General features: G+C 37.5%; 2 pseudogenes; one reads left to right on the top strand and one right to left on the bottom strand.

Annotated features, from left to right (window-relative positions):
• The first annotated feature begins 18,457 nt into the window (after positions 1 to 18,457).
• Positions 18,458 to 18,686, top strand: LOC119047444 (NADH dehydrogenase [ubiquinone] 1 alpha subcomplex subunit 3-like; annotated as a pseudogene).
• Positions 18,687 to 38,197: 19,511 nt separating this feature from the next.
• On the bottom strand, positions 38,198 to 130,078 carry LOC119047440 (partitioning defective 3 homolog; annotated as a pseudogene).
• Between the last annotated feature and the right edge of the window lie 12,527 nt (positions 130,079 to 142,605).

The raw sequence follows: 142,605 nt of genomic DNA, 5'->3' as shown, positions 1-142,605 counted from the left end.
TGTCTTTTTCATCCCTCTTACCAGTCTGGATAAATGTTTCTTCTTTGACTCTCGGAATTTTATGCAGTTTGATTTTCTGGCAGTTCTGGCTGGTTTTTTTTTTCCAATTTGCTTGTTTTCAAATGTGTTCAGTTTTGTTTTCAATTGGTTGTTAGCCTTCTTTTTTGTTGTGCGAGGGAGCAAAGCATATCTACCTAGCCTCCGCCTTGGCTGGAACTCTCTAGATTAGGTAATAGAAGTAGAAACACAGAAAATTTGGAGAAGGTAAATCACCAGGATCTGGAGATGAATGAGATTTGGAGAATTATGGAGGAGAAAGTGTCAAAGAGTACTCCTCAGTCTAGTCTACTCAACAGTGTAGATCGTTCAGTAGCCACTGATGTTGGAAGAGTACAAGAGTTTGCTTGTCACTTGCTTATGTATTTTGTGGGATTTATTAGTGTGTGTGTGTGTGTGTGTGTGTGTGTGATGGGGGTGGGGGGTGATGTGTGTCTGTGGGTACATATTTAATGAAAAGCTCTTGGACATTCTGACTTTTAGGTACTTATGATAGGCATGATAATGGTCCCTTAAATATGTCCACATTCTAATCTTTGAACCTGTTAATAAATTATGTTACATGACAAAGAGGAATTAAAGTTGCAGATGGAATTAAGATTATAAATTGGCTGACCTTAAGATATTAACAGTAATCTCCAGGGAAATCACTAAGAAAATAATACATAATCTATAGTAAAATACTGTAACTAGTACAAGGCAATTAAAATGGCACCCTAGAGAACACGAAAGCAGTCAATAATGGAGGAGTTGGGAAACACAAAAGGCATAAGACATATAGAAAGCAAATAGCAAAGCAGAAGATGTAAATATTATCAGTAATTTTATTAAATGCAGAGGTATTAAATTCTCCAGTTAAAAACCAAAGATTAGCAGATAGATTTTTTTTAAAACATGGTACATCTAGTTTCTGTCTACAAGAAACTCAGACAGAAAGATACAAATAAGTTGAAAGTGAAAGGATGGAAAAGAGATACCTGCAAATAGTAACCAAATGAGCGCTATAGTGGCTATACTAATATTAGACAAAATAGGCTTAAAGTCAAAAATTATTCCTAGAAACAAAGATGGACTTTGTAGTGATAAAGGTTCAATCTACCAGGGAAATATAATGAATATCCAGACAGTCCCTGACTTACAATGATTTGACTTAAGATTTTTTTACTTTATAATGTGCAAAAGTAATATGCATCAATAGAAATTATACTTCAAATTTAATTTTTTCCCAGTTAGTAATATTTGTTATGATGGTCTCTTGTGATACTTGATGGTAGCTGTGAGCCACAGCTCTCAGTGAGCCATGCAATCATGAGGTTAAGCAAGTGATACTCTACAGTAAATTCTATTGCCAGCATTTCTGGATATTGTGTTTTGTGTTTTTATGTTTCCTCATGTCTACAAAAAACCATATGTCTCCTGCTTCTGGTGGGAAGATGAGATAAAGGCAATTACTCTTGAGTTGAAACTAAAGATAATTGCCTAGCACAAATATGGCAAGCTATAATTACATAAGTTATATAAAATATTCAATACTTTATTATAAACTAGGCTTTATATTAGATGATTTTTCAACTGTAGAATGATGTAAATGCTTTCAGCATGTTTAAGTTATGTTAGGCTAAGTTGTGTTTGGTAGGTTAGGCACATTAAATGCATTTTTGTCTTATGATATTTCAACTTACATTGGATTAACTAAGACAATACCCCATTATAGGTCAAGGAGCATTTGTAAACATATATGGACCTAACAGATTCAATGTACATAAAGCAAACACTGACCAAATTAAACAGAGAAACACATAATTCAACAATAATAGTGGAAGACCTCAATTTCTCACTTGTCATAAGGAATAGGTAGATAGAAAATTAGCAAAGAAATAGATTTGAACAATTGGACCCAACAAACATCTATAGAACACTCCACCCAATGATAGCAGAATACATATTCTTCTCAAGTGCTCATGGAATATTCACCAGAATAAACCATATGTTGAGCCATTAAACAAATCTCAATAAATTTAAAAGGACTGAAATTATACAGAATATTTCCTTTCAACCAGAATGAAAGGAAATTATAAATCAAAAACAGATGGAAATTTTGAAAATTCACACATATGTGGAAATTAAAAAGCACACATCTAAAGAACCAATGATTTAAAAAAGAAACCACAAGGGAAATTAGAAAATATTTTGAGATTAATGGAAGTTAAAACACAACATGCCAAAATTTATGGGATACAGAAAAAAATAGTGATCAGAGGGAAATTTATAGCTATAAGCACCTACATTAAAATAAAAAGAAATATATCAAATCAATAACATAAACTTCTACCTAGAGATATAAGAAAAAAGCAAAATAAGCCTATAGCAACCAGAAGACTGAAAGTAATAAAAAGCTGAAATGAACAAAATAGATAAGAGGAAAATAATGTAGAAAATTAATCCAACAGTTGGATTTTTTGTAGAAATCAACAAAATTGGCAGACATTTAACTATACTGACCATGATAAAAAGAGAGCATATTCAAATTACTAAAATAAGGAATGAAAGAGGGGACACAAATTGACAACACTGACTCATGAAGAAGTATGAAATATGTATTGGTCTAAAACAAGTAAGGAGTTTTAATTAATAATAAAAACTTTCCATCAAAAAAAGCCCAGGAGCATATGACTTCAATAATGAGTTTTAGCAAGTTCATAGAGAATAGTATCAGTCCTTCACAAATCTTTCAAAAGGTAGAAGAGAAAGGAACACTTCCTAACTCATTTTATGAGGCCATTATTAACCTGATACCAAAGCCAGATAAGGGCATTGTAAAAAGAAAAAACTATGGACTTCAGGCCAAGATGGGTGTAGGTGGAAACACTGTGCCTCCTCATACAACCGAGTTTAAAGAACAAAGTTTTAGTAACAAAAATGCAGCCAAAACACAAAAAATTGAACTGTATGGAAGTCCAACAACAACGAACCATTCAGCCAGACCAGTAAGAGGGGTGGAGTCAGTGGCAGAGAGGGGTCTGGCAGGAAAGATCGGCCGGACAGACCTAGGAGCGCAAGTGGCAGTTGGCAGATCTCAGGTGTGGGGTGGCAATGGGCGGATCCAGTGAGGGCTCAAGGTGGCTGGCTGACCACGGTCACACTTTTGCGTGCAGATAACTCAGGCGAAGAAGTGAGCAGTGAGACAGACTGCTCAGGCTAGGGCCCCAGTGTCGAAAATTAGAGCCTGAAAGCACCAACTGGAAAGACTTTCAGGGTCGAGGTGCTGGGAGAGGCTCCCAGGCTCACAGAGAGTTTGTTGGAGAGACCCACAGGGTCCTGGAGGGTACACAGGCCCACACACTCGGGAGCCAGCACCAGGGGCTCCCAGTTTGCTTGCGGGAAGCAGCAGAGTGGACTGTAATCTGAGAAAGAGTGGAACAAGTGCCACTGCTCCTCTCTGACCCCACCCTCAGATACAGCATCACAAACCAGAGACTAGGTCTCCCCACCCTCCTGAACACATAGGCTCCACCCCACATATGTAACAGGTGGAAACAGACCAAATCATTATGGCTCAAGAACAGCTCAAAGCCCCAGAGCCAATAATTCTAAGCAACCAAGAGATAGCCAAACTTTCAGATGCACAGTTCAAAACACTGGTGATAAGGATGCTCACAGAACTGGTTGATTTTAGTCACAAATTAGAGGAAGAAATGAAGGCTAAATTAATTGAAATTAAAGGAAATGCACAGGAAACCAATAGTGATGGAAAGAAAAGTGGGACTAAAAGCAATCTAGTGGACCAGAAGGAAGAAAAAAATGACCAAACAGAAAAGAATGAAGAAACGAGAATTCAAAAAAATGAGGAGAGGCTTAGGAACCTTTAGGACATCTTTAAACATTCCAAAATCTGAATTATAGGGGTACCAGAAGGGCAAGAGGAAGAGTGACAAGTGGAAAACTTATTTGAACAGATAATAAAGGAGAACTTCCCCAATCTGGCAAAGGAACTAGACTTCCAGGAAATCCAGGAAGCTCAAAGAGTCCCAAAGAAGTTGGACCCAAGAAGGAACACACCAAGGCACATCATCATTACATTAGCCAAGATTAAAATGAAGGAGAGAATCCTAGAATCAGCAAGAGATAAAAGGACAGTCACCTACAAAGGAGTTCCCATCAGACTGTCAGATTTCTCAAAAGAGACCTTACAGGCAAGAAGGGGCTGGAAAGAAGTATTCCAAGTCATGAAATCCAAAGACCTACATCCAAGATTGATCTATCCAGCAAACCTTTAATTCAGAAAGGTTTCATTCAGAAGTGCTTTTCATTCATTCACTTCATTCAGAAGTGCTTTTCAGAGAAGGTCAAATTTAAGCTGTTCATCATCACCAAGCCCTATGAAAGGGCTCGAAATGCTAAAGGGACTTATCTAAGAAAAAGAAGATAAAAAATATGAACAGTGAAAGGACAGCAAACTCACAGTTATTAAGAACCACACCTAAAACAAAAGCAAACTAAGAGGATAGCTAGATCAGGAGCAGAACCATAGAAATGGAGATCACACGGAGGTTTAGCAATAGGGGAGTGGGAGGAGAAGAAGGAGGGAGAAGGTACAGAGAATAAGTAGCGTAGATGGTAGGTAGAAAATAGACATGGGGGAGGACAAGAATAGTATGGGAAATATAAAATCTAAAGAACTTGAGATACTTGGTCATAAAGTAAAGGGGGGGGAATGGTGAGGGAGGGGTGTGCAGGGTGGAGGGGAATAAAGGGGGGAATAGAACAACTGTAATGGCATAATCAATAAAATATATTTTAAAAGAACTATGGATCAATATCCTATATGAATCTTCAACAAAATACCAGTAAACCAAATACAACAATATATAAAAAGCATTATACACCATGACCAAGTAAAATTTATTCCAGAAATTCAGTGCTGTTTCAACATACAAAAATGAATCAGTGATATTATACTATAGAATAAAGGAAAAGAAAAACGATCATTTTAACAAGCAGAAAAGCATTTGAACAAATCTAATAATAAATCGTTTATGAAAAAAAAATTCAGAAAACTAGGGGCATAAGGGGATTTTCTTAAACTAACATGGGGCATCTGTAAAAAACTCCACAAATGATATTATGTTTAATGCCAAAAGACTGAAGTCCTCCTAAGATCAGGAACCAGCAAAGGATTTCTGATCTTATCACTTCTATTCAATGGGTAAGGGAAGACAACAGACATCCAGAATGGAAAAGAACTAAAACTCTATTTGCAGATGATATAATCTTATATAGAGAAAACTTGAAAGAATTCACAAAAAAGCTAGTATAGCTAATTTCAGCAAATTTGCACTGTACAAGATCAAAATACAAAAGCATTGTATTTCACGCATTAAAATAAACAATCTGAAAATTAAATTAAAAACAATTTCACTTATAATACCATAAATAAAACAAAAATGCATGTACTTAGGGATAAATTTAACCAAAGAGGCAAAAAAACTTGTACACTGAAGACTATAAGACTGCTGAAAGAAATGAAAGAATGCCTAAATAAATGGTGAGACATTCTGTGTTCTTGGATTGGAAGACTTGATATTGTTAAGTCAATATTGTTAAGGCAGTACCACCCAAATTAGTCTACAGATACTATGTAATCCCTATCAAAATTCCAATTGCCTTTCTTACAGAAATGAACAAACTGATCCTAAAATTCATGCAGAATTTCAAGGAACCCAAAATAATCAAGACAATCTTGAAAAAGAGCAAAGTTAGAGGACTCATTGCCTAATTCAAACTCTACTTTACAGAAGCAGTATTCAAAAACAGTGCGGTACTGATATAAACATAGTCATATGTACCAGCGGCATGGAGTTGAGAGTTCAGAAATTAACTTATATATCTGTGGTCAATTGACTTTTGACAAAGGTGCCAAGACCATTCAATGAGAAAGAAATAGTCTTCTCAAAAAAAATAGCGATGGGGACAACTTGATATCCATGGGCAAAAGAATGAATTTGAATCCCTTTCTGCCACGATATAAAAATTAACTCAAAATGGATAAAAGACCTTAATGTAAGAATGTAGACTATAAGGCTTTTAGAAGAAAACAGGTGTAAATCTTTGTTTTGCCTAGACCTTTGACTAGGCAATGGCTCTTTCAATAGGACACCAAAAGTATAAGCAACCACAGACAAAAATAGGTATTTTGGACTTCATAAAAATTCAAAACTTCTGTGTATCTAAAGCACACTATCCCAAAAAGACAACCCACAAGATGGAGGAAAATATTTTCACAGCATATATCTGAGAAGGATTTAGTATCTAGAATATAAAAATAACTATAAAAATTCAGCAACAAAAATATGAGAAACTTAAATTAAGAAAAGCAGAAGATTTGAGTAGATATTTCTGCAAAGAAGTTATAGGTATAGTCACGAACATATGAAAAGATACCCAACATTATTATTCCTTAGGAAAATGCAAATGAAAAAACACAGTGAGATACCATATCACAGTCACTAAGATGGCTACAGAAATTTTTTTAAAAAGAAAAAAAAAGACAAAAAGAGAAATAAGAGTTAGTGAGGATTTAAAGAAATTGGAATTCTTATACACTACTAGTGGGAATGCAAAATGGTTTAGCTACTTTGGAAAATGGATGGACTGTTCCTTCAAAGGTTAAATATAATTTTGTTACAATATGATTCTATCAATTCTTGCCCCTCCAAAATGAAAACACATGTTTATACGAAAACTTGTACATGAATGCTCCTAATAGCATTATTCATTATAGCTAAATAGCTAAATATTCATCAAGTGATGAATGAATAGACAATATGTGATTATATCCATACATTGGAATATTTTCAGCCATTAAATAAGTGAAGTACTCATTCTAAACTTCTGGTCAAGATGGAGGCATAGGTAGACACAGTTTGTCTCCTCACAAACCACATCAAAATTACAACTAAAATATAAAATAACCATCACTCAGAGCCATGAGAAATTGAGTTGAATGGAAGTCCAACAACTATGGAATTAAAAAAACATGCCTATCCAGACTAGTAGGAGGGGCAGAGATGCAGAACAGGCTGGTCCCAAACGCACACGTGGTGGATAAAAATTCAGGAGGGATATCTCAGGAGAGAGGGGTCCCAACCCAGTATCAGGCTCCCCAGCACAGGAAGATAAGTCTGTATAACTGCTGGCTGTGAAAACCAGTGGAGACAGTCAGTGGAGAAACTGCTGGATTCTCCAGCAGTTTCTAATAAAGGACATGCCCACAGACTTACTCAGACTAACCCCCTCTGAGCTCTAGCACCTGGGTAGTAGCTAAAAAGGTACCAATGGCATACAGGAAATAAATGAAATGTCTGGCATTAGGGCTAGAGCTGGAGGACAACTTTCTCCCAGACAGAAAGACCATTGTTCATTTTCTGAATCCTCCCCCACAGAGCCATAGAGTTGGCAGGCAGGTACCATATCTGAGACTCTGTCAACTTAGTTCACACTGTTTGCCCTGCTCTGGTGATTACCAGGGTTCCTTCTCACTCATTTATGGACCCACACAAGCTGTTAAGAGTGGTTTTTCCATATGAATGGCTTGTCTTGGCTCATGCTTTACATCTTCATAAATCCTCTCAAACAAGCTATGGCTGGCCTCAGCAAGCCCTCAGCCCATGTACCTGTTTCTAGATGGCCCCAGGCCAAGCACTAGCATCAGCCAGCCCAGATTCACAGCCAGCTTTGCCTGGGAACCTCAAAGCCCAGCACAAGTAGCAGCCATCTACTGATTGCTTTGTAGCTCATGCTGGGTGACCGCAGGCAGAACAAACTTGATGGCTGAAGTTGGCCTGCACCACTGAGAAAAACCCAGAGCCTGCATACCCAGTGGACAGCTATTATCAGGTGGGAGTACCCCGACCCTGCTCCTGCATAGCAGATCCTCCATAGAGGGTGGGGATTGGTGGTCAGTGGTCACAGTTACTCCTTGCAGCTCACTGGCCTGGGTAAATTAAACCCATTGACCTGCCAATAGCAACCAAGGCTCAACTACAAGAAGACAGTGCACTCAGCCCACATAGAAGGAGCACCTGGAGAACACAGCTTGAGTGATAGGGGAAGCTGTGCCACAGGACCCTACAGGACACCTACTATATTAGGCCACACTATCAAGACAGGGAGTCATAGCAGCTCTACCTAATACATAGAAACAAACACAGGAGGCTCCTAAAATGTGGGCATGAAGAAATATGGCCCAAAGTAAAGAACAGATGAAAACTCCAGACAAAGAAGTAAACAAAATGGAGATAAGCAATCAATCAGATGCAGAATTCAAAACACTAGTTAAAAGGATGCTCAACTTAGTGAGGACCTCAACAGCATAAAAAAGATCCAGTCAGAAATGAAAAATACCCTAATTGAAATAAAGAACACTGTACAGGGAAACAACAGTAGAGTGGGTGAAGTCAAGAATCAAATCAATGATTTGGAACATAAGGAAGCAAAAATCAGAACAAGAAGAAAGAATCCAAGAAAATGAGGATAGTGTAAGCAGCCTGTGGGACAGCTTCAAGAGGTCCAACATTTGCATCATAGGGGTGCCTGAAGGAGAAGAGAAAGAGTAAGACATTGGAAATCTCTTTGAAAAAATAATGAAAGAAACCTTCCTTAAGTTGGTGATGGAAATAGAGTCTCAAACAAGGGTCTCAGAGGGCACAGAGAGTCTCAAACAAGGTGGGTGCAAAGAGGCCCACTCCCACATACATCATAATCAAAAAGCTCAAGTTTAAAGATAAAAGGAGAATCTTAAAAGCAGTCAAAGAAAAGAAGTTAGTTACCTTCAGGGGAGTCCCCATAAGACTGTTAGCTGTTTTCCCAAAAGAACCTTTTGCAGGCTAGAAGGCTTTGGTGAAAAATATTCAAAGTCATGAAAAGCAGGAACCTACAGCCAAGACTGCTCTACCCAGCAAAGATATCATCATTTAGGATCAAAGGCAGATAAGAGCTTTTCAGACAAGAGAAAACTAAAGGAGTTCATTATCACCAAAACATTATTATATGAAATGTTAAAGGGGCTTATTGAAGACAAAGAAGATCAAAACCATGAACAATAAAATGGCAATAAGTACATATCTATCGACAATTGAATCTAGAAAACAAACTAACCAAATAAGAAGAATGGAGACAGAATCGTGGATATGGATAGCATTTTGATGGTTGCCAGATGAGAGGAGGGTGTTGGGGAATGGGTGAAGAGGTGTGGATATTAAGTGCAAATAGGTAGTTACGGAATTGCCACGGGGATATAAAGTACAGTATAGGAAATGGAGTAGCCAGTGAACTTACATGCATGACCCACAAAATTGTAGGGATTATGTGAGGAGTGAGGGTTGCTGGTGGAGGGAGGCAAAGTGGGAAAAATTGAGGCAACTGTAATAACATAATCAATAAAATATAATTTAAAAAGATGAAGGACTCACATATGCTACCACACAAGTGAACCTTTAAATACTGACACATACTATCACATGGATGAACTAAGTGAAAGTACTAGACACAAAAGGCCACATATTATATGTTTCCACTTATATTAGATGCCCATAATAACCAAATTCATATAGATGCAAAGTAGGTTATTGGTTTCTAGGGGCTTTGGGAGGAAGGGATGAGGTATAGAATGCTACACCTGCTAAGGGTTGTAGGCTGTCTTTTTAGAGTAATGGAACAGGTCTGGAATTACTACAGATGCTTGTAAAACCTGTAAATATATTAACTACTACTGAATTTTACACTTTAAAATAGTGAAATTTGTGGCATGTGAATTATATCTTTAAAAAAGTGAGGGTGGGGATAGTACAGAAGGGAATCAGAGAAAGAAATGCAATGTGGGTGGCTTTGAGATGGGGAAGGAACCGTGACCCGAGGGAGGCAGGTGGACTCTAGAAGCTAGAAAACAGATTGTCCTCTTGAGCCAGAAGGGAAATCAGCTCTATTTATATCTTGATTTTAGCCCACTGAGATCCATGTCAAACATCTAGCCTTTGGAACTATAAATTTAAGTTGTTTTAACCACTAAGTTTGTGGTACTTTGTTACAGCAACAATCGGAGAAAACTAACACAGTACCTTCAAGACATCCAAGTGGAAATATCCAGTATATAGTTCAGAAAAAAAATTAGGCTAAATATAAAATAGTAATTTCTAGCTTCTATTGCAACTGACTTATGTATGTGTATAAGAGAATTAATGCATTCGATACCCACAGGACTCTGAAGGAGTAACTAAGAATTAGGAAGTGGAGACTGCATGCATAGACAGCTCTTCTGCCAAATATGCCTGCAAAGAGGCTTGAAATATAGTGTGGTCTCTGTGGGGGAATGGGAGTTAAGGGAAGTAGCTTTTAAATGAAAATCTGGAAGATGTTTAAAAACTGTTGAAAAATTATAATGGAGGGAGAGAAAAATAAGAAAGAATAGGTATCCATATTTATTAATTCTGAAAAGGAAGGGACAGGAGAAATCCATCACATCATGGAGGGTTTAGCCTCACACTTTTATGGTATTAGAATAGAGTGAAAGGGATAGGGGCAGATTGACACATTGGGCATCAGAAGGATGAAGAAGTTTCTGGGGGTTTCTATGCTTTATCTTCTCTCCTGTAAGCTAAAGTCACCCTATGAGAGCAGGGAGTTGCGGGGAGGTAATACAGGTGAAGTCGGTGGTGTGACAGAGGCAGCCACAGCATTAAATCAGAAGTTGGGGGAGAGTGGGAAAGATTTAAATAGTAATTTTGGAGAGTGGGAAAATAAATTGACAGAGGGATGTATGTAGTGTTTTGTCAGTTTCAAGAGCCCATTTAAGGATTTATCTGCTTTGCTACTATTTAAGTTTTTTACAAATTACTACAAGTGTCTCAGACTTCTCCTCGTCTCCAATTATATTGTAAAATTCTTCTACTTTTCCTCTTGATGTCAAGGACAGTATTCAGAAAGCATTTAAGAAATACCTTTGGATTGATTAACTAGAGTATTCAATGAATCAGAATACCTTCTCAACATTTCCAGATAAACTTAGCTTACTTTAACATTTTCGTGAAGAGCAAATAATCTAGATGTCTCTTCCAAATCTTGATTTTGGTAGAAGTCTTCCATTAAAAGAAAGATCACTTAAAGAGTGTTTTGAAGTTTAAAAAGAAAAGCAACAACAAAAAGAATTTACCCCACAAAAGCTAAGAAACAACTTCAACTCTCCAATTTTATTTTTAGGTTAATAAGTTTTCTCATTTTTTAAAGTTTATAGATCAGTTACTAATGGAACAAACATTCAAACTGGAGTACTGAGTAGTGAGAAAGTGAGATGGTTTTTGAGGAAGTAGCTGGCAAAACAAAACAGGACGGCTGCCTCTGAGCAGAGATAAGGAGATTCCTGCCAAACTTCTTTCCTGCTTATTATAGTCCATAAATATATGTGTGGTTGCAATTGAGCTTCTTTGAGGTCCTGTTCTATTCCAGAGGTGGATTAAAAAATGTGACCATTTAGCTGCAGATGGAAATCTGAGACTGTGAAGCATAGCAACCAGGAAGGCGTCCTAAGGAAATAACCCAGCAACAATCAGAACCTTGAAAACAAAGCAACCCAGTGAGCAAAACACAGCTAAGACATACTAAGGAGCCAAGGAAAGAAAGAAACACTCCAGGCAGAGTGTAGGTGCTCTAGGTCAAGTTCAGCAGTGCCACAAAACTTGTACTTTCTCACTATAGTCAGTGGATGCTATGTGCCAGTACTTGGCCAGGAGCTAGGAATTCTAAGTTAGATAAGAAATAGTCCCTGTCTTCAGTGAAATAATGATAATACATATTTTTAAACCTCTAGTGTGATAAATGCTAGGATAAGTCATCTGCAAAGTGTTATGGGAGCACAGAGAGTTGGGGAGTTTGGAGTTGTGTTTAATTGGAGATGTCTTTCGGGAGCTCAAGTGGAACTACTCATTTGGCAGTTGGACTTACAGGCTCAAGGCCACAGCAGACAACCTAAATGATAATACAGGTAGAGGAGATGTGTATAGGTAGTAATGAAAATCATGCATTTGAAGAGAGTCACGGAGACATCACGAAAATGAGTACAGAACTCTGGGGAGCTTTAACACTTAAAAGGGAAACCAGAGAAAAGGAAGATGGATGGAGAAGGTGGATGTAAACCAGGAAACCAAGGACAGAAATGGAAGGGAGAGCACTAAGGGGTATCCAGTGCAGCACGGCCACTCCGAAGTGCACGTTGACTCTTGGAGCCAAAGAGATCACTGGTGATGTTTATCAGACCAGCAATGCCAGGAGGACGCTAAGTTACTCTGGTTGTGAAGTCATGCTAGTTGAGGAAGAAAGAAGAGCAAATGTAAATATTCTTGTGGAGTCAAAAAGAAAAATGTAGCAACCTTTGCATTTGGAGGGGTACAAACTTGCTGGCTGCTATTCCAGTAATCATTTTAGGCTCTACTTCAAGACCTCGAGAAATTTTCCCTCAGTTGACAAGATTTGTGAGCAGGCCCTGAGAAGCCAGGAGACAATGTGAAGTGAATAGACACTTTACAGCGGTTTTCAGGTAGAAGGTCCTTTATAGATGTGATTTCACTAAATCCTCACAAAACCCTTTTAATAAACGTATTATTTTTTAAGATTCAAAGTAAGGGTAAAAGTGGGATGTAAGTGAAGTACCATTGCCTAGTAACATAATTGTTATCATTTTGAGTTTATAGCCTCAGGAAAAGCTTTCATTTCTCTTGCTTATGGATCTTCCAGGTTTTGAAAAGTTTGAATACTGCTTTCAGGGTCTATCCTACCTTCTCTTTTAAAGTGGCATCACAGGGTCATTGCCCAAGTCAGAGTGACCTGCTCTTGGGGCTCAGCTCTCCTCACTTAGTTGCCAGTCCCAGCAGAATCCTCAAACTATTGTTTTGTTTTCTCTCTTTTTTCTTGTGGTCATAAACTGAAAAGATCATATTGCATTTAAATTCTGTATCCAATCCTACGATGATTTTCTTCAAACTGGAAACATGCACTTTGAGCAATTAGTTTAAATCATACATCAGCATTTCACATTCCTGTTTCACCAGTATATCAGGTTGGACATTGTGAAACTGCCACATTCCGAGGTCAGAAAAATGGAACGGCAGCAATTCCATGTGGGCGTTGGGTCTCACATGAGATTCATGGACAAATTGATAAGACCATTAACTCTTGCTGCTCTCATACAATGTTTACACAGTTTATGTGTATTGTCCTATTTTTAAATTTATGTTATTTGCATATTGGTAAGAGCAGTCTCATATTTTAATGTAGAGGACATAAACTAGATTTTATAAAGGCAGGGCTAAAAAGAGTGTAGATTAACTGAGCAAGCTGTTTAAAACTGTATGTCTTTAGTGAGTACATATCCTAGAAGCTGAGTTTTTACAGCACAGTTTTTGAAATAAAAATCTATCAAGAGCTGGTATTTGCAGCCCTGAGAACAGCTCTAAGCACTTTAAACAAAGCTCTTTGTTGCTGAATAATGTACTTTATACAAATTCAGATCAAGGGCTGAACATTTACCCATTTTCAATTTCTCAGGCAATATGTGAACACAAAGCATATTTATTTTAAATATCAAGCTGTGTGCTCTAGGTGACAAAAAATATTAAATCATATAGACTAATTGCCTACTTTTCATTTGGTTAAAGAATTCATTTAAATACGTCCTTATTTCCTAGAGGTGAATAAACTTCGATGAGAAAGCCTATCCTCTGTTATACTTTAAAATTAAACTATTAGATTTAAATAGTTCACCAACCACTTACAAAATGCAAACACTACCTTCATATGATATTGATGTAGAATAAAAGAACCTTGAACTGAAAGGTATCAAATTCAAATCCCATTCTTTTATGTTTCAAAGAGCTTATAAAACAGCTTCCATATCATGGTTAATGCAAATGTTAGTTATATTTTAAAAATATATGACTTTAGCTTCAATCCATTTGTCTTAACTATAATATCTAGCTTCTTTATAGATATACCTAACATATTTCCAAATGACAATCCTTCTACTTTTTAAAATATTTTGTTGATTATGTTATTACAGTTGTCCCAATTTTCCCCCTTTGCCCCCCTGCAACTGGTACCCACATTCCTTCTAGTAATTCCCTCCTTAGTTCATGTCCATGGGTCGTGCATATAAGTTCTCTGGTTTCCCCTTTTCCCACACTATTCTTAACATCCCCCTGTCTATTTTGTACCTACAAATTATGCTTCTTAATACCTGGACCCTTCCTGCCCCCCCATTCTTCCTCTTCCCTCTTCCAGATGATAAACCTTCAAATGATTTCCATACCTATGATTCTGTTCCTGTTCTGGTTGTTTGTTTAGTGTGTTTGTTCTAGAGTCAATTGTTGACAGTTATGAATTTGTTGCCATTTTAATGTCTATAGTTTTGATCTTTTTCTTAAATAAGTCCCTTTAACATTTCATGTAATAATTGTTTGGTGATGATGAACTCCTTTAGTTTTACTTTTTCTGATGAACTATCTAAATGATAGTTTTGCTGGATAGAGTAACCTAGGTTGTAGGTCCTTGCTTTTGATCACTTTGAATAATTCTTGCCTGTCCCTGCTTGCCTACAAAGTTTCTTTTGAGAAATCAGCTGACAGTCTTATGCATACTCCTTCATAGGTATCTCTCTGCTTTTCTCTTGCTGCTTTTAAGTTTCTTCATCTTTAACCTTTGTCATTTTAATGATGATGTGTCTTAGTGTGGTCCTCTTTGTGTTCAACTTGTTTGTGACTCTCTGTGCTTCCTGGACTTGTATGTCTAGTTCCTTCACTAAGTGAAGAAAGTTTTCTTTCATTCGTTTTTTCAAGTAAGTTTTCAATTTCTTGCTCTTCCTCTTCTCCTTCTGGCATCCCTATCATTCGGATGTTGGCACATTTGCAGATATCCCAAAGTCTTTTTACACTATCCTCATTTTTTTGAATTCTTGTTTCTTCTTTCAGTTCTGGTTGAATGTTTATTTCTTCCTTATGTTTCAACTCATTGATTTGATTCCTGGCTTCATCCCCTCCACTGCTGGTTCTTTGTAAATTTTTCTTTATTTCACTTAGTGTAATCTTCATTTATTCCAGGGTCTTTTTTATGTTGTTGCTGTACTCCATGAGTTCTTTGAGCATCCTGAGCACCAGTATTTTGAACTCTCCATCTGATAGGTTGGTCATCTCCATTTTGCTTAGTTCTTTTTGGGGAGTTTCATTCTATTCTTTCATTTGGGCCATATTTCTTTGTCTCCTCAATTTGTCAGCTTCCCTCTGTTAGTTTCTGTGTTTGAGTAGAGCTGCGTTGATTCCCTGTCAGAGTAATGTGGCCTATTATAGAAAAGGCACCTGTAAATTGTGTGGGGTGGAGACTTAGGTAATTGCCAGGATGGGCAACCACTTCATAGCTTTATGGCTCTGTGTGGGAGAGGGTTCAGAGAGAAGACAGTGCCACCACCTGGCTTTCAGATGTTTGCCCCGCCCTCACCCTGTTTCCAGTTACTTCACTTACTTCCAGTAGATGACTGGTGCCCTTCCTGCTCTTGGTACTAAATTCTAAAGGGGTGGGTCGGCATTCATTCTAAGTCTGTTCAGGCTCTTTAAATGGAGTCTCCTGAAAATCCGGCAGTTTCTTCTGTTGCCCCAACCCCCATTGACTTTTACAGCCAGAAGTTATGGGGATTTATCTTCCTGGTGCTGGATCCCTGAGCTGTGTGGTCTGGTCTGGGGCTGGGATTGCTCGCTCCCAAGGTTCTCCTCCAGATTTTTATCCACCACATGTGAACATAGGACTGCCCATTCCACTGCCACAGCCTCTCTGTACCACGCCATGTATCTGCAACTCTCCATCCCTTCTACCTGTCTGGATGAATGTGGCTTCTTTAAAACCTTAGTTGTCAGATTTTCATACAGCTCGATTTTCTGATGGTTCTGGGTGTTACTTGTTTTGAGGTCTAGTTGTAATTCTTTCTATGATTGTGTGAGGAGTCAAAGAGTGTTCACCTATGCCTCCATCTTGACAAGTCCTTCTGATTTTTTTAGAGCGTACTATGATGTTCTTTCTGTTTCCAGCTTTTTGTATAATTTTGATCTATAGTGTTATTTTTTGGAAACAAACCATATCCTTCCACTCTCATGTTTCCAGTTTCATGCTATATGATAATGATATTTGTGTGCAAAAAAAGTCCCAAGTTTGTTTTGTGATGTTTGAAAATAGATGAAAAACTATCACCAAACAATAATATAGAAAATAATTTGCATAATAAGTGATTCCTATAACCACTAGTATCTTTATTTTGGAAAAATAATGTTGAATTTAGAAGAAAAGAAATGAAAAGACAGAAATAGCAGCCTCAAATTTCAAAATGAAGCATTTAAGAAATTATTTCTCGTTAAAAAATTCAGAGAAAGAAAATAAATTGAGTCAGAAAGAGGACTATATAATTGGCTGTGAAAGTGGTCATTTGTTAAAAATAAGACAGACCTTCTCCATCAGAAAAATGAAATGATTGCATTTGGGCCAATAATTTTTTAGGAAAAGTTACAAGTATTTCAAGGACAAGACTGTGAAAGTGTTTGTATCCAGTCTCAATCTAGAAAGTAACTGTGCTAAGTAAGGACTGAAGGTTTCTAAGGTATCAGAGAATGTGATCTTTCTAATGATTCAGAAGTGGAGTTTTGTACCAAAATTTAGAATCCTTAGTAAATTACCAATATTGTGGGGAGGGTGAAGCCTTGGTGATGGGCACTTAGTAGCAGTCTGTCATGGAGGAAACACAAGAGGGTGGAACAGGAGAGATTCCATGTTTGAATGAGCTCCTAGCCTAGTCTACTCCAACTACAGAGAAGGGCCATTCCCAAAACCCATCAGGGCTCTGCCCCACCCCTTGGCCATCAGTATGAGGAAAAGAAAGAGAAAGGGGAGGCTGTATTCATAAGATGAACTCTGGTCTTTTCATCTTCATCACAGTTAGGCCTGGACAGCTAAAGGGATAGTGAGCCCTGAGGTGGAATGTGGGGGATACCCTAGCATTAGATGGGATGTGTCTTTTAATGTGTGTTTGTAGATTCTGATTGCAGCTTTGAAAATCACACCTGACAGACAAATAATTTGCATAAAACCTGGCTTTCCTGATTATGAATTTGTGGTTTGGAATAAGGTTAGAGAATTTGATTATCTTCAGATATTTGTAGTCTTTTTTAGTTGTGTAAAGAATAAGTTTAGGAATGAATGAATTTGGCACCTGCTAATAACTCATTTCAAAATTGATGAACTTATGTAACATAGGGGTTTTCTTTAAAATACTTTAAAAATATTCTCTGATTGTAAAACACACATTCTTTGTTAGACAAAATACAAAAAAAATCACAAAGAAGAAAATTAAAACCACCTACAATTGTGTCACTTACACATAACATGCTACATAAATTGAATGCACTCTCTACCCTTTTTTGTGTGCATGTTTTAATAAGCATAGGATAATATTAAATGAACTGTTTCATAATATTTTGCTTAAAATATCTCTAATTTTTTCTACATAATGAAATATTAGGGTACATAGAATGGTGGATAAGGATATGTATTGCTCTGGAGTTGGACTGCTTGAATCTTAAGTCCCCTCTGTAGACTTTCTGTTTCAGTTTTTTCATCTGTAAAATGAAGAAAATAATAGGCTTATGTCACAAGGTAAGATTGTTATGATTGAGTGACATAATTCATGTAAAGCTCTTAGAAGAGTATTTAGAACAATTTTAATGACTGTATAATACACATTTTTGTAAATACATTATAATATATTAAAGCAAGTTTATTCATTCTGCATCATTAATATTGCTCCCAATTCTGGATGTTACTGCAATCTTGATTTTTAATATACTGACAAACATGGCCTCAAAGTCATGTCAATAAATTATTACTGAGTCTATGTTTATAAGTACATAGAACTAAGAATTAGTAATATTCTTCCAGATTAGAGAGCCCAGTAAATCCAAACTCTGTGTGGGCTAGTGTCTAGCTCTCTGATGCCAACCCATTGTTTAGCACATTGTTTAGAAGCTAAGAATAATGCTTGGTCAGCATGAAAAATTGCAAAACAAACAATTTATTCAAAGAAAACTATAAGAAAAAAATTATTTTCCTAAAAGATGACACAAAAATCTTTAGAAGTTTTTATAACTGGTCTCAGCTATAAAAGTAATAATAAATGAACAATTATGTAGAGAAATTCATTGACTAGTGCATCCAACAAAGGCAGAATATATATTCTTTTCAAGTGGCACACAGAACATTTATTAAGGTAGATCATATTCTGGGAAAGAAAAAATTTTCAACTGCCGCCACAGCTGAGACCAAGATGGCCAGGAGACTCGCTGCCTTCCTCAAGAATGCCTGGGCCAAGGAGCCGGTGCTGGTCAGATCCTTCACCATCAGGGGCCTCTCCCCCACACCAGATATGCTGCCATGATCAACAGGTCACTCCCTAAAAATACCCAGTGCCCATCTGAGATGATGAAAACATGCCCGATGTGCCGTCCCCCCAGGTCCCCTAGGGCCCAAGCCTGGAGTGACTGAAGAAACTGTGAACACCTCCACTGACCTGAAGGACATCCCCTCACCTATGACCCCCAATAAAAATGTGAAAATCGAAAAAAAGTTTCAATACATTTAGAAGTATTCAGATCATACAAAGTATGTTCTCTGACTACAATGGAATTAAATTGAAAATCATAAATAAATGAGTGTAAAATCTACAGATATTGCCTGGCATCAGTAATGTACAGGCTGAAGAAATTAAAACAAACATGAGAAAGTTTTGGGAACTGATTGAAAACAGTAACACATAAAATTTTGTGAGATTTAAAGTAATATTTAAGAGGAAAATTTATACAACTAAACATCTATGTTAAGGAAATAACAATTTCAAATAAATGCAAAGGACCTAGAATTGCCAAAACAATTTTTAAACAGAACCATGGTAGGAGCCTAATACCACCTGATTACACTTTGAAGTGATAGTAATCGAAAGTGTGGTCTGACATCAAAATATGACCCATAAAATAAAAATTTCATAAATTAGACTTCATCAAAATTAAAACCTTCTGATCTTTAAAAGACACCATTAAGAAAATAAAAAGGTAATTCAGCAGCTGGGAGAAAATATTTGTAAATAATATTCCTGACAAATGACTTGTGACCAGAGTATTATGTAGAACTGTCAAAACTAAATAGTAAATAAAACCACAACTTAATTAAAAGAGACAAATAAAAAAGTTGAACAGTCATTTCACCAAAGAAGATAGGTGGTGGCTACTAAGCACATGAAATAAACTTACACCTACCACAGATAGATATTTTCTGCTTATATATCCAAGATAAAAGACAGACATGTACATGAATATTCATAGCAGCTTCATTTGTAATATCCAAAATATCCACCAATAGGCAACTGTATAAACAAATCATGGTCTGCACATACAATGAACTACTATTCAGCAATAAACAGGAGTGAATTTTTGATTCACTCATTAATATTGTTGAATCTTCAAATACAAGGCCCTCCCCCCAAAAAAAACCTTGGAATTATCTTCTGGAGGGTGGGCCCCTTATAGGACAGGCTTTCCCTGTCCTATAAAGAGAAGCCTGTTAGGTGAGTGTTTTAGGAATCTACCTGTATCAGTGTTCCAGCTGGTGTTGTTGTGAGAGGCTGCATTTGGCTTCAGTGACATTTTTTTTGAAGGCTCTTTCAGTGCGTCTGGCCATTTTATGATAGTTGACTTATGAGCACACCTGCCCACATTGGGCAGAGTGTTCAGCAGTTTTGACCAAAATATGGTATGACCCCTGTACCACACCATCCCTATTCATCTGATCTTATTCTCAATGACCTTTTTGTTTCCCAGATGAAAAAAGTCTTCAAAGGGAAACATTTTGCCAATGTGGAAGGGGTGAAACAAAAAATGGCAGAATCAATAAAAGAATAAAAAATCATCAAAATTGACAAGTTCAAAAACTGTTTTTGAGCAGTGGAAAAAACATCCCAATAGGTGTATTGCATCAAATGTAGAGTACTTTGAAGGTGACCAAAGTTTAAACCTGTAAAAATAAATACACAATTTTATATAAATAAATAGCTTTTTTGTGTCTCCCCCCAGGTAATCATGCTGATTGAAAAACTCAGACAAAAAAGAGTACATACATACTGTATGATTTCATTTACATGAAATTCTAAAAAGTGCAAACTAATCTAGTCATAGGAAGCCAGTAAGTGGTTGCTTCAGAATGGAGGGACGTATAGAGGGAAGAATTAACATTACAAAGGTGCAAGAGGAAACTTCTTCTTATCCCCTCTTTACCCTCTTCTGTATCCCCTCACCCTCCTTCCCCCCGGTAATTACCATAGTATTGTCTGGATCCTGTGTCTGTGAGTTTTTTTTTTAAATTTTGCTTAATCTCTTCACCTTTTTTATCCATCTCTCCAACAGCCATGTTCTGTGACAGCTGTCAGTCTATTCTCTGTATCTGTAAGTTTGTTTCTATTTTGTTTGTTAGTTTATTTTGTTCATTAGATTTCACCTGTAAGTAAAACCATATGGTATTTGTCTTTATCTATCTGACTTATTTCACTTAGCATAATACTCTCCAGATTCATCTATATTGTACCAGAGGTAAGATTTTCTTTTTTTTTTACAGCTGAGTAGTATTTTATTGTGTAAATGTGCCACAGCTTTTTTATCCACTCATCTACTGATGGGTACTTGGGCTGCTTCCAAATCTTGGGTGTTGTAAATAAGGCTGCAATGAATGTAGGGGTGCATATATTCTTTCAAATTAGTGTTTTGGGTTTCTTTGGCTATATTTCCAGCAGTTGGATCACTAGGTCAAAAGGCAGATTCATTTTTAATTTTTTGAGGTTTCTCCATACTTCTTTCTACAGTGGCTGCACCAATCTGTATTCCCACCAACAGTGGAAAAGTGTTCTCCTTTCTCCACATCCTCACCAGCATTTTTTGTTTGTTAATGTACTGATGATAGTCATTCTGACAGGTGTGAGGTGATATCTCATTGTGGTTTTAATTAGAATTTCTCTGATGATTAGTGCCATTGAGCACCTTTTATGTGTCTATTGGCCATCTGTATGTCCTCTTTAAAGAAGTGTCCGTTCAGGTCCTTTGCTCATTTTTAATTGGATTGTTTGTTTGTTTATTTGTGTTGAGTTTTATAATAGTTTTTAAATAAATTTTGGATATTAACCCCTTATCATATATATTTTTAGCAAATATATTCTCCCATTCAATTGTCTGTTGATTGTTCCCTTGGCTGTGCAAAACCTTTTTAATTCAATGTAGTCCTATTCTTTAAATTTTTTCTTTTGTCTCCCTTCCCCATGGAGATATATCAGAAAAAAATATTGCTATGAGCAATGTCCCATATTTTACTGTCTATGTTTTCTTCTAGGATTTTTATGGTTTCAAGTGTAACATTTAGTCTTTAATCTGTTTTAAGTTTATTCTTGTGTATGGTGTAAGAAGGTGGTCTAATTTTTTTTTGCACGTATCTCTCCAATGTTCCCAACACCCTTCATGGAGGAGACTGTCTTTACCCCACTCTATGTTCATGCCTCCTTTGTCATATTGATAAAGATATGCATTTATTTCTGAGCTCAGTATTCTTTTCCATTGACCTATATGTCTGTTTTTATGCCAGTACCATGCTGTTTTGATGATAACTATGGTCTTGTAGTATAGTTAGATATCAGGTAGCATTATTTCTCCAACTTTTGTTTTTCTTTCTCAATATTGCTGTTCCTACCCAGTGTCTTTTGTGGTTCCATAAAAATTTTTGGAATTTTTGTTCTAGTTGTGTGAAAAATGCCATTAGTATATTGATAGGACTTGTGTTGAGCCTATAGATTGCTTTGGGCACTATGAATATTTTAATGATGTTAATTCTTCCAGTTCATGAACACAGTATATGCTTCTACTAACTGGTATCATTTTTTTCTTCAGTGTTTTATAATTTTCTCACTATAGGTCTTTAACATCCTTGGTTAAATTTATTCCTAAGTATTTTATTTTATTTTATTTTATTTATGCAATTGTAAATGGGATTGTTTTACTTTTCGTTTTTTTAACTATTTAATTGTTGTTCAATTACAGTTGTCTGCATTTTCCCCCACCCCTTCCCCCACCTCAGTCAAACCCACCTCCTTCCCTTGCTTCCACCTGGGATTGTTTTTTTAGTTTCCCTTTCTGATAGTTTATTATTGGTATTTAGAAATGCAATTGATTGCTGGATATTTATTTTGTATCCTGCTACTTTACTGAATTCATTCATCAGTTCTCTATATACAATATTATGTCATTTGCAAATACTGACAGTTTTACTTCTTTCTAATTTAGATGCCTTTTATTTCTTCTTGTCTGATTGCTGTGGCTAGGACTTCTAGTACTATGTTGAATAAGAGTAGTGAAAGTAGATATCCCTGTTTTGTTCTGATCACAAGGAAAATGCTTTTAATTTTTGTCCAATAAGTATAATGTTGCCTGTGGGTTTGTCATATATGGCCTATATTACATTGAAGTATATTCCTTCTATTCCCACTTTGCTGAGATTTTTTTTATCATAAATCAGTAGTAGATTTTATCAGATACTTTTTCTGCTTCTATTGATATGATGATCACATGGTTTTTATTCTTAATTTTGTTTATGTGGTGTATCATGTTTATTGATTTGCAGGTATTGTACCAGCCTTGCATTCCCAAAATAAATCCCATTTGATTATGGTATATGATCTTTTTAAGGTATCACTGAATTTGGTTTCTAGTATTTTGTTGAGAATTTTAGCATCTATGTTCATCAAGGAAATTGGCATGCAATTTTCTTTCTTTGTAGATTCTTTATCTGGTTTTGGAATTAGGTTACTGCTGGCCTTGTAAAATGAGCTCGGGAGTCTGCTAAGCCATCCTGTTTAGGACTTCTGTTTTGTTGGGAGGGTTTTTTGCTTTTTTTTTTTTACATTTCTGCTTCGGTGTTATTAGTTGTAACCTGTGTATTCAGATATTCTGATTCTTCCTGATTCAACTTTGGAAGTGTGTGTATTTCTCTAAGTTTATCTATTTTATCCAGATAGTGTAACTTGTTGGCATATGGTTTTCACAATGCTTTGTATTTCTTTGGTGTCAGTTGTTACTTCTCTTTCATTTCTGATTTTACTTATTTAGGACCTCTTTTTTTTATGGATGAGTTGGGTTAAAGGCTTTTCAATATTTCATCTTTTCAGAGAACCAACTCTTATTTCATTTGATCTTTTGCATTTTTTTAGGCTCTATTTTGCTTATATCTGTTCTCTTCTTTTATTATTCCCTTTCTTTTACTCAGTTTTGGCTTCATTTTTGTTCTTTTTCTAGTTCCTTTAATTGTAAAGTTAGATTATTTGAGATTTTTTTGTTGTTGTTTCTTGAGGTAGGCCTATAATGCTATGAATTTTTTGCAGTGTCCAATAGTTTTGAATTATGTTGTTATTTTAATTTGTTCAAGGTGCCTTTTGATTTCTTCCTTGATCTCATTGTTAACCCATTCATGCTTTAGTAACGCATTATTTAGCCTCCATGTCTTTGTCTATTTTTCGTGGAGGAAACATTTGAAAGTGATAGATGTGTTCTTTATCCTGAATGTGTTCCTGATTTCATAGAAATATCAAGCCTCAAACTGTATACTTACAAAACCTGCAGTTAATTGTGTCAATTACGCCTCAATAAAGTTGTTTAAAAAGAACAAACTTGTGTGTGCCTCCCTTTGAGCTCTGTGCTCAGTTTTCACACCATTTTTGGACTGTCTGGGTTTGTTAACTGTTTATCGTATATAAAATATCAAGGTCCTTGGAATTCCTTGATATAAACATTGTCAGTGGCTGCAGACTCCCTCCCAGCCACGTTTGCTCTCTCATTGAGGCCTGAACCTGTGTAGCCAAGGCTCTTCCATTCTTTCTCTAGGTAACGTCAGAAAGTACAGAATATCACTGGACTGTGAGCCCCTGGAACTGAAACCACTCGTCATTCAACTTTTTGATAATGGAAGCACATTACTTAGGGTCTTGTAAGTGTCAAGTGTGAATTTGCACACTTTAATGAATATAGTGAGTGAAATCACAGTGTCTTAGCTATGGCTTTTGCTTCTACTCAAAAATTTACTGTGGCTCAACATTTTATAAAAAGCCCCTAACTCATTTACCTTTTGCTTTAAGACCCAGGTGCACAGTCCCAAGGCAGATAAATAAGCTGCTCAAATTCTTGACTGTTTTGCAAGCCCCTGACAAATGATACCAGCACACCTGCCAATTGAGTGTGGCTATCTAGAATCTTGGCCTTGTTAGCTTAAGTCTCAACATTCTATCACTGCGAACTCCTCATTCTCTAAGTTACAAGCCTACAGTGATGTTGGCTGTCTGGGTCTCCTGTGTCCATTCTTATAACACTAGATTTTTGGGCTTCCTGATGCCCACCACAATGCTTCTTGACTCCGTCTACCAGCAACTCCCCTGAAAACAAAACAAAACTGCCACTCAAGACAGCACAGGCTTAAATTACCTTTTCTGTGGTGCTCAACCCTGGCTGTGTACTAGGATCTCCTGGGGAGATCTTTAAAGCATGATGGGCACACTTCAGGCCAATGAAATCAGAATTTCTAAGGGTGAACCCTGGGCAAGAAGGTTTTTTGTTTGTTTGTTTTAAGATCCACACAGGATTCTAATATGCAGTTAGTTGAGAAGCACTGCTAGGTTGATGGTATCATGTTTATGTACAGAAAGCCAGCACTTTCTTAATATCTGAAAAAAACTTGACTGTTTTTGTTTTAGCCTCCACAGCTACATTTTTCCTGAAAGGCCAAGTTCTCTCATTGGATGTACAGGTCATGATAGTTGAGGGAAGATATAGCCTATAATTAAGAATAAAATGAAACTTAATTTCTGTAGAAAATTATACTGTACAGTATAGTAAATTATACTTTTCATTGGGAAATTATGAAATAAGAATTTGTCATTGGCTAGAATAACACAATGTTTAATTTTTTAAATTATATCATTAAAAGACAATTAGCTGAATAGGTAATAATTTGGCTAATTGCAGTGATTAAATGATTGCTTCCATAATGTAAATTACTTTCCCCTATAGTCAGTGATCTAAAATATTTTCTAAACATCTAGTGGTATTTTAAACGGTAGATGATTTTATGAGTAAATTGCCTATGTTTGGTTGATGGACTCTCTGTGGCCAATTTTCAGCTGCACCAAGGAAGAGACCAGGAGACCAGTCACCCAGTGTTGCAACGAAAAAATCTCTGGGTCTTAGCCAAGCTGGTTGGCATTCCAAGCATAGTTCCAGTGGGTGTGGAGAAAGGAGAGACTGCAATTGCCCGGAGGCTCATTTTCGGTGTGCTAGATATTGTCTCTGTGTCTAAAAAAAAACGCTGAATCTCAGTCTTTTTCATCTGCGAGTAGAGGTAGGGGGTAATAAAACCTGCCTTGCAGGATTGTTGCTACTATGTGCATAGTAATTAAAGCTCTTAGCATAAGGATCTGGCATATAGTTAATGGACAAGAAATGAGGGTATTACTTTTTAAATTATTTTCTTTTCACCAGAGCTTTCTTATACTGCTCCAGGCCCTTTATTTAGCTGGCTATAAAGCTGCCCTCACGGATACGTAGGGTCACTGTAGAATTGGTTATGCCGCTCAATTCTGGATGATGGTTCATGATGCTGCAAGACAAAATGATAGGTGGAGGTAGGCTAGGTTTATTGGTCTGGATCCCTCCTCAAAGGAACTGGGCAAGCCTAAATTGTAGGGAGAGGTCATCTTCACATTAGCACTGAAGGAGACCCTCATAGATTCCAACCCAGAAAGTGATGCCTGTAGATCTAAATTCAAACCAATTTAACAAACATTCCTACAGAGATTTGCAATCTACTTCCTGCTGGTAGTTAGGGAAAAAGTGTTTTTATTTTTTTATATTATGCAACATTTTTTTTACTTTCTGCCTTTCCATTTCTCTAACATTTCACACACTAATTGAAATTGAGCCAGATGCTGTGCATCCAAGTGGAGAAGAATGAAGTAACATAATTGAATTGAAGAATTTAGATTTGGAAAGGTTCACCTAGATTGATGGTGCTTCTTAGAATGAGTTTGCAGTGTCCTGAGTGAAGTGACTTGGAGGTTAACACAGCAAAAGTTCAGTGGGAAAGCATGAGATCAAATGGATAGGGCTCCACATACAACCTGTTGTTTCCCCACTTCAGATTAAGGAAGTCTGGTTTGATTTGTTTTATATGTTGGGTTTTTAAAATAAAATTCCACTTGCAAATAAGTACTAAAAAATAGGAAAACTAGAGAATTAGTAACTCTTTCATTATATAAATGGAGCTCAGAGTGTAAAATGACTTGTTGAAGTTATGCCTTTAAAAACTAATAAAACCAGACTTCTAGTCAAGATGGAGGTATAGGTAGACAGGCTTCATCTCCTCGTGCAACCACAAAAAATTCAACTAAATATCAAAACAAATAACACCCCAAACTGTCAGAAAATAGACCTGTATGGAAGTCCAACAACCACAGATTTGAAGAAGCCACAGCGATCCAGATAGGAGCCTTTTACAGACAGTCAAAGCAGCTCTACCCAATACACAGAAACAAACACAGGGAGGCTGACAAATTGAGGAGATAAAGAAATATGGCCCAAATGAAAGAACAGACCAAAACACAGAAAAACTAAATGAAACAGAGATAGCCAACCTATCAGATGAAGAGTTCAAAACACTTAATCAAGATGTTCAAATAACTCATTGAGCACAGCAACAACATAAAGAAATGAAGGTTACACTCAGTGAAATAAAGAAAAATCTACAAAGAACAAGCAGGGGAGGGGATGAAGCCAGGATTTAAATCAATGAGTTGAAACATAAGGAAGAAATAAACATTCAACCAGAACTGAAAGAAGAAACAAGAATTCAAAAAAATGAGGATAGTATAAGAAAACTTCGCGGCATCTCCAAAAGTGCCAACATCTAAACAATAGGGATGCCAGAAGGAGAAGAGGAAGAGCAAGAAATTGAAAACTTACTTGAAAAAATAATGAAAGAAAACTTCCCTCATTTAGTGAAAAAAAATAGACATACAAATCCAGGAAGCACAGAGAGTCACAAACAAGTTGGACACAAAGAGGACCACACCAAGACACATCATAATTAAAATGAGGAAGGTCAAAGATAAAGAAACTTAAAAGCAGCAAGAGAAAAGCAGAGAGATACCTATGAAGGAGTATGCATAAGACTGTCAACTGATTTCTCAAAAGAAACTTTGTAGGCAAGCAGGGACAGGCAAGAAGTATTCAAAGTGATCAAAAGCAAGGACCTACAACCTAGGTTACTCTATCCAGCAAAGCTATCATTTAGAATAGAAGGGAAGATCAAGTGCTTCCCAGAAAAGATAAAACTGAAGGAGTTCATTATCACCAAATAATTATTACATGAAATATTAAAGGGACTTATTTAAGAAAAAGAAGATGATAAAAACTATGGACATTAAAATGGCAACAAATTCATAACTGTCAACAATTGACTCTAGAACAAACAAACAAACAAAGCAAACAACCAGAACAGGAACAGAATCATAGATATAGAGATAATTTGGAGGGTTATCAGCTAGGAAGGGTAAGGGGAAAAGGGGAAAAAGGTGCAGGGATTAAAAAACATAATTGGTAGGTAAAAAATACATACAGGGATATTAAGAATAGTATAGGAAATGGAGTAGCCAAAGAACTTATATGCCCAACCCTTGGACATGAACTAAGTGCATGGCAGGAGATGGGGGGGATGGTGGAGGGAAGAGGGAAAAGGGCAGAGGGAGGGCAAAGATAGAAAAATTGGGACAATTGTAATAACATAATCGATGAAATATTCTTTAAAAAACTAATATTTCACCCTGGCTGGTGTGGCTCAGTGGATTGAGCATTGGACTTTGAAGCAAAGGGTTGCCTGTTTGATTCCCAGTCAGGGCACATGTCTGGATTGTGGGCCAGGTCCCCATTGGGGGAGCATGAGAGGCAACCACACATTGATGTTTATCTCCCTCTCTTTCTCCTTCCCTTCCCCTCTCTCTAAAAATAAATAAATAAAATCTTTAAAAAAACAACTAATATTTCTAGCACTGGTAATTACTTCTGATCTTCAGTCCAATAACATGGTCCCCTACATGTTGCCTCTTAAGAGGTAAGGAAAGGCAAGTATGAGCACAGGACATACTTTCTAGGCCACAGTTGTGAACACACTGCAATAGAAATCTTCCAGCAAAATGAAAGGAAAACAGCAAAATCTCAGCATTTTAATAGTGGAGTTTTCACCCTGACTATAAAAAGAACATAGAAAGGACATAATTTCCCTTCCATCCTCTCTTCCATTGGAAGCTTTCTATTGTATTACCAATTAAGCAACATGAATTGGAAACTATACAAAGGTTTGTATGCATATCGCAAGTAGGGTGGTGAAAGAGCCCCTTAACACACGTTTCATGAACAACCCTCATAATAATGTTATACAGGGACTCAAGTGGCTATATTTTCATTACTGAGGCTTAGGACTCCCTGTGTGGTACTCAACTGCAACATTAATGGGGCAATCAATGCATACCAAAAGGATGCACCTTCTTCAGCTGTATTTAGTAGAACCCTGTGGTTCTCATGAACCATATATTCCATGCCCCTCTCTTTTCTTTATCTGTCTGTGAACTCAGAGTTTAGTTATGTTCTACTCTAGTAGGTAGTCCCACTTCAGAGAATGACATGATTCTGCTCCAACAATCTTGATTTTTGGCTCATCTATTAGTCCTGCTAAACCCTCTCTAATTTCAGCACCCTCCACCATAAACTCAATCACTCTCACAAACTTCCCTTCAATTATCATACAACTAAGTGAAAAAGTGTTTGCTTCTCCCCATTCACAGTTTTCAGCAGACAGCTGTCCACCAGTTGCTCTTATATTCAAGTTCCAGTGCTGCTTAAATTTTTTTAAACCAAAATATCCTCCATATTTGTAGAGTAAGTGAAATGAATGAGTGTTGAATGAAAAGAACGTAGGCAAGACATTTCATAAGTAGAAAGAAAATTGGTCAATTTGAGCAATAAACAAAACTCACTTGTTGGTGAGTTTTGAGTGATCAGGACTGATAAAATGATCTTACTTCCTGTGAAGAAATAGCCACAGAATATTCCGAGGCTGGGACTGCAGGTAGAAGCCAGAATACATCATAATTATTCTCTTTAGTACCAATTTTGCATTTGAGAAGCTTGCAGATCACTATTGTTAAACCTCCATCTAGATCCTTCTCCCTTAATTCAATGTCACTTAACAGGATTGCCTTTGGTTTTTATTTTATTTCTTAAAAAAAAAAAAACAACTCACATTGCCAATTACAGTAATGTCAGCAAGAAGCATTCAATATAATATGCTTGGGTTGTTTTAACATTACAGTTTAATCAAATTGACCTTGGTCCTTAGACCAGTTGAATAGAGACATATCACTCTGATTTAACAGAGGATTGAATTAAAACATAAAAGTTATGCATGCAGCATCTAACTACTTCTCTCTAGTTAAGCGTAATTATAGTTTTTCAGCAAAGAATTTGTGGAGAATTAAAATAAAAAAAATAAAGTCTTGGGAAAGTAGCGCCAAATGAATGGAAAATATGAAATCAATTATCTCAATCTTTAAAAAAATCTGTTTCTTATTAAGAATTGAAGATCAGTGGACCTTCAAAATTATTTACATTTCTTTGGAAATGTTCTTACTGCCAGTAGAAGAATAACATATGGAGAAGTATCATTTGTCACATGAGCTACGTATCGATAATAAAGAGCTGAAAGAGGGTCTAAAAAGCTGGTCCAGTCAATCTGTGTCCAATAGGACGACTACCCCAGCTGCTTGGTATCAGTGAGTGCTGTCTACTTTTACTAGCTCTTTCTTCTATGTAAAAACAAGCAAACACTAAATGAAAAATGAAACTTGGTTTTCTTCTTGATTCTTAAAATTTCTAAAAATTATCCCAAATATTACATAGTTCAGACACAGTTTTAGGTCTGTTTTGTTTTATTTCATGTAATATCAAACTAAGTCAAGGGTCTGGCTTTCAACAATTTACTAAAATTTTCCCATCAAATATTAACTTAGCTTTACCTATATGAAAAATGGACAAATTTGAAGACAGAATGGTTAGAATTAAAAGAACTAAAAAAAAGGAAGTTATAGGAGAAAATCTTAGTGGTGCTCATTCAGCTGCTATCCAGAGGAAAAGGGGTGATAAGTCACCAGTACTCAGATATCCATGTTTGAGACTGAGGTTGCAGACATTAAACTTGCAATTCAATTAACCCCTGATTCAATGCGTATCAAGAAAACTTCTATTATCATTTGGGTTTCCACAAAGCTTTGCCCACAAAGGGAAAATAAACTATTCTGGACAGACCATAAAATACTTTGGCAGAGTCATTTCTAGAAACTTACTCTGGGAGAGAGCAGCCTCTGTAAAGATTGTTTTGGGTGAGGTTGCCATGGCTTGTGTATGGGAAACCGGTGAAGCCAATTCTGCTGCCAAACTGCAACTGGTGGTCCTAAGGATCCACACCTGCGCTGGGGCGTGTGAAAACATTTCAGGCAGCCAAATACTAAACCACACCCCGGACGTTCAGTCTCTTTTAGGGAGTGTGGTTCTAAATGCCCCTAGAATGGGTAAACTTCCAGAATCGCTGGAGAATCCTACAGATGAGCCATACACAGTTCCAGCAATCTTTGAAGCCAGATGTGCTTTTCAGTGTTAGAAGTGCTGAATTTTCCCAGTGATTGAGATTCTCCATCTAGAAAGCCACCAGATGGAATCGGCAAAGGTAAGCATACAGATTAATTTCTGATATGTGCTGTATATCTGCAAGAGAATTAGACTCTGTACATTGGTTTTCATATTTACAATTTCATACTTTAAAAAACCTCTTACAGGCAGGGGAGTAAGTGTCTGCCGAGGGAGTATTTGCCATCGATGAAGGTGAATTGGTTGGGAATTTCTAAATGGAAACCTATAGTTCAGCTGAAATGCATGCTTTCTGTCTGGGCATGAGGCTACAGCTGGATGATTTTCCAATTTTCCTAGCTTTTACTTATTTTTATATATATCCTTGTGGGATTAACAATCTTCAGGGAGTATTTGTGTGTTCAATGGAGAGCAAGAGAATGGCTCTGGAGATAGATTTGTTTAATTAAAGAAAAAAATTCTCCAACACCGGTCTGAGTGAAACGGAACCTGGCCATGCAGGATGCTTCTTTCTGAAACAAACTGGGGACAAATAGACTATTCACAGCCAGTATATTACAGTTATTTTTTATGTTCTTACTGTACTGGGGCTGACGTGGATGAAGAGGAAGAGAGGAAGCTAAGAAAGAAAAAATGACAAAATGCACACATAAATCAGTATGATGTATTCACACATCTGCAATGTTAATGTCAGAAATGACTGATGAATTCACATATTATCATATACCTTTCACTATCTAATAATTATGTGATCTTAATACATGTTTTAAATTTGTCAGTGCAAGGGATTGTAGTCGTCTTTATCAAACCACATTTGTAATCAAGAATATATTCTACTTATTTGTATTGTATTCTTTGCAAGTCTAGTCACTTGAGTCTCATGGATGCTGTGGTGTGCTGTTCAGATGCCACCACCATCAGCAGGAGCCACTTATTTCTCAGCTGTCGGGAGTGGCTCAAAGCTGTGTTCTTCTCAGTGCACCGTCTGCCTCCCACGACAGGTTCAGGGCTCTGTGTTTTAGGCTGAACCCACTGTTGTAACAGTACTGCAGTTCAACTTTGTTCTCTACTCCAATCTCCACCTCTCACTTCCTTCAAGGCGTTGTTTCTCAGAGCACTCCCCGCAAAATCTTGGCGTGCATATTTCTACCTCAGAGTCTGTCATGGGGACCTGACCTAAGTAAGACAGAAGCAAGCTGCGTTTTATTTGCCAATAATTTAGTTAAAATACTCGTATCTGCATTTTTATGTGAGATGGCTCTGGCTTTTAAAAAATATTTTATTTATTTATCTTTAGAGGGGAAGGGAAGGAGAGAAGGAGAGAAATATCAATGTATGGTTGCCTCTCGTGGGTTCCCTGTTGGGAACTGGCCTGCAACCCAGGCGTGTGCCCTGACTGGGAATCCAACTGCAATCCTTTGGTTGGCAGGCCCTCGCTCAATCCACTGAGCTACACCAGCCAGGGCAATTTTTTTCTTATCAGGCTTTGGAATTAAAATTAATCTGGCTTCATAAAATGAATTAAGGGTTTTTTTCCCCTTTTTTCCCCTCATGGCCTGGCAATGTTTCAACAACATTGGAATCATCTGTTACTTAAACATTAAATCCATGCGGTCTTTGTGTCTTTTCACGATGGATTCTTAATCACCACTCAGACATCTTCTACAGTGATTGGCAATTTACGTAATTTATATTTTGTTAGAAAAGCATTCATTTCTGTGTTTTCAAATTTGTAGCCATGGAATTCCAAGCAATAATCTTTTATAATTCTTTTAATCACGGCTGTATCCGTGGTCTGTTTCCTTTGCATTTTTAATCCTGCGTGTTTTTCCAAGTGCCCTCTGATGTGTGTTGTGTGTTTGCCATATGCTCTCTCCCTTTAATCAAGTTTACAAAGCTTATCTGTTTTAACGCTCTTAAAATATTTTAAACTTTTGAATGTATTTGTCATTTCTGCTTTTTTTTGCTCGTTTCATTTTCTAGTTTATTAATTCAGCTAGTGGTTTAAATAATCATTCTTAGTTGCTTTTGTTATTTGTTTTTGACTTTCTGGTAATGGGTACTGACTATTCCTTATTTCCTCTTTTTTTCTTCAGTAGTGAAGACCTTTATGACAAGTTCACCCTAAGTATAGCTTTTGCTGTTCCATATCATTGCTTTCTATATAGTGTATAATATCACTGTTTTATTTCTTTATGTGGATTAACCTTCCAAAAATTAAAACTTTTACAATTTATGTTTAAGTTTACTGATGTACGATCAAGGAAGGTAACTTGAAAAAATAGTTTGTTCTTTTTCTTTTTTGAGACTTCAATTTGTTAAGCTTTTATTTTTTAAATTTTTATTTATTTATTTTGAGAGAGAGGGGAAGGGAGGGAGAGAGAGATGGAGAATATCATCAATGTGAGAGAGAAACATTGATTGGTTGCCTCTTGTATGCACCCTGATGGGGAGCAAACCCACAACCCAGGCATGTGTCCTGATGGGGAACTGAACTGGCAAACTTCTGTTCTGTGGCATGATGCCCAGCCAACTGAGTCACCCGGGTCAGAGCAAGCTTTTATTTTTAGGCAAGTACATAATTAATTTTGTAAATGTTTCATGAAGCTATAGGTATTCTTAAGTGCTTTTAACTTTTTGACTTATTTTTATTTTAAGAGGCTTTAAATTTTTTTAACAAATTAAATATTTTCAGCCTCAGCAAACTTTTACTGGGAATGTTTATAACACAGGGACTCTCAAACTTGTTAAATTTTGCAAGTATTGTTTTCGAGGAGAAAATATTTTGTAATCTATGGCGTTGCTTTTGTGGAGAATAATTGGTATCCGTTTTTAAATGCAACCTTCTGACCTTCCATTAGCAGTCCAGGAAACAGAAAATAATAAATTAGAAATAAATCAGTATATCTGGAGGGAAATTAATTTTCAGAGAAAGCAGCCTAATTATCTTAATGAAGGCTTAATGTTCATGAGAATCACCTGGAGGCCTCCTTTCAATGCAAACTTCTGGGTCCTACAGATAGTTTTTTAAATATAGAGTAGAAACCTAACATTTGTATCCTAACATGTTCTGAGGTGGTGGTAAGGCTGCTGACAACCACACTCAATTCGATGCTTTTGGATTTTGCTCATTTCCTAGAAAGTACCAAAGTTTTGAAATAAATGTTCTCAATTTTAATTTGATAGGAACCAAATGAATATACTAAAGCCATGGTTGTTTAGTATTATTTCTTCTTCTGTCTAGTCTTGCTTTTTCCACAACCCTCTCTCTAATTTGTTGTTAGAATTAGTTTCCAAATGCAAATCTGACCACATGGCAAATCAACCACGTTTGATATTAATATCATGACCCTTGCTTTCTGTTTGCACTTACTTTATATTTTTGTCTATCCCTGATCTTTAACCTTTCTTTGCAGCTTTGTTTTAAGTTGTTTGCAGTTGAGTTTTGCAGTTTAACCAAACTGATAATTGCTGACTTTAAGTGGAAGAAATCAACCCATTTATATTTAATGTGATGGTTGATATACTTCATTTTGCTTTAACTTTATGTTTATTTCTTAATAATACCTTTTCTTTTCCTATTTGTGCTGGTTTAACAATCTTAACAATTCATGACATTTATCCTTGTTAATATAAATGTTCTACTCTACTTTTCCATTACCTTAATGAATTATATTCTTTTCCTGTGCTATCATTTTTTAATGTAGACCTCTTTATTTTTCTGCTTGAAAATGTGTAGTCTCATTTTAGGAGTTCAGGACATTACCTGGATATACCCAGGTGGGTGTTCTTATTCTCTTGAATCATGCCTACTACTCAGTAATTCCTTTCAGTTTGCAGCTTCAGGTCTGCCTTCCACTCACAGAAAGTATTTTTTATGGTCGGTTTAATAATGTGTTTCTCTTTCAGGAGTTTCTACAAGGTGGTATATCTACTAAATCTGTCCTCAAATTGTTATATCTGCCCTTTCATGATTCCACATACCTGTGCTTGAATTATGTATTGTATGGTCTTCTATGCCATTCTTTTTAGCCATTATATTGATCATCCTCTCCTTCAATTCACATGCCCAATTGTTTCATTGGGAAATTATGGCTTGCTTTAGATCCAAAAAATGTTTGTTTGTACATGAGTATATGTACTTCATTTGAATTTTCTTGAACAGCTTTTTTTTATTCACCTGGAAAGTTGTATTAGTCCTGACATCTCTCTGGCTGTGGGTCCTTAGCTGGATTTTTACATGACTGATGTGTTCTGGGCTGGTTGCTACAACACCCCAAGTTGTGGCAGCATGGTGAGTGATGGGTGTGGGCAATCCCACGTGGGCTGCCAATGCAGTGGCCAGCAGGCTCCCAATCTTTCCTTGTCTAGTTTCAGGAAGGGAGGACATGGTACATCCACTCAGCACTTCCTTGGCTTATCTAGAGGAGGGAATTGGACACATTAATGTGTGGCACATAAAGACCTTTCTCCATGGTAAGCAGATCCCTGGGGGACAAGCTTTTCCTGAAACTTGCGCTTTCTGATTCTTGTCCAGGGAATTCTGTTGTAGGTCTTAGGCCCTTGCCCAGCCCCAGGGGAAAGCCTCCTATCTGTTCTGCCCTCAGAACCCAGGGGTATGCTAATACCCACCTCTGCGTTGGTGTAAGTGGCTCGTCAAAGGAGATGAGTAGCCTGGAGTTGGGAGTAGAGACATAGGTAGCAGCAATCATTTCCTTGGATCCTTTCTTACCATAAAAGGCATTACTTTTGCTGTGTAAAAAACAGGGAATGCTTTGCTTTTTTATGCAGTGACTTGGTGATTTTATTCCACTTTTGTACGAACCCCTCTGTGATAAGTGCTAATGATGTTTTATTTTCTTGAACTGTCAGTCGCCTCGGGAAACTGGTCTGATAGCCTGTTATTTCCAATTGTAATAGTTTAATTTAACTACTTTATGTGAAAACCATTTTTGGGAGTTGGCCTACAGCACTTAATTGGTTTATATGAGAGAACTTTAAATCAGAGATTATTATGCTTAATTATCTGGGATAATAATTTATACACAGTTCATCCTGAAGTTTTCTCCAAGAAGTTAAATTGCTTAAAAATAACACATCACATATACCATATAGTTAGGTACATGCATACGTGTATATCTGGAAAACCCAATATACATACATGTAACATATACACATACATAGAATTATATGTTTAAATATACTTATCTTTAGCAAAAAACAACTAGGATATTCAACTAAATTTTAATTTCAGATAAACAGTGAATAAATCGTTCCATTCTAAGTATTTCCCATGAAGTATTTGGGACATACTTATACTAAAATTTTATTGATTGTTTATCTGAAATTAAAATTATGGTAGAAGTCCTGTATTTGGCAACCCTAAAATATGTATGAGTGTGTGTGTATGTGTGTGTAAGGGAGAGAGGGATAAAGATGGTAATTGGTTATTTCTGTTTTGGAAATTTTCAAGGCTACAATTACTGTGAGTGTACTTTATGGCAGAAATTTGGAACCATTGTAGAGAAACTGCATGAAGGTGTGAATCCCTTTTGTCCACTGATATCTCTCTGTTATTTGTTATAGTGCCCGAGACAAACTTTTCAGTGAGTAATTTTCTAAATAATGGGGTGAACCAGTTCTTTCAGAATACTAGTGCCCAGATGGTAACTCAGATGTAAGTAATAATATATTTTCTACTAAAAATGTGAGGATTTAAACTTAACTGAGCACATATTAATCATTTTTATCTGATATGTTTACTGATATTTTATCTTAAGGAGAATTTGTTAAGAGTCCCAAAATACAGCCTATGTCTCAAGCCTATGAGACAGAACTTGCATATCTATTTGTTTTTTTGGTGGAGACCATTATTTTTTGAGGGAACGCTGAGATTGGATGTGTCCTGCTTATACTCTTTAACCTGCATGAGGTAATATAGCCTATCTGCATTCTGTGTTCTTGCATTTAACACTCAGCTGTTTAATGCTTATCACAAATTATTTGTAAGAAATAATGTAAGAAAAATTATTTCTTACAACAAATAATTTTTGTTGAGGAATTACATACAGATAAGCAGTCTATTCATTTTTCTAGGTATTGGAAATTCTATCTTTGAAAAAAAATAGATCATCATTACCCTTGAATCTCATTTTTTAAAAACTGTTAAACTTTGCCTTTCACGAATTATATTTTGATATTATGTCATAGGCTAGCATCAAGGAACAATTGAGTAAAATTAACAAATATCTTAGGTTCTTACTTATTAAAAATGGACTTTGTGTTACTTCTGGCATATAAAAATGGTCTATCAAATCACCTATTAAAATCACTTATCTTAAATTGTATTGTCATAGAAGTCATCATTTCTTTGAATTTTGACAAATGGCGTGAGACCCTTCCACAACAATGAAGATACAGGGCAGTGCCACTGCTCCAGAAGGTTTCCTTCTGTTGCCCCTTTGTGGTCAGCCCCTCCCACAAATCCACACCAGGCATCACTGACCTGTTTTCTGTCACTGCAAGAGTTTGCTCTTTCTAGAGTTTTATACAAAAGGACTCATAATCTGTACTCCTTTCTGGGGGGCTAGAAGGGTCTGGCTTCTTTCACTCAGCATACTTTTTTGAAATTCATCAAAGGTGTTGCATGGATCAGTAGGTTGTTCATTTTTACTGCTGAGTAGTTTTCCATTGTGTGGATATACTGCAATTTGTTTAGCCGTTCACCTGTTGATGGACATCTGAGTTGCTTGCGGTTTGGGGTTATTACAAATGAAGTTGCTATGAACACTCATGTACAGGTCTTTGTAAGACATGTTTTCATTTCTTTTGAAAAAAATCTAAGCATGAAATGACTAGATCATATGGTAGGTCTATGCTTACTTTTTAAAGAAATTGTCCAACCATTTCCAAAGTTGTTGGACCATTTTAAATTCCTACCAGCAGTTGTTCCACATCCTTGCTAACACTTGGTATGGCAGTCTTCTAAAGTCTAACTGTTCTGACAGGTTGGTAATGATTTCACATTGTGGTTTTGATTTGCGTTTTCCTAATGACTAGTGGCGTTGAGCCTTTTTTCACAAGCTTATTTACTACCATCCTCTTTGGTAACATGTCTGTTCAAATTTTTTGTATAACCCCCTCCTGCTACTATTTATTTATTTCCATTAAAAGTAAATTTATTGTTTTAAACAACTGTGCAATGTGTGTTTCTCAAGTCATTTTCAAATCTGGTTTGTTGTTCATCTCTTCTCAGGCTTCAGTTTGGTAAGGCTGAACATGTCTCCCATGCCTTTCAGCATTTTCTTCTTGGCTTTTATTTTCTTTTTCTCTTTTCCAGTTTTATCCTTTCTCCTATAAATCTCATTGCCTTTCTCTTAGTTTCCATTCATTTGTCTCTTTAAAGAATCTGAAGGCTTGTCACTGGTTGTAGAGACAGGCTATTTCCTGATCTTGAACTTTCTTCTGTGTCTTCTTCCAATATGTCCAGGCCTTCATCATTGTCATCTACTGTGAGTTTATCATAAGACTTGTCCATGGCACCTCTGAAGCTTTTCTCATATCCCTTTTCTCTGCTTACCTGTGCTTTGCAGGCAATGGAAACGAATATCCCCAAAGTCACTTAGTGATTGCTGTCTGCAGAGTCTCTAATGAGCTGGACTTCTTCAGATCCAGCAAAGCTTCCACATCTCTGGGGGCAGAACCTGCTTTCTGGCCATCCGCTGTATTGAGTTTTAGTCTCATCAAATACTAATCTATTCTTTTTTAAAAAAATGATTTGAGAAAAAGAGAGAAACATTGACTTGTTGTTCCACTTATCATTCATTGGTTGATTCTTGTATGTGCCCTGACTGGGGATTGAACCTGCAACCTTGGCATACTGGGACAACATTCCAACTGAGGCACCTGACCAGGATCCTAAATCCATTCTTTTCAATTTTTGCATTTTAATGAAATCCAATAGATAGGCATCTGAAAATTGCTCTGTGTGTTTTCTGACATAATGTGGTGCCCGAATATTTCTCACTGAAAAGGAAGAACTGGATACACATTGGGACTCAAAGAGCAGTCTGCTAAATTACTGACTTCAGCCTTAGCCCAGGGGCCAGTGTCTGTCCTCATGAGTCCCACATCACCATGTGAGCTGGAAGATGACTGGTTGGAGCTATGGAGTAAGCACTGGTAACCTGTCATCTTCTATGGGAGGGAGAACAAAAGGGAAAGAAACATCAATGTGTGGTTGCCTCTCACATAACCCCTACTGGGGACCTGGCTTCACAACTCAGGCATGTGCCCAGACTTGGAATCAAACTGGCAACCCTTTGGTTCACAGGCCAGCACTCAAACCACTGAACCATATCAGCCAGGGTGGAATGGGAAATTCTTTTTTCTCTGTCATCCAACACTGCTTCAGTGGGCAGAAGGCCTCCCAGGTGACAACAGCTCATTCCACTTGGTTATTAGCTTTACAATGAGCTAAATCATTCCTTGCTTGTTCCCTGAAGTGAACATGGCCTTTCTGAAGATTTCCATGACATCTTCATTTGTCTTGCCCAACAGTGATTCTCCATTCACTGCTCTCAGCTGATCATTGATTCACCCAGAGCCTTCCATCTTTAGTTACTTCTGCTACTACATTAATAGTGGACTTGACAAAGATTTCCAAATCTGCCTGATGACCTATTTTGACTGGTTACTTTTGACACTGACACCAAGACTGCTGATCCTGAATCATTAAGTGGAACTTCAAACCTCAGAAATTCCCTGGTGTCATCAGGTGTAAAAGGAAAATCCTCATCTTCTTTGTTTCTTTTGGAGGCTGAATTTAGCTTGGCTCTGCATTCTGTTCCCTTGGGTAGAAAGCATCTTTGTTGTGAAAGACCAGAAGGCCGACAGTCCCTTCCATCTTGGTACTTCTCAACTGGGAAACAACTTCCTCTTGGGATTTGCGTGCTAAATCTATTCCATTTATCTCTTAGTTGATCCGACTTAAGTTGGCCATCTTGAATGACAGCCCCTCTGGGGAGGATGTTTTTCATATAAGTTGGAGCTGAGTCACCTATTGTTACATCTGGGGAAGTGATGCTGAATCCCAAACCTTCTGTACTTTTATTTAGTTGGGTATTAAATCTCTTTCCTAAGTTTGGTATTATAACCACTGCTTATATTTGTACTAAATATACTTTCTGGTGCTAGGGCCAGAGCTGATGGTGGTTTTCTGGAGGGCTGTGTCCATCCCTCACCTTTTAAAGTGGGTTGTTTGTTTTCTTGTTATTGAATTTTAAAGATTCTTTATACATTCTGGAAACAAGTGCTTTACCACAGTGGTCCCCAACCTTCTTAGCACCAGGGACCAGTTTCATGGAAGACTATTCTTGCATGGATAGGGTGGAGGAATGGTTAGGGATGGTTCACATGCATTACATTCAAGCTCACCTCCTGCTGTGTAGCCTGGTTCCTAACAGGTCTGCAGCCAGAGGTTGGGGACCCCTGCTTTACCAGATATAGAATTTGCAAATATTTTCTCAGTATGGCTTGTCTCTTTATTCTCTTAACAGTGTCCTTAGAAGAGCAAAAGTTTTAAATTTTGATGAATTTCAATTTATCAGTTCTTTCATGAATCGTGCTTTTGATCATTTAGGCCTATGATATATTCTTGAGTTAATTTTGTATATGATGTGAGGTACCAATCAATGTTCATTTTCCGGAATTTATACATTCAGTTGTTTTGGCACCATTTCCCAAAAACACTATTCTTTCTCCATACAATTGCTTTTACACTTTTGTGGAAAGTCAGTCATCCATATATGTGTGGGTCTATTTCTGGATTCTTTATTCAGTTTGACCTATTTATCTATTTTGACAGTACACTGTCTTGATACTATAGCTTGATAATGAGATCTGAAATCAGGTAGTGCTTGTCCTCCAAAATTTGCTCTTGTCTTGGCTGTTAGAGTACTCTGCATTTGTATACGAATTTCAGAATCAGGTTGTCAATAGCTACAAAAAGCCTGCTGAGATTTTGATTAGGGCAAGATTGACCCTACAGATCAATTTGCAAAAGGGTATTAATTGTTGGTGATGACTGTTGCAATTGTGCCTGCCTAATGGATGCCCTGTGATTCTAATTAAATGTGAGGTTCACCGCTATTACTGATTGCTGCTTGTTCAATGCATCCATGTACCGGATGCTAACAAAGAGATATAAACATAATGTCTTGCCTTATTTTATTCACAGTAGTACATCACTGCATATAAACAAAAACCCACCTAAGATTTTCATTGTATCTCCACACGAGTGTATTAGAAATATGTGTCTTGAATTAATCCAGAGGTAGATTAACACTTGCTGAAACATAGGAGAATAGTAATTTCCAAGTGAGTACAATATATAAAACATACAGAATTGGGAAAGGGAAACACTGAAAAATAGAATGTCAAGAACTTTGATGTGGGTAAGTGGACATAAGATGTAACCTAGAAAGGCCTTTTCAAAGAATCATGATTTGACAGTGAAACAAATACAGAAAGACAGGCAAATTCATGTTGTAAGAAACAAAGATGTGTTCACTTCAGAAGGGAGAGTGCAATTTGGTGGTACCTTACATGTAAGTTTTAAAAGCTGTGCCCCAACCCTGGCTGGATGGCTCAGCTGTATGGAGCAATGTCCCATGCACCAAAATGTTGCAGGTTTGATTCTCAGCCAGGGAACATACCAGAGTTGCAGGTCTGATCTCTAGTTGAGGCGCCAATGAGAAGCAACTTGCTGATGGTTTCTCTCCCTCTCTCTTTGTCTCTCTCTCTCAAATCAATAAACATACCCTTTAGTGAGGATTAAAAATAAATGAATAAATGAATAAATAAATAAATGCTGCACCCAAGATGGGTAGTTGTCTAATAGTATTGGTTTCCTCCTGCTTCCATAATAAAATTTTAGCTGGGCACATGGCCCCCTAGCTAATGACTATCCTCCTTAGACTCCCTTATGCCAGAGTGTGGCTATCTGGTTAAATTCTCGTTAATGAGATGTAAGTGAAAATAACCTGGGCAACTGCAGGATCATATCCTTCAAGGGAAAAGCAAGTTTTCCTCCCTTCCTCTCCATCCTGTGCCTGGATTGCAGAGGGGGTAACAAACCATCTTGTACCATGAGGATGACAGTATCAATTTAGGGCAGTAGAACAAGATAAGAAGAACCTGGGACTGGACCACTTGAAACTACCATAATAGCCTTAGACTTATTCCTACACTATTGTGAGAAGGGAAACACATTTCTATGTGTTTGAGCCACTGTTAATTAGGGTCCCTGCTACAGCTGCTGTAAGCTAATACAAGGAAAGAGACCTTTTTACCTGAAGATTGGTAAAAAAAAAAAAAAAAAAGTCTTTCTCTAAAAATTTACAATTTAAAGCTTAAAATATTTGTTAGGAGCTAATAACAAGTATTATAAAATATACTTTAGTGCATAACTGAGAGTCAAATGATTACTAATATTTTTTCATTTGGTAGAGAGGAGGATACGTTTATAAGAAAACTTGGTAAAATTGATAAAATATAAAATTATTTTTTAAATCACAAAGATCTGCCTTTGAATATGGCTGTACCACTTAGTAATTATTTCATATCAAGTGAGTTGCTTTAGTTCCATTAACTTTGCTTTTCTAACCTGTAAAATACCTACCCTTTGACCTTATTGTGCGGTTCTAATTGGATAATATCTAGGGTTGTAAGTCATAGGTAAAATTTTAATAATAATCTCCTTCTTTCCCACCCTAGTCTGGACACGGGACCATTCACTCTGTAGTAAAGTACTATAATTTATTATGTCAACAAGTTTCCTCTGCAGAGCTAACATTTAATGGATAATGCACAGTTTGCCATATCAGTAGATTTGGGTGAAATCCAGGTAATGTATTTATCCAAATGAATATTGTCTTGGTGCCAACTATGAAATGAGTATATGAGTGTTTTTTATTCTAAGTTTTCTGCTTTACTCTGTGTTAGTGGTCCCAAATCCAAGTGTTACCAGGTTAGGCAGGGAATGTACATGAGGTGGGCTTTGAGAAGTCAACAATGGAGGAGGCTGCTGCCACTTAGCTCCTGTAGATTTGGGATGAAGTTCTTGGTAAATTGTCAAGAAAATTACAAGTCTAAATTTTTATGTGAAATTTCCTGTTTTTTAAATGTTGGTTCATTTTAAAAAAACTGTTCAAGTTGAATAGACATATCTGTGCCGCCAACTTGCTGCTTCATCTCTCTATGCCACTTGCTCGGTCGGAGATTTTCTCTCTGCAGCAGCAGATGCCTCTTGAGAAATCTATTGACTATGATGTGCTTATGATCCCCATATCCATCTATTCATGCAGATCTCTGTGCTCAGAACCCGTGCTTGCTTAAACCAAGACTTTCACTTAGTGTGGTTAGAATAAACTAAATACAAGGAAGATACTTCAGTATTTCATGATTCTACAAGATACCTGGAGCAAGTTCAGTGAGTTTTCCCCCCATGTATTCTGGAGAAGAAGATGATGTAATATATATTTCTGTTTATTTTGTGTGAAGCCAAATACTCAAATGCTGAGTGAATTTTTTAAAAAAATTCAAAATCAGAAATTCAATTATTTTTCTTTATTAGAATGTCCAGGAGTGAGCTTGTTAAGATGGATCTGCTTTGTTGTAGCTTGCTCTGCTGGCAATGTCTAAATGAATCCAATGAGTCAGAGTCAAAGAAATCTCAGAAGCAGCTTTCATATCCTGTCAGAAAGAATAGCTAACTGAGTCAAACATCAGTAATTGTTTCCAATGGCTTATCTGTGTCCTTCACCAAATATTTGTGGATTTACATCTTAATCTTAAAATTGTACTCCTAATATATTCTTAGGACTGGGAATTTGAGCTTCCATCCTTCTAAGTTAGTGATTTGCTAGTTCTTAACAGAAAAATGCCATCTCTCCTCTGAAACTTGTAAGAGGCAACTTCTTTATCACTGAATTTTACCAGAACCCTGCCACCATTTTTTGTACAACCAGCAACTTTCCAAATGTTCATTTTGAGAGTTTTCATTTCTAGCACACACAATAGAAAAGTATATGTAATATGTCACAACATGATTCTCTGAGTCACATTTCAGGGGTATGTGGTTCTGTTGTGTGTCATGTAAAATTCTCTAAAATATCCTATGGCTGAGAAACATGTCAGAAAGCAGTCCAGAAATGAGGTCAGCCTTTTCTCTGCTAGGGAGGCTTTTGAGCTTGGGAATTTATTTTGCTACTATTCTTGTCAGTTCCTCTTTTAAGAACTGACTAGTGGATTAAGCTCCAATGGGCAGGAAGTGGAGTTTTTTTCTGTTACAAAAAAAAATCCTTTTTACTAGGATGGGTCTTTCCAAAATTAAAATAAAATATGGTCAGAAGGTGTCAAGTGTTTAGAAAGTTGAAGACTGTTATGTTAAAGAAATAGCAATAGTTGACTCAAGAATCTATGAGGACCTATAGGGCTACAAAGAAAAGCAGAAATAGTGCCTCATTTTAAAGATATCTTTGCTCTCCAAGTATAGCAAGTTGGGCATCATGAACTCTGACACTGGTGGCTTATTAATTACACACATAAAATACAACTCCACATAGAGCAACAGCCATGTGTAGATATAGAGGTTCAGACACTTAAAGTTTCTGGGAAGTGTCATAGCCCTAGAAAAAGGGACCATTTACTGACTTCTCATGAGATTCATAGAGGTACCTATAACAGGTTTCCAGTTACTTGTCGAGCTTTTTTTCTCCATCTAAGTGCTCTGCTCTCATTGAGTATTTTCTAGGTTGATACAGTTTCTTAGTACCAGAGTTGTAGATTTCTGTGTTTTTGGTAAGCATTTTCCTTTTTTCTACAAACAGGGATCTCTAATCTGCCTACACTGGAATTAAGTAGAAAAGATTTAATCCTTGACCTACTTGTTTTTAGTTTTATTTTGACCATAAAATGTGTAAGTAAAACCCATGAACCTACTAATCACTATGAGAAACTCAGTGTTATAGATTGTAGTCCTATATATCCCTCCCTTATTTTGTTCTTTTCTTCCCCAGAGGCAACCATTGTTCTAGTTACTTTATTTTAGGATTTTGTTTGTTTTTTAGACAGAGGGGAAGAGAGGGAAAAAGAAAGGGAGAGAAACAATGATGTGCAAGAGAAACATCAGTCAGTTGCCTCTTGCGCACCCCCAACCAGGGAGCTGGGCTGCAACCCAGACATGTGCCCACCAACCCACCAACCCACTGAGCCACACCAGCCTGGGCTGTTCTAGTTTTTAAAAATGGTATTATATATAGTCCCCCTAAGCATATAGTGTTTTATGTATTATACACTATATAAAGACATCATATTCATGGGTCTTCCTAAAAAAGGTTTTACATCTTTATATTATTACATATAATGATTTCTTCCTTAGAAGTAAAGAGAATCTTTTCCTGTAGATTAAAAAACCTTGGTGGGGATTTTCAAGGTGGATACCCCTATAAGCAGTGATGTGAGTTCTTGACCAGTTAAATCCTCACACATACGTGTACAACTGGAAACATACAGGATATTTGTTGCAGCACTGTTGTGAAAACAAAACTATTACTGAAGGTTAAATAAACCATAGTCCACACTGTACAGCAATTAAAAAGGAATGAGCTAGATCTACAGATCACAGGTAAAACTGTAAGACATTATTAAATAAAAATGCAACAAAAAACAAATTTAGATTAAACTATAATTTCTATGTAATTTTCTGTAGATTTATACATGTATAGAAAAAGCTTTGCAAACGAACATTGAAAACCGAGAACCATGATTATCTTTAGGATAAGACTGGGATGACAGGGAGGACTTGGTATTACTGGTATTAGTTGAATTTTTACAAGAAATGTATACGGTAATTGATTAAATAAAAATTTAAATAGAATTTAAAGTGTATATAAAATATACATAAAAAGGTCAATGTCACATTTTCAGAGAAGGATAACACTGTGACTTGAAATAAGAGATTAAAACTATCCCAGAAAATGATTAGCTTAAATGGCCTCACAGAGAATAAATAAACTGGGAGACTGAACTGAATGTCTGTCTGAATACTGAGCCCAAACCCCTCAATTTTACAGAATGTGTGTAGGTATAGTCATATCAACACTGGCAAGTAAGAAAAGTCACCATCCACAGACCAGAAATTGTGAGATGCACCCAGAAGAAAGAAAGAAAATGGGTTTGGATAGACAAGAGTTAAGGAAACCTGAATATGTACATGAGGAAAACACTGAGAAGATAAGACAGGATCCAGTGAAACTCTAAAAATACGAGTGAACAAATACTAAGACCTGGACAGAGCACTAAGCCAATAAAGGGGATAATAATATAGTTAGAATAGCAGCCCCAGCAATTGAATTAGAAAAGCAGTGTTAACCTGAGGCAAATATCCTCAAACAAAGTGATATATCAGATCGGAGAGAGTTCCTGGGGAGGGTACAAAGGTCTGAGACAGAAAGGCAGCCAAACTAAAGGAGTAAGGCAGCCCTGTCAGGAGGGAGAAAACTCTAAAGAATGCCACTGCCAGAGAAAGGCCATTCTTATTTTAGCAACTGGAAACTCCAGCTCGCCTGCCTGACCTATGCCCAGGCACCATAAAGGGAAGCTTCCCACGGACAGGGTGCTCCCAGGTATGTGAGTCCTGCCACTCAAGGAGAGAGAACCCACATCAACTGCTAGGTAATCAACTGAGTTTCTCATTCAAAGACATAAATCAACAATGAAACATCATCAGATAATTGAGGAAAAGGAACTAAATGAAAAGGAGGACCAAGAGAAACAAAAAAGTGAATATACAAACTGACTGAAGAAGAAGTAGAGAAAATTAAAGGGTGCAGAACTTAAAAATAGTAATTCTACACGATATTTTCATGGGGGAGAGTGCAAAGAAAAGTCAATAAAATTTTGTTAAAAAAAAGAACAATTAGAGAGCATTGGAAGAATTTTAGAAGTTGAAAATATAATTTTCAATTATATGAGGATATACATATGAGGATGTACCCTAATATTTAGGTGGCCAACTGAGCAAGAGGAAGACACTGTGGGATTGAGAAAGCAGCAGCCTCAGTCCAGGAGGGCAGTGACGTGAGATCCTAGAAAACAGCTGTGCAACTTGCCAAAACAGTGTGAATACAGAGCAGGACCGGAGGATAGATGGTTAGAAGGTAGATAGATCCACGGGAGAAATGTCTCAAGAAAATGACAAAGGACTCAAGAGAATAGGTGGCATGATGAAAGGTATGAAAAAAGCATGATATGATAATGAGATATAATGGAAAAGGGAGATGATGAATAAAATGACCATGAGCTGAACATTAAAAAGAAAAAAATGGTCCAATTTTAAGCAACGAATATGAGAAAAGGATTTTTTACTTGTCCTTGATTTGAACATCACTAAAGAAAGGCTACTTACTAGATGGCTTTAAAATAGTTTTTATATAACCTAGAAGACCTTAGAGCAGTGGCAAGAAACCAAAGCCCACAGGCCAAATCTGGCCCACTTCCTGATTTTTTTAAATAAAGTTTTAATGGTACATAGTTATGTTCGTTTATTTAGGTACTGCCTAAGGCTGTGTCTATGCAAGAACTGAATTGAGAACTTGTGATGGAGACTGTGCAGTCTGCAAAAGTATGTATTAACTGGCCCTTTATAGAAATGTACTCCTGCACTAGAGAAAAATAAATAGAAAAATTCCATCTGCTTAACAAAAGACAGGAAGAAAAACCCAGATCAACAAAAGAAAAAATACTATACAGAAAATATGAAATAAGATTGTAGGAATAAGCCCAAACATATTAGTAAGTTTGTATAGGTTAAATTTATGTTAAATTCTTGTGTGCTTAGATTGGGAAAAAAGTATCCTATGACAGTTTATAAGAAGCTTGCTTGGAACTGTGTCATAGAAACATGGAAAATGCTGAAATGAACAGAAATGTGCTAGCAAAATATCTCTAAAAACAGTGCAGAGGATTCTGGGAAAATGGTGGTATGGGAAGTACCAGGAATCTTTCTTCCCACCTAGACAATAATTGCTCTAAGTAGATTGTCAGATGTAACTACTTTGTAATTCTGGAATCAATTAAAAATGTCAAAGACTTTATTTAACAAATAAATTAATGAGAGAGACAGTAAAATATCACAACTGGTTCAAAAGATAATCCAACAAGAAAAGAAATGTGTAGTTTTTTTTAAGAATTGACAAATGGATGCAAACTGGCAAAACTGGTCAATAGCTGTAGATCAACAACCAACTGCATTACTCTGGATACTATCTGTATTTCTATAAGACTATTTGTATTACTACCAGTGATCTAGTTTCCTAAAATTTAAAGAATTGTCAAGTAGCTCAAAGACCATGAAAAGCTGAAGTAAGCCAGAGGAGTGCACGAGACTAGGACATCTAGTACGTTTATGTCTCCCTACACTAATAACACCTCCCACCCCCTCCCCTTTCAAGGGTGTAGTAGAACATGAAAGTTTAAAGGCAGAAGTTTGGTGACTGAAATGATCTATTGTAAAGGCAAGAGGCATTTGAATTTGGAAGTGGTTCTCTAGAACCTGTGACTATGTTACTTGGAAAAAGAGAAGACAGCAGAATTAAATTTGCTGATCTGCTGACCTTAAAATAGAAAGGTTATTTTGGATAATCTGGGGGGGATCTGAAGGTCCTTAAATGTGGAAGAGGAAGTCAGAAGAGGAACTAAGAGTGAGAAGGTATAAGAACACCACCTACTGTTTCTGGATTTGAAGATGGAAAGAGGTGAAGAGCCAAGAAATGTGGGTGGTTTCTAGATGCTGGAAAAGGCAAAGGAATGGATTTTCCTTCTAAAGAATCCTCCAGAAAGAAATTTGGCCCTGACTCCTTGATTTTAGCTCAGTGAGACCCATTTCAGACTTCTGAACTACAGACTGTAAAAGAATAAGTTCGTGTTGTTTTAAGCCTCTGACTATCCTTTCTCGCTCGTTCGGTTAGCAGGATCCTTGTGATTACACCTGGCCCACTTGGGTAACCCAGGATAATTTCCTCATGTCAAAATCCTTTAATTTTAACCACACCTGCAAAGTCAATTTTGCCATATAAGGTAACATAATGACAGGTTCTGGGGATGTGGACATCTTTGTGGGGCCATTATTCTATCACAGAACTTCTGACTCTGTCTCAACATTTTTCCTAATATTTTTATGTTCTTGCATTTACAGAACATAGTTACATAGTTAATCAGCGTATAATTTCAGTAATCGTTTTTAATTTCAAAGGATTCTGATTTGTGTGTAGTTGTATGAACATGATCCCTTGTATCTCTCTAAAAATACTAATTATACTTTTTAAAATATTTTGTTCTATTTTCTTAACTCTTTCCTTGAGGGTTAATTCTTCCCTTTTTTGGAGTTTATACTTTCTCTGCTGTAGGTTTTTCTCATATATTTGGTGCCTTTCCATTTCCAGAGTAACTTTTAGATAAATGTTTAGATAACATAGTATTTATGTTTAGGGTGGGTTTTGTTTTGTTTTTGTTTTGGGGGGGGTTTGGCCTTTATCCAAGTGCAGCTTTTCATTCCATTGTTGGAATACAGGTTGTGCTTTCGGTTCTGGTGATAGTAAGAAGGGTGTGGGAGAGGCTGCAGGCTGCGTGGAGGGTCATTTAGCCTGGGCAGCAGAGCACAGGGCTGAAAGGTGGGCTCGAGCACCAGGTCGGGTGGGTGAATCCAGGCTCTGCCACGTGGAGCTATGTGACATTGGGAACTCTACCTAACTGCCCTGTGTGCTTCAGTTTCCCTGTCTCTAATATTGTGAAAAGTAGTACCTCCCTGGCAGAGTTGTTATGAGGATTAAATGTCAGTTCATATAAAGCTCTTAAAACAGTTTCTGGCATATAGTAAGAATTCAATTCATGTTAGCTGTTGTTTTCTACTAGTGCTCAGTTTGTGAATATGTGCACCTGTGGTTATATGTTTGAGCAAATTCTGGAGTCAACTGATCCAAGCCCTTTCTTCTGCTAACCACCTGTAGGCTGCTGTTTCTCTTAGATCACACTGCTTCTGATTGTGAAATTGTTCTCAGAGGAAATTCTTCCTTTGCCTCTGATTTCTTCTCCAATTAACAGTTTGGTTTATAACCTTCTATAAAGTTTCTATTCATATATAACTATATATACTGTACAATATATAGCGACATACATAACATTTTTTCCTTTCTTTCCAAATACATCACCAACTTTCTTTTTTTCAATTACTGTATTTTAGACATGTTTTTATATCAAAATGTATATGAATTCCCTTTTAAAAAAAGATGCAAATAATTTTATAAATGGTACTGGGACAATATTTTAGGTATTTGGGACAAAATAAAGCTAAATAGTTAAATATAAAATGTCAAAAGTTATCTGGAGAAAAATAGAAGTAAATAACAAAGAAAGAACTCATTATAGGGGCGAGGAAGAATCAATCTGACAACATTAAAGATTCTTCAAGAAAGAAGGCTGAATCCACATTTTAAAGCCTCTCCATTCTAGATCCCATTGAAATGACAGTATACATTTATCTCAAAATTTTTTTAAATTACAAATGAATCTGCCTTTTCACTCAGCAATCCCACTTCTAGGACTATATCCAAAGAAATAGAAAACATTAATTTGAAAAAACATAAGCACCCCTGTGTTCATTGCAATGTTATTTATGATTGCCAAGATATGGAAGCAGCCTAAGTATCCATCAGTAGATGAGTGGATAAAACAACTGCGGGAGATTTACACAATGAAAAACTATTCAACTGCAAAAAAGAAGAAAATTTTACCCTTTGCAATAGCATGGATGGACCTGGAGGACAGTATGCTAAGTGAAATAGACCAGTCAGAGAAAGAAAAATACCATATAATTTCACTCATATATAGCATCTAATGAATAGATGGAACTAACAAGCAAAACTGAGGCAGACTCATAGGTAGAGAGCAGGGTGACCACTGTGGGTGAGGGGTTAGAAGGTGGAAGGGATCAAGCAAAAAGGAGAAAGGACTCACGGACATGGACAACAGTGCGGTGACTGCAGGCTGCACGTGGTGGGTTGGGGGTATAAGGGAAATAAATGGTAATGGAAAAAAGCACAATAAAAATAAATAAAAATAAAAAATGAGATACATATCAATTCTAGAAATTCAGGAGGACCCCACCATCAGTACTGAATAGTGAGAAGTTTCTAGAACTCATAAAACCAAGACAAACAGATTCATCATGAGACAACAGAGCTGAGGGACTGGCATAGAGGCAAAAAAGAGTTCTCAAAAAAAGTGAATTTCCCCAGGAAGAAGAATCTCACATCAGAGGCTACAAGGACTAGCTGCCTGAGGAGCCTATAGACACTTGGCAGAAGACCTGGTTCAGGACCATTCAACATTCGTGCTTGGATAAAGTCAAAGGTGTGATCCTGTAAACTGGAAATTCTGACTCAGGAGACTCAGAAATCTAAGTTACCTCAACTGTTGGGGGTGGGGCAGCTGTATGGAGAGTTTCTATCATAACATTATCACTGGAAATAATAGCTCATATCCAATAAATGATCATTTTTGGCAGTGCTACACTGATTGGTTTCACTTGATGACATGTTTAATAATTTGTAGAATTAATTTCCTCCCACCTACTCATTTTTAGAACTTTCTTAGAGATTTTTGCCATTTTTCATTTTAATACCTTACTTAAGAGTTTATTTACTCCCAAATTTTAAGTATAACACACAAAGTCCATCCTAACTTGGCTTTTTAAAGATTGAGAGAGAGAAGATAAGAAAGCTGCCTCTGGAAACATTTTTAAAATCAAATATGGTAAGATTTTGGTGTTTTGTTTTGTTTTGTTTTTCAAGCAATACCAATACTGAAGAAATCATATTTAGCTGAAACATGACCTCCATCATTTAATTGAGTTAGAAGACAAGTGAATAAATGAGACATTTATTCTTCTGAAACAAAGATAAATCCTGAACATGCCTTAATGACTCACACCCCTCCCGAGGTTTAAATTAAAGCGATCACTTTCAGTTTAGATTCCAGTTAAGGTCTGACTGCACTGTGCACGGAGTAATTAGAACCAGGGATTTCCACTCTGTGGTAAAGCCAAGGTGATATTTTGGGAGTTCAAAGGAATCTTACAAGTATCAGAATTGTATAGGCTTGCCTTTGGTGTGGGTTACCCTAGTTTGTATTAGATGAATTTTTAAATTAGATTTACTTATGTGTATGTAATCCTTTTGAAAAAAAATTCAGTGTAGCCGAATTTTAGTGGTACAAGGTGTGAGGGTGTGAGAGAGAGCAAGGAAAAGGGAATGAAATGAAGCTTTTTAAAGGTTGTAACACACGTGCACTTACATCCAGGAAGATATACTATTGAAGCTGCCTTTCTTTGTTCAGGGAGAAAAAGACATTTTAATGGCCCATTTCATTATATTGACATAGGATAAACAGGCATTGATTTTTGTGAAGAGAAGGTATAAAGAGGTGTAAATTTTCCCCCTTAGGCTTGTAAGGCATGGAGGAAGAAATCATCTGGCTGACTGACCTTCAAAACTACTACTCTTGAAGGTTCCTGGGGAAAAAGAAGTTCACATTTGCAGAGAGGCCAAGGAACCTTTGGGGAAGGGTAGGAAGGAGGTCCTGATTACTGAGCCGTTATAGTCTAAGGTCAGATGGCAGTAAGCGTGCAGAGCACTCAGAGGAAATCTGGCAGAGGAGAGGCCGGGACTGGAGACAGGTACTCCATCCCAGACCCTGGGCTGCCGTGGGAACCACTGTGGCGCATTACACACCTTGTAGTGACCTAACCATCTTAGACGAGGCCACTCCGTGCTTCCCTCATTTGTCCACAAACTATACTGCTGCACTAAAGGGCTGTGACGGAGAAACCCAGGTCTGCCATGGTGTGGCACAACCATAAACCGGAAGAGGCAAGAGGCTGCTTTTTCCTCCACCAAGCTGGAGAAGCCACTCTCAGAACAGCAGTGGGGTATGGGTGAGGGCCAATCTAGGTGTTGTTGGATCTGACTTTATAAAATGTTGTGTTCCTTTGTAAATACTAAAATAATACAAAATTCTGAATACAGAGTTGCTAGAGCTCTTTCCCATATACATGAAAATGGCTCCTGTGGGTGGGTGTCTGATGCCTCAACTTGGTTAGGTTCCAGTTAGGCAGGCCTCCAGAGGAGCTCCCTCCCTGTGCTGGAAGCTGCCGTGCGTGCAGGGCCTTCTAGAATGGCTCAGTGCAGCAGGGAAGGGGGCTTCTGGTAGATCAATGAGATGTTTTATTTTTCCCTCGGTGAAGGCTAGTAAGAAGGACAGATCCCTAGAGCTCAGTAATGAGGAAGAAAAATAGACATTCTGTTTGAATAACAGACGTTTCCTGAGCTCTAAGCTGGCAAAGGAATCCCTTATTCATTATATTGCACGTCTCCGTGCTTCTGAAGTTAATAATGTACTTAATAAAGAACAGAAATCAGTTAAACTGTTGTGATAGCAAGCTGTCAATTAGTAAAAAATGTGTTTTCACAACGTTATAAAAATACTAGTCTTTGTAACATGTTAGGGCCCCTCCTATGATCCATCTGTTGCCTTCATGTTGATGATGCGACATTTTCAACAGAGTGCAAGTCAGCCCCTTCTACAGTGCCCCTCCTTACAAGGCATTCTCTTCTTACTTTCCCATTTCCTAATTAGTATATCCAACAGCTAAAATTATAAAATTATGTGATATCCTACCTTCATTTTCTGCTTCCTGGTATCTTCCATAGCTCAGGAGTTATTAAGGCTAGAAGGACCGATCTAATGCCTTTTCTATTTGCTGACTCCTTGTATCTCAGTGTTAGATTCTAGAATATTGCAATGGTTTCAAGCTCTTCGATTGTGTCTGTCTGATAATTTCTTTATAGTGCTGCCAGAGAGGGCCCTTCTAGAACACAAATGGGATCATGTCACAGTTAGCATAAAACATTTTCTGATTCTGTAGAGTTCCAACCTACTTTTTGGTATCATCCACTTTCCAGCTGTGGGGGACTCGTACCTGCTTCCTGAGTGTGGCATTCCTTTGCATGCCTTCTTAATGTTTCATCAGAGGATGCACTTTCCCTACTTTTTCTACCAAACAAATTCCTACTCTTTTCAAGTTTGAATTAAATGTTAACTCTTATATGATGATTTTTCTAATCTTCTTAATATGAATGATCACTTTTGTGACCCCATAACTGTTTTAAAAGTATTTCTATTTCCTCATTGAAGCATTTCTGTCCTTTTAATTTCTGTAATTTTGTGTTGCATACACGTGTCTCCACCATTGGGCTGTGAGCAGGACTATCTTATTTGTTATTATCCTCATTCCCCAACATGGAATCTGGCCCATCAGAGGCCTATGGGAACATAGCCACTACCATTGGCAGAGTTCTCCTTTTATTTAGTATGTCCTCAAAGCCCACAGGGAAAAAGTCTGAGTTACAAATGGAATTCCAAGAACACTTCCTTTTTTTTCCTTCTTCTTGCATATATTTTGCATGCATACACCATTAATCGTGTTTTAATGCATTGCTTCCCTTTCTGTTACTCAGCTCTGTTCTATTTTTACTCTTTCTCCAGAGGTCTTAACCTCTCATGCTAATAATATTTAGCTTCTAGGGCTCTTCTCAAATTTTGGTTTTAATAAGAAAAAAATCTAGTTTTTGGTGTTAGTCTCCCTTTCACTCTATTTCAATTTGAATGGTCTTTATATTCCAGAGAAGCACTGGTAATTTGAATCCAGTAAAAATTAGAAATTATTTCTGATATAGTATAGAATCTGCTTACAGATGACTTAAAGAACTAAATAGGACGTGAACTATTTTCTGTTTTGTGATTTTTCTAAATTGCTGATGAAAATAGAAGAGTCTTGGCCATGAAACCAGATGACTTTGAGGGGACAGTGGGTGAGGAAGCTTTTGTCATGTGGAGTAGCTATCATATGAGATAATAATTCAGCTATAGTTACTAGTGGTTGAAGGATATCTGTGTAATGAAATGTGGGTTGATAGCTTCAGTTCATTTCCAATAGAAAAACATCCAAGTTTAAACAGGACCCAAAAGGCTATAGAAAGCTCTGGCTTCTAAAGGAAAAACTATTGGATGGGGAAAACCGACTCTGTCCTGGTTTGCTAATAGAATCCCTTTCCATTCTTTTTTAAAAAATTAAATGTATTGGGTGAAGTGGTTCATAGGGTCACAAAATTGAAGGCTGGTCTAGTTTCCCTCTCCTCCGTATTGTGACCATGGAGTGTGGAGCTCCCACAGCGCCGACCAGGACTTGAGTTAGCAATCAGAGAGAAACAGGGAAGGCAAGGTGTTCTGACCTGACACATCACATAAGCAAACATTTCAGAACCTGTTTTGTTTAGATGTCATTATATGCCATTTTAATAGTCATATGAATTCTTCGTTAATTTTTTGTCTTAGGAATATATTGGTGGTACACAATTAACAAAGTAAAAGCATTCAAAATCTTTTTCTTAGTTGCTTTAGAAGTAATAAAAATTCAGGGAATTGGGAACATTTTAATTTAACTCACGCAATCCAGTTTTAATTTTAATTAGACCCCAAAATATTTTTAAAAGCCTATTAAATAAAACATATTGTATGTGGTGCTGACAAGAATGCCAAGCTATTACAAGGCTTTTATAAGTTAAAAAAGGAAAATGAGAAAAATGTATGTAGGGGCTGTTTGTAAACTATATAAAATTTTAATAATATTCATAATAATAATTATCATTATTATTAAACAACCATCCTATGTACCAGAACTCATAATTTAATAGGGAATATAGACTCCTAAAAATTAATATTAAGAAGGCTAGAATGAGTATCCAACCACATTTTACAGCAGTATGAGGAAAATCAAATTAAATTTAATTTTGAAGAATTTTAAAAGGCTTCTTCAAAGAAGTAACATATAAACTATTTTTCAGAAATCACCATCAAGAAAAGATATGCAATACTCTCCACATTTATTTTATTGTTTTCACATTATTTTGTCAATATCAGTGTTTACATGTAGCCAATAAAGAGTCACAAATAATTATTTTATGTTACTTTTTTACAAAACTGCCAAGTTGTTTACTTTGGAATAATCCCTCCCAAAGGAGAAAGCCAGAGAATTTTAAGAATGTGTATTTGTGTTCATTCTAAAAATATTTCTAGACAGATGTACAGAGATCCATACGTGTATGAACAGGTGAGTGTGTCTCTGTCTGTTTATCTCTCTCTTTACAAAGCGGATGTCCCCACTACAGAAGCATGTCAGCCTATATGGGTCGTTACTCTTAAATGCTATCTGCTCCTTCTGGTCTATCAAAGGCTGAGAGGATAGAAACATCTGCCTATGATAATGTTTATTAAGTCCTTATTATTTTAAATCACTTTCTATATAATTTATCTAATTCTCATTAATAGTTCAAGAAGTAGGTATAGTTCTTATCACTCCCTTTTTATAAAGTGATTTGCCTGGTATTTGAACCCAAGATAAATGGCTCTAGTGAATGTATTCCCTATCAAAATGCTATATTTCCTGTCCACAAGAGGTGATTATTCTTAGATCTTGATCTTTACCTCATGCTTAAATCATTCTTTAGATGTTGCTTAGCTACTCGAGGAGGCTCACTTTTCTGTCTTGTTCATTACTATACTCTTTCAAAGCAAAGTAGATGCTTTCTGTCAAAGTGAATTTCAGGAAGTGAATCAAGTTTTGGAGTATCATTATAAAATTGGAAGTGTATTTCTTAGAGAAAAAAAATTTCCCCAAAAGTAATGATACAAGAAATGTTAAAGGGTCTTCTTGGAAAAAAAAAAAGAAGAAGAAGGTAAAAATTTGAGTAATAAACGGCCATTAAAAGAAAAAAAAAGAAGTAATGATAAAGTTTTGCAAGGAAGGGGATTAAGATGAGAGCTAGTCCAGGTTCATTTGAAACTAATGCATCATTTTTTAAGTTACTGTCTTGAGCTGGTGTACACTTTTTGTTTGTAGTTCCTGTTAACTCTAGCACGTCGCCTTTGTCTCCATTTGCCCCCTCATCATTTCTGTGGGGTCCTGATTAATACACCATAAATATCCAAACATCACATTGCCCCTGATTACCTCCACATTTAAAATTCTCCGAATTTTTGCACCATCTCTTGGTATTTCTCTGGCATTTGCAGTGTCTGGTTCAATTGGACTGTTACCACACAAGTAAACTATAATTGCTATTATATGCATTCATTCATGTAGCAGATTTTTATTGAGAACTGTAATGGGCTTAATAATTGTGCTCAAATGTGCTACACTATTTTCAGTATGTAGTTCCCATCTTTGAAATTGTTTGAAAGCCCCAGATGCCAAAACTTCAGCCATGACTTCCACGGTCCACAAAAGAGGAAGAGTGGAAGGAAGGGGGGCAAATTTCCACTGGATTTTACTTCTATCACATTTGCTAGAACTTATCATCATAACTGGTACAAAAGAGTTTTAAAATTTTAATCTATAAATGCAACACGTGTCACTGTCCTGAATTAAATCAATATTTTGCTGTTGAGCAGAAAGGGAAAATAGATGTTTGAGAAAGTAACAATCCCTGCTCACCTTAATGTTCTCACATTTCAATGTTTCTAAAGTCGGGAATATTGTACTAACATTGATATGTATTTTTTCCTGAAAACTCATTATTAAGTCAATAGAGTATATTGCTGATTTAAAAAATATGGTAATATATCAGTTTTCTGGGTGAGAATAAAATTTGAACAAAAATATGTTCAAAACTTGTGAATTACCCTGTCCCTCACTAAAGGAAATATAACCTTTTCAAGATTAAAATTCGGGTCTGCCAGACTCAGAGTATCTATTCCAGGAGAGAGAAACTTTCCAAATTTTTGCCTTTGGGGCTTTGTTTTTATCCTCTCATCTTCCCTCTTGCCTAGGCACCCAGTTATGGACACCTTTGAATTTGGCAGTCTCTGCTGTGACCTGCTTCTTTGTGATTACTCTTTAATCACAGCAATTGAATTGTTCATTGCCAAGTTTTTCAGCCAGGATGAGTTAATCATTGCTTTGGATGGATGACTTCTACAGATGACTACTTGTGTTTATTATGTATTCATTTTAACTAGTTTAACTGTCAAGGCTCATCTCACTTCCTAGTGCTGGGGACACCTATCTCCTTCAAGTATGTCTAAGGTGGGCTGCATTCCTTAACCGAAAGAGGAGTTACCTGTGTATGTAATTTGGGAATAAAAACTTTTAGCAATTCTTTAATTTCTGATGCTATACCTTTCATAGAGGCATAGATTCAAGAATAAAGGAAAAAGGTAAAGATATACATTAAACTTTGTGGTCTATTTTATAGAGTCACTTGTGAAATAGTGTTTCCAATATTATCCCTGGAAGACATAAATACAGAAGTTTATTAATTTTTAAAATTTATAAGTAAATGCTATATGTCCTAAATATATATTTTGCTATACATTTGTCAAGCTTTAGATACAGTGTTTGAGATCTTTTGAGTAACATAGAGTTACTACACATAAAAATAAAGCTACTGTAGAGCATTAAAAATAAAAATCAATTTTAAGACAACCCTGATTTCCTTCATGTGAAAATATGGGAAAAAATGTTCATCATAGAATCACTGAAATTTGATAATTTAGCAGGATTTTTAATGACAATTACTTGTATAAAATATAGACTATAAATTATAAAGCCTATAGGTAGAGGAATATGTAAAACTAGGGGGTTTAGAGTCTGGAGTTAAATATATTACAGTCTTTCAATTCTAGAAAACATGAAATATGTATATTTGCACATAGCTCATGTACATCAAAGGTTTATTAAGGAAACTTACAATCTTTATATTTGTACTTAACAGAGACTTTAAGAAGGTAATGACTGAAAGTGAAAATCAATATTTTTAAAGGCATCGTGTTAACTAGCAGATGGTTAACTGCCTTTAACAAGCCCTCAGAAATTGAAAAGGAGAAATTAAAGCTTTAGTCACAGTTCTTGAACTTCCCAGGTTCACCCTTTAATTTATCATAGAAGGGATGAATTTACCAATACACACCTAAGAGTGCCTGTTACAGGCAATGCAGGTCTCTGTGACTCTCAGAGACTATTATATTGTGTTTTAATTTTGCTATTTCTCCATGATTCATGTTGTTTTCAAAATTCAATCACCTCCCGAAGTCCTGTGAACTCTATGAGCACACAGAGCTATTGAGTGCTCACTCTGTGCCAGGCACTGTACTAGAAAGTGGGGATAAAATGATCAATTCTTTTTGCCATCAAGTGAGCAGTCTTAGAAAGGAGATAGTTTCAGCTATGCTATGATAGTACTTCTGCAGCTTGTATATTTCATAGTGAGTCTAAATAATTGCCCAAAGGAGAGTAGTGTAGCAGGATAGTAAGAAGCTGGGGAAATTCCTTGACAAGCAGAATAGGGGAAACGGAGACAAAATGATTAAACAAGGCTGAACAATTTGAGCAATTTATAGCCAGCTAATGAATCACAAGGTTTTATCTTCCCTAACCAAGAATACTTAGGAGAAAATTATTTACTCACTCCAGGCTGTCCTGGGGCAGACCAGCCTCTGTTCTGGTTCTTCTTCAATAAGGCTCTTTGAAATTACCCAGAAAAATAACACTAATACGTCTATATACACATTTTGATGAATCAACATATTGAAGAACTAATCTGAAAATCTAATGAATATTCTATTAGGACCCTCAGCTGAGACTTCCCCTAGGATTCCCAGGACCAAAGATAGATCAAAAGCCTCAAGACAAAGATCTAGGGCTCACTGTGGGTAGAACACACCCACACCTTGTATCTCTCCTGTCTTCCTCCTAAACTCCATTGGTCCCTGTGAGAGACCTTGCTCCCTTGCTAGCAGGGGAGCAGTGGGTAGCTGCAGCTGCAGCTCTTCCCAGGCTTGCTCACTGCACTTGTCTCCAACGCTCCCTTTTTCTCTTTCTGTATCCTGTTGCTTCTACTTTAAGCCCTTTGTTTGTTTCACTGTTCCTAGCTTGAATAAACATAATCTCAAAATCACCTGGACTCGTGTTATGAAATCTTTCTTGCATGAAGTCAAGAACCCACAGATTACGTGCAGGCGCAAGCAAACCTGTTCCAGGCCCAGACCCTGACCCTGTCCAGTAACAATATAATCAACTCTACTGTAGGAGGTTAAGAGGAGGAGATGTAGCAAATGGGTCTTGAGAATAAAAAGGAAGGAATTTAGCAATGAAGGGGTAATGGAGGCATTTCAAGCAAAGTGAACTTGGGCACATATTTATTTTCATGTTTGTGTGACCTACTAGACCTTCTAGAATGAAGATCTCAAATTTTGGTAGTACCAACCACCCAACTGAGTATAAGTCAGTGTTTATCAAGTGTCTTCTTTTTTCTCCAGTAAATACGAGTGATAGTCTAGAGAATATTGAAAATGGTCTAGAAACATATCAGTGCTTCTCCAACTTTTGTAGGCAAGAGCATCACTTGGGGCACTTGTTTTTAAGTAAGACCCTCAGAGTTTCCACTCCAGTAGGTCTCAGTTGGGGGGCCAGACACTGGCATTTTCCATATCCTCTATCCCTAATTCTCACCCTGATTGTGACTCAAATGTAGGTGGTCCACAGAGCACAGAGATATAGGTAGAAAAGAATTTGTGGGCACTTGCATCCTGGTTCTTATCAAGTATGTGCAGGTCACCGAATATACCTTGAGGTACACCCCTGTCAGCGTCAAAAACTTTTTAATCAACTGTAACCCGTGCTACTCACACCTGTAAGTTAATTTTCAGCAAATATGCTGAAAGGAAAATAAATCTGCCTTCTGAGACTTAACAGGTCTTCTTGATTCTTAAGTAACAGCATATTTTTTAAGTGCTATGAAGCTGAAAAGCACTAGAAAAGCTCCAGGATTAGTCATTTCTCTTTTAAAAAAGTTTCTAGGGGCACAATTCTTACCTTGAAAGATGACATTTTACACCTAAGGCATTTTTTTTCTGTGTGTCATAATCATAGATGAGAATTTATGCCAACTCTACTTTTCTAGGCATTGCATGAAATATTTCTAAACTGAGTTGAAAATAATTCCAACATAGCTTTAACACCCACTTACTGTAATTTAATTCCATTTTTCTCTCTCTTACTTTTTGTTTTCTGCATTCCAACTGTTAACGTTAACTCTAATTTTTGAATGTCAGCCCATGTCAAAGCAAGCCTCAATCCTTTTAATGATAACCTATCACCAGCTCAAGCCTGCTTTATATCATCAACTATAACTATGTTTCCAACCCTGCAGGCATGGAATGTGAGTATGTACATGGACACACCCTAGAGCTTCCCTATAAATGCTGCTTGGTTTAGACTGAATTTTTATATGGGGTGGGTAATGACTGAACTCCATCCTAAGTGATTTGGTTACAAAAATAGAAAAAGGCTTTATTAGAAGATGGTAAACCTGCAAAAGTATCGGAGAGAATGTTGGCTATCATCTAGCCCTACATCCTTACTTTTTTGTCTGAGAGAGGTTAAAATGTCACGATCAAAAGCATATGCTTCCCCTGGCTGGTGTAGCTCAGTGGATTGCGCTAAGGCTGAGAACCAAAGGGTTGCTAGTTCAAGTCCCAGTCAGGGCATATGCCTGGATTACAGGCCAGGTCCCTAGTGGGAGCACATGAGAGGCAACCACGCATTAATATTTCTCTTCCTCTCTTTCTCCTTCCCTTCTCCTCTTTCTAAAAATAAATAAAATATTTTTAAAACGTATGCTTAATGACAGAAGTGTCAAAACCAGAACCAGACAGGAAACCTTAAGATCCATAGCCTAACACTTTGCTAATGGAGTTCTGTGTTAGTTACTTTCTTCTCTCTTTGAATGAAATGGAATTAAATAAACAACTCTGTTTTACTCCCTCCATTTAGACAATTTTAGACACATTTTGGGAGTGTAAAGAAGAACTGTGTCTTCAAAGTTTGGTATAGATAGATTTTACTCTAATGCTTTCTAACCAGATATACCTCAAATTTAGAAAGCTGGTCAGGAACCAGGCTATTGTTTTTGGCTAATCCTATGTAAACCAACTTGTAGTAAGGCACAAGTGACTTTTTAAAATTATACTGGGACATATAGCTTTGTAATACTAATACACTGATAAAGAATTCTCTGTTATGAGGAAGAATTCTCTGTTATGAGGAAGATCACCAAATGAAAATAGGTATCATTGCCATTTTATTTTATGACTCTTGGTGTAATATATTATAATTTTAGAAAAAGGCTATATCTTAATTAAATGAAAGATGATAAATATACTTTTTAATGAGGATAGATAGAAATAAGCAAAATACACAAGTTAAAAAGCCAATGATTGATAAAAAACATTTAAAAAGTAAAATATTCTTTTATTCATATTATGTACCTTAGCATCGAGGTTCAAAGTTCAAAGAGTGAGTGACAATATTTTTCCTAGAGGAGCTCATGGCCTGGGTCAGAAGATGGGGAATCAACACCAAGAATGTTAAGCATAAATGCTACAAGAAATTTAAGTTCAAAGACCTTTGAAACCTTATGGGGAGAGTAATTAATTTTGTTTGGGAAGTTGGAAAAGGCTTCAAAGAGGGCATAATGTTTGAAACAAATGCAAGTTCAATTTAATAGCACAAGCAGATGATTTTTAGAAGTATAAATATAGCAGCAAGTCATTTTTCTTTTCTAAACATTCAAAAGTATCTTTCATTAAGCATGCTTTAAATAATTATTTCTATGAAATAAACTTTTCACTTTTCATTTTGCCAACTATGATAATAATGTCTTGCTTTTATTTTCATTTACTGTTTTGTCAGTCATTTTGTTAATCCTGTTTCATGCAGTTCATGCTGATATTCCTACATCACTTACTTGGACAGAAGCTTCTTGAAAACATCTACATTCCCCTCTAAAAGAGCCACTTTATATTCTTTTACATAATTCTCATTTTTCTTTTTTCTCCTTTCCCATTTATTTTGTTCTCCTTTGCATAATATATCAGTATTCAGGTAATAATAATGTATTCTGATATCGTTATCTTTTGTGTTCTTATATACTTTATTTACAAAGGGGGAAGATACAGGTTATAAATTTATACAGATTATAAATTATTATTTTCATTCACAAGAGCAGAAAAACTAGGGTTACGGTATTTTCCAAGGGCACTGGGGCACCTTGTAATACACGCAAACACAAAATCCTAACCTCCTACATCAGTGGTCATTTAGAGCAATTATTTTAATATTTAAAATGCTGCCCAAGATGTGTTAGGGAACTTGCACTGACAAGTTCTGAGAAAAAGGTTCATGATTTGAGATCCTGAGAAGGAAGAAGTTAAAGGGAAGAAAATTGTAGGGGATTAAGTTGATCTCAAGGGATTTGGAGCCTAGGCAGAGGATCTGAAGGTGACAGATTTGATTCTGTGCTGAATTACAAGTTTTAAGGAAATTAGAGTGTAATTTTGTTCAGCTATAGATAAGGATCCACAGCCTAAATTAGTAAAGTTCTTATAACTCTTATCTTTTAAGATTTTCATTAAAAAGTATTTCTAAAACTGTGTCAATTGCAGGCTATCACCTTTAAGTACATGTGTAAGATGAAAAACCTGAGAAAGAACAGCAGTAGCAAATAGCAAATATTAAACATCAGTTGCAAAGGGTAAAATCTAAAGGCAAGTCATTGCATTATACTCATCTTTTCTTCAGTGTCTCAGGAAGAAGGGAAGGGCAAATCACTGCTTTATTTACAAGCCTTTTTACGCACCTTGAAAAAGCATCCTGATATATCATATGTTTTGGACCATAAGACACACCTAGGTTTTAGAGGAAAGTAGGAAAAAATTTTTTGAAGTAAAAAGTGTAAAATATTTAATAACATAAATAACATAATATTTCACCAATGTGAATGTAAACAGAACTCAACAGCAGTATTAACAACCATTATTCCTCCCAAATTTGTGGGGGTACATCTTATGGTCTGGAAAAAATGTGGTATTTCTGCTCTTTGAGGCAGTTGGTAGAGTGCCTTGGAGTTTTCACCCTGTAAGAGGAGGGCCACATTTGGTCCCCCTCTGTAATCCATTTGTTAGACTAAACTCAGACTCAGTCACTAATAACATCCTTGACCTAGGTTAAATAAATTTGGTATTTTGGCCAAGTCAGTTAATGTGATTGCTGTCCACTCGTTAGAGTATCTAGGAACAATTGGCCCTGCTGCAAAAAAAACAACAACAACAAAAAACAAAGCAAAACATGTTTTTTCCTCAGTTACCAAGAAAATACCCCATTTATTTGATTTTCCAGTGAATATTACCTACGGAGATATTCTCATAGAATGTTAAAGTAGGCATCTGGTTAAAAATGGTGAGTTGAATACATACGGTCACCTCTGTGTCCTTCCAGAAGCTCTCTCAAATGTAATAGATTTGAGGGTATGGTGTGGAGTGGGGAGGGGAGAGGGAAGAGTAAAAACCCTCTAAGACTAAGAGCAAGAAAGGAGAAGATAGTGGAATTTGGACCAGAGCTGCATGTAGTAACTGATTTAGCAGAGCTGAGAAAGCTGAGTAATAACCATCATCGAGAAAATCTAGAAGCACACTAATTTGCATTTCAGAACCTGCAAAGATTCAGGAATTCACGGCCCTGGTAATTCTGGATGTGAAATACAGTTGGGGCTAAGAAAAAGGGATTGGCTGATGGTCTCCTGAAGAAGTTTCCATTTACCTACACTCCCTTCTGGAAGCTCACTTCAACGACACCTTAAGTTTCTGTTTGATTTATTTTAAGGAATACAGCACAAATGACCAAAACAAAAAAAAATAAAAGAAACAAAAACATGTTTTTTATATATATATATTTTTTTATTTTGTTGATTATGCCATTACAGTTGTTCTATTTCCCCCCTTCATTCCCCTCCACCCCCCCCCCCCACAGTTCCCCCCCCTTTAGTTTATGACCATGTGTCTCAAGTTCTTTAGATTCTATATTTCCCATACTATTCTTGCCCCCCCCCCTATCTATTTTCTTCCTACTGTCTATGCTACTTATTTTCTGTACCTTCTCCCCCCTTCTCCTCCTCCCACTCCCCTGTTGCTAACCCTCCATTTGATCTTCATTTCTATGGTTCTGCTCCTGATCTAGCTGTCTCTTAGTTTGCTTTTGTTTTAGGTGTGGTTGTTAATAACTGTGAGTTTGCTGTCCTTTCACTGTTCATATTTTTTCTTCTTTTTCTTAGGTAAGTCCCTTTAACATTTCATATAATAAGGGCTTGGTGATGATGAACTCCTTGAATTTTTATCTTATCTGAGAAGCACTTTATCTGTCCTTCCATTCTAAATGAGAGCTTTGCTGGATAGAGCAATCTTTGTTGTAGGTCTTTGGATTTCATGATTTGGAACACCTCTTTCCAGCTTCTTCTTGCCTGTAAGGTGTCTTTTGAGAAATCCGCTGACAGTCTGATGGGAACTCCTTTGTAGGTGACTGTCCCCTTATCTCTTGCTGCTTCTAGGATTCTCTCCTTCATGTTAATCTTGGCTAATGTAATTATGATCTGCCTTGGTGTGTTTCTTCTTGGGTCCAACTTCTTTGGGACTCTCTGAGCTTCCTTGATTTCCTGGAAGTCTATTATCTTTGCCAGATTGGGGAAATTCTCCTTTATTATTTGTTCAAATAAGTTTTCCACTGGTGGCTGTTCCTTTCCCCCTTATGGTACCCCTATAATTCGGATGTTGGAGCGTTTACAGATGTCCTGGAGTTTCCTAAGTCTCTCCTCATTTTTTTGAATTCTTGTTTCTTCATATTTTCCTGTTTGGTCATTTTTTTCTTCCTTCTGGTTCACTCCCTTGATTTGAGTCCCAGTTTCCTTTCCATCACTATTGGTTTCCTGTGCATTTGCCTTCATTTCAATTAGTTTAGCCTTCATATGTTCCTCTAATTTGTGACTAGAATCAACCAGTTCTGTGAGCATCTTGATCACCAGTGTTTTGAACTGTGCATTTGAAAGTCTGGCTGTTACTTCATCACTTAGATTTAGGGCTCTGGGGCTTTGAGATCTTCTTGGGCCATTTTTGGTCTATTCATACCTGTTAAGTATGAGGAGTGGAGCCTTAGGTGTTTACCAGGGTGGGGCCGCCCAGGTGGCTGGGTTGTGAGGCTGTATGTGGGGGCGGGGTCAGAGGAGGGAAATGGTGGCCGCCTCTGATGCCTCTCGCCATTGGGGTTGGCTCGGTCCTGTCTCACCGCCCACTCCCCCACTGGTCTATCTGCGTACAACCACAGTCAACCCACCACCCTGTGCCCTCACTGGGTCCGCTCATTGCTCTCTGGGTTGCTCACTGGGTCCGCTGGTTGCAACCCCACACCTGGGATCCGCACGCCTGAGTCCATCTGACCGAGTTTTCCTGTGTAATCCCGCTCTGCCAGCTGCTGGCTTCGCCCCTCTTAACCGGTCAGGCTAAAGAATTTGTTGTTATCAGACTTCTGAAAAGTTCAATTTTCTGTATTCTGGCTGTGTTTTCTGTTGATAATATTTTGTTGTCTCTAAACTTGGTTGCATGAGAAAGCATGGCGTCTCCACCTATGCGTCCATCCTGGCAGAAGTAAAAAAAACAAATAAACATGTTTTTAAACATACTTCCTGTTAGCATCTTTTCCTGGTTACTTTTATATTTTTCTCTTATAAATAGTATATTCTTTAATTTTCTTTTTCTAACTGTTTGGTGGTGGTATACAAAAATGCCACTGATTTTTGGTTATTGATCTCGTAACTGATAACTTTGCTAAGATTTATGAATAATTATAAATATTTGGGTAGATTCCTTTGTGTTTTCCATTTTGTACACAATCATATTATCTCTGAATAACAATTTGCTTTCCAATTCTTATGACTTTCCTTTGTATTTTAAACATCTTCCTGCACTATGATATTTAGTCCAATGTTGAGTAGAAATAGTTATGTAGGGAACAGCTACAATGATTTACCATTGATTATGTTTGCTGTAAGTTTTCTACACACATTCTTTCTTGTTCGGGTTAAAAAAAATTTTTTTTTATACTTTGTCCACTGAAAATTTGCATTCAAAATAATAATTAAATGTTATCAAATGCTTATTCTGCATCTATTAATATCATAATTTTTTAACTTTTATATGGTAATGTAATACATTACTTAATACATTTTCTAATGTTAAGTCAATTTGTATTCCTAAAATATGTACTCTTTTAATGCATCACTGAATTCAATTTTCACTTCTTTAGAATGTTTTTTCTCCTGCATTAAGGTTGACCTGTTTTCCCCTTATTTTACTCTCTTTACTTTTTATAACACAAGAAATTAGATAAACTAAATTGGATATCCTTTCCTTTTACTTTGTTAATCGAAAATTGAGGTTTGGAATTACCTATTTTTTAAAATATTTTCTTTAACCCTCCTGTAAAATCATCTGGTCCTGATATTTTCTTTGAGGGAAAATTTTGAACTACTAATGATTGTTCTGATTTTTTTTAATCAAGTTTGAATTGTTAGGCACATTTTAAAATTACTTTGTTCATTTCACCTACATTATTTATATTTCATTATCATTTTCATCTGTTGCTATTTTAGTTAGTTAGTCTCTATCATTCCCAATATATTTTGCTGTGTCTTTTATTTCCTTAACCAGTCCTGCCTGAGGTTTGTCAATTTCATTAATATTTTCTGGGTTTATTTTACTCTTCTTTTTTTCTAATGTCTTAAGATAAATGCTTATGGACTTGTCTTTTGAGCTTTGCTTTTTTTTTCCTAATATAAGTATGTTTGGCTTTAAATTTCCCTCAGGACTTTTGGCTACATTCCAGAAGTTTTGAAATGTATTTTTATTAATGTACAGCTGCTTCTGCAGATGTTATTTATGATAACTTTTGTTCATGGTTGCTTGTTTCCTGGTGGGTTAATCATTTCTGTTGTGACTTCATAGTCCTTGGATTTCTATCTGCAGGAATTCTTTGAGGCCTGCCTTTAAAAGTGCATTATCTTCATAACAGTAGTACCTGAGGCATTGTCAACCTAAGATCCCTTTAAACACACTGTTTAGTTTTTTTGTTTTTTTGAGGTAATATACATTTCAGTGGCCAACCCATGTGAATATGGATTGAGGTTAAGGAATCTCAAGGGAGGTGTTTTTTTTCCTGCTCCATCTAGAGAGAAGGTTGAGACATGCATCTTTCCTTCTGTGGGTCCCGTTTGTTTTCTGATTCACCTACTGTGGGGACTACCCTTTAAGTGATGCTGGTTTCATGCAGGTATCCCTGACTCTACCTTCCACTCTGGCCTGGCCCCTGGTTTCGGGTTCTCGTTTCTGAACACTAGGCCATTAAAACCCAGCTGAGGCTGTTATAATTGGCGATACCCTCAGGGACGATGCTGGCTCCAGTGTTCGCCCAGTCCTCACAGAATCATGCTTTCTCATTGTTTGTCTCTTCTATTTCTATTTCTTAACTTCCAGCTCAGCTGTGCTCTGAGAAGGATTTGAAAAAACACTTAGCTTTGTAAATCCTGAAGGGATTTCTCGGCACACATGTAGTCTATCATTCTTCTGAAAACAGAAGACCCAATTTATGATACTTCCTGTTGTAACTTATAGAAAACCAAGATCAATTTGCATTAAGGAGCTATAACTAGAAACTCCAGAAATATGGTGGTTTTCCGTTTAGTTTGATTCAGCAGATAAATTATATCATCAAAGCCATAAATTAGTTCTGTCTCTTCACTCTGCTTTTCATAATGTAAGCTTAAATCCAAATGCCTCTATTTCCCTGACATGGTTACAGAATGGTTGCCAGCTCCTTGCAGAGCTGCATTCTTCCTCACCCACATTCTGGTGAAGAGAGCCAGTTCCTTTCCTAACCCTAAAGTGAGTTTTCCGAACTTTTCCCAAGGGGCAACCACTGCACCAAGGAAACACACCTGTTCCTTATTTAATGACTAATTCCTTCCTGAAACCCCTGATCTTAAGAGAAAAGTCACTAAGTGGAAAATACATTTATATTCATTTTAAGAGAATTGTGATGCAATTCAGCTCAACTCAAGATACCTGATTATTTTATACAGCAATTAAAAATGCAAACAGGTTTACATAACTTAAAAAAACCCAATAACTTAAAAGTAAAAATGCAAGTTTCATTCACAAATTAGTATATAATGTGTTTATTCTTTTTCTTTCTGTACAATTTTTTTTCACCAATTGTTCAACCTTTTGGGACCCTTGATCTTGCACTTCAACTGCCCTTAAAAGTATGTTTCATCACTAGAGAAGCACTTTTAGGATAAAATAAGAGCTGAGCAAAAGAAGGCTCTGAAACATATGGAAATAGTATATGTTCACAAAAAAAGAGTGTTGAAGCTGCAAACCCTTTATTTCTCTCATTTGGCATACATAAGCAGTCCATTGTTTGGGGTTTATCTAAACATTGCATACAATTCAAATTAGATCCATATGCTATTGTCTGAGTACAAAAATGTTGTGTTGAGTAAATTGATGAGCATGCTTTTGCCTGTAACCATACTAAAAATATTACTTATTTATTACTTTTATTTTAACAATAATTTTATTTCTCTTATTCTATTATTTGCTTAGAGTATTTTAGGGTAAAAAGGAAGACTCAGGTAAGGAAAAGGGGTGTTTGAAAATGGCATGACTTTTCAAGAACTATTATAGTAAAAAGCAGAACATTTTATGGGGGTAGGTCTGTACTGACCAAGGAGATAGGTCTTACTCTGATTGACTAAGAGTAATTAGGGCTTGTTCTTGGGGGAGAGTCTCCACCAACTTCATGGCCACTACACAAAGTAGGAGGAAGATAAAAATCAATGAGACAATCACAGTGTCCTCTTTAGGCAGCTTTATTACAGTATTCCTCTAAATCAAAGTCATTCTGCACTGAGATCTGACTCATATCAATGATGGGCATTTCACTTCCATAATCATTGGGATTCTCTTTCTCTCTGTGTTATCATGCATTTAAAAAAACAAAAACACAAGCAAGGGAGGTGCTGGTTAGTAATTGTAGTTGCCAGTATTAATGCTGTTCCTTCTCCTTAATGATGCTATCAGCATCATCTTCTAATAATCATCAAGCATTCAGCTCTGGGTAGACTTAGGGGTGAACCCCTCAGCAATTCACTCTACCAATCCTGGACCTGGCCTTTGCTCACCAGGCCCAACAGATAATCCCCAGCTTCCTGGTCTCATTCCTACTTTCTTTACCACTCTTTGCTGGCTCCTCTTGTTTCCTGTCCTAAATTTTTTGGTCAGATTTTCTCTAAAAATAAAAACTATCATAATAGGACTTGCATATGATACTAGTCACCCATTTAAAGTGTATAACTCAATGATTTTTAGTATATTCGTGGAGCTGTTCAGTGATCACCACAGTCAACTTTAGAATGTTTTTATTATTTCCGAAAGAAACCCCCTACCATTACCCATCCCTACCATTAACCATCATTCTCCTTGTCTTCCCACTTGCCCAATTTACGAAGCCCTAGGCAATTACTGATCCACTTTCCATATGTATTGGTTTTCCTATTCTGGACATTTCCTATAAATGGAGACATAAAATATAGTTTTTTGCAGCTGGCTTCTTTAACTTATAAGGAGTTGCATTTCATTCAGAATATAAATTTATAATAAGATAGATTTTTTTTTTGTTTGACTAATATTCCAATATATGGATATACTACATTTTGTTTAATTCACTAGTGGGTGGACATTTGAATTGTTTCTAGTTTGAGGCTATTATAATAGTGCTGATATAAACTTTGCAAAAATGTCTTCATGTGGAAAAATGTTTCCATTTTTCTTGGATAAATTCCTAGGATAATTAGTAAGTTGTATATTAAGTTTGTGTTTAACTTTCAAAGAAACTGCTGTATGGTTTTTCCAAAGTAGCTTTACTACTATATATTCTGGCCAACAAGGTTGTAAAGTTTCCAATTTCTCCACATCCTCAGCAATACTTGTTATTTATCTTTTAAATTATAGTCCTTCTAATGAGTGTGTAGTGGTATGCATTATATTTTTTAAATGCAATTAGTCAACTATATTTAAAACTTGAGACAAAAATCTAGGCATCTGGCCTTTCTAGAAATACCCAGATGCCCTGACAACACTGGGTCTCAGTACTGTGACGTGACAGTTGACAGGAGAGTTGCCATTCTCTTTAGACCGGCATGCTCTCTCCAATTTATTGGAGTCACTCTTATTTTATAAGCCTGACACTGAAAGCCAGTGTCAGTTCTCTTTCATGGTGGTTTTGTTTCTGGAGGAAGGAAATGTTCCATGCCTCCATGTCTCTAGCAAAAGTGGAAAAACAAGCTACAGACTGAGAGGGCAATGTAACTCAAGAAAAGTAGAAGAGAGCAGAATTCTTTGTTGAATTAGAGACTTTTCTGACATGTTTAATATACAAAGTATTTCCTTGTCAGAAGAATACAATTTAAGGCATTGTTATGAAAAAATCATACAAAGACAGCATGTGATAGGAACCTGAATGAACTGAGAAAAATCATCGAAATTCAGATGAAGTTCTATTTTGAAGTCAAATAGAGTAATGCTGCCATGAAAAGTAGTTATCTATTAGTATAAGCTTATACAAGCTTATAAATAATTTAAAAATATGTTTCGATCAGCCCTGGCTGGTGTAGCTCAGTGGATTGAGCGCGGGCCTGCAAACCAGACAATCATGGTTCGATTCCCAGTCAGGGCACATACTGGGTTGCAGGCGGGTTCCCTGCAGGCCAGTTCCCAGCATGGGATGCACGAAAGGCAACCATACACTGATGTTTCTCTCCCTCTCTCCTTCCCTTTCCCTCTAAAGATAAATAAATAAAACCTTTAAAAAAAATGTTGTGATCATTACCTTCTTAGAAAGATTATTTATTTGGCAAGAAATCTACCATGCTTTAAAATTGGTTTTCAGAATTGAAAATTATAGGAGTTCCCCAACTGCAGAGTCAAGGATCCAATTCCAAATATGGTTCTCTACTTAAAATTTATTAGAATAAACTAATGTTGTTCACCTTGTCCCTCACAATTAATAGAATAAATATTGGAATGAATGGTTATCAAATCAAATCATATGGCAGTATATGATACTGAGAGCTAAATATAATGGTGTTAGAAAATTAGATTTCTTCAAATGTCTTGAGAGTAGTTACTCTAAATATAAAACCAAACTGTCTTTGGAAGTAACTACATTAGGGTACATCTGTTCTCCATTATGAAATGGAATAAAACTAAATATTGTTCCCAATTAAGGATTTAAGGCCAAATTCTAGGCTGTCCATTTCAAAGAGAAATATAAGACCTAACACATCTTGTGAAGGATAAAAACAAAGGTGTTAGTTTTATAATTCTAAATCAGATAAATTGGAATTAGACGTATTTGATCTTTTTATTTTAAACTATAATCCAAAATATCTGTTTAGATTTCGCAGTGCTCTTCTACTTTAGCAAAAACAAAGAATGTTGATCCTATTTCTGGAAGTTAAACATTCCTGTATTTGGGGTGCTGTATACATTACCAATGTGGTGTCACATTACCTACCTAGATTTCTTTTTTGACTTTTGACTTTTATCACCTGTGTGAAATGTGTTGAGGGATACTTTGTATTTCTTCATGATGCAGCCCAGATCATCAGGATGAGAAAATGCTAAGGAACTATCAACAGATGCTCAGAAACAGAAAATCTTTATTGTGGAAGATGAGGGTGCAGATGGACTATAGGAAGCAGGTGCTCCACTAGTGAAGAAAGGGGAAACCCAGCATTTATTTCGGTCACGAGGATAGAACCCCAGCATGAAAACATAGGAAGTTGGTGGAGTAGCCACCTAAGATGGTAAGACAAAGATCTTGACTGTATTTGTGTGGTTGTTGGTTGTGAGTAGCTCACAGGCAAGCTCAGTACAGGCCCTTCTCTGCCCCTCTTACATGCTTAATTTCACAACAGCCCCTCTCCGGGGCCAGCATGTAGAACTCTGCTTCTACAGGGGGCAATACCTAGTACTAGCACAAGGGTAAACGTGGTTCCTGTTTTCTCAATAGCTAATTTCATAGCACTGTTTACAGGGAAAAGGTCCCTGCTTCTGATCCCTGCAGCAACTGGTCTCTGAAATACACACTTGATTACCCCTTTTGTCTTAGCATGAATAGCTTATGCTGGCATTTATTAATCATAAAGTTATTCATTCTGATTTAAATCCAGTGGCAGTGCTCAACTCCATTACCTCCTGTGGCAGTGCGTTTCACAGGTTGGCTAAATGTGGTACAAAGTAATAGTTTCTTCGCCTTGCTCTAAATTTATCAGCCATTAATTCCACCAGATGACATTTCGTTCTTCAGTGACATTATGGAACATTCAGTTCCTTGGCTGAGACGACAAACAAAACCCTCTGTGTCAGCCTCTCAGACACTAAAGAATCACCACTTGCCATTTTCGATTTACATTTGTTAACCTGGTTTGACTGACTGGGAGAAAATCTTAACTTCTTTCTAATTTGCTATAATTGTATTCAAATGCTACTCTCCTCTCCCAGTCTTTCTCGGGAATCATTTCAAGTGCATATTTATTCTTAGGTTTATACATGAGGTGACCTATTTGGTAGGATTAGGTTTAATTTGTGTGAATAGTGTACGGAGGCTTCTAGAAGAGTATCAAGTGTCTTGTGATGACGATGACTCACAGTTAATTATCTGTGGCCAGCACTTCATCCAGGAAGTAGGGGACAGGATACATACCATGATTTTAGAGGAATTAAATTGGTTCTATGCCTGCTACCACCTCCATCCCCCTGCTAGTTCTCCCACTCAGACTGATTTATGAAATTCTTCTATCAAGTCTCAGTCCCTTTGATCCCTATTCCAGTGAAAATGCCTTCAGAGAGAAGTGTCCTTTAAGCTTCTGTCAGCCATCTTCTCCTGGGCACAAACTGCGATGACGTATGATGCCCCATTTCCTATCAACTACTCAGCTTCAAATTGTGTCCTGCACAATCCTGGAGTTCCCAAGGCTATGGGAAAGATCCTTGCAGGGTAAGAAGAGGTCAGATGCTCTGATTTCCAACAGAGCAACTCTGCTGTTACCTGCTGTAGACACTTAGCTTCTGTGTAATATTTCATGTGATAAGTAAGTTTTACATTATTATTACTATTTTTACAACTCTTCTTTAAGTTCTTAGGTTAGACCCCTTTGCATAAAGCCAAGAGTGAGCCTCCAATACTTTGATGTCAGTTACTCAAGTTAATGCTCTCACATTTCACATTCTTCAGTTCAGTCCTTGCTCCCTGACTTGGGCACTCTTCCCAGCACAGGACTTTGCTTCCCTCCTAGGTGATAGAGCTGCTCTCCTGCCTTCTATGTGATTCTCATTCTTGCTGCACTAAAAAGAAAAAAGCATTGAGGCTAGGGAGAGAAACAAAGAATAGCTGTGCACACACTTCCACTAATTCCTTCCTTCCTGAAATTTAATATTTATAGAACATCATTACCATTGGGAGCTCTGGAATGGATTGCACACAAATGGGAAGTATCTATTATAACCCAAAATCGAACATTTCCCAGGACCTAGAGAGTTGGAGTTATATAAATATGTATCATCTTAACATAGTTTGCTACTAGGAAACATGAAAAATTAACATATTTAGGAATAATGGAAAACTTGGCATGAATCAGAACAATTTTGATATAATCAAAATAGGTAGTAAAAAGAGTAATTATCACCTGGTGAAGAAAAGATAATTTATTAGTGTTGAAGGAACTAAAAAGTAATTTAAAAGATTGAGATCTTTAATTCTCTAAAACTAAAATTTTCTAAATATTTAAGAAGAATAAAATTAAAAATTTAAAGGAGTCAATAAACTGGGAAACATTTTACATAAAATGTAATTAGGAATTATATAATATATTCCATCAAGTCTGATTATAAACCAAATCTGACTGACTTAATTCTTTGAAATTTAGGTATGGATGGAAAAGACTCTAAGCAGGTGAAGGGAGCAGGTGTCCACAATGGGCTGCATTCAGATTTCTAGAAATACACCAAGAAGAAGCTCAAATGGACAGGAGACGTGAACTGATAACTCATAGAAAGTGCAATACAAAGCAATATGGGTAAAGAAAATATTCATATCTTATTTAAAAAGTGTACCAAGTAAAGCAAAGAGCTTTTTTAACCATTAAAAGAGTTCCCCTCAAATTAAGCAGAAAATACCATACAGTGGTATATAGCCAAAGGAATTGAGAGTAGGGACTCAAATTCTGACACCAGCATTCAGAGCACCATTATTCACAACAGCAAAAGGTGGAAACAACCCAAATGGCCATTGACATCTATATACCACACAATAAATATGTGGTGTATAGATACAATAAAATGTTATTCAGGCTTGAAGAGGAATAAAATTCTGATATATGCTACAACATGAATGGCATTTGAAAACATTTGCTTAGTGAAGGAGCCAAATATGAAAAAAATAGTGTAGGCTTCTTGTATGTAGGTACTTGTATGAGGTACCTAAAACAGGTTTCATGGAGGAAAAGTAGAACAAAGGTCGTCAGGGGCTGAGGAGAGGGAGGAATGAGAAATTATTATCCAGTGGTTACAGAGTTTGTGTGGGGGATGAAGAAAAAGTTTTGCAGTGAATAATGGTAATGATTGTACAATACTGTGAATGTGTTGCATACCATTGAATTGTACACTTAAAATGACTGAAAGGATAAATGTTATTTATTTGACCACAATCTTTTAAAACATGAATAACTGCTTAGGGTAAAGTTGTGTTTAACTAGTGCATTTACACTCAGGGTGGGAATATAAATTTAAACAACTATTTTGGAAAGGCGTCAGATAATTTTTATCAGAGACCCCTGAAATTGTTCCTTTCTCTGGACTCAGCTATCCCATTCTTAAGAATATAGTCTTAAAGTAGTAAGAAGCTATTTGCATGATCATAGCAGTATCAATAATTAAAGAATAGTAACAAACCTAAACATGCAAAAAGGGAAGTATGTCACACAAACTCAATGAAACATTATGCAATCATTAAAAATTAGGTAATGATTATGAGACAATGTCTATGATATACTAGCAAGTAAAAAAGATTACAAATTGTCAGTATGCTATAAGTGTAATTTTGTTAAAACATGTCAAAACATATGTGAATGAAAACTTCTGTTGTAAGTGGAGGAAATTGGGATGAATAGTTTTCATTTAAATTTTTTTAAAACCTCATTATTTTACCTTAATAAAATTAATAATATTTAAAGTCAAACAATTAAATATATAAAACATTTAAAATGTATTTTGTTACAGGAGACAGAAGAAGTACAATTATAAATACTTGTAGCAAATATTATAAGGAAAACTGAAAGGTAATTTTCTTATTCTCATTTCTTTTGTAAAACTAAAGCTAACTAAATGATCCCTATATATCAACTAGACTAATAATAAGAATCAACTTACAAAAACCTTGGTTATAAAATGATACACATTCTTTTAAAGTTGAAAGGAGCCCAGGACTTATATAATATGGCTATATTATGAAATGTGCATTTAAATCAATGGAAGAGAAAAATTATGAAGTGGAAAAAAGTTTTATAGATAATATTGGCAAAAAAAGCAGGATTGTGAAACTATCTCAGGGAGATCCTCAGATGCAAAATCTTCAAAGACAGTTCTCACAAGTGGCAGAAAGGAACATCAGTGTGCTAAATGCTTTCTAAACAATTACATAAACATCAAATGGCGTTGATTTATAAGGGATTTAGAACAGTGGAGCAACTATGCATAGAAAGATTTTTTTAATCATTAGTGGACTTCCAGCCAAGAGTTGGCATAGGTAAATATAGCATGCTTCCCTGCACAGCCACATCAAAATTACAAACTAAAATACAGAACAACCATCACTCAGAACCATCAGAAATCAAGTTGCATAGAAGTCTGACAACTACAGAATTAAAGAAACCACATCCATGCAGATTGGTAGAAGGGGCAGAGATGTAGAAAAGGCTGATCCCACATCCATGTAAGGTAGCTAAAAATTTGGGAGGGACATCTTGGGGCAAGGAGTCACAGCCTCATACCAGGTTCCATAGCACAGGTTTCCAGTGCCAGAAAGATAAATCCCCATATATTCTGGTTGCCAAACCAGTAGGAATTGAGTCAATAGAAGGAACTTCTAGAGTCCCAAGCAGTTCGTGTGTGGGTTCCCCTTTAAAGAACCCACACATGAACTTACTCAGACTCACTCCCTCTGAGCTCTACTACCAGGGAAGTAGCTTGAAAGGCAACAGTGGCAGACAGGTAGGAACTGAAGTGTCTGGCATCAAAGCAGGAGCTGGGGGACAGTTTTCTCTCAGAATGGCAGGCAGAAGCCATTGTCCCTTTTCTGAACTCTCCTGCCAAAGATACACAGAGCAGGTAGGTAGGTGCTTTATTTGAGACTCCATCAACCTGGCTAACACTGTTTATCATACCCTAGAGATCCACTGAAAGTCCATCCCACCCAACTTGTGGGCCTACCTATACTGTTAACCAAGACTTTTCCATAGACTGGCAGGTCTTGGCTCATGTCTCACAACTTCCTAAATCCTCTCAAACAAGCAAAAGCTGGTCTCAGTGAGCTCCAACCCCAGTACCTCTTGTTAAGTGGCCCCAGGCCCAGCACTAGCAGCAGCCAGCCAAGATTCACAGCTTGGCTTCTCCTGGGAAGCCAAGTACAATTAGCAGCCATTTAAGATTGCTTTATAGCTCATGCAGGGTAGCCTCAGGCAGAACACAGGTGGGGGCTGACCTTGGCCTGCATCACCTGGGGAACCCCAGAGACTGCACACTCAGTTGACAGCTACAGACCACTTCAGTGCACCACCACACTGCCCCTACACAGCAGATCCTCTACAGAGGGTGGTAGTTGGTGGTCAGTGGTCATAGCCAGTCCTTGCAGCTGACTCGCCTGGGTAAATACATCCCATTTACCTGCCAACAGCAATCAAGCTTCAACTACAAGAGGAGGGTGTGCTTAGCCCACATAAAGGGCACATTTTGAGAACCCAGCTTGGGTAGTTAGGGGAAGCTGTGCCACTGGACCCTACAGGAAAGGACACCTACTGCATTAAGTCATACTACCAAAACAGGGAGTCATAGCCTCTCTATTTAATACATAGATACAAACACAGGGAGGCTGCCAAAATGAGGAGACAGAGAAACACGGCCCAAATAAAGGAACAGATCAAAACTCCAGAAAAAGAACTAAACAAAATGGAGATAAGCAACCTATCAGATGCAGAGTTCAAAACATTGGTTATAAGGATGCTCAAGGAACTTAGTGAGGACCTCAAAGCATTAAAAGACCCAGTCAGAAATGAAGGATTCACTAATTGAAATAAAGAACAATTTACAGAGAAACAGCAGTAGAGTTAATGAAGACAAGAATCAAATGAATGATTTAGAACATAAGGAAGTAAAAAACAACTAATCAGAACAACAAGAAGAAAAAAGAATCCAAAAAAATGAGGATAGTGTAAGCAGCCTATGGGACAATTTCAAGAGGTCCAACGTTCACATCACAGGGGTGCCAGAAGGAGAAGAGAAAGAAAGATATTGAAAGACCCTTGAAATAATAATGAAAGGAAACTTCCCTAATTGGGAAGAAAATAAATATGCAAGTCCAGGAAACTCAGAGTATCCCAAACAAAATGGATGCAAAGAGGCCCACTCCAGGACACATCATAAATAAAATGCCAAAAGTTAAACATAAAAAGAGAATCTTAAAAGCAGCGAGAGAAAAGCAGTTCATTTCCTACAGGAGGTCTCCATAAGAGTGTCAGCTGACTTCTTAAAAGAAACTTTGCAGGCTAGACAAGATTAGAATATCCAGCCAAGATTGCTCTACCCAGCAACGTTACCATTTAGAATCACAGGGCACATAAAGTGCTTCTCAGACAAGAAAAAGCTAAAAGAGTTCATCATCACCAAACCATTATTGTATGAATTGTTAAAGGGATATTTATTTAAGAAAAATGTTGCAATTTGGGTGCAGTGTGTGGGGGAATGAGTGAAGAGGTAAGAGGATTAAGAAGTACACATTGGTAGTTACAAAATAGCCATGGGAGTATCAAGTACAGTACAGGAAATGGAGTAGCCAAAGAACATATACACATGACCCATTGACATGAACAACAAGATGAGGATTGCCTGAGGGATTGGGGAGTGCTGCGTGGAAGCAGGCAAAGGTGGAAAAATCAGGATGACTATAATACCATAATAAAAAAATTTTAATTAAAAAACAAAGACTTTTTAAATGAAGAAGTAATGTGAAATTATGAAAAGAAAATTGAGGAAAAAGCTACTACCTTCACAATCAGAAAAGATACATGGTCCCCAACTTACCATGACTTAAGTTTTGTCCTTTGTTTTTATGAGGGTGTGAAAGTGATATGTATTCAGTGGAAACCTTTTTTTTCTTTTTTATTTTTTCCTGGGCTAGTGATTTATAGTAGGATACTCTTTCATGATGCTAAGAAACAGCAGCAAGATGGTTTTGCCCAACTGTGGGCCAATGTAAGTTTTCTGAGCACCTTTAAGGTAGGGTAGGCTAACTATGATGTTGGGGAGATTAGGTGTGTTAAATGCATTTCCAGCTTACCATGGGTTTATTGAGAAGCATGTGTACTTTCTTCGTGTAACACCAATCTTTCTGGTATGTTTCCTAGGTTCATAAATTCAATGATCTGGAGCATCAGTAGGGATTTTAGAGATCATGTGATAAAACTTACTTTACGTAGTTGGATACACTAAAATCTAGAAAAAGGACCCACCCAAGTAACATAGTAAGGAAGGAGGACGAAGCCAGCTGAGGGATACAGGCTCTGTGGGGCTCTGTGCTGCTTGTTCACTGCCTCTATGTTTCCATTTCTACGGTGGCACCAAAGAGGCAGGAGGCTGCAACACTGCCCATGTGCCAATGCTTCCTTCCTTTAAGGCCTTTGCTTTCTCCCAGGGCCTCTTTCTCCAGTTCTATTCAAAGGTATAAATAACTCCATCCATTGCCATAAAAGGCTCTCTGGACACTCTATGTCAATATTATTTAACATTACTTATACATTACTATACCGTCATTTAAAACATGGGGCTCCTCCAAGGAGTGTTCAATCATGTAAGATATAACAACATGAAAAAGGCAACGAGGCAGAAAGATAAACTATTCAGAGCTAAATCTGAGGCCAACATACATACCACTCTAGAGTCTAAAAAAGTCAATATGATGGGTTGGATCTGTCAGGGATGTGGGAAAGGGAAAAATAAAACAGTGTTTGTGAAAGTAGGGTCTGGGGAACAATTAAACCATTGGGCAAACTAGTTTTAACATTTTAACAAGATCTCCCAGTGATTTTTGGCATGGAAAGGTTTGAGAGATACTGCCAGACATTTGGGTGTTGGTGTAGAAAGTGTCCTGAACTCACAGCAAGAATGAACATGATGTGCCCCAGACCTGCCCATAGAGGCAGACCCTTCAGACAACACAGTGTGGAAACTGATCTGACTCAGCAGGAAGCCATAGAGCAGAACGAAATTTACCTGTTTAAATAGAAGAAAATGATGATGACATTTAATCTTGTGTTAGTACTGATAGGAAAACATAAGAGTGCATGGGAGAAAGGAATGCAGGATTCTGTGAAATTATGAATCAATATGACACATTTTATGATGTTTTCTAGAATTAAATAAGGTATCTTAAAACTTCTCTGAGCATAACCCTTTTTTAATTGTTATTCTGTTGCAGTTGTCCCAGTTTCCCCCCTTTGCCTTCCTCTGTCCAGCCCATCCCTGACTCCCACAGTAATCCCCACACCTTTGTCCATGTCCATGGGTCATGCATACACGTTTCTTTGATGTATGGCTTCCCATTCTTTCCATCATTAACACCCTCCTTCCTCACCTCTGGCAGCTGTCAGTCTGTTCCATGTTTCCATGTCTCTAGTTCTGTTTTTCTTATTAGTTAATTTTATTCATTAGATTCCTCTTATAAGTGAGATTATGTGGTATTTGTCTTTCATTGACTGGCTTATATCAGTTAGCATTATAGTCTACAGCTCCAACCAAGCTGTTGGAAAAGGTAGGAATTCTTTATTTCTGCTGTGTAGTATTCTACTGCGTAAATGTACAATAGTTTTTTTAATCCACTCATCTACTGATGAACATTTAGGCTGTTTCCAGTACTTGGCTAATATAAATAGCATTGCCATGAATATAGGAGTGCGTAAGTCCTTCTGAATTGGTGTTTCGGGATTCTTAGGGTATATATTCCCAGCAGTGGAATTGCTGGGTCAAAAGGTAGATCCATTTTCTATTTTTCAAGATTTCATACTGTTTTCCACAGAAGTAGCACAAGTCTGCATTCCCACCAACAGTACACTAGGGTTCCTTTTTCTCCAAATCCTCACCAGTACTTGCTGCTTCTTTTTTTTTTATTAATGATAGCCATTCTGACAGGTGTGAAGTGATATTTCATTGTGGTTTGAATTTGCATCTCTCTGATAGCTAATGATGTTGAGCATGTTTTAATATGTCTATGGGACATCTTTATGTCCTCCTTTTAGAATTGTCTATTCAAGTCCTTTGCCCATTTTTTAATTGGGTTGTTTGTCTTCCTGCTATTGAGTCATATAAGTTACTTATATATTTTGGAGATTAAATGCTTGTCCTATGTATCATTGACAAATATTTTCTCCTATATACATAGTTCCCTTTTTACGTTGATGATGATTTCTTTAGCTGTGCAGAAGCTTTTTAATTTGATGTACTCCCATTTTTTTCTTTTATTTCCCTTGCCATAGGAAATACATTAGCAAAAATATTGCTATGTGGGATGTTTAAAATTTTGCTGCTTATGTTTTCTGCTTGGACTTTTATGGTATCAAAATTTAGGTTTAAGTGATTTATCCATTTTGAGTTTGTTCTGGTGTATGGTTTAAGTTGGTAGTCTAGTTTCATTTTTATGCATATACCAGTCCAGTTCTCCCAACACTGTTTATTGAAGAGACAATTTTTACTGCATTTTATCCTCATGTTCCTTTTAGTCAAATATTAATAGACCATAGAAAAACGGGTTTATTTCTGGGCTCTGTCCTATTCCACTGATCTGTGTGTCTGTTCTTATGCTAGTACCAGACTATTTTGATTATAGTGGTCTTGTAGAATAGTTTGATATCAAGTATTCTGATCCCTCCAACTTTGCTCTTTTTTCTCAAGATTGCTGAGGCTATTTGGGGTCTTTTTTGGTTCCATAGAAATTTTTGGAGTATTTGTTCTAGATCTGTGAAATACGCCATTGGTATTTCAATATGAATTGCATTGAATCTAGAGATTGCCTTAGGTAGTATGGACATTTTAGTGATGGTGATTCTTCCATACCATCAGCGTGGTATATGCTTCCATTTATCTGTACTTACTCAAGTTCTTTCCTCAGTGTTCTATAATTTTCTGAGTATAGGTCTTTGGTTAAATTTGTTCCTAAGTACTATTTTTCTTGTTGCTATAGGAAATGGAATTTTTTCCTAGTTTCTGCTTCTGATGTACAAAAACACCATCAATTTCTGATTATTGACTTTGTATCCTGCTATTTGCCAGTTCCACTAATTAGGTCAAGTAGTTTTTGGTGGAAATTAATAGGGTTTTCTGTGTACACTAACATGTCATCTGCAAATAATAAAAGTTTTACTTCCTCCTTTCCAGTTTCAGTGCCTTTTATTTCTTTTTCTTGTCTGATTGCTGTGGTGGAAACTTCCAGTACTATGTTGAGTATGAGTGTTGGAAGTGGACACCCTTGTCTTGTTCCTAATCATAAGGGGAAAGCTTTTAGTTTTTGCTCATTGAGTATGATGTTGGCAGTAGGTTTCTTGTATATGGTCTTTATTATGGTGAGGTATGCTCCCTCGATTTACACTTTGCTAAGTGTTTTTATGATAAATGGGTGCTAGATTTTACCAAATGCTTTTTCAGCATCTATTGATTTTCATCTTTCATTTTGTATTTGTGGTGTATTATATTTATTGATTAACAAATATTGTACTGTCCTTTCATCCCTGGGATAAATCCTATTTGATCATGGTGTATGATTTTTAAAATGTATTGCTGGATCCAGATTGCCAATATTTTGTTAAGGATGTTGGCATCTATGTTCATCCTAGATATTGGCCTATAATTTTCTTCGTTTGTTGAGTCTTTACTTGGTTTTGCATTTAGGATAATACTGGCCTTGTAAAAAGAATTTGAATGTTTTCCCTCTTCCTAAATTTTTTGGAGTAGTTTGAAAAGGATAGGAGTTAGTTATTTTTTGAATATTTGGTAAAATTTGCCTGTGAGGTCATCCAGTCCAGGGCATTTGTGTTCCAGGAGTTTTATGATTACTGCTTCAATTTCACTAGTTGTTATTGGTCTATTTAATTTTATAGTTCTTTTTGATTCAGTTTTAGAAGATTGTGTGTTTCTAGAAATGTATCCATTTTTCCCAGGTTGTCCCATTTCTTGGCATGTAGTTATTCATAGTAATTTCTTACAATCCTTTGTATTTCTGTGTTATCAGATGTAACTTTTCCTCTTTCATTTTGATTTCATTTATTTGGATCCTTTGTTTTTTTATGAGTCTGGTTAAATGTCAATTTTGTTTATCTTTTCAAAGAAAAATAATGGATTCTGGATTATTGCTCTTGGATTCATCGATCCTTTAGATTATTTTATTAGTCTCTATGTCATTTAATTCTGTTCTGACTTTATTATTTCCTTCTTTCTGACTGCTCTGGGATTTGTTTGTTGTTCTCCTAGTTCTTGTAAATGTAGGGTTAGGCTGTGTATTTGAGATTTTTCTATCTTCTCTAGGTAGCCCTGTATTCCTATAAACTTCCTTCTCAGGACTGCCTTTGCTGAATCCCATAGGTTTTGTGTTGTGTGTTCGTTTTCATTTGTTAGCAGATACTTCTTAATTTCTTCCTTGGTCTCATTGTTAACCCACTTATTACTTAGTGACATCTTATTCAGTTTCCATGTATTTAAAGTTTTTGAGTGTTTTCCTTGAGGTTGGTTTCTATTTTTAAGCCATTATGATATGAGAAGATGCTAGGTATGATTTCAATTTTCTTGAATTCGTTGAAGCTTGTTTTGTGTCCTACCACATGTTCTGTCTTTGAAAATGATCCAAGTGCACTTAAAAAGAATGTATATTTTGCTTCTTTGGGGCAAAATGCTCCGTAAATACCAATTAAGTCCTTTTGATCTAGAATGTTGTTCAATGCCACAATATCCTTTTTGTTTTTTTATTTGAATGACCAATAGCTAATTAACAGTAGGGTGTTAAAATCCCCTATGATGACTTTATTGCTGTTGATGTCTTCCTTAAAGTCCTACTGGATTTTTCTTATGTCTTTAAGTGGTCCTTTGTTGGGTGCATATATATTTATAAGGGTTATATCCTGTGGGTGAACTACCCCCTTAGTATTTTGTAGTGATTTTCTTTGTCTCTTGTTATGGCCTTTGTTTTGAAGTCTATTTTGTCTGATATTGGTATTGCTACCCCAGCTTTTCTTCATGTCCATTTGCTTGGAAAATTATTTTCCATCTTTTCACTTTCTGCCTATGTAGATCTTTTGTTCTGAGGAGGGTCTCTGGTAGACAGAATATATGTAGGTCACATTTTCTTACCCATTGAGCTACCCTATGTCTTTTGATTGGAACATTTAATCCATTTACACTTAAGGTTATTATTGATAGGTATTTATTCACTGTCATTTTTCCCCCTTTGTATCTGTGTTCTCTCTTTTTCTCTTTTTCTTCATCTTATTCAGGTAGTTCCTTTAAAATCTCTTGCAGTGCTTGTTTGGTGGAGATGTGTACTCTCTTAGCCCTTTTTTTTTTTTTTTTTGGTCCGGAACATTTCTTATTTTGCCTTCTGTTTTAAATGAGAGGCTTGCTTGGTAGAATAGTCTTGGTTGCTGTTCTTTGCTTTTCAATACTTGGAATATTTCATGACATTCCCTTCTGGCTTGTAGTGTTTCTCTTCAGACATTAGCTGATAGCCTTATTGGAGCTCACTTGTATGTTACTAAGCTGTTTCTCCCTTGCTGCCTTTAAGATTCTCTGTCTTTATTTTGCCATTTTAAGTGTGATATATCTTGGAGTGGGACTCATTGGGTTCTTCTTAATTTGGGCCGTCTGTGCTTCCTGAACTTTGACTTTTTCCCTTACCCAATTAGGGAAATTTTCTGCTATTACTTTTTCAAACAGGTTTTCTATGACTTGTTCCTTTATTTCTCCTTGTAATATCCCTGTGATGTGAAGATTGTTACACTTCATATTGTCCTGCAGCTCCCTTAAGCTATCTTTAGTCTTCGTTCAATCCGTTGCTGTTTTTTTCTATCTTGTGTTCAAACTGATTGATTCCGTTCTCTGTTTCATCTAGCCTGCTTTTAATTCCTCCTAGTGTGTGTATTCTTCATTTCAGATCTTTTATTCTTCATTTTCTACAAGTTCTTTTTCATAGTTTCTATGTCCTTTTTCATGCTGCAGTAGTTCCTACTAAGTTCCTTGTAGCTCCCATAAAGCTCCTTGTAGTTCCTGCTGAGTTTCTTGAGTACTTTTAATACCATTGTTTTGAACTCTGTGTCTGATAGATTGCTACACTCAATTTCATTTAGCATTCTTTCTGGGGATTCCTCTTTTCCTTTCAGTTGGAGGTTGTTTCTTTGTTTTCCCATGTTAGGTGACTCTTATTGTTTGTTTCTGCACGTTAGATTGATCTGTGCTGACTTCCTGTCTTCATGGTGCGACCTTCTGTGGTAGGAGACCTGTGGGACTTAGTGGTGCAGTCTCCTTGATCTCCTGAGCTGCATGCTCTTTGGATGCCGTTTACATCATTTATGTTGGCTCTCATTATAATTGTGCTTTGGTTGTTGGTGGGTCGTTCATTGGTGGGTTCTTCCCTCAAGGTGGCTGACTAAAAGTCACCATGTATTGTATGCTGTTGTACACGTGCTGCCAGAAGAAAACAAAACAACCCTGAAACAAAAACATATACCAGCAAAAATAGCCTTCAATCTCAACCACAATGTTGATATCAAGTGAGCAAATATTAATAAAGGTAGAAATAGTTTAAGACTATCATAAGAAAGGAAGAATGAATATGAGATGACTAACAAAGAAAAATGATTTTGAGAGGGCAGATGGAGAAATAGTAAGAACAGGGAATAGAAACAATGATGAAGATTGAGGTGGAATTCATCTCAGCAGAGCCTGCTATTTCCCACTGTCTTCTTTTTCTGGATCTTGTAATGTCAGATGGTGTCCCAATCTAGTCCTAGGCAGCCTGTTCATGGCTATACGGGATCCACAGTCCATGATGTCTCCTTCAGGCCTAGCTGGTCCCCACTGTTCTACTCTGACAGCTTTTCATTAGCACAAGGACCAGGTGTGGTTCATCTCATGTTCAAGAGTACTGCCAGTGCCACCTTCACCTGCTCCTAGAGGGGGCCTCTGGTGCAATCAGGAGGGTGGAATCCATGGATTACCCCTGGAAGGTGCTGTTTAGTCTCCAGGGAAGATGGTGGACTGTCTCCCCACACCCCCCACCACACATCTTGGTCTGTCCCAGATTATTTCCAATAATGTATAGTTTCTGATGAATTAGCTGACCATTAGCTGACCATGTGAGGGGCCAATCTGTATAAAAGGGACAGCTCTTTTTTTTACTTGGCATTGATGGCAGCTCTGTATCAGAGCTGAGGCTGCGCGAGGCCCTGAACACCCCTTTCTGTGCCCATCTCTCATCTCTCTGCTCTGCTGGTTTCAGTGGATCAGGCCCTGAGAACCAGAGTAGTTCAGAAGTGGCCCCTTTTGAGCTTCTCCTTCTTTCCCATGTGGATATACACCCAGCAGAGGCCTCACTGTTCTGCAGAGCCTGTGATCCTGCAGGTGTGAGTTAGGCACATCTGCCTGTGAGGGGACCTGCCTGGCTGCAAGGAACCTCTGGAACTCAGCTCCTGGCCATCCAATCTTCAGCCTGCCTCTTTCAGGAGACTCAGACTTGAACTCTGTTCTGTGCAGGCCCCCTGCTCACCAGCTGCACTGGGTGAGGTCCCTCAGTCCCTTTGCCATGCCACTTTCTGTTCTTCATGTGCAGCTGGATTCAGTGGGAATGAACTTTCACTCTGGTTTCTTTTTGGCAGAGCCACTGCATGCAATGCACGTGCACAGAGTCCCTGCCTAGCCACGTCTCAGCTCCCCGCCTTTTAAAAAATCTCTTTGTGGTACCCACACTGCAACACTGAGCCATGGACAGGCTCTCTACATGCTCCACTTCCCCAAAAAGCAAAAAGTTTCTCTCATTCAGAGCTGCCAACAGCCTGCCGCTGCCTCCAGCAGTTTTAGGAGATATAGCTTCTCTCTAGAACTCTTCTGGTTGGTGCTGCAGCTACGGGCATGTAGCTCATTGTGTGTGTGTCTCCCAGACTTTGTATATTGCCCCAAGTCTCTCCTGATTAGGGTTTGGTGTTTCCCTGTGCAGGGCCAAGGCCCCTGATCTGGGAGGGGAGAGAGTCACTAGCTGCATTTTCTGTCTGGTCTCTTCTCTGCTTGCAGGTGTCTCGCATAGGGCATTTCCCCCTCGTCTTATAAAATCTCTTACTAGAGCGGGTAAATCATCCTCTGTACTCCATGGCTTCAAAAATTTGTATCAGCTGAGATTCTGTTGATTGTTCAGGTCACTTGTCAGAAGATTAGTGGAAAATCCATGTTCGGGTCACAAACAAGTGTGCTCAGCTTCCGCACCTACTCAGCCACCATCTTCTCATGCCACTATACTTTTCTTTTTTGACTGGTAGAGAGAGAGAGAGGTTGAATTTTTATTCCACTAATTTATACAATCACTGGTTGATTCTCATTCTCTCTCTCTATTGTTGTTCAAGTACAATTGTCTCCCATTGGTTGATTCTTGCATGTGCTCTGACCAGGGATTGAACTGCACAACCTTGGTGCCTCAGGATGACACTCTACCCAACTGCTCTAAGCATAACTCTTAATTTAGGGGACTCACTGTTAGAGAAAAATGCAAATGATTTAGTAACTGGACTTAGGATTTCCTGCTTTTGTCTTACACTAGAACTTTAAAACACGATTTTCTTTTTTATCTTACAGTTTAGCTCACCAAGTTATACTGTAACATCTAGACATCTAATAGAAATGAATGTCTCATTTTTGCAATTCAACTGAAAAAACAATAAATATGTAAGTTAGAATCAATCATTTTGACAGAGCCTATATGGGATCCCTTTTGGGTAAAACTCCTGGGCTTGCTACTCTATTGCATGCAGTCTTTCCCAGGCAGGGCCTCTCATTAATCCCAATCTCACAGATGCATATGGTTCTCTCCCTTTCTTCTAGCTGCTCTTACTCTCCAAACTATGTATATGTAAACAGGATACAGTGTCTTAGCTTTCTGGCTTTTCTTTGACACAGAATTAAAAGATGACATGCCCTTTTTATTTTAGGGTTTTGCTGCTAATACTCTGAAACAGAAAGGGCAATAAAAACAATGGACCTGGGAGTATTGAAAGTTTTAAGAAATATTCAAAAGCTTTCATAGTAATTGTTCTTGTCTTATCATAGCCTGGCTGGTCGCCCTCTCCTGCCTTTTTCATGGACTCCCTCTTTTCATTATCATGATGAAATCTCTGTCTGATGCTGTCTGCGTTTTTAGACATGGAGGTGTGGCATAGGGCTGACATCTTTGCTCCCCCGCCCCCTCTTCACAGGTACAATTCTCACCCCTGTGGGACCCTCTTTCTAAGTAGACTCAGGGGTGAGATAACAGGTGGGAACCCAGAAGGCATTCTGTTCCCTGTGTACATCTCCAGGCACCTCCCCACCAGCCCTCAGTCCCCATGTCCTCTGGGTTTACACAAGAAAGTGTGAAGCAGGTGAAACCTAGACATTGATCATCTATCCTTTTTAACATGATAGAAATTTCTAATTGCCTTGGAGTTCATAAGAGTCATTCTGATCACGAAGAAAAACAATTTTGTCTTCTCCAAGGATGATTTCAATTCCCTTAAATTGGGCCTTCCTGTCGTCCTGGGCTCATCTTCTTTAGTCACCTGCCTCAGAGTCTCACCTCATTCCTGAAATGCTGACCTTGTAACAGTTCCTTAGGCTTCCTCTTCAATCACACAAATAGCTCCTAAAACTCTATTCTGGGGCTATAAGGAAGACAAATGGCAAGTTACGCCTGCAGTTCTCTTTCCCTAGAATTCCTACAACTCCCTCTTCAATTACCACCTCACTGAAGGCATTCACTACTCCATCTGTACATAGTGAATGTAGTCTTGGTTCATACAGAGTGGATCTGGTTGTACGGCAGGGATATTAATGTTTTGGTTATCATTCATTAATTGAAAACCTCATATTTATTTTCCTGAGAGGCAGGGCCCCTGCCCAGAGTTGCATAAAATGGAGTAGGCAGCACCCACTCCAGATGTGAGGAGGTGTTGTGTGCTGCTACACATATCTTGTTTTTCTTATTCTGCTACACAAAACTGTTAAGTGCACATGTCTTCAAATTCCCAAAGAAAGTGCGCTTTTAATAATTACTGCATATATGGAAAAACAACAACCAAAAAAGCATCATGGTGCTCTAGAACAGAGCTAGGGAAGAGGAAGTATTAAAGCCTATTTTCCCCATTTCAGGGCATATCCTCATCCTAAGAGATGAGAAATATTTCTATGACTCTAGAAGAAATCTACAGAAAATTAAAACAGTAGTGATAATGTCAGTTTGGAATGCCAAAAGTTCAAATTTAGAGATATGTGTCTTGAATTAATGTAAGTTGATTTAGAAATACACAATCAATATAGATGAAAAATATGATCAAGAGAAACTTGGAGATGTATATTCAGGAAAATAACCTAATATGAAATCTTAAAGTGCCTTTTACTTTAAGATCCACAAAATTTTTAAAAGTTTCACCAGGATACCAAATATTTGCATGGTTAGTTACAGCCTTGACTAAGGAGACTATTTGAAATCTTTAGATTTCCATTCTAGTGAACTAGATTTTTTTTCTCTACTAGACTTTTTTCTTAAAGAGAGGTAAATAAATTTAAATATTCAAACAGTTCCATTTTTTTGTATTTACATGTAGTAGAATTTAATACAGTACTACATTAAAAGTTACATGAGTTTTAAAATTATGGTAAAATACATATACCATGAATTTTACTGTCTTAACGATCTTAAAAAAATTTTATCTATCTTTAGAGGGGAAGGGAAGGAGAGAGGGAGAGAAACATTAATGTGTGGTTGTCTCTCATGCATTTCCTATCGAGAACTGGCCTGCAACCCAGGCATGTGCCCTGACTGGGAATTGAACTACAGTCTTTTGGTTTGCAGGCCTGCGTCCAAACAGCTGAGTTACACCAGGCAGGGCTATCCTAACCATTTTTAAGTGTACAGTTCAATAGTGTGAAAAATATTCACACTGATGTGCAACCAACCTCCAGAACTTTCTCACCGTGCAAAACCGAAGCTCAGTAACAACTCCATTAAACACCTCTCCCTCCCACCTTCCCCAGTCCCTGGTCACTACCATTCTGCTTTCTGTCTCTATGAGTTTGACTATTCTAACTACTTCATATAAGTGTAGTCATACAGCTCAAATGAGTTTAATAAACTACAAATAATACCTTATGACAAACCAGATCTTATAACCATAGGGTAGGCCAGTGATTTTCAACCTATGCAATACAAGAGGCACATTAGTGCCACAAGAATTTTTCAAACATGCAATACCTGACTATTTAGTCAGGGGCATGGACTTCTTTTCCATTAGGTTGTCAGATTAAAACAATGACAACAGCCAACACTACAAGAGGTGTCTGGTGTGAATGAAGCAAAAGCCTATTTTTTTCAAACTGGCAAGAAATATAACATTATTTTTGCCCCACTATAGGATTTTAGTAATTAGTTTATATGTGCCATAAAATGAAAAAGGTTGAAAATCACTGATATAACTGATATAATGCAAAGCCACTTAGTATAGCTATGTTGATAAATGAAAATACTGTAAGATGGGAATTTACCAGGAGTTTGCCTACTAATTTCTGAATGGAGGCTTTTAAAAATGAAGTTTTAAAGCAACTCCAAGAACTTCTGAGAGAAGTAAAGAAAGAAGAAAAAGAAGAATTAAGAAAAAATCATTTTCATTGTGAAAATGGCAAGGTAAATAACTCTAGGCAAAGCCAAGTTTTTTGATGGTAAGATGCCTTTCATAGAAAACACTTGTCCCAAAAGATATCCCATGAAAAAATAAGTTTCTATAATTATAAAATTTCTGGAAAGCTGCATAATATATACATCTCTTTTGGATATTCCAATAGCATATTTGTGTATTCAAAGTTCTGAGAAGTTTTGAACATTTTTTTTCTGTGTTTCCAAAACCTATTGACTGAAGAATCCTTCTGTCTCCCCACGAGACCTATAAACCCTGGAGGTGAAAGCCCAGCCCCTGAGGCACAGCCTGGCTTCAGTCATGTCTCAGCCCTTGAAGACTGTTTTTAGACTTGGAGTCTTGATTTGACACACAACCACCCTGATTCATTCCACATTTTCATGCTTACTTTTTAGTAAGAGATTACTTTTAGAGAAGGATTACTGTATGCTCCGTAAATACTGTCACCAGGACACTCATTACTGTAAATGTCAAGTTGATTAAACTTTCATTTGAAAGAATGGTAAAGCAAGCCTGACAATACACACTTTCTTAGCTTGGGGTTTGAAGTAGGAGGATAAATCCCAGGGGACAGATCTATGATCCTCCAGGCTAAAATAAAAACTATTTAGCTATTATGTTTCCATTGTATGTGAGCTATAAGCCCATCTCACATGGTGAGAGGAACAAACGGCTCAGCGGCAAACTGCTTTTAAAGTACTAGTACAAGAACAGCAAAGACAGGTAAACGAGAACATTTCTACGTACATGCAACATTAATATTGCATTGAAAATCTGAGCCTGTGTAGCCTCTATTTAAAGATACCAACAACGATTCTAGAATAGACTTCATAAAATGCAAGAAGAATCATTGTTACTGCACACAGCTCCCTGAAACCATATACTGAACGGAAGCAGTAAAGCTCGGGTAATAACTAGGAAATAACTGATCTTCCACTGAAGATATTTTGTAAATTATTTCAAGGTTCCACAGGCAATTTTAGCACCTCATAAGGCTGTCATTATGATCCTTTTACAATATTCAGTTTCTCTCTGAATATTTGGCAACGCATAAATTACCTCCTTCCTCCTGTTACTGGTTTTCCCCAACTATGACTAAATATGTGTATGCATGTCTCATCTCTGACAAAGTCTAAGCTCCTTGAAGGTAGCCGTGATATCTTTTACATTGATTTGGTGTGCCCATCAGAATTCGGCCCAGTATTTAGAGGGCTTTTAACACATTTTGTGGTAATTAAATTGTCTAATTGGCTCTATTTGGTGTATAGTCAACATATTCTAAATAAAGAAACTTATTTGCCCACTGACTATCACTGAAGATAGGCCTAAGATTAAATTCTTGCATTTGAAAAAAGTGACGATATCTACAAATTAAGGGCTTGTACATTTGGTAGTCTTGATTCTGATTTCTGAAAGATATAAAGCATTAGAACATATGGACTTAACCATGGTCAAGTGAAAGAAACATAGAAGATAGGAAAAGGAGAAATGGCACATTTGGGTAAAATGTGCTGAGTCATTAATATTAAATTGAGAATGTTTCTTGCATTTCTATCCACAAAACCACTCATAAAATCAAAGTGAAATTCTTACTACTCAGATGGTTTACTCTCCCTTCATACCTGACCATCCAGTTACAGTAACTCTTCAGTAAGAGCTCCCTGGTGTTAAGAACGGCTGCTCCCTACAAGAAGCTTCCACTGTTCCTGACTAGCACAGTGCCTGGCACACAGCAAACCCTCCAGGATTGTTTGACAGATGAATTAAAAAAACACAAAACCTAACACCTTGCATTTGTGTCGTTTGTTTAATGTTGGAACACTGTTGTCACGCATATTACTTACTTTCATTTCATTCATTCATTTTCTCACTAGGTGAGTCTTATTGGAATGTATCACAATTGCCAGACAGTAGGTATTAATCATTGTAATTACATCATTGCTCTTGCACTCAAAGGATACAAAATCCTTTAGGGAAAATATCCCAGCCAAGGGAAATTAGAAGTTTTGAGAAAAATGTCAAGTTTTTTTTTTACCTGCACAAATATTAGAAATAGCAGTTACTGTAAATTTTAATCCTTATAACAACTCTGTTCATTTGGCAGAAATTACTGTTGGCAGACCATGGTTCCCAGAAGTTGAGACTTGTCTGTGGTTTTATAACTAAGAGACAATTGGGACTGGAACTCATGCCTTTTTCTTGCAGGACAGTGTTTAGCCTGTTCCCTGGAGCTGATCAATATAAGGGTTTATTCCCTTTTTGCTTCAGGCAACTTTGACTTGGAGGTGAGCTCAGAACTGACAAAGCTTTGAGATACAAAGTGCCAGACTGTTCAGAGAGGTAATACTGGTAATGAAAAGAGAAAAAAGCAACAAGAGGAACTCGGAATAGAAGCACAAAGGCTGGGAGACTGGTGTCTTTGATGGCAGTGGGAAGTGGAGGACAGCATTGGGAAAGAGTGTGGGTGGTGTGGAGGCTGACACACAGACTCCTGTGTGCTGGAATAAGGGAAGTGTGTGTGTGTGTGTGTGTGTGTGTGTGTGTGTGTGTGTGTGAGTGAGAGAGAGAGAGAGAGAGAGAGAGATTGGGAGGAGAAGGATTGCTAGATGGGGATGTAAAATTACAAATTGCAGTAATAGCAAAAAAGTACAATTTTGTGCTTGCCCTGGTTGGTATTTATGCTTGTGTTCGACCTTTCGATAAGATATTCTTTCTACCTCCTGATCTCCAGTCAAACCCAACTGAAAGCAGAATACAGTAAAAAAAGAAACTACAGAATATATGAATCTGAAACTCCTAACACGGTTGCAAAGTCTAACCAGTCTTGAGTATTTTCAACTGCCCATCAGTTACATGGGGATTTCCATGGCAGAAAACTTCCCTGTAAAGCAGAGAGCACTTATCCTTCATTTTTATGTCTTGTTTTATAAAATATAGCTGAACAGTAACTATTAAAAAAATAGTTATTATTTTTCAATTTATTTTTCTTTCTCCTAGTTTTTCTCCTCCCACCTCAATGAAGAACCTCATAAACATGGTAGCTTAAATTTTTCTATATTATATTATCTCTTAGGCTGGATCTGGAGAGTTTCCCTAAGTTTATGCTGAATAAATGTGGTTTTGCTTTGGTTCTATAAATTACCAAAGCACTCAGCTCTTAGTATGTGGCATTTTATTTTACATTGACTTAATATAAATTATTTCATTGTGTACTATCAGGCTATTATATATATTAACATGAAAGTGAAAATTATCAATAAAATTCTTCATGTTAATAGACTATTCACAGGGCACTGGAAGTGTGAGTTCTTATGCTGAAAGTATTCAAATTGTGTCACAGTTTGAATAATTTAAGAGCATAACACATAGAAAACAAAGTGAAAATGAAACAAAGTAATATAATTTGAAGCTTAGATTTTATAGAAGCCACAGTGACAGTCATTGAACTTCCGGAAAGTCCTAATATCCTACAAGTATTTGAATTATTATTTTGCAAATGATTCCTTTTTGGTCTGTGGATCTGAATTAAGCTTTATCAAAGATGGATTCTGTTGCAAACCCTTTGTAAAAATTAGCTATATGCTGGCGCTCAGACAAAATCTACTTAATACGAAGGAAATTAAGTAAAAATATTTTTGATTAAGCTTGAAAGCAAAAATTATTTTGCTTAATCAATGGAAAATAAATTAGAAAACTGAAATTATAAACTATAAAAATGTGAAATGCTTAGTTTACACAGCAGACTCCTATTAAAATGAATTCGGCTTTCAATTTTTTTTATATTTTGCTTATAGTCTGCCAGGTCCTACCTACCAGTTCAAGAGTAAGCCAGTCTGTTGATTGGGCTGATTTATCAAGATTAAAAATGCCACTTTCTGATGAACAAATGCTTACTGCATTGACATAGTCAAATTAATATGGTAACTTTCTTGGTATGTCAAGAACTAAAAATTTATTAGATGAAACAGTAAAATAATGCAAAAAACACCTTAGACTTAGTGTCTAGGCTTATTCTAGCTCTCCTTTCAGCAGAGAAATGGGTTTAAAACTCTTCCAAAAACATAACAAAAATGTTTTGACTCATATATTCTGTTCTATGTAGTGCCATATTATCATCTTTGTCACTATTAGTTTGTTAGGGCTGCCATAAAAAATACCACAGAGTGGGTGCCTTAAACAACAAAGTTATTTTCTCCCAGTTATGGAGACTAGGAGTCCAAAATCAAGGTGTAGACAGGTTCGGTTTCTTCTGAGGCCGCTCGCCTTGCCTTGCAGATGGCTGCCTTCTTGCTTGTCTTCACATGGTTTTCCCTCTCTCTGTGTGACAAGGACACCAATCAGATTAGGGCCTGCCCAATGACCTCATTAACCTTAATTACCCATGAAAGACCATGTCTCCAAATATAATCACATTAGGGCATACTGGGGACCAGGAATTCAACACATGAATTTTGGGGAATGCAGTTGAGCCTATAATGCACTCTAGTGTTCTTTTTTGGTACATTCCCTTAAAAATATTTTTTATTGATGTATAATCAATATAATTTTTGTTAGTTGTAGGTATACAGTGTAATAATTTGATATTTGCATACATTGAAAATGATCACCACAATAAGTCTACTTAACATCTATCACCATACATACATACAAAATCTTCCTTTTCTTGTGATGAAAACTTTTAAGCTCAAATACATAATACAGTATTATTAGCTATAATTACCGTATTATATATTACATCCCCATGACTTAATTCATTTATTATTGAAATTTGTAGCTTTGGCCACTCCTTTGCCCATTTCACATCCCTCTCCCCAACCACTAGTCTGTCTGTTCTCTATCTATGAGATCAGGTAGTTTTTTAAGATTCTACTTATGAGATTACATGGTATTTGTCTTTTCTCTGTCCGACTTCTTTCACTTAGCATGATGCTCTCATAAGGTCCATCTATATCATTGCAAATGGTAAAACATTATTTTTTATGGCTAAATAATATTCCTGTGTGTGTGTGTGTGTGTGTGTGTGTGTGTGACAACATCTTTATCAACTTATCTGTCAATGAACACAGGTTGTTTTCATGCCTTGGCTATTGTACATAATGCTGCTGTGGACATAGGGGTGCATATCTTTTTTTTATATTCAATCTTCATTGTACTTCTCCATTACCATTTAGTCCCCTATACACAGCCCCTCCAAGCAGTCACCCACCGTTGTCCATGTCCAAGAGTCCTTTTTGCTCAGCCCCTGCATCTAACCCACTCCCCACAGCCACCATTAGCTGTCTTCCTGCTCTCCCTCCAAGTCTGTCCCCATTTTCCTTGTTAGTTTAGTTTGAAGTTAATGTTTTTGTTTCCTTTAGATTTATTCTCAGAAGTAGAATTGCTGGGTCATAGGGTAATTATGTTATTAATTTTTTGAGGAAACTCCACAGTGTTTTCCAGTGGCTGTACCAATTTACAATTCCACCAACAGTGTAAAAGGGTTCACTTTTCTCCACATCCTTAACAGCATTTGTTATCTCTTTTCGTTTTGATGATGGACAATCTGTTTTCACTGTGACTTCTATAAAATCTAAGCTTCAAATCATATTTCTTTGTTTTATTTTGGCTTTGATTTCTGTTTGTTTTGCTTTTAAATTATGCAAAGTGTGATACACATAGTTTGAATACCTTCAGCATAAGAAACCACACTTCAGTGCCCAATGTCTATTCACATGAAGTATTTTACTGACCTTTTTCTTTTCTAATTAATATATATGTAATAGCCTTATAACACACAAGAAATAATTTATATTAATTTAATGCAAAATAAAACACCATATACTAAGAGCTGAGTGCTATGCTAACTTACAGAACCAAAGTAAAACCAGATTTTTTCAGCATAAACTTAGCTACACAATATCAACATCAATTCAGTTAGGGAAAGTCTCCACATCAGGCCTAAAAGATAATATAATGTAGAAAATATTAAGCTGCATATTTATCAAATTCTTCATGGGGAGGGGGCATGCAGAGATATCTAACTGTGGTTTTGTTTTGCGTTTTCCTGATGATTTGTAATGTTGAGAATCTTTCATGTCTTTTCATTTACTTGTTGGCCATCTGTATTTCTTTTTTAGAATAGTGTCTATTCATGTCCACTGCCAATTTTTAATTGGATTGGGTTTTTTTTATGTTAAGTTGTCTGAGTTTTTAAATATAATTTGGATATTAACCCCTTACTAGATAAATGATTTCAGAATGTTTTCTTTCACTTAGTAGGTTGCCTTTTCATTAGATTAATGGTTTCTTTCACTGTGCAGAAGCTTTTTGATTTAATGTAGTTCCACTTGTTGATTTTTTGCTTTTGTTGCTTTTGTTTTTGGTGTCAGATCCAAAAAGTCATCACCAAAACTGATGATAAGGAATTTACTGCCTATGTTTCTTGTAGGAGTTTTATGGTTTCAGGTCTTACATTCAAGTCTTTAATTTGTTTGAGTCACAGCTAATGCACCATTGCCAGAAAGGGCCTTCATAAATGATGGGGGGCACAGGGAAATGGAGACAACTGTATTTGAACAATAAAAAATAATAATAATTAATTTTAAAAAATGAAGAAAGAAATGTTTAGAGCTCTGAAGGTAACAAATGCAAATAGGGATACTTATTTGCTTGAAACCTGCCGAACACTTTTAGGGCTTCCTGAAAGATTCTATACTTGCATTTGTGGGCTTCCTGGGACCATTAAGGTATAGGAAAGAAAGATACATCTATAGGCCAAAAGGAAGAAAGTTCAATTAAAGCAAAACAAAATGCTCCATACCATGTACCTACCTACAGGTATGTATATATACAGACATGAACATGTTCGTACACTTCCAGAGGAAGCAAATAAATGCTTTACAGTTGTCTTTATTGTTAAAAATCAAGAGGCAGAGATTGAAAAATGAAGGTTCAATTTAAAATGAGAGAAAATAACTCTGAAAGGATCTCTAGTGATAAACACAGCAAAGTACTGATAGAGTATTTTTTTGCTATGAATACTGAGTGCCATTTAAAAATCCTTACTGAGAGAATAATAGCAAACTCAACACTGCAAAATATAATTTTTGATAATATTTGTTGAGATGTGTGATCTCTAGTTGTTGTAAAAATATAAGAAACAGAAAATATGACATTATAAAAGCACACACTAAACTCTATAGTAATAACAACCAACACTAAACACAATAAAAAAATACAGAAAACCTCATATACTAAAGTCCAGATAGAGGAGTCAATGTGATCTAAATAAACTGCATTATCCCCTTCATCATCTTTCCTCTATTTTGGAATTCATCCTGGGTCTCTCTGTATCCAGAAATCCCATTCAATGAGTTCCTGAAAATGGCACTAAATAAGAACCTATCTGACAGGCTTGATCATAAGTACAGGGTTCAGTAGAGATGAAGCAGGGGTCCCCAAAGACTACCTCAAGGCTTGGTGATTGGCTAGAATAACTAACAGAAATCAACATATAGTTGTCTCATGGCTAGGATTTATTATAGCAAAAGGAGAAAAGCAAAATCCCCAAAGGAAAAGGGCCCATGGGGCAAGGTTTGGAGGAAACCAGGCCCAGGCTTCCAAGAGACCTCTCCCTGTGGAGACATACAGGACATGCTTAATTACTCCAGCAATGAGATGTAAAAATACATGGGAAATATGTTTTAGAGAAGCTTGTTGGAAATTCAAGGCCCAGTGTTTTTACTGGACACTGGTCATGTAGGTGCCATCTGCCTAGCAAATAACCAAATTCCAGACTCCCAGCAGGAAAGCAGTGTTCAGTATAAGTGACATTAATTATACAAATAATTTAGCTACAGTAAACCACCTTTATCAGTTAGGGAATGGTGGAAACACTCCCCAAATCCAAATTTCCAGATATAAAACAAGGCCCAACCTTAAAAGAATGCCTCTCTCAGACTAGCAGTCTCAGACCTCCTATGTTCACCGTTTTCTGCACAGATACCGAAGCAGAGGTCTGCTTCGTGGAGGCTGGCTGGCTGAGTGCTCTTCTCAAGTGAACAGACTTTAAGGAATCGCATGTAAAGGACCCTAGCAGGGTCTTTTTAAACATGTCATTTTGCTTGCCATTTTTGTCCCCAAATCTCACACTTTTAGCGCCTATTTTATTGAATAAATAAACGAATGCTGCTTTTCTTCCCTCTCCTGCCTTTTTTGCCCCGCAGAAACAGGACTAGAGCTTTACCCAGAAAAGCGTATTGAAACTCAGAACGGGTTAACATAGTAATAGCCACCACTCCGACGGGCTGGAAAGCTACAGGGCTGCTTTTGTGGCATGTCTGATAAATGGACTCTAGTGTCAGTTCCTGGAGAGAAATTCCCCTGCTGGCCTGGACAGTGGCCTCCTCCTCAGGGTCACTGTGAGGAGGCACATGTGTGTCCCGGAGGAGGTGTGCTCCTCTGGCTGCTCAATCAAATAAATACCAGCTGTGTAGATTCTAATGTTTGCTTGAAAACTCTGTCTCACTATTTTATAGTTACACTTATCCAGTTTCCACTTTGAGCTAAATAGAACACAAGCAATGTATCTTTTCAGGTGATAAAAGGAGAAAACTTTCCTGTTTTCTTTGAGCACATCAGACATGAATTCAGCTGCCTATAAAGTCACATGCATTAAATTTTTTTAAGTTTATTTCCTTGTTTTAAGACAAAGCTTCATGTCTGCTGTTGTTCTATTAAAGGCCTTTGACTGAAGTAGGCCCGAGTCACTCTTCTTCATCCTCCACTGGAAACTCCAGTATTTCTGCTCTGGTGAAAGCGGAGGTTGCTGCCAGGGTAGAGCTTCGTGCACTACTTTGCCAAATGCTGCTACTGGAATTTGACAGCAGAAAGGGATTCCTAGAGTTTATGAGTATAAACATCTTTCAGGTCTTCATGTCCTCTTCAATCAAAAGAGGAAATATTTCAGTTGACACCAATTGTATTTATTTCCTTTTTCAGTGTGTGATAAAGAAAACTGCAGTGGCAGGAATGGGCTCACTGGGAGTAACAGGGCTCACGACCATTATGCTGCAGTAACAGGCTTGTACTTATACTTCTAAATTTCCCATTTTTCTTTCTATCCACAGCATTGCTTAGAAGAATAATGAAGGCTCCCCTTATTTATTGCTTACCTTAAAATAAAATTGTGTTATCTTACAATAAATGAGCGGCAGTCTTTATTTCACAGGTTTCTTGAAGCAGTATCCATGCTAAGTTGCCAATGTGAGCAGGCAGTCAGTCATGCAGATCAGCAATACTTTGTGCATAGATAGAAGTAAGAAGCTGACCTAGAAGATAGAGAGCAGGGTGACCTCCTCCTTGAGCTACACAGTTACCTACTTATCCTCACTGCTTCTCTTGCAATGATGTTCTCCTCTTCTCCTTCAGCCCTTTGAGCCCATTCCCTGTAGAAATCAGATGCTGTTAAAAATCGTGCTAATTGTGTTCCTTTCATTTGTTCTCATTGTGATACTTTTTTTGCTAAATGAATCAGATCTGATCTGATTTGGGTAGTTTTATATGTTCACCCCCTCATATCTTGACTATTTGAACAGTTTCTTAACTGTTCTTCCTTTTCACTCGCCAACAGTTCTGACGGTGTTTTTACTTGGAGAAAAATTCTCCCACTGCCCTCAGAGGAAGTCCAAGTGCCTTAGTCTGGCAATGACAGTTGTCTGTTGTTGAGCAACAATCTATTTTTCATTTATTTACATATATATGTATATATATGTGTGTGTGTATGTATTTTTATCTTGCACTTGATTAGTTCATTTATTGTCATATTTATTATTTCATTAAAATTTTAAATTCTTTTCAGTATTAGACCTGATTGAAAGAAAAAGACATTAGTCCTGTCACCAAAACACTTAATAGTCAAGTTGGAGAGTTTAGTAAGTTCCAGGATGGAGATGCACACACAGTACTGTGCACTAAATAATTAATGGTCATGTAATTCACTTGGTCCACAAATATTTGTCGAGCACCTAGGATATTGAAAACAATGGACAAACGCATAAAATATCTAAATCAAAGAGGAAAATCATGGAAAGTGTCTTGAAGATGCTAATGCTTCAATGCAGTCATTCAGAACTTCCTGAGCACCCAGGCTCTCTGGGAATCATTGTCGGAATGCGTCTGGCCAAATGCACAGCTTGCTTCTGTTCACTCCATTTTCTCATCTAGAATACTCTCTCATTATAAAATACTTCTGATCCTTTCAGGCCTAAAGTTAACTGTACCTCTTCATCTGCTGTGATTTCCCCAGGCCAGAGGAATCCATTTCCTCCCTCCCTCCCTCCCTCCCTCCCTCCCTCCCTCTCTCTCTCTCTCTTTCTTTCTTTCTTTCTTTTCTTTCTTTTTTACTGAAGCATAGTTGACTTGCAATATTTATTAGTTTCAGGTGTACACCATAGTGATTTGACATTTATATCCCTTATGAAGTCATCACAATGATAAATCTAGCAATATCCATCACCTTACAAAGTTATTACAATATACTGACTATATTCTCTCTGCTGTACATTACGTCTCTGTGACGTATTTATTTTATCCCTGGGAGTTTGTACCTTTTAATCACCTTCACCTTTTTTACCCATCCCCCAACCTGCTCCTCTATGACAACCATCAGATTGTTTTCAGTACCTATAAGTCTTTTCTGTTCTGTTTTCTTTGTTCATTTGTTTTGTTTTTTAGATTCCACATATATGTGAGATCATAACGTATTTATCTTTCTCTGTTCCATTATTTCACTTAGGATAATGCTCTTTAGGCCCATTCATGTTGTTGCCAATGGCAAGGCTTCATTCTTTTTTTTTTTTAATGTGAGATATAGATAGATAGATATAGATATAAATATCTCACATCTTCTGTATCCATTCATCTATTGGTGAACACTTAGGTTGCTTTCATATCTTGGCCATTGTAAATAATGCTGCAGTGAACATAGGGATACATATATCTTTTCAAATTAGTATTTTTGTTTCTTTGGATAAATATCCAGAACTAGAATTTATGGGTTGTGGTGAATCTATTTGTAATTTTTGGAGGAATTTCTGTGATGTTTTCCATAGTTGCCATATCAATTTACAATCCCACCAACAGTGTAAGAGGGTTGTTTCTTCTCCACATCCTCACCAACACTTGTTATTTGTTGTCTTTTTTTGGTAATAGGTTTTTTAAAATATATTTTATTGTTTATGCCATTACAGTTGTCCCATTTCTCCACTTCACTCTCCTCTACCCTGAACACCCCCTCCCTCCCACATGCCCCGCCTTTAGTTTATGTCCACGTTTCTCAAATTCTTTAGATTCTATATTTCCCATACTATTCTTGCCCTCCCCCTATTTTCTACCTACCATCTATGCTACTTATTCTCTGTACCTTCCCCCCCCTTCTCCTCCTCCCACTCCCCTGTGATCTAACCCTCCATGTGATCTCCATTTATGTGGCTCTGTGCCTCTTCTAGTTGTTTCATTAGTTTGTGATAGCTTTGACAAGTTGTAACAGCCTTGTATGTTTTGACAAGTGTGAGGTGATATTTCATTGTTATTTTGATTTGCATTTCCCTGATGATTTATGATATAGAGTATCTCTTTAGGTGTCTATTAGCCATCTTTATGTCTTTTTTGAAAAAAAAAGTCTGTTCATGTCCTCTGTTCATATTTTAATTGGGCTTTTTTATGTTGCATTATATGAGTTTTTAATAAATTTTGGATAATAATCCCTTATTGGCTATATGATTTGTAAATATTTTCTCCCATTAATTAGCTTCATCTTTTTCATTTGTTGATGGTTTTCTGTGTGAAGCTTTTCAGTCTGATGTAGTCCCACTTCTTTATTTTTGCTGGTTTTACTCTTGCCTGAGGAGACATATTCAAAAATTAATTTCTAAAACTGATGTCAGAGAGTTTACCACTGAATTTTTCTTCCAGTTTTATGGTTTCAGGTTTTACATTTGAGAATGAAATCCATTTTTGTGTATGGTGTAAGAAAGTGCTAGTGTTTTGTTGACAATTTTTGCATTTAGGTTCATCAAAAATATTGGTATGTAATTTTATTTCTTTGTAGTATCTTTATCTGGTTTTGGGATGAGGATGATGCTGGCCTCATAAAATGAGCTTGGGAGTCTTCACTCCTCGTGAATTTTTAGGAATAGTTTAAAGAGAGGTGTTATTTCTTCTTTGAATGTTTGGTAAATTCACCTGAGGAGTCATTGGTCCAGGACTCTTGTTCGTTGGAAGTTTTTTTTTAATTACTGCTTTGATTTTATTAGTTATAATAAGTCTGTTCATATTTTCTATTTATTTTTGGCTTAATTTTGGAAGAATATAGTATTGTAAGAATTTAGCCATTTCTCCCAGATTGTCCAGATTTTTGACATATAGTTTCTCATAATACTTTCTTATAATCCTTTTAATTTCCAAGGTGTCAATTGTTACTTCTCTTTCCTTTCTGATTTTATATATTTGTGTCCTCTCTTTTTTTTCTTGGTGAATATCATTAAAAGTTTATCAATCTTTTTTATCTTTTTGAAGCACATGCTGTTGATTTAGTTGATGTTTTGCATCATTTCTTGAGACTCTTTTTTAAATGTCTTCTCTGATTTTTATTTATTATTGCCTTTCTTCTACTTATTTTGGCCTTTGTTTATTGTTCTTTTTCCCCTTTCATTGTAAGATTAGATTGTTCCTTTGAGATTTTTCTTATTCCTTGAAGTATGCCTGTATTGCTCTGAATTACACCGTTAGAACTGCTTTTTCTCTTCCCTGTAGACTTTGGGTTGTTGTGTATATATTTTTGTCTCAAGGTATCTCTTGATTTCTTCCTTGATCTTGTTGTTGATACATTCGTTGTTTAGAAATATGTTATTTAACCACCATGTGGTGTGTATTTCAATTTTTTCCTCGTGATTGGTTTCTAATTTCATACCCATATTGTCAGAGATGCTTGATATTTCAGTCTTTTCAAATTCATTAAGACTTGTTTGTGCCCTAACATGCGGTCTATCCTGGAAAATGTTCCATGTGTACTTTAAAAGAATGTATATTCTGCTGCTGTTGGGTAAAATGCCCTGAAAATGTCAATTAAACCTATTTGGTCTAGTGTGTCATTTAAGGCTGCTATTTCCTTGTTAGTCTCTTAAACCATCCTCACTTCTCTTTTCCTTTTGTTGTTCCGTTGAGTTATTTTCACCGCCCTGACTTCCAGGTCATTGATCCATTCTCCCGCATCATCATATCTGCAGTTGATTCTCCCACTGTAGTTTTCACTTTAATTATTGTAGTCTTCAGCTCTGATTGGTTTTCACAGTATTGACCCAGTCTTCTCTCAAGTTCAGTGAGCATCTTTCTGGACCATTATTTTCAATTCTTTATCTGATAGGCTGGTTATCTCCATTTCATTTAGGTTTTTTCCTGGGGTTTTGTCTTTTTTTTTTTAACATATTGCTTTGTCTCCTCATTTTATCAAACTTGATATTTGTTTTTATGTATTCAGTAGGTCAGCTATGTCTCCCAGTCTTAAAAGAGTGGCCTTATGTACAAAGTGCCCTGTGAGTCCAGTGGCACAACCCACCCTCGTCACCAAGGCCAGGTGATCCAGGGGTGTCCCTGCATGAGCTGGGGTGCCTGCCTGTGGTGGAGTGGCTGCAGTTGCTGTTTGTGCTGGTGGGCTTTATTCCCTTGCTGAATTCCTACAACATGCTGGGCTTTTCTCACGGCACAACTTTTAATTTATTTCAAATGAACATACACAGTAACAAAAAACATATAAATTAGTGGTATGTAGCATAAAATAATGGAAGACCATCTTTACTCTATCTTTTTTTTTAACATTTTAATTAAATTTGTTGAGGTGACATTGGTTAAGAAAATGATTTGTTTCAAGTGCACAGTTCTATACTACATCATCTGTGTACCGCACTGTATATTTACCACACATAAATTTCCCTCCATCCCCATATATTTGATCCCCTTCATCCTTTAGTACCTTCCCACCCTCTGGTAACCACCACACTGTTGTCTGGTCTATGAGTTTTGTTTGTTTTTCATCTTGTTTGCTCATTTATTGCTTTCAGTTGTATGTCCCACATAGCAGTGGAATCATATGGTTCTTGAGTTTTTCCATCTGATTTATTTCATTTAGAATGATATGCTGAAGATCCACCCATGTTGACTCTGACTCTATCTGCACCTCACTCCTGTCTCCAGAAGGATATCCTGTTGGCGATCTGGCCTATGTGTACTAGACATAAAGGCCATTCCTTTAATGGCCTTTCCACGTGTGCGATCCCCCTAGTGATGAGAACATAATCTCCGAGGGACAGGAACTATGCCCTTTCCACTGCGGCATCCCCAGTGCCTTCTGGCACAGAGCAGTGCTTGGCACATGATTCAGGCTTGGTAAATATTTGTGGAAACTAATGAACTATAGGAGAAACACTAGGCTTCTCCTGGAGTTGAAGAAGAGGCAGGGCCATTTGGTCTTTTGTGGAAGATTGCCCATCTGGTTTCCATAGATTAAGATCCTATTTCTGGCCCCCAACTAAGTGCTCAGTTCTTACTAATGGTGTGGTCTAGCTAGATCTGTCCTTATAAGGAAGATCTTAGATAAGATTTTCTAAGGAGTTAAATGAAAGTTTTGAGAGTAAAGCTCCCTGGACTGGGGCAGAGAATTCACAGTAAAAGGCCTGGAGCTCCAGAGCCTCCTCTCAGCACTGTCAGAATGTGGCCGGAAATCCCGAGGTGACCAGTGGAACAGGGGGTGTCAAGAATCGAGCTGGGAAGCCCAAAGAGGAAGCAGCACCTGACGCCTGATTGCTTTAATAATGTACAACATTTGTATTCTTTAAGTTAGAGGTCTGAACGAAACCCCAGTTCCATGACCATTCTATTACAGTACTTGCTCTTCTTGAAAGTCCCTTCACTCTTCTATAAAGTGGAAGGAACAATCTTACTGCGTTATTTTGAGAATTAAGAACGATTAAGTGAAAGGAATGAGCACGGTACCCGCTAGATAGGCAGAGCCTTCTGGCAGTGAGCAGAGCGGGGAATAGGACCGACTGCCCAGGACTCACTTAGAAACATTGCTTTTAAAGATCTACTTTTAGATAGTTAGTTTAACCATTTTATGCATGAGTTTCAAAGCTACCTCCTCAGAAAAATAAATCCATCCATGTAACTATTTTTTACTTCTCTGTTTTTATATTTGTTAGTTCCTTTTCAACAGTTAAGGACAAAGTTTAGTTTTTCACTCAAAAATCCCATATGGATGCCATGCCCAAAGCAATGAAAAGGAGCAGATGTAGCATTTGGGATGTATAATGCCAGTCTGTGTTCTAGATGGGAGTCACATATCAGGAGATGCCGTGACCACAAACCATTTCTGAGGCTTCGAGAAGGAGGGCAGCAAGCACTGATAGTCAGCTTGTGTTTCTGGGTTAAGCCATTCACAGAGAACCGAAAATGGCACAGTGGAGACTGCCAAAGCAAGGGGTGTGTGAATGTCACTAAAAGAGTAACATGACATCTTATTTGGCTCTGTGTCACTTTTGTTCATGTTATTGTTTCCTTTCTTCCTGTCTTTTCCACCTGTCAGAGTCTGGGTTATCATTGAAGTCCCATTGCAAAGCCTTCTTGTAAGCTCCACAGCATTCCTCCTGTGTGGCACTTTGCATATCATGGTTTCCTGCTGATTTGTCTGTTCCTTCCACCCCTAAAGACCATAAGCACCTCAAAGGTATCATTTTCATTTTTTGTTCTCTCTTTTCCATGCCATGAGATTTATACAATGCCTTCTACTAAGTACTTTTCCAGTAATAATATTCAACAAATAAATAAATGAAGAGAAGGAAAAATGTGGGCTCAGTAGTGGTAGATGGATTTGTAGCTTAGCTAGTAAAAGGATTCTCCCAAACATTGTTGAAGATGTTAAAGACCTAATTCTTTTATAGAGTAATTCTAGGAAGTTAAAACATGACTCTTATAAACTGTGAATAAACATGTGTCAAGGGTTTTATTCAACTCATTAATTAATGTTGGAAACAGCAGAATGGTAAAGCTGATTTTAAAAGGATTTAAGAAGCAGGGATTATGTAGCCTTTTTAATAAGAAAGGTGGAATAAAATTGCTGTTTGGACACAAAGTTGGTTAATTCTCTTATTAGCTTTAACGTTTGGGATGTTCTTTTCTGCTGCATAGAAATCACTTGCATCTCTGTGGGGCACAAACGTGCAAATAAATGCAACTTTACAGAATAAGTCCCTAATTAATAGTAAAAAGAAGAAAAATCAAATGATGGTATATTTTCCTAGAAAATTAAATAATCCTCAGATAGGTCTGATAAACAGTGACTCATGTGCATAGACAGAACAAGCAATCATCTGCCTGACCTTGTTTTCAGAGTGAGGACAGCTCTTCTTTCCCAATGTTCAGTTCTTTTTACCTGATGCTATTTTTCTGTAACAATTTCCTTCATCCCTGTGGCTTGTCAATGACTCTCAAATGTACAAGTTTAGTCCAGGTATTTCTTCATAGCTCAAAACTTACCACTTGACCAGCTGTGTGACTCTGGGAAGATTACTTAACCTCTCTGTGCCTCTGTTTCCTCCTCTATAAAATGGTATTAATAACAGTACCCACCATACAGGGTTACTGTAAGGAGTAAATCAATTCAAATGTACAAAGTGCTTTGAAGAGCACCAGACATGTAGTGTAATATAAACACTTGTTACTATTCTCAGCATCTCTGCTTGGAAGTTCGAGTGGCATGCAAACACTTGAAATCAAACTTGTCCCATTCCCTCCTCACACCTCCTCTACCTCCAGTGTTCACTGTCACAATCAAGTGGACCACTACTCACCTGGTTATAAAAATGGCACAGTGAAAGCTATTCTTTATACCTCTTTTCCTTCTCATGTCTAAGCCATGATACATCCTATTTTATTCAGCAGTACCTCCTGAATCCATTCATTTCCATCTCTACTGCTGGCACCCTCGTGCAAACTACTTTCACCTCTTGCCTGTTACTACTGAACAGTCTCCTCATTAACTCACTCACCTCTGTCTAAACCTCTGTCTAAACCACTGAGAATAAAGATCACGCTATGCTATATCCCTGCTTTGAAACTTTCAAAGCTTTTGATTGCTCACTCGTAAAGATGCAAATGATCAACTGGTCCTTGTCTCGTGCAACTTTTTTCAGTATCTGTGCTCCATCAACACTGGACTCTATTTGTTTCCTGAGGTGAAACTTCAAAACGACCATAAAATCCAGCAGTCCCACTCCTGGGAGGTCATCCTTCTACTAGGAAGCAGATTTTGTAATAGATGCTGACTAAGTTCCCCTCCAATTCCAAGCCATTGGGGTTCAATGAATTGGTGGTGGTGAGAACTGTATGTGGTGGACCTGCTGTAATAGAATGGATTACTGTTCAGCAAACAATCACTCAACTCCCTCTCCTTCTTGGGATAGAGGACAATTCCTTAGTCCCATTGACTTTACGCTTGGCCATATAACTTGCTTTGGTCAATGAAATGTTGGGAGACATGGCTCAAGCAGTTTTTAAATGTACTTGTTCACTTTGGCTCAGCCCTTGAGCCCTGTGATCCACTGTGAGATGCTCCTGGTAGCCACTGCCCCTTCCGTCTAGGCTTTAGAATCCATACGTGTGGTGCGGCCCTGAAGCCAACCCACAGCCCACAGCCTAGCCCACCTGGCCCTTGCTTAGATCAGCAGACCCGAGCTGATGCTCAGATCCATGAGTGTAAGAATGAAGCACGTGGTCATTATGCAGCATTCTTAGGACGGAAGCTGACTGACAAATACCTAGTTCTTCCTAAACTGAGATGCTCCCAATTTACACTTGTGATACTGGGCCCTTTATAGGTAGTGGTTCTCCTTGCCACTCTCCTGCCTTGGGATTCCACCCTGTGTGGTTGTCTGGGTTGGGGGAATGAGTGCCCAAGAGTTGCATGCTGGCCCCATTTACACTTAACGCCTTGAGGCTAAGGGTCTTCTGGGAACAACCAGGTTATTTTTTTCTCTATGTCCTTGAAACAACAGGGGTCTATACTATATTATAGTGGTCTTTGTGGTCTCTTGATATAGTTTGTCTTACACTATTCTTGCTCTATTCTTACTGAGATAATAACACTTGGGCAAATCTACCTGAGTATGGAAGGGTCTTCTTCCTTTTTGGACCCCAAGTTTTGAGTCTGTGTTATATTTTTCTCTCAGGAACTCATTCAGAAAGGTTTTAACAGGAAGGCAAAATCCACTTCTGCCTTCCTTCTGTCTTTTTAAGAAGGAGAAACTGGCCTGTGCTTTTAAGAGCCAGTGCTGGGCGTGAAAATCATGGGAGAGGGACTGGAGCATGGGCTTGGTAGAAGGGCAGGAAACAGGCCCAAAACAGCAGAGACAAATCCCAAGAGGCTCTTAAAGTTACTCACTGGTGCTTTCTCTAAGTTGTCCGTGGCCTCTCCATGAGTGTATGGTCCTTTCAAATACTTCTCCTTAAAGCCTCAAATTCTGAAATTGCTTATGCAAGCTTTCCTTAGTAACTGTTTCATTTCTGGGTTCCATATGGTATAGGAAAGCAGAAGAGTGAAGAAAGGGTGGATGTGACTGGCAATATAAGAACCAGTTTCTTACATTTGGAGAGGGGGACAGGAGTAGCTCAGATCTGCAGGAATCTAGTTTGATTTTTAGCCTTGCCTGTCTGGTTATTTTCCCCTCCAAGGCCCAGAGTATGAAAGTACTTCAATGAAAGAGATAAATCAACAATTACATGAGTAAATAAGCACGTTAGTTATTGGGAAAGGAGAGAGAGAGAGAGAGCAATCTATGTGCATAAGAAAGCTAGAAAAGAGATAAGAGGAGAAATAACATGTACCAGACACCATATCTGGTATTTGACATACGGTACCTCATCAATTTTCACAGTACTCCTTTATTAACCATTTTGATATTTAAGGTAATAAGAAAATTGAGATCAAGAAAAGGCCAGTAACTTACTGAAGCTCCCATAGCTAGTAGAGTGGGGAATTGGAGGGAGAGCCCAGATAGAACTAGGATTAGAACCCATGTCTATCTCCAGAAAGTGGAAGAAAGGATGAATATCATTCAGACAACCTTGCACACAGATGTTCAAATGTTGCAACATCTAAGAGATAAAAGAAAAAAGACCCTCTACTCCAAAATGGCTCCTTCACTCACTTCTCCCGATGCCTAGATTTCCACTGTTCTATTTCCCTTTCACTGGGAGGAATCCAGGTTTGTTCAGCCTGGCAAGTGTGTGGCAGCATGCCCGGAGGTGCTCAGTTCCAGGAGAATTGTGTACGTTGTTCAAGAACAGTGGCTTCATGCCAAAATTTGAGAGAAAAAGTTACATCAAAACAAAAAATGTATTATGAAATGCAAATATGAACTGAGTTTAAAAGCTAAAATGTGAGAAATTTCATGTTTGTTTTGTGCTACGATCCCAGAACTCCAGCACCCCAAGCATGTGAATTCTTTCTATAGTGAGGGCCACTTTGTTGCAAAAGTGTGAGAACATCTGGTTGAAGGCACCCTGTCCCTAGGAAGCTGCTGGGAAAACAAAAACCTGTTGACTGGCAGGGTGAGGGAACATTTATATTCCCTGCCAAATATGAGCACTTAAGGACAAATTTATTAGCTTAGATTCACCCAGCACAGAGACAATACTTGAAGTAATGAGACCCCAGAAACGTAGTTTGACTGAATTCTGGGAGCATAGAGATCATTTCTGTTGAGCAACAATGGGAAAGTGCCACTTAGAATATTATCTGTGAGGGGTGAGGTTACTAAAGAGGTCATTTTTGCCTCCATCAACTATTTATTCTCCACCCCACACCCAGTATTAAGAGAACCTTCCCAGCCTCTCTTGGTAGAGAGAATGCTCAGAGACCAGTTAAGTGGGAGGGTGAACCACGTGACTCCCTCTTTCCTCCCCACTCATGGTTGACTTAGCTACGAGCAGACACTAGACTCAAGGCAGTGCATTTGGAATGTATTTGTGTGCATGAAAAAAGCCAGAAGTCCTTTTATTCAGGAATCTGGGAGTTGGTGAAAGATCCGACTTTAGTCAATGTGAACTGAAGAAGGTATTAGAGCCAGAAACAGTGGTGGCCACATGCAAGCTAAGGCAGTAAAAGCCAGTTTGCCAAAAGACAAAACCAGATGTGCAGAGAGAAGCAATCAAGAATGTGTATAGCTCTGGAGAGAGAAAAACAGAGACTTCAGTTTCTGAGCTCTGACCCTTCATGAAGTCTGGCTGTTTTGTGAACTATCTCAATACCTTCCCATAAATTCCCCTCTTTCCTTAAGCTGGCTAAAGTAGGTTTCATCCTGCGCCACTAAAGTTTTCTAGCAAAGACAGAGGGACATAGTAAAAAACCAACTTGACCTGGGTGTAAAGTAACCACATAATTTATCATCCTAACTGGAACTCTTAGGGTGCTGTTAATAATTATACAGACACAACAGGAAAAACGGGATGTATGGCCATCCTTTCTATGTGGTCAGGAAGGGAAATGAATGTTCACTGCTCATGTTTCCCAGATGCTGTTAGCTGCTTAAATCTAGGTTATCTCATCTGATTGTCACAATAATCTTATCAAGGCCTCTCTCTGTCAGACCAGAAACTAGAGCTAGAGATATATTCAACCCACAGGAAACTGGAGGAAGAGCCAGGATAGGGACCCAGGTCTAGCTGACCACAGATTCTGTGCTCTGTGCTCTTCTCTGGAACGAGTTTGCCGAGGCTCACACTGTACTAGCTCATAGTCCTTGCATCAGCCTTCCGGGGTGTCTGAAAGCAATGATCAGTGAAGAGCAGCACATGCAATCACACTAATGTCTCAGAAGACCCACGCCTACCCTATTGACACGAGAACAATGTCTAACCTCATTCTTGTTTGAGACGCCTTTCAGCTGCAAAAGGACAATGTAACACACTCTTCACTAGCAAAGAAGGAAATTGAAGCAATTTCGAGACCATTTAGGGGAAGCCTCGTTTTCACCTGAGTTATCTGAGTGGCACAGGACACAAAAGATTAGGGTCAGAAATTTTCAGATAATTGCTTGTTTTCCTGGTTGTAGTGGGGTTTAATGCTCAGGCTTTCTTTTCTGAGCGTATATTGTCCTCACCAACAGTGAGCATGCACTGATTTCTAGGGAAGAGCTGTGTGGCAAAAGAAAGAAGTGATGGGAGATTAGAACCTGATACTTGATTAAGACTCAGGTGAAAAAGTCTCTTCATTAGAAGTCTAATGTGATCCCAGTTTTCTCTCTACTGAAATGCCCAATATAACAGGAAAATAATTAGTTCCAAGTTCTAAATCCCTTTTCTTCTCAGGCACTTCTAGTCTCCCAGGACTAACCCAGTCACTGGGACTTGCTGATCACTGTGGGGACTGTTCCAGGTTTTTTCTGAGTCAGAAAAAGGGATAAATTACTGCCAACTGCACCCACCTGCCAGAATAGTAATTGCATCTTAATTCAGGCGATGTGACCTAGATAGGAAGCGAGCTTTTCCTACCACACTGATCTAGCTTGAAGGAGAGGCTTCAGCACTGGGCTAAGAGGCAGGACTTTCCATTCTGTTAGAGTCTCAGCTGTTTTTCCTGACACTGCTTTTAGAGCCACTGATGAGTCTGCCCTTGAGCGAGTTCCTTTCAACATATGTTCCCAATGTCATCCCCGACCTTGTAAGAAGGGGAATGATGGTGGAAGAATTTGGAAGGAAGTTCTAGTATGGATAGGGAAGCAAAATTTGGGCTGAGGAACTATTAGAACCATAGGGTACTATGCATCTCAAGGTCCAACCTCACAAACTATGATTCTGATCACCTGTAGCTGAGATGAGGTTAAAAAAAACATTGTTGGCATTTCAACGGTTATTTGGAAGCTAGAAAATGGCATTTTACACAAGGCAAACCTTACTGAACCTTGTAAAGTGGAAATGCACATTTTATTACTATAATGGTAATTTAATTGAAAAAATCTTTTTAAAGAAAAGGAGCATAAAACATGATTGGTTTTGAAGAACTTTATGGGCTATATCTTGAAGCACTCTTGCTGCTGCATCACAGCTACAGTGTATTTTACTGGCTTTTTTTTTTCATGCATGTGGCATTTGGTCACCAAACTTAAGGGACCTTATAGTTTCTCTTTGGATTGATTTAAACCCCTGAGAATTATTCGAGCATTCATATTATTTTCCTTCCTCTTTATGCACCTAACTGCCAATTCAGAAAAACAAATTTTTTGAAATTACCCAGATGCATACCTGGAGTGTATGTCTGTGCACAGAGTCTTTTAGGGACCTGCACTGAAGACAACTGATGAATAGCAGAGGGGCTCTGGTTGGTGCTGAATAACCAGACAGCGTCATCCACTCCAGCAGCATGTAAAACAACCACGTAGGGAACAGAGCGACGTGAAACAGCGGTGGAGCTCAGGGGTTAGTGAATGTGAAGTACAACTCATACCTCAGAAATCAATCCCATCAGCTGATACATGATTAATCACTTATTATTATCTTAGCAATGTTTTCACTTTTTTCCTCTGCCAATCCACTTCTCTTAATTATGTCTTATGGGCCTCAAATGAAAATTGTCTTTTTATCTAAAGATGCAATAATGGCTTCTACACAGAAATATCCTTAAAGTTTTTCCTGAAACTTTGAATTAATTTTATTTTCTTGGAAATATTATATTTGATGTAGTTTTTCTTTCTGGTGGTCAGAATGCAAATGTTACAAAAATGTCTTTCTTTTTTAATTTATTTTCATTTTTTAAATTTTAATTATTGTTCAAGTACAATTTTCTGCATTTTACTCCCATCCCAGCCCACCTCTTTGCCTTCCCCACCTCCCTCCCATTTCCACCCCCCTTAGTTTTTGTCTATGTGTCCTTTACACTTGTTCCTGTAAACCCTTCCCCTGAAATTCCCTCCCCTCTCTCCTCTGCTCACTGTCAGCCTATTCTCTATTTCAGTGTCTTTGGTTATATTTTTCTTATTTGTTTGTTTTGTTGATTAGGTTCCTGTTAAAGGTGAGATCATATGGTATTTGCCTTTTACCGCCTGTCTTATTTCGCTTAGCATATGCTCTCCAGTTCCATCCATGCTGTTGCAAAGGGTAGTAGCTCCTTCTTTCCTTCTGCTGCATAGAATTCCATTGTGTATATGTACCACAATTTTTGATCCATTCATTTACTGATGGGCACCTAGGTTGCTTCCAGCACTTGGCTATTGTAAATTGTGCTTCTATGAACATTGGGGTGCATAGGTGGTTTTGGATTGGTGTTTCAGGGTTCATAGGATATAATCCGAGCAGTGGAATTGCCAGGTCAAAAGGCAGGGCAATTTTTAGTTTTCTGAGAAAATTCCATACTGTTTTCCACAGTGGGAATGCAGTGGCACCAGTCTGCACTCCCACCAACAGTGCACTATGGTTCCCATTTCCCCACAACCTCATAAAAGAAGCAACAGACAGAAATGTTTTTCTTTTCTTCCAGTTTTCTACCTTAATATATAACTTTGACCTTTAAGTTGGATAACAATCATATTAACAAAAATGACTGTTCTTTAAAAACAAAAGAGCATTTTACTTATTAGTGGCAAAGACACAGTTGATAAAGTATCGTTTGTCCCGGAGTGCTGTGTTTGTATTGAAATCATGTAGTGATTATCTGAAAGTGTGCTGTCAGTGCATTTTTCTGGGTCTTACATTTATGCTTTTTTATTTACTATTTATACATAGTACATCAAATTTAAAATTTGGTCATAGAACTGATTACTTGGTTGGGAAAAGGAAAAAATAAGTAATTACAGCAAAAATATGGTTATAAATATATAGTTATTTTAGGAATTACAGACAGGCTCAAGTTGAGGTTGAGCAGTTTTAACAGTGGTCCTTTAAGTTTTTATTGCAGCATTTGGGCTGTCAGTTTGCTACACCTATTTATAACCTGGTCTTTCTTCAGCCACTAACAGCTGGCCTGCAACTCACTTTTGCTCTGGGAATCTTAACCAAGCAGGCGTGGTTACCTTCAACACCTTTTAAAAGAATCATGACTAAAACAATACTTCAGAAATCTTCTGAAAAACAAAGGTTGTCAAATAAGTTGGCTGACATTTCTGTTCTATTAGATCCCTGGTATTAGGTATAGACATCTATTACAATCAAAGAATACAGTCAGCTCTCTGAATTCTGTCCTTTTTTGCAGCTGTGGTTTGGCAAAGGCCCTGGAGATTCTGTCGTCTAGAAGGCCTCATGTCCTGAGCAGGTACTTTCCTCCTTAGCAACAGCTAAATAATGTCAGCTCGAGCAACACATAGAGGCCTGAATTCAGCCTTCTTTCTTCACTCAGACACTTCTTCTAATGTGGTCACCATACTAGGGGACTCAAACATCAAGGTTTCAGTCACTCATTGAAATACTCTGTAAAATACCACCTTCGTTTTGCTGGCCAGCCACATGGGCTGGCACATGTGCATGCTTAACTTTGTAGTTGCAAACTCCAGGTTCTAAGGCTTCTAAGAACAAACGTTTGACAGCAACACACATTTTCTGTCTCATTGGTTTCTATTATTAATTTTTGAGTGCATATATTATTCTAAGCCAGACAAGGTAATTTTCCATTATGATGGAGTTATATTATTTCTAAGAAAGCAGATAAAACTAAAATTTAAACTTCAATAAGGAAATACAGCTTGAGTTGTAGTCAAAAACTCCAGATGCTTCCAGTAAGCTTGGCTAGGAGCCTGGGTGCAAGAAACCAGAGTGTGGGTCTGTGCTCAAGGAAGAGGGAGGGGCGTTCACTAGAGTCTGGGACTGATAAGGCTTGTCCAGCCAAGGACACAGGCCAAGGGTGGCTCTGGGAAAGGATGGCCCAAGCTTTGGACTTTTTAAGGTGAAATCAGAGCAGCCTCAAAGAAGAAATGATATAAATGTCAAGAGCTGGCTTCCTAGACCCAGGAGGTGGAATGTCATGTATGTGGATGCTCAGGCCCCCGAGAGTAGAGCCTGCTTCCTGATGCTACTCAATAAGGAACCGTGGTCCAGGGAGGACAGCTACTTTTATCGAGATCATGATGTGGTAAAGCAAACAGGCAAGGGGTAAGCTGGGGTTTTTTTAATCTCTCTTTTTTCCCCACATGTGATATATTCCAGTGTGCAAATATGATTATACACTGTGAAAATCCAGGCCTTCACAGTGCACAGTAGCAGACCACACACAGGGAGTAAAATATATCTCTTCCCTGAAGGCAGTAGGAAAAGCACATTAGTGCTGAAGTTGTTCAAATAGCTATGTGGAATAGTGCCTTCAAATTGCCATTCTGCTTTGACTGCTGTGGCTCAGTAGAGAAAATTTCAGTTAAAGAGCAAAACAAAAATATTTCAAACCTGATAGTTAGAAATAGACTCTTGCAGGACAATATTTACCTGGTTCAGAAGACAATCCAAAGTAGAATCATCTACTCATAAGGCCCAAAATAGTTCAAGAAGACAGCACTATTTTGTTAAGGATTGCGAAAGCAGCAGTCTTAAAAGTCATGGAAGGATTGGGAACATTTATCATCTGCCTAGCTTAGCTTGTGCCAAAAACACAGGCAAGGAAATGTCTAACCCTCAGATAAGGAATGTTATAGAACATAGTTTGGGTTCAGGGACCAAACAAGTATTGGAGAACTCTTACTTCAACCAGAGGTTCTGTAAAATTGAGTGGAGGACAAGAGAAGGTCTACAGTAGTGGTTATAACCTACACACTGGACACGGTCCCAGCTTCTAGGGTGCAGAGTGACTCTCTAGAAGGCCAAAAGAAGAGTGACTTAACATCTTTTTCAATAACTAATAACTATTAAATATTATCAGCTAAAAGATTGTCTTTCATAAATCACCAAGTTGGTATTCCCAGGCTCACAACTCTTTAAACTACTATGCATTCTAGACACACAGAAGTCAACATGTGATAAAGAAGAGAGAGGGGAGAGGTTAAAGTCACCCTGCCCTTCTTTACCCTCAGTATTGAAGGTTAAGCTCTTCTCTGACCTCTACAGGGCAGTGTTTTGACCCCTGATATCTGTGGTAGGCAAAATAATGGCTCCCCAATGATGTTCAGATCCTGTGAATATGCTACTTTACATTGGCAAAAGGGAATTGGCACAGGTGATAAAGTTAAGAATTTTTTTGATGAGTAGATTATGCTTGACTAGCCAGGTGGGCCCAGTTTAAACACAAGGGCCAGTATAAGCAGAAGAAGAAGACAGGAGAGTCACAGAAAGAGATGTAACAATGGGAGCAGACGTCAGAGTGATATGATTACTGGCCTAGAAGATTGAAGAGGCCACAAACCAAGGAATGTGAGCAGCTTCTAGAAGCTGGACAAAGCAGAGAAATGAATTCTCCCCTACGAATTCCAGAAGCCATGCGACCATGCCAATACCTTGATTATAGCCCATAAGACCCATTTTTTTTTTACTTCTGACTTCTGGAACTGTAAAAGAAAATGTGTGCACTGTTTTAAGCCACTAAGGTTGTGGTAATTTGTAACAGCACCCATTGAAAACTAATTCAATGCCCTACCACATGTGTGTGAACAGAAGACAATCATAGAGTTCTCAGCACCTCTGGTTGGTGCCTGGTAGTTCCAGATCTAAAGGTGCCTGGAAATTGGGTGCTGACTACTGAGGCTTAATTCAGAGCCTAGGATGCAACCATTTCCTCCTGAACTGCAAGGACTTTGGCTTGGATTCTGTGGGACACTCTGCTTTTGAAACCGTGACTTTCAGGAGTTGCACAGATGAGTTTGCATTCCTAACTTCCTCACACTCCACATCTGTCCCCTCACCATCAGTGGTATCATCCAGAGCACATGGCGTGTCATCTGCAATTTCTCCTCTGTCAGAGTGGACCTGAGAAAGTTCCTTGGTTCTAGAATATGGGTATTGAGTCAGTATTGGTGGTATTTACCACAGTGACATTCTGAATGTGGTGAAAACCACGTCATCCATACAAATTTCCACTGAATCCTTCGTAAGTTTCTCCTTAGATGAAATAGCCAATGCAGTCATTCTCATATCCACTTTGATCAAGCTCTTTAATGGCAAGGTAAAGAACAAACCAGGTTCTTTGGCTCTTCCTTGTAAAATATGGCCCAATCTAAGGATTGTGATTCTATTTATATTCTTTTAGGATATTTATGCACATCTGCATCCATTTGGGGAAGTTATGACTGGTTAAAAATCTACCTTCAAGATCCCAAGCCTCTATTGGGCTTTCCTGTAGGGAGTTGGGAGAAGCAAGACTTGAATGTCCTCATTGTGACACTGTGAGCAATCAGAGCCCATGTCACGTTTCTCACTTCACCAAAGCTGTAGCTGCTGAAGAACTCACTGGTATTTTTAAAAAGCTCTCTGGTTCTAACATGCAGTCAGGGTTACATACCACCATTCCAAGTACTTTTTGCATTAAGAGTTTTATGATACTTACATATTTTAATCCTCAAAATGTCTCTATAAGTAAAGTACCATTAATATCTCCATTGCACTGAAGAAAAAAAGCAAAGCAAGGAAAAGTTACATAATTTGTCCAAGGTCGCATGGTAAGCAAGGGACAAAACTAGGATTCAAACCCAGACACCAAGAACCAGAAACATATGGTTTCCTACTGCCTGGCGCAGAGTTCAATCCTAAGCACAGAGCAATATCCTGTTATTCAACAAATGTTTGTTGCATTAGTAATAGGTTTTCAATTAAAATCTTGTGAAATAGGTTTTCAGTTAAAGTGTTGATAGGTGTGGGTCCAGTATTACTTTTTAACTGGCGGAGTGCTCTCAGACGCTTTTGTTTCCATGTTCATTTGTGGATCTATCTTTAGACTTTAACTTTTACCTTTAACTCTTAAAAAAGTCCAGAGTTAAAAAACCAAAATACTAAGAAAAAATAGTAGCATTTTCATCCCCAAATCCATGAAAAGAAATCATCATTTTTGAGTGTTCCTATATTCTACAATTCTTAGGTATTTAAGTTCCAAAATTATGGTTTTATTTAAATAACTATATTTTTTAGTAGAAGATTTCTTTTTAAATACCCCCAGGCTAAACTAATCTGAAATGATTAAAGTATATGCGTTTGATTTGATTCCACTTTTAAAATACCGATTTGCCCAAAAAAGGCTTCATTTTGGTAAAGCTTCACTTGCAGTGTGTCATAAATATACATTTCATCCTCAGAATCTTTAAAATAGCACCAGAGTCACCTGCTTTATCATTTAAGGACAGAAGGAAAAGACTTTTCTTCTCATTCTATGTAAATCTGAAACTCCCTTTAAGATTAGTGGAAGTAAGGAGACTAATTCTCTTAACATTAGAGCAGTTTGTTACATGATGGCATTTTTTCTTCCGTAAAAACATAAACTCAAGAGACGCCAAAGTTGGTTTTGCTACAAATGGCTGTGCTCTAAAATAAGAATGGAAAGTGGGGGAAAAGTAGAACAGTAATTGCAAATTGTCTTTTATACTGTGGTTGAAAGCGCTTCCCTGTTCAATAATTTTGGTAAAGAAATCCCCCTAGCCTCTCCCCTGATCAGTTTGAATATAACTCAAACATCATAGACATTGTTCCTTGGATTTATAGCTTTGTGGTTTAAATTATGTTTGTTATCCTGCCAAGACTTAGATTAGTCTACTGTAGTTAAAAATTAGACTCCAAAGAAACTATAAATTCATGTTTTTCCTGTCTCAAAACAAGATTATATTTGCAGTCAACCTATCATTATATTAATTTTTAAATTCAGCAAGTCATAAGTAGAATTATAGACCACTCAGATAAAGTTTGAGTTAACTTTGTGGTATTTTCTTCTCCAAATTCTCAATTAAATGTCTTTAGACATGTGTTCCCAGCCTGTGAAATGTAGGCCGCTGAGGCACCAGGATGTTCATGCAAAGAGTTCTCAGCTTTCTAGTCTAGTCACTGCACCACTAAGATGTCATACACACTAATGCACTGCTATCTTCCAAATATATGTAGATGTCAGTGTGATTTAAACAACTCTAACTCATTTAAAAGTCTGCAATTGAGAACTCTAACGGTCATAATGTATCTTCTCAGTCATGAGAGAATTTTTGGGGGGGATGGCTGGTGCTATGTAATATTTCTTGATATTAAAGCGAGGTCTTTATGATTAAAAATGAGCACAGATACATAACTAGAGAAAACAGCCACACCAGTGGTCATCTCTTCTATTAAATGTATCTAAAGGCAGCAGGGAGAGCTTACCCAACACACTGTCAGCTCTGTGTGCTTCTCTCAGCTCATAGTGATAGCTCTAGGCAAGTAATTCCAAATATCTTGAGCCTCAAATGTATTGCTAGAGAATTTGACACCTATACTTTAAACCCTGTCATACTGGCAGATCGAAGGGCTGGGCCTCTTTATAAATCAAATGTACACAGGCCCAATAATCCATTGAAAAGTGTGTTCTTTCGCTGGACAGTTGGGATCAGATCCTTACGTTCATGGCTAGTCAGGCCTTTTCTGGCGTGTCATTTGGGATTTCCCTTTGCATCTAGAGTCATAGGTGGGGAACAAGAAGGACTTTGAAAGAGGATCAGATACTAATGAACTATATCGTTCAGCAAGAGGCCAACCAATAACATTGGCTAGAAGCCAGCCTAGAGCAGGCTGAAGGCAGAGGAGAGCTGGGCCGTTTCCCTATGTTACAACCAGTTTCTCTCATTGGGATCACTGCTACCATTGGCGTATAATTTACCTAGTCAGAAACTGTTCTAAATTCTTTGCCATCATTAGGCAACAGCAGATGAAGAAATTGACATTGTGAGACATTAAATGGCATTGAGGTCACCAGGTGGGACAAGGTAAACTCAGGTTTGGAATTGAACTGTATGTAACAGGTATTTAATGGGAAAGCCTGTGCTTCAGCAGATACTGGTGGCAAGGCCAAGCCCTGGTCAAAGATGCGATGTGGGCAAAGTTCTCTCTCTTCTTTGTTTTCTGCTAGTTATTCAATAAATGCTTCAAGGCACCCCAGCCGGTATAACTTAGTCACTAAGTCTTAGTGGTTCAAAGTGAAGACTTTGGCGTCACACACAGCTGAAGTCAATCTTATTCTGCTACTTCTAGCATTGTTGTCCTGTGCTATTCGTTTAACCTATCAAAAACTTGTCACATAAGGTTCTTATGATGGACTCACATGGTACTGTCATTCATTTGGTGAATTTTAACTGAAAATACACCGTCTGCTTGCCTTCTGAGCATGGGGGTTGGTGGCAGCACAGAGCTCTCTCCTCTTGGAGCTCACATTTTAGTTTGGGAGTGTGAAACTGTGATTTATAATAAGAAATACAAGTTTGGTTTCTTCCAGTTTTGGACAGAGCTCCTAAAACCCTTGGAATTTCCTAAGTAATGAAAGCCATAAATGTGTCTTTGGATACATCAACTAGGGAACTTTGGAAAGCACCTAAGAATGAGAGAGTGCTGCCAGTGGGCCAGTGATCCATTGGGGGGTGGAGCTTGCAGCCCTCTCCCCCTTCCCACCCTGCAGATGGAAGAGGGCCTGAGATTTCAGTCATCAGTGGTCAGTGATTTAATCAGTCATGCCCCTCTAGTGAAGCCTCTAGAGAAACCCAAATGGAAGGGGTTTAGAGAGCGGTTTCAACAATCAGGAAACAAGTGGAGGTGCCGGGTGCCCATGGACAGGGCGGGGAAGCCCTTCAGCCTTTCCACATGCCTTGCCCTGTGCCTCTTTTCCATCCGTATGTTCACCTGCTTCCTCTATCGTACCTTTTTACAAAAAACTGGTAAATGTGAACAAGTGTTTCCCTGTGTTCTTTGAGCTGTCTTAGCAGATAATAGAATTCAAGGTGGGGGGAGGTCATAGGAATCTCTAATTTGTAGCCAAATGGACAGAAGTTGTGGGTAACCTGGGGACCTACTACTTGTGACTGCCATCTGAAGTGTGTTGTGTGGGGGCAGCCTAATTCTGGGAGATCTGATGCATCTCCAGGGAGTGTCAAAATTAAGTTACACTGTAGGACAACCAGCTGGTGTTGCAGAGAATTAATTGCTTGGTGGGGTGAGGGTAGCAAACCCCCACACATTTGGTGACTGAAATTGTCAGAAGTAAAGTGTTCTGTGTAAAAGTAAAGGAGACATACAGGAGACATACCTGCTAATTCCAGCTGAAAACTTCAAGAAGAGAACACTGAGGGGCCTTATCTGTGTCTCATGAGTGTTTTCCTGGACTAGCCACTGTCACCAAATCATTGAGTCACAAGCCCTTCCTTGTATCCTTGTGGTCAAGGATACAAGAAACCCTGACCTGGTAAGTCCTCATTTGACCTGTGAAGTTGGAGTTAGGGTGGCACAGTTCCCCCCAAAACAGGGAAAATTATTTTACAGCTATAGCAGAGAATACCATATTTATTATTCCACTTAACCTGCTAATCCTAAGAAGTTTCCTGTGAGACTTCAAGTAAAGGGAGTTCAGCAGAGAAATATTTTGTGCTGGGATTAGGCTCTGAACTCCATGTTAGGAGAAAACTGCTTAGTCCAGCCTACTGAGTACTACCAGCTTTAATTCTAGTGCTAGAATGAATTACTACTTCTTCAGTAGAGAACATTGGGAAATCTGGCTTGTGATTCCATGAAAAAGAAAATGCTTCTCTTGAAACACCAGGATCACCATGCACACAGATGGTCACCATACGAGCGGTGTTTGGGAACTGAGACTAGACAAGGCAGAGGGACTCCTCCATACGTTGCTAACCCCATCCCAGGTCATCTCTGCAGGAGTGCTTACTTCTTCACCAAATGATGGAAAACGATCATTGGAATTATTAAGTGAATGTATATGTATATTTTAATAGATGTCAATTTTTAATAAATGTACTTACAAGACGGGCAAAAGTAGGTTTACAGTGGTGAATATGAAAGCACAGTTTATTCTGGTATTATTATTTACTATTGTTTTATTTACTATATGAGCAACTATAAACCAACTTTTGCCCACCCCTGTATATATTTTACATAAATATACACACTGTTAGGGTGGTCAGTGATGGGGGCTGTGAAAGAATTCACAGAAAGGAGAAAGTGCAGAGAGTAAAGGTTCTTATTTTTATTTTCCCAAGAGAGGGAAAGAGCTGGGTGCAGAGATATGCCCCAGCCCCAGCCCCAGCCCTGAGGGGTTAGGCTTTGGGCATTTACCAAGGAGTGGGGTGGTTGTAGAGCCAGGTGTTTCAGCTGGGCTGCAACTTGTTCCGATGTTGTCCTTGGGTGCAGGGTCCAGGCAGTCTGCTCCTTGTTGTCTGGTATGTCCTGTTTCAAAAGTTCCCGGAGCCTCTGTGCCTTCAGGGCACTCCCAGTAATTTTCTAGTCTGGAGGATAAAGGCTGATAAAACAATTAGGGTCAGTCCTGCTTGGGGGTCTAGCTATCTCTGGGAAAGAGGGCCTGAGAAAGTGGCTTCTATCCTATTATACACATAATTTAAAAGAAAAAGAAAAATATATGCACACTTACACATTTTTCTCTCTCTTCCCTCCCTGACTCATATCTTTAAATAACAGTAAAGTACACAGTAGTACACAACAGTGTATTACCGTTTGAGAACACACCAAGCATGGGGTCTAAAACTTATCAGGTGGACCATAAGTATCCATTGACTGAAAAGCTGAATCTCTCTCCCTCCTAAAGGATGACTTTTCCTTATAAAGCTGTCTTTTCCTTTCCTTGCAGCTTTCTCTGGGATTGGGGGAGCTGTTTCAAAGATGATCAGAGAAGCTCTCAAAATTGAGTATCAGAGAAATAGGGAAAGAATTTTTTAGCATGTCTCTACTCACATTTTGGCAGTTCCTCACTTTAAATCTGCTCATATTTCTCTACAATTGAATGTTTTCTCAAACTAAGATTTCAGTTATTACTTGCGGCATCTCCCACATTTCATGCACATACATATTATTTACTTGAATGAAAATCAAGGCGTGCCCAACATTCCATCCTTTTGGAGAGAAAGCACTCAATTACACTGAGCAGAAAACATGCATTTCCTGTTCATACTGAATTAAGATTTAGATGGCTTCAGAACAGGATACAGCATAAAATAACTATTGCATGTCTTCAAAGTGCCCCTGTGAACACACTGAGTCTGGAGTCTTTGAAGAGAAGTTAAAACTGCCATGTACAGAAAAATAGTATATGTTTAATACAAGAAGGAATCTTGTCATCAGCAATTAGTAGATTATTAATTTCGATAGGAAAATGTGGGACCTGGCTTTTCCATGAGAGAATCTTCACTAGCTGTGCTTTCTCCAGAGGCATTGAGTTACAATTATTTTCAGGTATTTTTACATATTTGGGCTGTCAGGCTGAGCATTTTCATGGTAGCTTGGGGACTTAATGGAATAAACTGATATTTTCTAAAAACCATTTCATGAGAGGTGAGAATTCATTTGCCAAGTAGTGAATATAGCATGTTCCCCTTAAATACTTTACCAGACTCTCCTCTTTCATGCCTGAATCAAGGTTTTTTAGTATATGACAAGGGAAAAACAGGGTTAAGACATGTTTAACTCCTCCTCAAATGATAGAAATGAACATTGATATTTCAGGAACTGTGCTAGGGTCTAGCTCATTGGATTTTGCTTCTAGGTCATAAACAACCTTGGCAGGATCAGTCTTAGTGCAACGGTTTTTAAGGATGGGAACTGGATGATAGCCATGGGTTAAAAGTGAATAGGAAATGAGGAAGAGGATGTTCTAAATACAGTCATATTTCAAGTGGCTTTATTTCTTTTAAGGGAAGGTGTTAATATGACCAAAGTAATTTGCTTTAAAATACTTCAGCAGACATTATGTGTGTGAATCTGGGTTACAGTGTGTTTTCATTTAGACCGTAAGGCATGCAGTTATTCTAATTGGAAATACATATACTCTAGTGGTGGTTACTGGTAGCATTTAATCAAAATGCCAAACTTCAGAGGCAGTGACAGGTGCCTTAGCTATCTTTTATCTCTAATACCAGAGGTTTTGATAATTAACATAATGAATGTCAGGACTGGGTTGTCACTTGTGAAATTCCAGTTATTGAAGATGCATGGATTAGTTAGAAATGCTTTAGAGGCATTTTCACCTTGTAAGAACAAGATACAAGAACATGATGGACCTCCCTAGACTTGAATTTTCTGCAGCCACAGGTCCAGGGTAATGAATGGAATAAGGTCCCAGAGGCGGAAGGAACTGGAAGAGGTAAAACCCAGAATGAAACTGGCAGGACGAGCCCTGGAAAAGAGGGCGATCCCTGATGGCGGGACATGAAGTCTGTGTTTGCCTTGAGCCTTTCCAAGTTTTACTATTTAGTAGCTTTCATCCCCTCTCCCCATACCCAGGGAAGTGCCTGGTTTCTGGATGTTCATACCCTCACCTCCCTCCTTTATTTTTTCCTTCAAATTACAGCTTTCTCTCTGAATCTGCTTCAGAGAGACTATTAAGACTTAATGGACTTTATATTTCTGGTGAATAATTAAGACATCTAGAGCAGAGCTTAGAAATTATTCCTATTTATAATTATTGCTAATTATGTATAACCATGTATGTTTTTTTTTGATTGGCATATAAATGTTCTTAGAGTAGTATTTGTTTGGTAAATGTGAACCTTTACATTAACGTATTTTCTTTCTTCAGATGGTAATATAGCAAATTTAAGGAGTAGAGGGGATGGCAATTAACCAAAAAAGAGGTCAGCTCCTGTGTCAGTGCTAAACTGGAGGTCAGCGGGCTCAGGGAGGTGGTGATAAAATTGACAGTATGTGCTGGCATTTCCCCTGGAACTGGACACTAAAATTATACTTATTTGTTGTTCCCACTATATTAACCCTAAACTGATTTTTTCTAAAATACCTATCCAAAGGTGACTGTAAAAACTACTCTCCATAAACCATAGAAGGTGAATAAATGGTTTAATTTTTTTCTGCCTTTGCACAAATGTTTAAAGGTATTCTAAGGAGCAATGCAGGGGTGGGCAAAAGTAGATTTACAGTGGAAATACATGAAACACAGAGTTTATTCTAGTATTATTTATTATTTATTGATTACTGTGTTCTCTTTTGGTATTGTAACTGCAAGTGGACTTTTGCCTCCCCCCTTTTTGTTGTTGAACAAAGCAGCAGCGCCCAAGGAAAGTCCTACTTGATGTTTAAACAGTAAAATGGAGTTATGCCACTAAGTAAACTACATAAAAATGATGTTTTTTAAATCTAGGTGATTAAATTCACATTTTAAAGAGAGACTGGGCAGTCAAGAAATGGATTTTCCTACAATCCAATGATATAATTGTGGTTACTAGTACCTGACCCAGTCTGATCACACGGAATGGTACATACCATAAGCAAAACACAGGGTGCTGAAAGCATAGCAGAAATCCTAAGGAAAAGGAATCATCCATAAAATGATCCCAATGAAGGCTCCTATTTGGTTGCAAGGAGTCTTCCAATGTGGAGAGAAAGGCAGAGACAGTGCTTAAAAAGCCAAGAGCTCCTGGTTTGGGAACCATAGGACAAAAGGGGAATCCGGAGAATGCCAGGAATCCCTACTGGGAGTAAAGCAAGAATATGAAACTCCGTGCTGTGTACCATTCCACGTGCCACCAAATTCATAGACATTGATTTAAAACAAATTCTTAAGCACAGAAAACAAGTATTTTATAAATTACAGTTAAAAACGAGAATATGCTACACAACAAACACCTTTAGAATTTGAACGTTATTTACTAAATGAGAGATTCCAAATGTATCATGACTTTATTAGTTCAGCTGTTAACTGACTAGTCCTAAATTCTGGAGTCAAAAATCTCTGTCTTCTCTGGGTTACCCACCTCCGCCAAACTTCCTTTAATCTCTGTTGTCTTCTGATTCCTAGTCCATAAAATCGTATCAGTGCCTGATTCAGAGAAACCACCTGTGGATTTCATGTTTTCAGGTGCACTATTCAGCTTTGCACTACTTGTAATCATTAAGGAGACAAATGCACAGATAACTAGATGGTGGAAATTTCAAGATTCACTCATAGTTAGCTTTGAGAACATTTATATACCCTTAAAAGAGTGTTCTTCCAAGCTGACTTGTGTAAAGTTAATGTGAGAAGCCAGGATGAAAAAATTTTTTAACTTGAGTCTTTTTTTAAAAATTTTATTGATCTCTTAAGTGGGTTATCTATGGGATGATAATTAAGAGTTGACTGTACTTGCAGACCTCTCTTAAAGAATACTATAACTAAAGATGGGATGTGGCTTCCGTCAGGTCAAGTTCCAGTGAGTGAGGGACCAAGCCTCAGTTGATCCCTTTAATCAAAGCATGGAATAATAATAAATGGTGTTGGGGTAACTAGCAAACGATTTAGGAAAAAAAGGTGCATCTCTACCTAGATCAGTTCTCCATGAGTGAAGCAAACTGGAAATGGCTAGCAAAGGCTCTTCTAAGCAAACACCATTAAGGAAATCTCTCACCAATTTCCTTAGTGTAGAACCTTAAGGAAAAAGAGTGATAGCTTTGATTTTAACAAAACAGTCACCAAAACCTCCACTCTCAATTATAATCAAAAGAAAGCATAAATTAGCAAAGACATATATATATATTTGACATAGTGACATAAAAGAAAATAAGGTGATAGACCTTTACCACACATGCTTGGAAATACAAAAGCTAGAAAGGAAAGGCTAGGCATATTTTAGTGTGTGAAAACAGGACCATACATAAAGCCAAAAAAATAAATAGAAAATATTGGTAACATATGCGATAGATTAGTAATAATAGTAATAGTAATAATAGTAATAATAATAATAATAGCAAACAGAGAGGATTTATTGTGTACCAGATGCTGTTTCAGGCACATTACATATACTAACTCATTTAATCCTCACAAGGATTAATAGTACCTAATGAGGTAGGTGCTATTATTATCCACTTTACAGGTAAGGAAACATACAGAGAGATCATGGCAGCAATCCAGGGTCGTGCCGTGTGACGCCAGGGCCCGTGCTCTCCGTTAACCACACCACACCACCTCCTCAAGTCAGGACTGGCTCAGTAAAGTACATCAGTTAGGGCCGACAGACACAAAGCATGGGAATCCAGATAAAAGGGGAGGAGTAAGGGAGGAGAAAAGGAGATGAAGGAACTGTAAAATAAGAAGGAAACAGAACGAGAGCATAGGGCATTGTACAAGTTCTTGAAATGTTAAGTGTAACATAATCATATATATGGAATATTTTGTGTGTAGAGTCGAAGGAAAAGATAGTCAATAAAAGATTAGTGGGAATTACCTCTGGCGATTTTGTTTTTACATCCCTCACTCATCTTTTCTCTATTGTTTGAATACATAATTTTATTTATAAAAAAAGTTTAAGAATGTTAATACTGGATGTGGTGGTATCAATGGGGTAGTTAATGGCATGGAGGTGAGAGTATAAACTGAAAAACTTCTCAAGGTCAATTTGATGGTATTTAATGAAAAGCTCTAGAATTTCCTATGCTCTTTGACCCAGAAATGCTGCATGTTTTCATGGCATTAATTTAAAATGGGTCTTTATTCATCAAGACATAAATTTTACTTTTCACTCATTACCACAGTACCACAATGAGAATCACTCAAGTATACAAAATATGACCAAGGTTAAACAACTGCAAACTCCGCTAGCTTTTCCCTCTCCCCCCACCACTCCATTTCCTCTTTTGGGGGGCACACAGTTGGACTCCATTGTGCCAGCCTCCCCGCTGTCAGAGCGCCTGACTGACTTTTGGTAATGAATACTGTTCTGAGACAAGGCTGTAAAGAAGCAGGTGTGTAGTCCTTCTAGGTTCTCAGTTTTTGTCAATGATGGAGGCAGATGCTCGGGAGCCCTGGTGCAGATTAAGACCAAATATGCCTGGGTCACTCCCTGAGTTGCTATGTGCAGAACATCTACCAGCCAGGAACACCTGCCTTTGACTGTTAAATGGGCAAGAAATGAACTCCTATTTTGATTGAATTATTATACATATTTTGATCTATTTATTTTTATAGTTTAATTCACAGTTTAGCTACAATTTTCAAAACCAAACTGACTTGGCCACATGTTTAAACTTTGCGACAGATCTGTGGAACACGCTTTCCTGTCAGATGGTCACCTTCTTTGATTGTGGGTTCAGACGAGGCACATTGTAACAGAGGTGCCCTGTCCCTGGCAGAACTTGTCTTCTGCTCCCTGGTACACCTTGTGGCGATGAACTTGCAAAGTACTGGAATTCTCCAGTGTGCCTGCTGATACTCAAATTCTTCCTTCTTAGCCAGCTAGTTCTCGTTCTGCCAGCTGATGAGTTTACTTAATCTTCAAGAATCTTCTGTTTGCTCTCCCTTGTTGTTTTGGCCTTGAATCTTCCCATTTTCCATTTTGTTCTTACTGAAGACGGTGGATTCAAGTGAGTTCTCAGGAGATAACCATGTTTCTCTACTTCTCTCTTTTTTTTTTTTGCTTTGAACTTTTAGTCTTCTGGATCATGTAATCAATACCTTTTAAAACCAAAGTACTCTTCCACATGGTGATTTAAGACTGTCCTTTTGACCTGTCACCTTGAAGCAGCCACCTTGAAGATGCTGTGAACATCAATGGCCATGGTCACTTTACTCTGAGGACCATATGGCACACAGGGGGATGCCGGGCAGGTGCCGTTTTTGGCTCTTCCTCTCACCCTAGTGAGTGTGGATGCTGACAGCAGCGAGTGTCTATCCAGGTAGTGAAGGTCTGTATCTGCTGGTGGAAATGGGGAAATCGCCTGTGCTTAGAACAGCTGAGACTCCAGTGGCTGACTGAATAAGCAAAGAAATAAGTATGGCATCCAAGCAGGAAGTTTTGAGTATGTTCAGATTTCATCAGCACCATAATATCAACCTCACTGGGCAGGGCAGGGAGCCAGTTCCCGGCTCTTATGCAAGTCTTGTCATCGAACAATTTGCGTCCCATAATAATGGAACTATTAAAACAATGTTTAAGAACAATATTTAATAACACAAAAATGTTTATGATAAACATTTTGATGAACAGAAAGCAGGTTATAAAAGTAAATACAGTATAAGCTCATATTTGTAAATAAAATATATTAATTCAATCAGCAACTATTGAGCCCCTACTATGCATGCACCAGGCACTATAGACATTGGCATTCATGTTTGTGTGTGTGCTATAGCAGATTTTAATTTTCTTGTTTTATATATTTTCCAATTTATAATAAATATGTATCAATTTTCTAACAAAATATCACTGTTAAAATGAAAATTTTTGAATTGTAAGAAAAGGCTGACACCATAACAACAAGGTTGTATAAAATAAACTGACAACACATCAGTTATTTTGGCCCCGTGTTCCACAGTGACTCACCAAATACACCCTGAACTGTTTATTTTATTTTTTCTGTTTCACAGTTAAAAGGAGCAGATGCATTTCACGTCACATGGGTCTCATGGAACCCTGCCAACCATTTTCTTAGCAACCAAACTCCTGTCTTCTGCACTGTGCATGATTAACTAAAACAGCCTGTTGACGGCTTAAAATAAACCTGCCTTTCTCCGTTTAGCATTTTATCAAATGAATGTAATTTCATTTGCTGATGAATTTAGTTCAGCTTCAAGGGAATTTTTCTCTTCTTCATGGGGAGGCTGAAGAATCAGAACTGTCATGCCAAAGAAAGAAAAGCAAGCCTAGGGAGAAAAACATAGTCTGATGTTTACATGGGTAAAGTAAAAGAATTTTCAGTTTCACTCCCACCCACCTGCTTTTTTTTAAATGCGGTTGAATGTTGATTTAAATTTAAATTCTATTCTACTTTTGCATTATATTTATTTAGGGTGCTTGATTAAAAGTGTTCATTTAAATGACTGCTCTAATGATTATTGTCATTATGCTTGAACTCTTGTCTTATTTTTATTTATTTCCAGCATCGAATATGCCCTAAAATTTAATTAGACTCACCTCACAGGATGGTAGACCCTGTGCTGGGCTTTTGAAGTAAGGGGGCTGGCGGGTGAGCACGTAATCTGACAAAGGCTGGGGGGGATGTATTTTCAGAAACGAGTGTCAATATTTTCTTAAGGGAGATGACTCTGCAACTTGGAATAAATTGCTGTTCTGTTTAGTGAATATGAAATATATCTCTGTGTTTCCATGCACAAGAAGGCATTTTGTACCCAAGGATTATAGGAATACTTGCTAAATAGGAAAACTTTAAAGTGTCTTTAAAGGCTAACAGCTTAAAGACAAAGCCATCCATGCAGTTAAAGCAGAATTTGACTGAACATAATAGAGTCGGAGCAGGTTCCCCATTATCTTTCACTTGCATATGGAAATAGACAGTGAAAACCTGCATTGATGGCAAAATGCAACACTATTTAAATTCCCACTTTATTTCCCCCAGAGCACATTCTTAAATGTTAACTACTATTAAGCAAACAAGTTGATGCTTTAGTTTTACATTTATTTGCACAGTTTTACATTTTTCTCTGGAACATAAAGACACAATAAATATATAACATATTCCCGATAAATTCACTCCTTTTGATCCCTGTTCTATTTATATTTTGAGAAATAAATAATCGTGATTTGTCTTTTGCATTAGATATACCCCTTGTAAGACTGATAGGGAGTTTACAGTAAACATTGTAAAATACCTGCTCTCAAATTTTATTCTCCTCTTGCTGTGACTTTGAATCCTAATGCTAGTCAGCCACTTTGGAAAATGGCATTATCTCTTTCAGGTTAGTGTTTGAAAGGGTTAATACATTTTTAAAGCTGTCCGACTTAATTTCCAAGTTAAGAAAATCTGACTTAAATGTATCACCCAGTGTATCTGAGTGCTCTGGTGGTGGTACTTCTCTATCGTGGGAAGACTGGATGATGAGCAGCACTGTCCCCTGCCTCTAGCCTGCAGAGAGGAGCCCTAAAACCACCCCGAGAGCTTCCTGTGACCCACTGCTCATAGGGGCATGTGCCTTGGAGTTTTATGAATGCATCATAATTGGGCTAAGGGAATCTGGAGATGAAATCAAGGAGAAATTGCGGGATCTATCATGCCACAAACAGCCTTCAGGAACTTCGAATGCCTCAGTTTTCCTTCTTTATAATCTCTAATTAACTTCCTTTTCTCAGACGAATAGACATCAGGTTTGATCATGCCTAGCTTGTCTGTAAAAGGGAGACTGACTTTAACAAGTCATTCTGTTATATTTTATTTTTTTAGTAGAAAACCATAAAACTTTGCATTTGGGAGTACCTTTGCTGTTAATATACTTTGTGTATATTCATCTCTTTCCATTGAATAGTCATTTACTTTATTCCAAAGGATCTGTGCTTCTTAGATGCTTTTTTTTTGTTCCTTGAATAAAACTACATTTTAATTTGAGAACTCCGTAAAAATAAAACAATATCAATAATCATTTCTCAGGGCATGATATTAGTTGTTACGCTGGGTATCATTGATGAATTAATTCTCAGATTGTCCCTAGGAAGTATAGCCAGGTATTTCTGGTTCTCTGTGATCAAGGAGGAGAGAACCCACCACACTCTTGTTAAGAATAGATTAAATGTCTTAGTTAATTACCCAATGGTAAAGAACCTCTCTGAGGCGATGACCAATGTGACCTGTCTTGGCAAGGATATCCCTGGCCTCTACTCCCCGATACAGTCTACCAGGAAGGCCTTGGCCACAGAATGTAAAAAGAGTCAGTGTCCAAGTGTCCCTAATGACACATCAACCTCCATCCTTCGCAAATAATTATATCTCACAATTAGGAATTGTTATTTTCCAAATCCCATGATTTTAACAATTATAGTACATTTTAGAAAATTACATCTTTGCAGCAAGTTTTTTGAAAACAGAGGACATAAACTCCTTAGTTATTGAGTAAGATGAAATATAGTTATGTTTCAATTCAGTGACCAGGCAACTAAACTCTGGTTGTTTGAAGCACATGGGAGTCTGATGTCCAGCACAAGGATGAAGAGCTAAAATACAGAGATATGGAAGGGCAATACTGGAGCTTGTCAGGATAATGTGAGAACGGTTCTTTATGATCTAGATCAATGGATGGAGTAAATAAGAACATCTTTTTTATAGAATTTATTGGGGTGACATTGGTTAATAAAATTATATATTCAAGGGTACACGTGTATAATATGTCATCTGTATATTGTATTGTGTGTTCATTTCATATGAGAAAAAGCAATATCTTAAACAACATTGTATTTGGAATTGTAAATATGAACATCTTCAACTTATGATTCTAGGATGTGGTACTATTTGTTTGCATATTGGGACTATCTTGGGACTATCTTGGGACTATTGCAAAATTCGCTTCATGAAGTTAAAAGAGATCTCTAAGGAGAATACCCATATGAGTAGGAAGCAGAACAGGCCATTCTTTCTTGGATCTGCAATGATATGGCTGCCTGATTTAAACATAAAAAGGTGAGGTTGCCTGCTACTTGCAGAGATAGAGAGATAACTAGATAGATGTATACATATACATATATATCCATACACACGTACATATGTGTACATATGAAGTTCTTAGTGCCAGAGGTAGTAACATGGAAAAGTACTTCAACTATTAGGAAAAGATACTCTTCCAATGTAGGGTCAAAAGTGCACTTTTTAGTTCAGTAACTACTAGCCATATGCAGTTATTTCAATTTAAGTATAAATTAAATTAAATTTAAAATTTAGCTCTTCAGTTGTACTAACACGTTTCAAGTGTTCAGTAGCCACATGTGGCTAGTGGATGCCATAACAGATAGCACAATTAGAGAATTAGTATGTCATTCTGAAAAGCTTTATTGGGTAGTACCGGTCCAGTAGTTAGGGAGATAATTAAAAAATTTTTTATTGATTTTAGAGAGAGAGGAAGGTAGAGGCGTGTGGAGCAGCGAGATTGACTTGTTGTTCCACTTACATATGCATTCATAGATTGATTCTTGCATGTGTCCTGTCTGGAGATTGAACCCCCAACCTTGGCATATTGGGACAGCGCTCTAACCCACTGAGCTACCTGGCCAAGGCAGGGAGATACTTTGTTAAAACAAATTTAACTAGAGCTTTTAAATTTTATCCTTTCAATAAAGCCTGCTCTGAACCAGCTATTTTGTTATGCTATCCACATAGTGATTCAATTTCTAATTAGAAGTTGATGAAGTTCTTTCATTTACTACAGTATCATTTGCACTGCATTTCCCAACTGCATTTAGAAGTTAAATTATCTCACAGGAGATAACAAAAGGCAGGAGAATTAACTCAGCATTCAAGAAAAAATAAATACATGGGGTGTGTGTTTGTGTGTGTGTGTGTGTATGTGCAAACTAGAGACCGGACTCAAGGACAATGTGTTCCTACATCCTAAAGTGAAGTGCTGGGCATATCCTGCTTATTTTCACAGCATTGCCAACAAGAGGCCAGTCAAGGCCAGTGACCATCATGTACTGCTGGCCCACGTAAGGCAATTACTAGAGAGGATTCTTTCAAGGGATCCTAGGAGCACAGAATGACTGGCGGCTGCAGAAGCTTGTGTTTGGAAGGGGCATAATACTCACATTTCATTGGCTAAATCAAGTCACATAAAACCTGATGTTAATGGGGTAGAAAAGTAGTCTCCTCACAGGGAGCAGCAGCCAAGAATTGGGATGGTAATACAACTTACCACAAGGCCCTTTGCTAATGGTAAAATAAGCAGCTCACTCACTCTCTTCTATGTATCCTGTTCCAGTGTAGCTGGTTCTGAGGTAGTATTCTTATCCCTGACTAGAAAAGAGAGTCTCACATTTAGAATATCTGGGGTATTATATTTGGTTCTTCAATAAGCCACTGTGATTTCTGGAGTCGGTTATCAGCCTCCAGCTAGACTCTGCTGAATTGGTTGCATTCTTGTTGTAATCTGAATCTGTAGAATGAATATACAGCAGAGAAAACTTGCTCATAAGTCTACCTATTTAGTTGCAGAGAACCTCACCTAAAGTAAAAAGTCTGACACTAAATTACTTGAATAGAAGGTGTTGTCTATGGCCATGGGGATAAGAAGAAGAGTAACTGCCCCTGGAAACCTCTGTAATGTGATGGTCATGTTTGTTTCTCATTACCAGGATATTTCAGAGAAAGATGTATAGTGGTCACTTCATTCTATATATTACCAGGACAGCCTGAAACTTAACCTTTAAAAGAAACTTATATTAATAAACACAGCACACAAAAATGATACCTACAGGACAGGTGTTTTTATCCCCATTTTGCAAAAGAGTCAATAAAATGGAGAGAAATCAAACAACTTGCCCAGGTTCTTACAACTCCCAGGAGCCAGACCTGGGATTCACATTCGAGTCTTCCTGATGGCAGGCTCCTCTGCAGGTCCACTCAGCATCCTCTCACTCACATCAACAGGCAGCATTTGTCAGGTAATATCACAGCACTTGCGGGCCCTTGGTCAAGGCCTCACCTACATCATCTCATTTATTTTTACAGTCACCCTTTGAAATAAGTATGATTTCTTCTTATTTTATGACTAAGGAAATCTAAGCTTAGAGAAATCAGTATTAAATTATACTACTATCTACTGCAGCCAGATTTGAAAGCAGGTCTAATTCTAAAGCCACTGTTCATAATCTACTTACTAACATCTACTGGTCGGGTGTCTCTGCCATACTTAGCAACTGCGCCCAGAGCTTGGGGTGCCCTGAAGAGGAGAGAGGCAATAAACCTAAAGTGGTAACAGAAAGGTAAATAAAAGGCAAGTAAAAAAGAAACAATTAAGAAGTAACGCATGGGATTGGATGATGATGTAGGTTTTGGTGGAAATGAGAATATTAAGATAAGAATTAGAAAAGAAAATCACTTAATCATGAAATGAAAATAGACTCCTGTCTCAGAAACTCAATGGCTAAGCTCTTCAGATCTAATTTTTGTCTGAAGCATGCTTATTTTGATTCTAATCTAGTTGGAGCAAGCTTATAATTAAAGTGGCATTTACTACGGTGAACGCTTTTCATGCTGATTAGATCGGAATGTCTAAGACAGAGGATGGCCCTTGGGACCTGGGTGCAACCAATGCCTTGATCACATGACGGAAACAGGCAGCTGAAAACCAGTCTTGATGAGAGACGGTCTGAGTCACAGGCATTAGTAGACACTAAGCCGACGCGGAAGCCAGGGAGCTGAGTTTCCCGGGGCAATTCCTTGCTAGGAGCTCTGTGTTCAGTATGTTTTCATGAATGACCATTAAAAGAGACAGAGCATGAAAAAGAATGAATAAAGGATTATTAGAATGACTGAATCTCATATCAACTGTGTTAAGCTCAAACACATCTAGTACTAAAATATGTGATATTCTTTCTTCTTTTTTTATTGTATTTGTTTCCATTACTATTTAGTCCCCTTATACCCTCTCCCCTCAGCAACCACCACACTGTTGTCCATGTCCACGAGTCCTTTTACCTTTTTGCTCAACCCTTCCGCTCCCTACCATCATCCCCTTCCCCACCATAGCTGTCAGCCTGCTCTCTCTGTGTCTGTCTCTATTTTGCTGGTTCGGTTTGTTCATTAGATTCCACTGAGTAAAATCATATGGTATTTGTCTTTCTCTGACTGGCTAATTTCACTTAACATAATGTTCTCCAGGTCCATCCATATTGTTACAAAAGATAAAACTTCTTTTTTATGGCTAAGTAGTATTCCATTGTATAAATCTCCTATAGTTGTTTTATCCACTCATTTACTGATATATACTTGGGCTACTTCCATATCTTGGTGATTATAAGTAACACTGTGATGGACATAGTGGTGCTTATGCTCTTTTGAATTAGTGTTTTGGGTTCCTTCAGATATACTCCCAGAAGTGGGATTGCTGGGTCAAAAAGCAGATCCATTTTTGATTTTTTGAGGTATCTGCATACTGCTTTCCACAGTGACTGCACCACTCTGCTTTCCCATTAACCGTGCGAAAGGGTTCCTTTTTCTCCACTTCCTGACAGCACTTGTTGTTTGTTGATTTATTGATGATGGCCATTCTGACAGGTGTGAGATAGTATCTCATTGTGGTTTTAATTTGATTACTGGTTTTGAGCATCTTTTCGTATGTCTTTTAGCCTCTCCAAAGAAGTTTCTATTCAGGTCCTTTGCCCATTTTTACTTTGGTTAGTTATTTTTGGGGTGTTGAGTTTTGTAGGTTTTTTATACGTTTTGAATATTAACCCCTTATCAGGTATATCAGAAAATATGCTCTTCCATTCTGTAGGTTGTCTTTATTTGATTGATGTTTTCCTTTGCTGTGCAAGAACTTCTTAGTTTGGTGTAGTCCCATTAAACATAGGGCATACAGACTGAAGTTAGCATTCAGACAGCTGACATTAGTTTTCATTACTGAGCACCTTGGAGCCAATATCTTTTTAAAGAACTGGTACCCCAAATAATTGGAGATGAAGGGGAGACCCCTGCTAGGCCAACTCTAAGAAGAGTGGGTGTATAATTTCTCCTGTTTCAACTAGAACTATATCCCAGGATAGCTCACTGATATCCAAATGACACCAGCAGTACTTAAAAATTCCACCTCTAGAGAATCTTTTCAATTCCCACATTTCTGAAATGGTGTCCAGAATTTAAAATAATAGTCCAGTGTTTTGCTGCTCATTTTAACCCAGAATTCAAAGTCCTTGATATTGGCTAGCTGGAAAATGGCAGGAGAATTGAGAAGAATTTTTCTGTAAGACAAACAGTCCTACAGAGTGGTGGTATTGGGTTTAAGGAAGATATTCTCTGCCATAAGGAAAGTGTCCCTTGGAACAACTGATTTTCCAGGATACTCACCAGGCTCTGCAGCCCTGGAAAAGCATGTGAAGGCTTCCATGTCAGACTCCACGTAGGAGGACTGCCCTTCCTGACAGAAAACAACCAAAATCTAGAGTGACACCCCCGATGCAGAGCAGTAAAGAGAGCCCAGCCTCTGTCTCTGCGCAAGGATTGAGGATTAGGCAGCAACGCCTAAACAAAACCAGCTCTGGCCTTCACTTCAGAAACTTTAACGCAGCAGAAAACAAAAATTTGAGAATAGTAGCACAAGAAAGGAAAGGAAGAACAGTTCAATTTTGCCTGCATCAGCCAAGCCCCCAAGCTGGCATTGCTTAGGACCAAGAGGGAACTCCTGGGTAGAAAGAGTTCTCCTTGAAAGGAAAGGAAGAACAGGGTGTCTAGTTTCCCCAGCCTTCGGTGCACTGAATGAAAGTCCCCACTTAGTTTCACCTCACCCAGAGATAGGCAAAGCTGAGACATACAGAGATAGCTAGGAACAAGGCAAAAAAGCAGGGGCTATCAGTAGTAACCACAAGGTATGAGCAACTGAGGTTCCCAGTGACCTGTTTTGCAAATGACCTTAGCAGCTTTCGCTACTGAAGAAACCAACAGACAACAAAGCTTCTGTGGGCCCTTGCAGATTTCACCAGCTTTTACCCCCACAAGTTTGTGTTTGCTGACATCAGCCACCTGAGTTCCACTCAGCACCCTTCTTTCTCCTGCACCCACCAGAGCCTGAAAACCAGGACTGCAGCCCAGGTTTCTGCAGCTGTGTCAGTGTAGGACACCAGCCTAGGACCACCAGTGTAGGACCCTCAGAGCTGACACCTATCACTGTGTGTGCTCTTGAGGCTAGCCTCTCCAGCTTTGTGTGTTTGTACACCACTAGCCTGACATCTGTCATTGGCCTCCACAGCATGTGTACGTTCAGAGAAGGCTGTGATGCCATGGTAGTACATGCCAACAGCATGGGTACCCAGAGCTTAGTAGTCCTTACTGGCTGACTTAGGCCCCCCACCACTGCATGTATGTTTGCAGTCAGCCCCTCCCACTACCCAGGTACCAGCAGCTGGCCCCTGTAGCCAAGCATGGGCATACTACCAGCTCTGGCCTCTGGACCTGGAGGCAATCCTGTGGATCCCAACAGCCCTGGCAGGCACTGAAGACTTCCCCACCACTACAGGGCACACAAAGGACCATCCACAATAATGTGGATCCAAAAAGCCTGAAATATGAATCACCATGTCCTTCCAGACTAGCGCTGTCACACACTCCAGCACTTGGTGTCCTCCTATACCACTTAGTCTGGAGTCACAGACCCCCTAGCATGCTCCCACCCACAGATAAAAGTCATTCTCTATCAAAATCAGTCTAGAAAGTCTAGATGTGGTGACTGCTTCTTCAAACAAGCAGACACCTAAGCAGTGCCACAAGGATCATAAAAAAAAATCATGGCTTAACTAAAGGTATACAGTAAACCTGTAGTAACTGGCCCCAAAGAAGTGGAGATACAGGAATTGCCCAATAAAGAATTCAAAATAATTGTTCTAAAGATGCTTAGAGAGCTATAAAAGAACACAGATAAACAATTTAATGACATCAGGAAAACAATACAAGAACAAAATAGAAAGTTCAGTAAAGATTTTTTAAAAGAACAAATTTTAGAGCTAACGAATACAATGACTGAACCAAAATATTCAATTTTAATAGCAGACTAGACCAAACTGAAGAATTACTAAACTCAAAGACATACCATTGGAAATTATCCAGTCAGGGAAGCAAAAAGAGAACAGAATGAAGAGGAATAAAGCCTATAGAAATTATTGGGACACCATTAAGAGAAACAATCTATGTATCATAGGAGTTCGAGAAGAAGCAGAAGAGAAAAAGGGGATAGAAATCTTATTTAAAGCGATAATGGCTAAGAATTTAACATACCTGGAGAGAGATTTATTTGGACACCCAAGTTCATGAAGCTAATACGTCACCCCAAAGTTTCAATCCAAAATTATCTTTTCCAAGACACATTAAAATAAAACTACTTGAGATCAAAGAGAGAATTTAAAGGAGCAAATGAAAAAAAAAAATCTCAAACAAGAGAATCCCCATAAGATTATCAGCAGGTTTCTCAGAAGAGAGCTTGCAGGCCAGGAGAGAATGAAGTGATATATTCGAAGTGTTGAAAGAAACAGCAACCAAGAACATTTTTTCCAGCAAAGTTGTCCTTTGGAAATAAAGGTTAGTTGAAGACATTCCCAAACAAACAAGGCCTGAAGGAGCTTTTCACCACTAACCCTGATTTACAAGAAAAGTTGAGAGAAGTTCTTCAAGGTGAAACAAAAGGATGCTAACTAGTCACATGAAAATATACGGGAAAAACTGGCAAAGACAAGGATAGAGTCAGATTCAGAATACTCTAGTAATGTTATATGGTCATACGTTAACCACTTCAGTATAAAGTGGAAGTACAAAAGTATCAATAACAGGTATAGCTACAATCATTTTTAATGGATACATAATATAAAAAGGTGTAAGGTTGTAACATCAAAAATATAAAATGTGGGAAGGTAGAATAAAACAGAAAAGTTTTTGTATGTGATCAAAGTCAAATTACCAATTTAAAAGAAACTTACATCTATAAGATATTTCAAGTAAACTAGAAGGTAACCACAAAACAAAAACCTACAGTAAATATAAGATAAAGAGATAGAAATCAAAGTATACCACAATGGAAGGTCGTCATTTCATGAAGGATGATAGCAAGAGTGGAAGAAAGGAACAGTGAAACTACAAAACAGCCAGAAAACAATTAACGAGATGGTAATAGTTCTTACTTACCAATAATTACTTTAAACATAAATAGATAAAATCCTCCAACCAAACCAATTAAGGGTATGAATGAATTCAGAAAAAGAGGAAGAACCAACTTTATGCTGCCTACAACAGACCCACTTCAGCTTCAAAAACATATGCAGGTTCAAAGAGAGGGAATGGAAAAATATATTTCACACAAGTGGAAACAAAAAGAGAGCAGAGATAGCTATACTTATATCAGCCAAAATAGACTTTCAGTCAAAACCTATAACAAGAGACAAAGGTGATTATATAATGATAAAGGGGTCAATTCATCACGAAGATGTAACAATTATAAGTATGTACACACCTAACATTGGAGCTCACAAGTGCATCGAGGAAACACTAACAAATATGAAAGGAGTAATAGATAAAATATGATAATAGTACCTATTGCAACGATGCGTAAATTATCCAGACAAAAAGTTAATAAAAGACTTAAACAACAATATAAAAAAAAAGAACCCGAAAGATATATACTAAGCATATTATCAAACAGCAGCAGGATATACATTCTTCTGAAGCACACCTTCTGAAGCACATTCTTCTGAAGGAGGTACCTTCTCCAGGATAGATATATTTCAGGTCACAAAATAGTGTCAGAAAATTTTAAAAGATTGAAATTATACCAAGCATCTTTTCCAACCACATTGGTCTAAAATTATGGATGAATAAAGGGGAAAAGAAAATATTTACAAATATGTGGAAATTAAAAAACACATACCTGAATGAACAGTGGGTCAAAGATGAAATTAAAACATATTAAACAAATGAAAACAAAACATCAAAATTTATGAAATGCAGCAAAAGACTGATGAGAAAATTTTATGGTGATAAATGAATATGTTAAGAAAAAAAGATATCAAATACACAACCTAATTTTACCTCAAGGAACTAAACAAAAACAAAGTAAGTTCAAAGTGTACAGAAGAAAAGATTTAACACTGATCAGAGAAGAAATAAATGAAACAGGATAGAAAAACAATAGAAAACATCAGAAACTAGTTGAATTTTTACATTTTATTTATTTTTATTGATTGATTTTAGAGAGAAAGAAAGGGGAGGAGAGAGAAAGAGAAATATCAATTTGTTGTTCTATGTATTTATGCATTCATTGCTTGGTTCTTGTATATGCCCAGATTGGGAATCAAAAGTGCAACTTTGGCATATCATGATGAGTCTCTAACAAACTCAGCTATCTGAATAGGTCTAGAATCTAGTTGATTTTTTTAAAATATAAGCAAAATTGATATATCTAATTAGACAAGCCAAAAGAAAAGAGAATTCAGATAAATAAAGTTATAAATGGAGGAGCTATTACAAATGGTACCACAGAAATACAAAAGATCATAAGAGACTACTGTGAAAAATTATATGCCAATGTATTGGACAACCTAGAAAGAATGGATCAATTCTTAGAAATACACAACCTACCAATTCTGTATCATGAAGAAAGAGAAAATCTGAACAGA

This window comes from Artibeus jamaicensis, unplaced genomic scaffold (assembly GCF_021234435.1).
Source record: "Artibeus jamaicensis isolate MK-2021 breed Jamaican fruit bat unplaced genomic scaffold, CSHL_Jam_final contig_387, whole genome shotgun sequence".
Lineage (NCBI taxonomy): Eukaryota > Metazoa > Chordata > Mammalia > Chiroptera > Phyllostomidae > Artibeus > Artibeus jamaicensis.
The sequence above is the reverse complement of the archived record's forward strand: the minus strand, read 5'-3'. Positions and strand labels throughout refer to the sequence as shown.